The sequence below is a fragment of the Peromyscus californicus genome, unplaced genomic scaffold (assembly GCF_007827085.1).
Source record: "Peromyscus californicus insignis strain IS unplaced genomic scaffold, ASM782708v3 Scaffold_8__1_contigs__length_139910024, whole genome shotgun sequence".
Lineage (NCBI taxonomy): Eukaryota > Metazoa > Chordata > Mammalia > Rodentia > Cricetidae > Peromyscus > Peromyscus californicus.
Window position 1 is genome coordinate 97,906,896 of NW_026294606.1, and position 144,179 is coordinate 98,051,074.

The window sequence follows — 144,179 nt, forward strand, 5'->3', positions numbered from 1 at the left end:
TAGAAAACTGCAATTGATTGATAAACTGAATGTGTGTTTTTTCTCTCTCATCCCCAAATTACAAATTTACCTTCCAGTTCCAAACTGTATATAGACACAGTGTTTTACACATTTTGTTGTCATGATGAAAAGAGACTAATACAGAACTATTGAGGCTTTCCTACTTCCTCCATTGTTTAATGAAATATTTAAAAAGTCACGAAATTGCATGCTTGCTTGTGCTGTGTAATCATGAGATATATAACCAAACAAAACAATATGAACACACAAAAAACTGCTATGGAATATTACAGGTGTTTTAATATTTTTTTGAAAACTGGATCATAGGGAACAAATAAAGAGTAACACAGAAGCCAGCGTGTCCTTACCTGGTGCCGGTAGTTGACATGGATAACTGAATAACTCCTCTTAGGAATAGCTGAGTCACTGCAACGCTGCAGCATGCACACCAGGCAGTCATCACAGTGTCATCCAGAGGTGTCCTCAGGATGAGTCCTGCTCACCAACCCTCTCTAGTATACTCTATAAGCATAATAATGCATAAAGGCAACAGCTAGTGAGGGAAAATACTCCATATGACCAGACTGTCTTTAAGAAAATACTCCTCAAATGAATAGTCATTATGATCCTTAAGGAAAGCCGAAAAATAAATGGCATACTAAAACTATTTATTAGATATATTGTTATATATCAAAATAGAAGGTAATTATGAATGAGTGAGGACTCAGTAAATGCATATTACTGAAATAAGGAATTTAAATTGCATGTAACTTTATAACCGATGTAGGATAAGCATTTAATATTCCATGATATAAAGTAAATTTCTAACTATTGCCAATTTTATGTATTTTTCTCAAGTCCTGAAAACAATTCTTGCAAAATATATTCTGATGAACAAATTCAGAACACAGCATATTTATCTAGTCATTAGATGTGGACAAGGCTAAAAACAGAGAGCCAGTAAAACTAAGTAAGATAAATAATATACTTATCTTCAAACAAAGAATCCCAGAATATTGGTGCAAACAACACTTGGAAGGATTATCTTATGCCAGCCCCTTCCACTGTTATTTATTTTATTTTAAATAAAATAAAGAGCATTAATTTTCTGCTTCATACTGATACCTACCCTCTACCACTTAAATCTTTCTTATACATATAAGAAATACATGTCATTATTTATGAACATTACATAAAAATAATACATATATTTTTGGAAATCACCTGAGATTCTTTTAAGATCAGGATAACACACAAATTATTCTTCTTTTATGCCTTTGCCTGTTAAAACAAGGCTTAGATGGATCAACCAGCTTCAACCACGTGCATTAACTAGAAAGCCAGAAATCAGGGGGAGCCCTGGAGGCCCAGCTCTTTGTAATTCTGTCTTTTGTTTATTTGAGCATGTCAGTCAACAGGAAACTGTAGCCAATTAATAATGCATAGAAACTTTTCATGTACAAAACAAAGCCACCAATCATACAAAATATTATGTTTTAGTAGAGAATATGTGATCTGCACAAGTCAAGATGTGTATTCAAATGAAGCCCAATTATAAAAGGAACGTCCTTAAAGGTGATTGCATTGGAGCCTATTTTGATAAAATGTATTAATAAATGACATAGATGGCTAGGGAAATAGGGCTAGTATCATATAACTTCTATCAATTATATGAATAAGTACTAAGGTAAGTATTACAATACACACTGAAAATGGATGGAGATTTTCTATGATGGTTTTCCCCTAGATTATCTTCCTTTGATCATTCATTTTGGAGGCTAATACATATTTCAATGAAAAAATGGTATTTTATTCAGACACGTTTTATAAACAATTTGCTTTGAAAACATTACCCATGTAGTACTGTCCTGTGTTCCAGGCGTCTTGTGTCAGACCTACTCAAGGAGAGGTAGTCAGTCGGTGACTGTGATCCATTTTGTAAACAGATCTCAAAATGCATCAGGTTCCCTTTGAGTTCTGTTCACAAGATTTATTTGCATGACATTGTTCATGTCTATCATTGGTTCCATTTCTACCATAATGTGGCACCCCAAAACTATGCAAGAAATAAGGGTGGTGTGTGTGTCTGTGTCTCTGTGTAAATTTAAGTGGAACTTCAAGGCAGAATCTTCACTTTGCCTGATAGTACCTTGAGTATGGAATTCAGCTTTCATTGCATACCTGATAGAAATTTCTGAAAGTTGTATCAGGTCCTGTAAGACATTGTGGGGACTCCTGAAATACTGTGTTACTACTGTTTACCTGCTAAATGCCAAACAGGTATGTTAACACAATCCATTGCTTGTAGTGGGTTGTCAGTTCCATTCTTTAAAAAACTCAGAGTATTAGTTTCAAGCTTGTTCTTCACAGAAATACTCTTCGATAATTATCAATTACATTTTTGTTTTGCTTTGGTTTTAAAGATAGGGCTTCACTATGAAGCCCAAGATGCTTTTGAAACACTCAATCCCCCTGTCTCTACCTCCTGTGTGCTGGAGTTTGAGGCATGTACCACCACATCTGGTTAAACAACTACTTAAAAATAAGAACAAAAACAACATTATCCATATCTTTAAGAAAATCTGAGGTAGTGACTTAATAAATCAGCTTTAAGGGCTGATCAAATTCAAGAAAAGCATGAAGAGTTCTGTCAGCTGAAAGAAGCAATGGCCTGGGAGGTAATGTGCTTGTTGCATAGATATGAGGGACTGAATTTGAACCGCCAGGAGCAACAGTGCATGCCTATAATCAGAGCTGGAAGGGGAAGACAGGGAGTTCCCAGGGGCTTGTTGGATAGCCTGTCTAGCCAATTGGCAAGATCCAGGTTCAGTGGAAGACTTTGTCTCAAAAATAAATAAATAAATAAAATAAGGTGGTAAAGAATTAAGGAAGACACCTGACACTGACCTCTATCCTCCACAAGCATAGACATGCATGTCTACACACATACATGTGCACACACACACACATACACACACACACACACACACACACACACACATACACATACACACTTTGAAATTCTGCCACTATGTTTAGCAGGTGGTATTTACTAAATACAAGCAATATTTTATTTCTCTGAACATAATTTAACACCACTGTTCTAGTTTCATTGACCATTATTTAAAATATACCCAAGTAGTTTACATATATTTGCAGGACTATCCTGAGTAAAGAACTGAATCTACTGTACACATCAATGAGAGCAGGGATTTTTTAGAGTGAGCAGATTTGCAATCCATCACTTCAGTTATACTACGTCATCAGTAATTAATGCTACATCATAGACTTTTAACTCATGCTCCATATTATTAAACTAGTTCAACCCTATGGAGACTCACCATAGGAAGTTACTTTATTACTGATTAGAGCTATTGACTTACACAATAGGAGACTGAGATGAAAGGAGCTTATGTGTGGACTGTGGAGGGAAAGTAGCCATCAGACTCGTAAGTTAGAGTAAGGCTGTTAAAATTAGATAAGGCAGCATTATATCTTTCTCATTTGCCATGGGAATTTTCAAATGTGCAATTACCACATGTAATTTTTAGCAATTATATGAGACTTTATAGATGTAGAATATTTACATTATCCTAGAACATTATAGTGTGTGTCCCAACCGATTTTGCTGTTTTTCAAGGTAATCTCAAGCTAATCAAATAGCTAAATATTCACTTTTAAAGGTTTAGTTCTTTCTCTAGAGACATGAGATGGCTTACTTAAGCTCATAACATTTTGAAAACCCACTTTATAGGGATCTAAGTTGTGAGTAATTGTGTGTATATACCTGTGAGTTAAACTTCTATCAAGTCCATCCTCAGGACATTAACCTTTTATATCAGCATAGATTACACTTGCGTTTCCTGGAGTTTATAAGAGTCATTTATATTTAATGAACTTTCACCTGTTTTGTTTAAGTCTTTTGTGCTTGTCAAACTTACGTGTTCTAGTATGCTTTGCATGGAGTCAATAGATATGTCTACATCAATGATCATGACACTTGAGTTTACAGGTATTCTAGCATCTTCACTTCTGACCAGTGGCTCTTTATTTCTCTATCTAGGCCATGTGTTTAGGGGAGTATCTCCAGGAAAGCATCGGGCATTTTTTCTTACTCCTCAATTTAGGGGAAAGTATAGAATAATTCATTAGTGAGCTTGAGGTTAGCTACAAGTTAGGTGGTCTGTGTCTGATTACAGATCAATTGACCGATTGCCTGCTGTAAAGTTGTGGATGAGTTGTGGATGCTAGTTGAGCAGTCTCTGAAAGAGTCTGACTTTGTGTCTGATGCTGAAGATAGGAGTCAATAGGATACGCAGCAAAAACGAAGTGATCGACGTGAAGTGTAACCTACTAACATGAGCTGCTACCATGAGAATAGAATCTACTGCAACCTGTGAAGGTTTGGGATTTTTCCCAGTCTTGATGGTGTGTATATCCCATAGGAGAAGCTGATACCATTCATTACAAAGCTAAACACACACTTGAGACAGGGATCAATGAATCTGATGGGGAATTCAGTGAAGGCAAGGGGTATGAAGCAATTGCAAGACTGGCTACCTGCTGTCCCTTCTAATGATGTAAGCCACTAGAGCAGCAAGCTAAAGTGGCATTTTTTAGCACTGACCTCCAAGTCTCTGGCATAGATGTCTCTTATAAACCCACAATAGCTAGAAATAGAGGAAAAAGAATTAGGAAATATTGCATGGTCCAGCCAACTTGGCATATTATGAAGAAGCTACACTTGCAATTGTTAATGTGCTTAGACATTTTATCATATACATGTATTGATTTTTGTCACATGAATTTTCTGTCTTAAAATACCATGATATAAATTATCTTGGGGGTGCTTTGTTTTGTTTGTTTATTGTGTTTTGAACAGGGTCTCTCATGTAGCCAAGGCTAGTCTCTATCTTACTAAGTAGCTAAGGATGACCTGGAATTTCTGATAATCATTTCTTCACCTCTTCAATTCTGAGATTACAGATGTACAAAACAAACAAACAAACAAACCCACCTGCTTTGTGCGTTGCCGGAGATCAAGCCCAGATTTCCTGAATGTTAGGTAAGCTCTCTACCAAATTAGCTGCATCCCCAACCTTATGTCTTCATTGTTCCATTTTAATGATAAATTGTGCTGAAAGATTTTTGCATGTCAAGACAATTTTGGTCTTCTTAAATATTGTGCACTTAATCAAGGTGTGTTATAGTAATATAAATATGGATTTGGTTTGGAAATATTCAGTGACTTTTGCTTTACTATTTAGTCATAAAGGATGTAAAAGGTTTACTTTCTTTATTCTTTTTCTTTACATTTATTTATTTATTGTTTGTGTGCATGGATGTGTGTATTATGGGTTTATTGTGTAGATACATATGCCATGGTTTGTGTATAGAGAACAATTTGTAGAACTCAGTTCTCTCCTTCCTCATGTGGGTCCCAGGGATTGAGATCAGGTCACCAGGCTTGGTGGCAAGCACATTTACCCCCTGAGCCTCCCTTTGGACCACAGTTTTACTTTTTAAAAATTCCTATTATGTTTTAACTAAAGGTCAGAGTTTATGTAAATTTTCAGTCTTTCTTTCTCCGATGCACTATGGAATTCTCTAATTCATCCATCTGACCAGAATTAAGTATGTGAAAGGTTTTAGCTATAAATTTATTCACCATTTTTGTTTGTGGCAGACCTTGTATGCCCTTTGCTACACAGCACATAATTGGGTCCACTTTTCTCCTAAGGATATATATGTTTTAATTTCCTAAAACTGATCAGTAAATTCAGCAAGGTGGAAGAATATAAAATAAAACTAAATATTATTTTTCAGAAGGGCTAGAGAGTTGATTCAACCGATCATCCTCATCCATGCCAGACGGCCCATAGCTGCTTCTAACTCTAGCTCTAGGGGGATCTAACACTGTTGGCCTCTCAACTCACATGCACACTGCCCTCATGCACATATACATGGATTCAAAAATGAAATCTTTAGGGGCTGGAGAGATGGCTTAGCAGTTAAGAGTACAAGCTGTTCTTCCAAAGGACCCCAGTTCAATTCCCAGTAACCACATGGCAGCTTACATCTGCCTGTCACCCCAGTTCCAGGGGATCCAACACCCTTACACAGACATACAGACAGACAAAACCACAATTCACATAAAAAATGAAATCTTTAAAAATTACTTCTCTATATCTTAGATGAGTATGTGGATATGTGCATACCCACACACAGACAGACATGCATATACATAATTACAGATTATGAATTAAATAGATAATAAAAGGGTTAGTCCCAAAATGGGACATACTGAGGAGCGATTTGTACTGACCTGAAATGGAAAATTCCCCTACTGGCCTTGGCCCAACCCAGCCCTCCTCACATTTTGTTTATATTTCTCAAGGATAATTATAGAATTTGTTACACATGAAATATCCTGAAATAAGAGGAAATTGGATGGAACAGCTTTCCCCTAGAATGGGATATCCTTTAGAACTGTGGCTCAATGGCCATTCTGCCCCCCAGGTATGAAACCCAGAGCAGGCTTCTTTACAAAGTCTCTTAATTACAGTCCAAGTAATAAATATGAAGTTGATTTCATCTACCCACAGAAAATTTCCTGAATTTTGGATATGAGCTATGCTAAATCCTAGGTTTCTCTTGTTCTTTGCTGCCTATCTATAAGTAATAAATATACCTCAGGTGACTTGCCTGTGCGTTATATGTCTCATCTGACTCATATGCCTTAGTAGCCAATGCACAGTGAACCCAGTTCATAAGAATATACCAAGAGCCCTAAGGACTAGGCATGGCAGCACACACCTGTAATCTCAGCATTTGGGAGGAGGAGGCAAGAAGACCAGAAGTTCAAGGTCACTTTCAGCTATATATCCAGCTCAAGACCGGCATGAGACACATGAGTCTCCATATCAAAAGAAAGGAAGGAGGAAAAACAAGAATAGGAGGAGGAGGAGGAAGGGGAGAAGGAAAAGGAAGAGGGAGGAAGCTGAAGTAGGGAGAGGAAGAGTAAGACAGAAAGGGAGGAGGAAGGAGAGGAAGAAAGACCTCGAGAAAACACTTTTAAGTGTTCAGTCAGCCTGAAAAAATAAGAACCAATGGGGGACACTGTCCAGTGTTAGAGCACTTGCACTGCATGTTCAAGGCCAGCACCCACCACCTCAAAAGTTTTCAACTTCATGAGTTACCAAATAATGCAAATTAAAATTAAAATACATTGCATATGCATGTCTACCTGATTGACAGAAGAATAGGAAAAAGTGTTGGCAAGTTTATGAAGAAAGCCAAACCACTACACTGCTGAGCATCAACTGTAGAGGGCAAAGGAACTGCGAACAAACAATTAACTAAATTACTTCCCAATTATTAAATATTATCAAGTAGGAAAAATCAATCTCTCCTCTTATAAGGTAAGGGAGAAGTCATTTACCTCTGGAGTAGAGTGTTTACAAGGGTCAAAGTGGAGCCTTCTGGAATGTTGGTGATGTTTGATTCTTGGTGTAGATGCTAATTATACAAATGGAGTTGGTTTGTAACTATATGTCTGTGTGTGTATGTATAGGGCCTGCCTGTTCTTTTTCTGTAAACATTCTATCTCCATAAGATGTTTTCAAAGACAACTTAAAAATTTAGACCATGGTTTTAAAAGACATTTATCAATAATTATATATAAAAAGAAAACAATTTCAAATATCTGAAAATCAAAATATCTTTCTTCACCTACAGGATGTCATGAGTTATTTCAGCTCTCTCTGGTCAGCTCAGTGTGTTCTGATAACATCAAAGTTCCTTCCCTTCAGGTCTCTACTATCCTAAGATCTAACTTTAAATAGCTGAGTGATGTTCTCATATATTAGGTGAGGGCTAGAGAAACTCCTGTCTTCCTAGTTGTGCTTTGTTCTCTCTTTTATCAAATTATGGCAGAGTTCTCTTTGATTGCCTTTGCTAAAAATTCCTGCAGCCACTTCCAAGCACCGCCTCACTTCTAGCACAGACAGTATCCTCTGATTTATTTCCCAGCTCAATAGACATGAGTTAGTCTCTTATGAGTTTTCCGACTTTATTGAAGTTTTTCAAATAATCGAGGGAGTTTGAAGAATGGTGCAGAAAAAGTAATCTTAAAGTTGTATCAGGAAGCATTTGTTCTTAAAGTCCATCAGATATATCTCTAAAAAGCAGTTTTAGGTTCACAACGAATATGAGGGAATGATGCAGAGACTTTCCATAGACTATCTGCCCCTAAGCATACATTTCACCTTCCACCCCATCAAAAACATACTCTAGCACGGAAGGTGCGTTGCAAAGAATTTAAATTGACACCAATATCAACTGAAGTTCATAGCCTACATTAAGTTTTTCTTTTTGGTAATGTATAGTCTGTGGATATGTGTAAATGTGTACTGATATTACACACATAAACACACACACATTGTACTGCTTTCTTTCTTTTTTTCTTTCATTCCTTCTTTCTTCCTTCCTTCCTTCCTTACTTTCTTTCTTCCTTTCTTCCTTCCTTCCTTCCTTCCTTCCTCTCTCTCTCTCTCTCTCTCTCTCTCTCTCTCTCTCTCTCTCTCTCTCTCTCTCTTTCTTTTTTCTATCAACTTGACACAATGTGTAGTCATCTGGGAAGATTTAGATTCTCAGTACAGGAATTGCCTCTATCAGATTGTCCTGTGAGGATGTCTGTGGGGCATTTTCCTAACTAATGATAATTATGAGAATGCTCAGCCCACTGTGGGTAGTACTATCCTTGGGCAGATAATCCTGAGTTATGTGGGTATGGTGGTTGTGGGGGTGGGTTGGGACATGGCTAACTGAGACAACCAGGAGGGACAAGCCAGAAAGAGGCAATCATCCTTCCTGTCCTAAGTCAGTTCTTGCATCCAGGTTCCTTCTTGAGTTCCTGCCTTGACTTCCTTTCATGATGGACTTTAAGCTGTACACTGAAATAAATCCTTTCTTCCCTCAAGTTATGTTTTGTAACGATGTTTATCACAGTAATACAAATTGAACTAAGATTCCTGGGAACCTGCAGGCCACTCCAACCAGGGAAGCAGGTAGGCTAATTGCACAGCTTCATGAGCTGGGCAGCAGACTACCTGCTGCAGCCTCCCTTCCCCAGACCCCCATCAACAGTGGATCACACAAATCTTCCCCTCCAAGCTTTCTTCCCATCATTCATTGCTTTATCCCAGCCCCCAACTCCAGCAGGCATTCCCTGGGAACCCACAGGCTGCTCCAGCCAGGGAAGCAGGTAGTCTAACTGTGGATCTTCAGTGCTCCCTCCTGTCTTCCTAATTTAATCCCCCAGTCTCAACCTCTATCTCTGCAGCAGACCACCTGTTGTGTCCTCTCCTTCTCCTCTGGCCCCATCTCCAGCTCCTGCAGCCTTCCTCCACACTCATCCTGTTATCCCAGACCCCAACTCAAGCAGGCTTTCTCTGAGAACCTGCAAGTCTAGCCTGACAGAGAAGCAAGTAGGCCAGCCAAACAGGTAATCAAGCATCAGATTTTCACTCTCTGTCCTCTCCTCCATATCCAATCTCTCGGTCTCATCCACAGCTCTGTAGCTAGCAGACTACTTGCAGTGGCCTCTCCTCGTTCTCTGCCTCATTCCCAGGAGACAAAGCAGATCCTGGTGGAACACCCTGCTTTCCTCCCTCCTGTGGACTCCCTCAGATCTTCTTATTATAACTCTATTCCGAGTGTCAGCTCCCACTACCCATGAACATCTTACTTAGAACCTCCAATGGTCACACCTATTAGGGTATCAGAAGAATTTCCTACCAGACACCACATAGGCACCACACTCTCCTAAGAACCAGAGAAAGTAACAGTTCAAGAACTGAAAGTACAAATAGAATCAATAAAGAAAACTCAAACTGAGGGAACCTGAAAATGAAAAATTTAGGAACTCGAACAGGAAGCTCATAGGCAAGTTTCACGAACAGAATACTAGAGATGGAAGACAGACTCTCAGGAATAGAAGACATGATAAAAGAAATAGATACTTCAGTTGAATATACTTCAACATAATAACAGCAGTTTATAGTAAGTCTGTAACCAACAACAACTTAAATGGAGAGAAACTCAAAGCAATTCCACTACAATCAGGAACAGGACAAGGCTGTAAACTTTCTATATACCTATTTAATATAGTGCTTGAAGTCTTATCTAGAGCAATAATACAACTGAAGGAAATCAAGGGGATACAAATTGGAAAGGAAGAAGTCAAAATCTTTTAATTTGCATATGATATGACAGTATACATAACTGACCCTAAAAAACCCACCAGGGAACTCCTACATCTGATAAACACTTTCAGCATTTAGCTAGATACAAAATTAACTCACACAAATAAGTAGTCCTCCAATATACAATGACAAATGAACTGAGAATGAAAACATGGAAGCAACACCATTCATAATAGCCTCAAATAATATAAAATATCTTGGGGTACTAACTGAAAAGCTTCTGTACAGCAAAGGACACCATTATTCTGACTCAGCAGCAGCCTACAGAATGGGAAAAATATTTACCCACTACATATCCAATAGAGGGCTAATGTACAAAATATATAGAGAACTCAAAAAACTAGATACCAATTAAACAAATAACCCAATTTAAAATGGGGTACAGATCTAAACAGATAAGTATCAAAACAGGTGAGAAATAAAGAAATGTTCGACATCCTTTGAATAGTCATCAGGGAAATGCAAATTAAAATTACTTTGAGACTTCGTCTTATATCCATCAGAATGGCTAAGATCAATAAAACAAGTGAAAATGCATGCTAGTGAGGATGAGGATGTGAACTAATAAGAGTACTCCTCTATTATTGGTAGATGAGTGACCAGACTCTATGGAAATCAGTACACTGTTTCCTCCGAAAGATTAGAATTTATGTACCTCAGGATTCAACTATACTACTCATCATTGTAGAAAAGTCCCCTCTTTTCTCATATATTTGAATGCTTGGTCATTAGTGAGTGACACTACTTGACAGGGATTAGGAGTGTGGCCTTATTGGAGTAGGTGTGTTTTTGTTGGAGGAAGTATGTCATGGGGGTAATGGTGGGGGCTTCAAAAGCTAAAGCCAGACTCAGTCTCTCTCTCACTTTCCGCTGCCTGTAGATATGGACAGAGAACTTTCAACTTCTCCAGCAATGTGTCTGCCTGCTTGCTGCCACTCGCCATCAAAATGATAATGAACCAAACGTCTGAAACTGTAAGCAAGCCCCAGGAAAATGCTTTCTTTTATAAGAGTTGCCTTGCTCATGCCATCTATTCGCAGCAGTAGAACACTGTCTAAGACACAGGCATATACCGAAATGATGCTTCATCCTACCACAAGAACACTTGCTCAACGAAGGTCATTGCTGCTCTATTCATAGTACCCAGAAATTAGAAACAGTCTAGATGTCCCTCAACAGCAGAATGAATAAACAAACTGTGGTAGATTTACAGAATGGAGAATTACTCAGCTTTTACTAAAATAAAATCAGAGCATTTATAAGTAAATGGATATAACTAGAAAAAAATTCATCCTGGGTGACGTATCCTCAAATCCAGAAAGACAAATATAGTATGTATTCTGTTACCTGTGTTACATGTGGCTATTAGCTGTTCAGTCAATGATAACCAAGTTCAATCTGTAGAACCATAGAAGGTAGGTTTAGAGTCAGGGATTGGAAGTGGACAGATGGATCTTCTAAGAAAGAGAAATATAATAAATAGTTATGGATGGATGGGAAGTGAGGGCTAGAATGGGAGGATCAAGTAGAGATGGTGAGGGAAGAGGGAGACAAGGTCCATTTGAGGGGCGATACATATATCTATATATACATATATATAGATATATACATGAAATATGTAATATATATTAATGTAAACAAAATAGGCAAATATTGGGGGAAATAAAGCCTCAACTGGTCATCTCTTGTCAACAAATGAAGTTTCTAGTATGGAGATTGGGTTACATCTAATTGAGATGTCCCATGGGAATCCCCAGACAGCCTAGACTGTTGCCAAGACTGTTGTATAAATTGCTCTCCATAAACTGACAACAAGACCCCATTGACAAAACCAACACCTGTACAACTCATTGAACATGGAGAAGTTGACCTGGTGTTTCCATACAGCCTTCACCCACTACGTTCTATCATCTTTGGTACAGGAAGGTGCTCTGCACACTACTAAAAAAGAAACACAAACACCAAGTCAGCCACAACTCCTTTGTGTTCCTGCTAAAGAAAAGGCACAAGAAACAGAGACCCACCTGTCCACCCACTCAGGAATCACATAAAAACACTAAACTGGGAGTCATAATATATATGTGAAGGACCTCTGGGGTGAAAAGAAAGAAAATATATGAAAAAAAGAAAAATAAAATTAAAAAAAAACGACACAACATTATTAGACAAGGAATCTCCAAAGATACCATTGATTGGCCAATGACGCCTCGGCATGGAGTCTACACTTAAGAGTAGTTTGTTTTCATCCATTTCTCTGTCATTGGGAGATCCCTGTGTCTTTCTTAGAGTCCTATTTACTAGGTAGCTTCCCTGGAGTTGTGAGTTGCAGTCTGGTTATTTTTTGCTTTACATCTAGTATCCACTTATGAGTGAGTACATACCATGTTTGTCTTTCTGAGTCTGGGTTACCTCCTCAGGATGATTTTTTCTAGTTCCATCCATGGAACTGGACCAGGCCCTCTGGAAAAGTGAGACAGTTGATTAGCCTGAACTGTTTGAAAGGCCCCCAGGCAGTGGAGCCAGGACCTGTTCTTGGTTCAAGGTCTGGCTTTTTGGAGCCTGGGGCCTATGCTGGGACACTTTGCTCAGCCTTGGTGTAGGGAGGAGGGGACTGGACCTGCCTTGGCTGTGTCTACCAGGCTGGACCAACTCCCCAGGGGAGACTTTCCCTTGGAGGAGGTGGGAATGGGGGTGGATTGGGGTGGGGAGGGCTGGAGGGTGGGAGGAAGGAGGACGGGGGAATCCGTGGCTGATATGTGAAATTAAGTTAATTATAAAATAAAAATATTAAAAAAAAGAGTAGTTTGCCCCCCCCCCAGTTAGACTCCCTTGGAGAAAACTAAATTCTCATTTAGAGTGACCAACCAATATTTGACTTAAGATGCACTCCAAGAGATGAAACCCATGCCCAACCCATACTTAGGTGACCAAGAACCTGAGACTAGATAGCCCAGGATGAAAACCAAATACTACTGTTCTAAAATCATACAAACAACAACAGCAGTGTATCAATAAAGTGACTCCTACCAGCATTCTGCTATACTCATTGATCAGTGCCTCGCTCAGCCATTACTAGAGAAGCTTCCTCCTGCAGCAGATGGGAATAAACACAGAAACCCACAACAAGACAAATGAAGAGTGTGAAAAACCTTGGAACACTCAGCAACTCAACCCTAAATGGGATGTCTACAACAGACCCCACCCCCTCAGGGCTTAGGGACCCTGTGAAAGAAAAGGCAGAAAGAGTTATGAGCCAGAAGAGATGAAAGGCACCAAGGAAACAAGGCCCTCTAAGTCAAGATGATCACTGTACATACAAAGTCACAGAGACTGAAGCATCATGCACAGAGCCTGTATGGGTCTGCACCAGATCGGGGTCCTAGAGCTGAAAGGACAAGTAGACACATGTTCCCATCTCTAACCCAGAAGCTATCTCCAGTTGATAACCACTTGCAAATGAGAATGTAGTTTTCTCCAAGGGAGTCTAACCTGGGGAATAAAAAGCTACTTCTAAGTGTAGACTACATGCCCAGGCAGGGATGGCCGGCCAGTCAACAGCATCTTTGGAGGTTCCTTGTCTCACAATGTAGTGTCAAAGCTTTTTTTAAATTTAATTTTCTTTTTCTTTTCTTTTCATATATATTCTTTCTTTTCACCCTTGAGGTCCTTTACATATATATTATGGCTTCCAGTGTAGTGCTTTTATGGGATTCCTGAGTGTGCAAATGAGGGGATATCTGGATATCTGTTTCTTGTGCCTTCTCTTGGGCTTGCATTTTTCCTCCTGTTTTTTTTTTGTCCAATTCTAATGTGTTAGCTTTGCCTTTACAATATTTATTATATTATATTATATTATATTATATTATATTATATTATATTATATTATATTATATTATATTATATTATAATTATTGTATTATATTATATTCCTGTGGAAGTCTATTTTCTTTTCTTTTTTTTAGATTTTTTTTAAAATTCATTTTAGATACCAACTACACATACCCCTCTCATCCTTCCTCCTGCTCCCCCCACCCCCGCCTTTCTCTCCCCTAACCCACCCCTCATCCCCTCCTCCAAAAGAGTAAGTCCTCCCATGTGGGGACAGCAAAGCCTGGTACATTCAGCTAAGACAGGACCAAGCCCCTCCTCCCTGCATCAAGGGCGAGTAAGGTGTCTCACCTCAGGTAATGAGATCCAGAAAGCCCACTCATGCACCAGGGATAGATCCTGATCCCACTGCCTGGGGCCCCTCAGACAGACCCAGGTACTCAACTGGCTCCTGTATGCCATGCATACCGGTTTGTTTTCTAATAAGAGACAGAACGAGGGTGGATCTGGACAAGAGAAGAAGCACTGGGATGAATAGAGGGAAGGGAAATCTTAATCAGGAAATATTACGTGAGGGGAAAAGTCAATTATCAATAAAAAGAAAAAGAAGAACGCAAACTCAAACTAGGACACACACAGAGTATATGTACATATATACTATACTATAATGGAATATACATATATATATACATATATATATATACACACACACAGAGCATATGTACATATATACTATACTATAATGGAATATACACACATATATACATATATATATACACACACAGAGTATATGTACATATGTACTATACTATAATGGAATATATATATATATATATACACACACACAGAGTATATGTACATATATACTATACTATAATGGAATATACATATATATATATATATACACACACACAGAGTATATGTACATATATACTATACTATAATGGAATATACACATATATATACATATATATATACACACACACACAGAGTATATGTACATATATACTATACTATAATGGAATATACATATATATATACATATATATATACACACACACACAGAGTATATGTACATATATACTATACTATAATGGAATATACATATATATATACATATATATATATACACACACACAGAGTATATGTACATATATACTATACTATAATGGAATATACACATATATATACATATATATATACACACACACAGAGTATATGTACATATATACTATGCTATAATGGAATATACACATATATATACATATATATATATACACACACAGAGTATATGTACATATATACTATGCTATAATGGAATATACACATATATATACATATATATATACACACACACAGAGTATATGTACATATATACTATACTATAATGGAATATACACATATATATACATATATATATATATACACACACAGAGTATATGTACATATATACTATACTATAATGGAATATACACATATATATACATATATATATATATACACACACAGAGTATATGTACATATATACTATACTATAATGGAATATACACATATATACACATATATATATACACACACACACAGAGCATATGTACATATATACTATACTATAATGGAATATACATATATATACACATATATATATATACACACACAGAGTATATGTACATATATACTATACTATAATGGAATATACACATATATACACACACACAGAGTATATGTACATATATACTATACTATAATGGAATATACATATATATATATACATATATATATATACACACACACAGAGCATATGTACATATATACTATACTATAATGGAATATATATATATATATATACATATATATATATACACACACACAGAGCATATGTACATATATACTATACTATAATGGAATATATATATATATATACACACATATATATATACACACACATAGTATATTTAGTACACAGTATAGTATCATACAGAGCTGTTTAACACCCCAAGTCCCGTGTTTTCAGAAAACACGGAGTTGGGTCTTATTTTTTGACCTATTACAGGCCCTTTCAATTCTTGGATTTAGAACAATGCTGTCCAAACTAGTTATTTCTACACCCTCTTTATAACTCTTTTCTGTCTGTTGCTATTCTTTTCTTTATGATTTGTCTCCCAGTCTCTCAGTGCCCTGGGGCTTTAAAAGAGCACTTTATATAAGCCACTCTCCCCTTTCTTAGCATGTTTTGTTTCCTGTTTTTGAGTTGTAATGTAAACAATGAGTAAACAATGTACATTTCCTACTAATTCCTCAGGATAACAAAATAATCTTCCTCCTCACTGCACTCTTGTATTATGGCCATCATTCTTTGCATTTCTATATATGGATGTATACATATTGGCTTTTGGAGACAGGGTTTCTCTGTGTAGTTTTGGTGCCTGTCCTGGATCTTGCTTTGTAGACCAGGCTGGCCTCAAACTCACAGAGATCTGCTTGGCTCTGCCCCCTGAGTGCTGGGATTAAAGGTGTGTGCCACCACCGCCTGGCATTTATATATATATATATATATATATATATATATATATATATATATATATATATATATTTATGGAGGATATCTAATCAAACACATTGATTGAGCATATTTGGTGCTACTCTAACTTTGAGTAAGCTATTGTTTGTTATATCAACAGAGTGAGAACAGGAAGTATTTATCTTCATTTATACCTCCTGTGCTTTCTTTCTTTGTATAGACCTGAGCTTCTGACCCATCTCACTTCCCAGTTCACTGAAAAGCATCTCCCACAGTCCTTATAAAGCAGACTTACAGGCACCAAGCTCCTTTATCATTTGTTTTTCTGAGAAAGCACTCCTCCTCCACTTTCAAGGTAATTTCCTGGGTAAAGAATTCTTTGTTATTGCTTCATCCCTCAGAACTGTAAATGTTTTCTTCTACTCATTTCCTGCATGTATTTTTTTAAAAGTGACATATAATTTCTTTGTTCCTCAGTAGATAGGATCTTCTCCTTTTCTCTGATTTACTTGAAAATGTTTTTCTTTATCTTTGATACTTTTGAAGTTTGAATATGCATATCTGTGTATGTCTCTTTGGAATATCCAAAAGGTACTTTCTAAGCCTCTTGGACCTGTGATGTTTCATTTCATTAATTGTGGAAAACTGTCAATCATTATTCAAATATTCTGATCTTTCTCTTTTCCTTCACTTTCTTGGGTTGCTATTATTATACGCTGCATCTTCTGTTGCTGTCCAACAGTTCTTGGATATTCTGGCAGACTGGAAACCAGAACTTCCCTGACTACTTTTTCTAAGTGGGTATTTGGAAAAACTCCAGAGCCTGTAAGGACCAAACAAAAGTTCTGAGCCCATGCTCTGAGCACCAATGAAACTGAAAGGCAACCAAAGCAAACTGGCCTAACTCCACTTTGTGTTGAGTCTGAAGAGCAACTTCCTTTTGTACCTTCATCACCTCCTTCACCCAAGCCATCCCCACAACTGCATCAATTGAGGAAGAGGACCCAGGGAACCCTATAACAAGAAATCTTTCTAACAGAAAAGGATTCACATGGATCCTAATCGTAAGTATCTTGAAAAAAATAAATTCTTCAATTAGTTCTGTTCAGATAGTTTAGAACTTATTTTTATCCAAAACTATTAGTTGACTGGTTTATTTTTTATATTAAAAATCTATTACATGAAGTATTTAAAATGGTAAAATCTAAACAGTCTATAGAGCATTCAAGGAAGTATGGAATTTCCATATTCATAAAATACATTACAATATCTTATTTCCCTTGTCCTGTCAGTGAGGGAGTTATAAAGAAAATGAAAGTTCACTTAAAACACAATTAGAAATAAGAATATTTGTTCTGTTAGTCAAGAAAGAAATATCTAAATATGATTGCTAAATTATGTATAAGACTGTCTGTCTAAAGTATAATAAATTATATTATCAATATTTGCTGGTTAACCTCTAGCTTGAAAGGGCTATAAACTACATACACATTCATCAGTTGTGGATTGTTAGTCAAATACACCACAGCCACAAAGTTACATCCCTTGGAGCCTAAGAGGAGAGTGGATGAGGAGACAGTCAGTAGAGGCTCTGGGGAGGCTCTGACATCTAGAGCCAGCATTGCCTCTCTCTGTCTAGATGAAGCCTTACAGGTCACCTTGTTTTCTGCACAAGGATGGTTTTATTTATTTTTATTTTTTATGTTTTAGTAAGGTGTGTGTGTGTGTGTGTGTGTGTGTGTGTGTGTGTGTGTGTGTGTGTGTTGAATGCAGTTCAGAGGAAAGAAGCAATAGCTCCCCTCCTCTGCCCATCCTTGCTATAGTTTTATTTATAATACACAACCGAGACAGGCTCAGTATAGCATACTAAAATAATTTCTTAGGTAAGAAATCAAGATATAGCAGGCCCAGAAGACCTTCATTTATCTTTCAACTAGTAAATTTCATCAGTATGTTTAAAGGAGGTCAGAACTCCTGAGGTGTCCTCAAGGAAGATAAAAACAGTTCTAGACCCATCACTAACCCTATCTTCCCCATGAGTACCACAAACAGCACCTTTAGGAATATCATAGTGTTTGTTTCTTGTCCTGGTAAATAATACATTTTTATAGGCAAAACCATGACTTCCATATAAATATAAAAAGAACACATGCTCCAAACATATCTAATTCATTTATTAACTAGTAAATCAGAGACTGGAGATGTGGTTTAATGGTTAAGGGCATTGGCTGGTTTTCCAGAGGATCTGGGTTCAATTTCCAGCAGCCACACGGTAGTTCACAACCATCTGTAACTCCAGTTCCAGGAGATCCAGTGTTCTCTCCTGTCATCTGTGGACACTAGGCATAAGTACAAACATACAAGCAAAACACTCATATACATTAAAAACTATGTTTAACCTAAAAAATAGTAAATTAGTTGAATATTTAATAGGTTTCAACTTCAAATAACAAATTCATCTTTATGTAATAAGAAATGCGGGAAAAATTTAATATTAAATAATCAGCTGGTCAACATTAACAAAACAATAATAAGCTGCTTTTCACAAGATTATATTCATAAGAATTTCTTGGGAGATATACATTATAGTTCTTAACAACTCTTGGAGTTACAAAGTGGCTCAAAAACAATGAGTTAGGAAACCTGCAAGAATAGGATACCCGAAATCCCAGTATTCTCTTCTGTGAGTGTGTGAGCATACCAAAATGTTTTATAATCCTTCCTGGCTATGAACATTTTCCTTAGACATTTAACTAGAAATAAATTTGCTAGATCAAAGCTTTTGGATGCTCTGGTTTACTGGGAATCATCAGATGTTTTCCTGGAGTGATTATGTTGATAGGCACACTCACCACCTTGTAGAAATCATTCCATGTTCTTGAAAAACAGTTATGCTAGAATGTACAATGAAGAGATTCTTTAGCTTTAATGACTCTATTTGAAGCTGGAAAGATGGCTTGGTGTTTGAGAGCCTTGGCTGCTCTTGCCAAGGACCTTGGTTCGATTCCCAGCACCCACATGGCAGCTCACAACTATCTATCACTCCAGTTCCAGGGAATCAGAGGCCCTCTTCAGGCCTCCATAGGCACTGAACACACATGATATGCAGACATACATGTAGGCAAAGCACCTATACATGTAAAATAAAAGTAACTAAACTTTATAAAAGTAAACAGTATCTTTATGGATTTGGCACACTCTAAATGTGTAGAGGGCTGGTTAGTGATACAATAAATAATTACCTATGATCCTTACCTCCAACTTCCAGTACAGAGCCGTGAAGTCTTTGTAATTTGTTAGATGATAGGAGTCTGGGTTTTATAACAATGATGTGACTCATTGTAGGCTCCCTACAGAGTTTCAACTAGACATGGAAGTTGGGCACCAAAAAAAGACCAACCACATAATTAAAATGTCAGAACATTGGGCCAGTCTGGTCTCAGAAAAAGGAAAGGGTTTAAAAATCAGTGAGGGAGGGGGCTGAAGAAGTGGTTCAGCAGTTACCAGCATGCACTGCTTTTGCAGAGGTATGACGTTCAGCTTCTGGTTTGGTTTCTCACAATGGCTTGTAACTACAGCTCCTTGGAATGTGGTGCCTTTTTCGAGATTCTGCAGGCACCGCTACTCAGTGCACATACTCACAAATATACATCATTAAAAATAATTTCAAGGCCAGCCTGGTGTACAGAGTGAGTCCCAAGACAGCCAAGGCTACACAGAGGAACCCTGTCTCAATAAATCTCAAAAAAGTCAATCACTATTCATTATGTAGCCAGTGATTAAAAAAAAGTAACTCATGCCTTCATAACTGTGATATTCTGGATTGTAACTGTCACTCAAGACCCTAGGTCAAAGAAGAATTAAACCAATAGGCTCTTAGTACATTCTTAATTATTTTTTAAAGTCTTGACCCAGAGTGATGCTATCTGAAGCTTTTAAGCAATAGGAACAAAGAGGATTTCTTTGGGCAATTTGGAGCACATTCTCAAAGGGAATTGTGGGATCTTAACCCTGCTCCTTGCTTTCTTTTACTTCCTGTCCATGAAGTGAATTTTTTAAACAGACTCTCACTGCAGCATACTGGCCTTTGCACAGACACCAAACAAAAGGCATTGTCTAATCATGGCCTGGACCCTCTATAACTAAGAGCCCAAATAAACCTTTTCTCTTTGTAAGTTAATTGTCTCAAGCATTTATAACAGTAACAGCAACATAAATAAGGGAATGATTTAACACATTATTGTACAAGAAGGATGCCATGCCCCACTTCCAGGGGAGACAATAGGGAGTGTCTACCCTCTCTATAGACCATATGGTCTATTTATAATTCATAATAAAACTTAATAACAACTATAATATGCTTCAGCATGTCTGTGGATTATACTGTCTATGTATACTTCATACTAAAACCTAATCATAATTATAACATGCTTCAGAAAGCAACATGATGTTATTCTTAGAAATCATTGAAACTGAAGTTAATAGGAACCTGTATATTGGTAGATAGCTGGAATTATAGCTGGCCTGGGCATACAGCTTGAGGATAGTGTCTAAAATAAAGTCAGTCTTAAGGACAGATCCCACATGGCAGATCCCTTAAACCTCCATCTCCTGGCACTAACTTGGGTAACTGATGTCACCATTGGATGGCAGTATAATCAGGTAGTGTTAGGACTGAAACCCAACACTATCTTAAATATGTACTATTAGTTAACTTAATATGCAAAAATATAAAGATATGAAGCTAGCAGTGAAGAAAGAAGAGATACAAATTAATGCAAATAAATTTCCAGGCAGAGAAATAAACAGAATCACAGCCAACATTAGAACAAAGACAGGAGAAAGTCTTGAAGAAAAGAGAAGATAAAAAAAACTTCACCTTTTTGTGAATATGTGGGAGACTTTGAAATAAGTTTAACTGTCACTCAAGAGATGATACTGATAGAAAAAAAAAAGGGGGTGGGGTGGGGAGATGCCTTAGTATGTAAGGGTGTTTGCTTTGCAAGCTTGAGAACCTGAGTTCATATCCTCAGCACCCAGGTTAAAAAGCTATACATGGCCATGCATGCCTATGAACTCACTACTGGGAGTGGAGATGAACAGAGACAAGAGAATTTCTGTAGCTTGCCAGGCACCACTTGCTCCAGGTTCAATGTGAGACTGTCTCAAGGGGAAAACAGGAGAGTGATTAAGCAGGACCCCTGATGTTCTTTTCTGGCTTTGTGCACCCACACTTGTGTGATCATAGAGCGCACGCGCACACACACATAAGGCAAGATTTTGATAAAAACAAAACAAAAACAAACAAACAAAACACTAGTTATGTGTTAACAATCTTTTTTAGAAGGCTGTACTCTTGGAAAGCTACGTTTTCACTAAATATTTCTTTGATTTCAGGCATCTGAACCTTATATTTTAGAAGATACGATATTTATGGTCAGAAATAAAAGAGGTTTCATTTAATTATAGAATTTTCCAATGGGAACAAAAACACAGACTTCCATGAACAACCAGTGTGATATTAACTTCTGATCAATGAGAAAATGTGGATCCTGTCAGGCAAGGACACACTCCTGAGCCCAAACCAGGTCACAGTCTTTGGATTATGAATGTCTAGAAACAGAATCAAGACATAGAAATTGTATCACATGTCTTAAAAATCCACTTTGTGTATTTGAAACTTTACAGTTAACTTTTAAGCAACCCTCCTCTCCCACACTTATGTGTTTCTTTCTTTAAACTCCTTCATTTTTGAATTCTTAAAAAGAATAATTCATCATTATTCTGAAGCCTGCAAGCTCGTTCATTGTTTATTTACATCTTCCCACACTCAAAGAACTTCCAAGAAGCTTTTAAAAGAACCAATAGTAAGTAGGCTATTAAAACCAAGATTGAAATGTTAAGACCACTAGAGGAAAAAGAGACATTGTCTAAAAACTTTAGACTAACTTAAAAACTAAATTTATCTCAGAGAGTTCCTTCAGTGATTTAGGAGACTATACATAGACAAGATGTTTTGTAGTTTTCTGACTCAAAGGAATAAACATCTTGATTATGTCAATTACTTACAAAGTTTTGGTGGTGGGCATATTTTATGTTCCACAATTACCTAATTTCCTCTTTGTGTTTGTGTTTGCTTCTTATATTACTTATTCCCTATAATCATAGTCACAGCTTATAATCTATAGATTGGTTTTAATGAGTAATATTTAACCATGTAAAATAATAAAAGTTGAACCTGGAGCAAGTGGTGCCTGGCAAGCTACAGAAATTCTCTTGTCTCTGTTCATCTCCACTCCCAGTAGTGAGTTCATAGGCATGCATGGCCGTGTATAGATTTTTAACCTGGGTGCTGAGGATATGAACTCAGGTTCTCAAACTTGCAAAGCAAACACCCTTACATACAAAGGCACCTCCCCAGCCCCCCCCCCCCCCTTTTTCAATCCTTTACTCTGTTCATTAAGGCTGGAAAAATGTTTCTGAATCTCCAGCATGCAGAAAAATGCTTGGTTATATCAAATGTGTCAAATATATCTGTTGAACAAGTAAATGCACAGGTTCTAGTCTGAGTCTCATACTCAGCCATTGAGTAGATTGCCCTAGAATTATAAATGCTGAGAGTACAAGTCCCTCACAGCCAAGTGGATGCTTCTCACCACAAGAACAGATTCCAGAAAGTCCTGAGTATGCTACATGAACCCAACTCTGTATCAGAGGGCTGCACCTGACCTTCAGAAATGATGCCCTCTAGCACAGTTTCAAAATGTCAAAGAAAATTGACTGTCCAACTCCTGACCCAGCCAGTGGTCTCCACGGAAGGATTAATATCAGGAGAGAATGTGAAGCGGCAACTTGGAGTACAACTGCGTCTCACTATCACAGACACGAGGAAGGTTCTGGCTGGTGATTTAGAAATCCCACCCGTAGCCCTTAATAGAGAAAAGCTTTCAATATTCATCCCAAGTGTAAAAAAAAAATCTGAAGAAACTAGCCCTAGGCACTTACAAGCACTCATGGTTAAAACAGTACTTTCCAACCTTAGACAGACATTTTAGCTTCACTTCCTAGAACTCTCTAGTTGCTGAAAAATAGAATCAGGGAAATCTCTCTTAGGTTTTGGGTGCCTGGTTAGAGCATGTGGTTTTAATCCTTTTTCACACAGAGGGTCTAGGAAGTTCTGATCACTGGAAGAAGAGGAAGAAGAGGTACAATAGGGAAACACTGAACCATAACCAGAGAGTAAAGTGGAACCAAATGAGAAACACGCTGCTCAACCCATATGGCGTTCAGTCTTGCTCCAAGCCCACCACTGACTGAAAAAGGCTCCCTAACCCCTGAGTATATACTGTCTGCTTTTTCTGTTTGTCCTGTACCTTTTACATTTTCTTTTATAAGAAGAAAGTTCACCTTCATTTTCAGGCAGGTACACCATTTCTGAATAATTAAAGACATCTAAATATATCGTAGAAGCTTCATTGTTTGAGGATTCTGGCCAACTAGTCACAAGTCCAATATCAAACTCAAGAAAAAGGAGCCTCTCAATACTGGCAAAGCCAGAATCGCCCTGGGCAGAGTTGAGCAGACAAGAGAGCGTTTTCTCAAGGTGACTGTAGAAGGGGAGGAAGCCAGAAACCAGCCAGACTGAAATCCACTCCACTGGAGCAAAGGGAAGGAGAAGGGCTTACGTGCTGGGGTGAGGGAGAAAGACAGGTAGTCTTGTTTGTTTCCCGGCTATATTTAAAGTGAAAGCATGCTTTTCTTGCAATAGGTGGTAGCTGTGTGACTAGAAGCAAACCATGTGTGAAAGTCAGGCTCCAGCCCTCCCCATGGAAGCTGGGAGGAAGGGAAGCTATTTCCCTTGGGGTTGGCATTCAGGGAGACAGCTGAAAACACTGTTAAAAGGCCATCTCAAAAACTTTATAATTACAATTTTTTTAAAGCTGATACTGCAAGAAAATGGAGGTCAGGGTGCTAGAGATTGGGAGAAGAAAATAAGTGAAATTTAGTCAAGCCGAGGATATTATGATTGTCTTAGTCAATGTATTTAAGTGAGCTGTGTAATGAAGTCCTGCAGAGAAAGAGAACCAACCACGTCCGTGTGTGTGTGTGTGTGTGTGCGCGTGTGCGCGTGTATTTATCTCTAGATCTGTCACTATTGATCTACATAAAGCTAGAAACAGGTTAAATATATATATATATATATATATCATATATGATATAGATGTAGATTATAATTGTTCAGGCTAGCAAGTCTGAAATTTATAGACCAAGTTGATTGGACTGGAGACTAGGGAAGGGCTGAAGTTGCCATGGAAGTCAGAGGAAGAAAGTATGCCGGCAGGATCTCTCTCGAGATCTCAGCCTCTGGGTCTTTGACTGATTGGATAATGCCCACTTGTATTCGGAGAAAAACTGATAGACCCTGAAGGTTAGGGTTGAATCTGAAGCGCACCCTCGAACACACACACACTCAAGCGGTGACTGTCAACATGTTCTCCAGTTCTATGCTGTCTGGGGGCTTCGGAACCGTTAGAACCGTTAGAAGGCGGGCGATTGTTGAGGAGGTAAGTCATTAGAGACAGGCGTTGGAAGGTTATGCACCCTAGTCTCTGCTTCAGCACTCTTCTGGTCTACCCTGATGTGAACAGCCTCTGCCGCGGGCTCTCGACACGGGGACTGAGTGTTTCTGCTCTGTGGTCTCCATTGTGGTGGAACCTGTAAAATCATGAGCCCTGAGGAGTCTTTCTTAAGTTGTTTGTAGGAATTGTGGGCAAGGGCTTCAGAAGTAGCCAATATATTGGCACAGACAGGGTTCTATTCTGTTTTTGTAGCTTCAGAAAAGTAGAAAGAATTGTAATTTTTTCCTGGATAATCAAGCTTCCTTTGAAATATATGAATACCAGACAAGCACCCCGAGGCAAAGATGCCTCATGTTTGGAGAAAGGGATCCAGTTTGTACTTTCCACAGGCCCAGAGGTAAAGAGTGTCTGACCTTCTGATGATAAGCAGGCATTATTTCAGGAACTGCGGGGTACTGGCACACAATCAAAGAGGCAGGAGACTTGCAATTTACATTTGCTCTGTGATATGGGCGAAATTGAGATGTGGAAATGCAGCTTTTCTCAGAGTTCGTCTACACAGAGAAAACTACAGCCCATGATAAGAATTAGATGTCATTAGCCTTAGAAATGACAACTTTAGATATTGTGTGGTGCTTAGCTCTTTGGGAGAGTAGAAACTAGAAGAATAAAATAGAAAAGTGCACTCAAGCACTAAATAGACATGTGAAGAAAGCTTCTGGTGGATGAAGTCATTATTCACCTGATATGTACCATCTCTCAGATCCTCGGATGCACCTTGAAATGCAAATTGCTCTGTCCTAGATAGTGATTTTTTTCTGTATATGGGGCCTGAAGATAACTTTGGTTCTCATTCTGGGGCCTTTATTTTAACCTCACAAAGTCTCTTATATAGAGAATTACTGTAACTTGTCTCTGTGGTTTCTTTTTCCTGAGAACTTACCATGTCCCGCTATTCAGCTCTAAAGACTCTACTGAAAGTCTTCTAACACTAAATTCAACAAATCAAGGACAGAGGTTTACAGAATCTTCTTTACTAACTATTTAATCCTTTCTCAAAAAAAATCCACATTGTAATGTTGAATTAGCCCACATCCCATTTTCCTACGGTATGCCCTTCCTATCCTTTATTCTTGCCAAACATTGTCTTGCTTTGATAAATATTGTATTCTTTGGGGCTGGGGAGATGTTTCAGTGGGTAACGTGCTTGTCACACGGGGTGATGACTTGATCTCAGGTCCCCAGAGCCCATGTGAAGTCTGGAGTGGTGGCAGTTTCTGTCATCCTAGAGCTCCTTAGGGAGGTTGAAGGAGGAGAAAGAAGAATTCCTGAGGCTTACAGGGTGGCTTGCTGGAAAACATAGCTGCAAACAAAGAGATCCTTTCTCAATGGAGGTGGAAGGTGAGGATCAACACCTGAGGTTGTCTTCTGACCACCACGCACATGGTGTGTTATTTGTGCACCTTTACTCACAGTACCATGTGCACACACACACAAATATCATAAACACACAGATGGTGTGTGTGCGTGTGTGTAATTGTACTTAAAACTCACAAAATTGAGAGTTTGATCTCAAACTTCACTATATCTATAAAATCCATTTTCCCCAATAAGGCTGCATGTACACATAAGTGCTCTATAATGTCTTGAAGTAAGTAGGTAAAGGGTACCTGGATTTCTCTTCCATTGCTTTACATTCCATAATACTGTTATACAGTTTAATGTATTTATATGTATGCATTCATATTACAGGGTATCCATGTGCATGTATATGTATACACAAATGCATAATGTATAATGCAAAGGCATTAGTTTGTGATGGTTAGTTTATGTTGAGTGTAGACTATCCCCCCTTGAGATTGCTGTCTCAGTCTTTAGTTGTTTATATAACTCATGTATTGAATAGCTTTTCAAATAGGTTTTCTCAAGCTTAATCTTGTTGGTAATAAACACTTTTGACAATATTATATATTACTTCTTCAAGATCAACCTATTACAAACCTTGCTTTAAATTGTAATTGTATAAAAAGAAAAAGAATTTCCTTTATAACAGCATTGCTGCAGAGAAGGCAAATGAAAACGCTTTTGCTAACATTATTCTAATCAGCTGTCATTGTTAAGGAATCTTAAACTCAGAGCGACTCCTTTTGAAGTAATAATACGTATTTGGTCTCTGCCCCCACTTTGTGGCACTGAGTCTCCTTGGACTCTCTGAAGTGATATCTTTCTGCATGGGAATGAGGTAAGTGGCGAATAATTGCCTAGGCATAGATACTGGTTACCAAGGGAACCACTCACACATCTAGAGGTTTGTAACCTTCAGCTCCCCTTACCCCCAGGAAGAGGAACTAAAAAGGTTGTTTGATCACCAGTGCCCAATGATCCAATGAATCCATGCCTACATAATAATGTTTCCATAAAAGTCCAAGAGGATGTGGTTCAGAGAACTCCAGGTTGTCATACACATGTAGGTTCTGAGCCTGTGTCCTACCTCAGGCTCATAAGCACAGAGCTATGGTTCCCAGGATCATTCTGAGTCCTTCCCTCTAAGATTTTCTTCATCTGACTGAGAGTTTGTCAGCGCTTCTCAACCTTCCTATCCTTTCAAACAATTCCTCATGTTGTGGTGACCCCCAACCAAAAATTATTTCATTGCTACTTCATAGCTGTAATTTTGCTACTCTTATGGATTGGAATGTAAGTATCTGTGTTTTCTGATGGCCTTAGGCGACCCCCGTGAAAGGGTTATTTGACCCCCAAAGGGGTCGTGACCCAGAGGTTGAGAACCACTGACTTATATCCTCTAAGGTATCCCTTGTAATCAATTGACCATAGTATCTGTTAAGATTGAACTACTGGAGGAGATGGGAATGGGGGAGTGGGCTGGAGGGAAGGCGGGGGGAGGCGGGAGTGGGGAGGACAGGGGAATCCATGGCTGATATGTAAAATTAAATTATAAAAAAAAGTCTTACATGTGTCAATTGCTAGGTCTCCAGCTGGTGGCATTATTTGAGAGGTGGTGTCAACTTCAGGGGGTGACAGTAGCTAAGGGGCGTATATCAAGGAATGCAGGCTTTTGTTAAGGCTCTACCTGCCCCCTGCTCCTTTTCTTTCTGCTTCCTGCCTGTTATGGAATGAGTGACTTCTGCCACAAGGCTACCACCATCATGCCTTACCATATTGGCAGCTTGAATCAACAGAACCAAAGACTATATCCTGAAATGTCTGAAGCTGCGAGTCCAGACAAATCTTCCCTCCTTTTAAATGTCAAGTCTCTTACCACAGGAGTGAGTGATAAAATAGCATAATGGGTAAAATGCTTCCTTGAATTTTGTGAGCCATTTTGGTGACTGAATGGTAGAAAGGGGCTCCCAAGAAATCTCCATGTGAAGGCAGTCGGTCAGAAACAACGGGGGTCTATACTTGTGATCAGCACCTGAAGGGAGGGTGACCTTGAGGATGAAGATCCCTAGAATTAATGTCATTATGGAACTTGATAATAGAACACCCAGCTAATTTCTAAAGCGATCAGTGTGAAAAAGTCCCACTCATCTAGTCTCGAAAGAGCCCCACCTGGAGAATGCAGGAGCTTAAATGAGTTTGTTGTCTGTATTTTCCATGCCCTGTACTTTCCTTCCATAAGCTAAGCTGACATAGTTCAGGGAAAACGCAGTTTATTTGAACCAGATCTCTGTGAATTTGAGGTACATTTGGCAGATGTACCGAGCCAGCCAGCACAACACAGTGAGACCCCATCTCAAAAAAAAAAAAAAAAAAAAAAAAAAGTTCTCTACTAAAGTGGCTGGCCCCACTTGCTTTTGTAATACTCTTCAAGCCTGTATTTTGGATGATTTAACTCAAGATTCACTTAGATCTGAAAACAGTCTTACTAGAAGAAAGCTGAAGTTTTGTCCAGCCAAATATCTCAATATTAACTTCTCTGATTACAGTATTATCTTTTTTTTTTTTAACTTCACAGCTTCCAGGGAAAATTTTTCATCTGTTTTTTTTTTTTTTTTATCCCATAACAAATTCATAAACTTAGTTTTCCCTTGATTTACTTCCACTTTTTGTGCTTGTGACTTTAATAATGGTGGTTTGCTGACAAGGTTTTCTCTTGTTTTTTTGTTTGTTCTTGGAATCTTTTGTTAAAAGAAAAATCCTTTTCAAAACCTTTGCTTCACCCTTCACTGCATAAAACGCATACCCTGAGTGGACTGAGCTCGCTTGATGATATCAAGGCATATTGAGCTGAGAAGAGCTTTTCTACCTCTGTCTCCCTCCCCTCAAGAGGAGAGCGTGGGCTGTTCAGGCGCCATGTGGCCTGAAGACAGTATGATGAGCAGAGGACTTCAGTTAAACTTCCTAACAAAGTGGTAATCCATCCTCAGCCCAAATTGGTTGAACACAACAACCATCATTGTTTCCATTTCATTTAATGCCCATAAAAATGAAGTCACTCGAATCCAACAGCTATAGGCTCAGAATATTTGCGCTGCAATTTTGCTGGATGCACAGACCCATCTCTTTCTATTTTGTGTTCACATTTTATTAGAGAGCACTTACATAAGAATAAAGAAGAGATGTCCAGTCCCATTACAGTTTCTTGCTATTCCACATTCACCTCACTAATTTTGTACAGCTAACATAAGTACATTTTAACATAAGCAAATTTTTACCATTACCATATATTTTTATGGTAATGTCTATTGCACTTATAAAATTACATCATTTGATTGGCATAGTCTCCTCAGCTAGTCTCTCATTATGAGACATTCAAGCTGCTTTGACTTCAAATGAATGATTAAAATTAACTTGTAGTTTAATAACTAGAAAAATGGATTTTTCCCCATTGTCATTTATTTTAGTACAATTAAATTCTATAGGTTGGCACTTCTGGGTCAAATGTTATGCACTTTTATAATGACTTGTTATGAATTTTTAAATATATACACATTTCTGAATTATTTGAATATCATTTGCAGATATAATATTCCTTTCTCTATAAATAAATTTAGTGACTGCTTTGTAGGAATTTGGATTATCTGTACTGCAATCACAGTAAAATTTTGTAAAATCAAAGTACCCAGACCCAGTAAAATAATTTTGTTTATCCTGTAGTTCACATTCAAAGGCTTCCATTTACTGTAATTTATTATATAATTTTTTTCTTGACTACAGCCCAATCCAGAATCACATTTCATTGCTGTATATCTTCATTTCTTTTTGCTTTTTCAATTTTTCATATGTTTGTGTGGTGTGTGTGTGTGTGTGTGTGTGTGTGTGTGTGTGTGTGTGCGCACCGTGTGCATGCATGGTGTGCAGGTGCATGTTTTTGCATGTGTAAGGGTGTTCATGAATATGGAGGCCCAAGGTTGCTATGGGAAGAGACAGTGGATATGACTAATCTTGCTACCCAATCTTCTCTGGGAATTCCCTGACTCTGCTTCCCAGGTTAGAATTAGAGGAAGGCCACCATATCCACCAGCCACTTACTTTTGTTCCTGGTGATCAGAATGCCATGAGCCATCTACCCAGCCCTAGTCTTCATTAACATAAAACAATTTTCAGTCCTCTCATTTTACATGGCTTTGAGGTATTTTAGTTTTGAAGACACAGGTCAGTTATTCCAAAGAACGTCCTACAACTGACATTTGCCCATTGTTTCCTTGTGGCTAGGTCCAACTTATACGTTTTGTTGTTGTTGTTGTTGTGATGTTTTGTAAGAAGGAATAGCCTAGACTTGATGCTGTGTCCTTCCCTCCACGTCATTTTAGGAGCCCAGGTTGCCCTTGTTGGTAGTGCTGTTAAGGTTGTTAAGGTCTCACTTCATTAGGTGTAGTCTACCAGGATTCCTCTCTAGAAAGTAACTGGTTTTCCTGTTGTGATTAATAAGTAATTTGAAGGAGGTACTTTGAAGTTATGCAAATCTTCTGTTCCTCATTAAAGTTTTACCTGATATTTTTAGCATCTATTAATAATTCGTGCCTGAATCAATCATTACTCTGATGGTTACAGGAAGGAGGATTTATAATAAATCATTTGTTTTCCACTGTTCAGAGGGGCTTTCTCTTTCCTCCTTTAATTTGTATTACTGTGGGCTCACACTAGGTTATTTCAATTCATACATGTATATGTCCTGTTAATATCATTATATTGGCTCTCATATTTGGCCCATGATTTTCATAAGGACCCTTAAAAAGGACCAGCTTCTGAGATAGTCTCAGGACATTTTAAATAATTTTATTTATCTTTCTCTTTGGCACAAGATATTTCAGGCTTATCTTGTTTGTCATGGACCCCTAACACTGAAATAAGAATTTCTCCAAGAATTCTTGATTACTTCAGGGGGAACGCTCTATAGAAACTAAGATTGGGGTGTTAGGTGTGCTTAGTATGGAGTTCAATGTTTCTAACTCTTTCTGAAATTCAAGATCTATAAATATGAATATAAATATAAGTAACAATTGCATTTCTTCTATCATGATCCCATATCAATTCTTCTATTTTACTTTGACATCACAAACTATACTATAGCCTTCTAGCTTGTTAAAATATTACCACAGTGGCTATAGAGATGGATCAGTGATTAAAAACACTTGTTACTAATGTAGATGGACCAGGTTTGGTTCCTAGCTCCCACATGGTGGAATACAACCTTTGGTAACTCCAGTTTCTGGGGTTCCAATGCCCTCTTCTAAGCTCCACAGGCAAAAGGCACATTATGTGGTGCACATACACACATGCAGATAAACACCCACACACATAATATATAATAAATGTTTCAAAATCCCTGTAGATCTTCGATTGGTTGTTTATGTGCTCTTACTAATTGATATGTGTCTTCCTACCACACAAATATACATCCAGGTTCAAAGTATTCAGGTCATCTTTTTGACCCAATTTAGAAATAGTCTCTTTACAAATCATAAAAAAGATTGATTCTTTTCTATGTATGCTAAATGGATCATTCTGTAATATTATGATATTAAACCCATGCTTGATTATTTTAACACAATTCTTTATGCTCTAGAATATAGTAAGATTTAGTTATGTTTTTCTATAAACTAGCTTTTAGGTTAATACATTTGTAGCATAAATGTGAAATTATGAATACAAAATGTATTAAGAGGAATCAGCCCAGCAGACTCTAACAAAAAATGGATGAAGTAAGTTACCTTAAAAAATTAAAGACTTTGGAAATTGCACTGATAACATGTAGCAAAGGAGAAAAGACTTCCTCAAGCAAGTCTGCTAGGTCTTAGTGGGTTCAGTAAGACTGGGGCACTTGAGGCAGGACACACTCTCTGTCCTGTTTTCTAGTCTGGCACAATAGGACTTCTATAATGCATGGTAGTGCAGCTACAAATGAAGGGCTTTTTCTTCCCCCATCTCCCAGCCAGGGCTATGTAGTCTACATTCCCATCAGGCCTCTGTTGCTTTAATCCCAGGAGGCCAGGTAGAGACAGGTTCACTTCTGTATTGAACTGGAAGTCCACTGAGTACAACTAGCTAATGCTTGGCACTGATTATCTTTGCCTCAGTTTGATCTTGCTGTAGAAGCTCAGTGCAACTGGAGGAGAGAACCAAGAAGATAAGCTACTAGCAGCTACCTATGTTGTGGGATATTTGTGCACCATGAAGATGGATTGCTGTGATTGGTGTAATAAAAAGCCAATAGCGCCGGGCGGTGGTGGCGCACGCCTTTAATCCCAGCACTCGGGAGGCAGAGCCAGGCGGATCTCTGTGAGTTCGAGGCCAGCCTGGTCTACAGAGCGAGATCCAGGAAAGGCGCAAAGCTACACAGAGAAACCCTGTCTCGAAAAACCAAAAAAAAAAAAAAAAAAAAAAAAAAAAAAAAAAAAAAAAAAAAAAAGCCAATAGCTAGGCAAGAGGTATGATGGGACTTCTGGACAGAGAGAGAACTCTAGGAAGAAGAAAGGTGAAGTCTCCAGCCAGACCAGGAAACAGGATGTGCAAGAGAAGAGATAACAACCACAAGCCACATGATAGGATGGAGATGAACAGAAATGGGTTAATTTAAGTTATAAGAACTAGTTAGGAACAAGCCTAAGCTATAAATCGAGCTTTCACAATTAATAAGAAGTCTCTGTGTCATTATTTGGGACCTGGCTGGTGGGACAGAGAAAGACTCATTATATACCTGGCACTGGCTTTTAAGAGCAAGATATCACACAGGAAGGGGTATTCCCACATCTGTTCACTCCATCACCCTGCCTCTTGTGACAGACTGAATTTGGAAAATTGTGTGAATTTTTCTCTACCTAAGAGATTGTCAAACCAACAGACTTGGTGAAGAATGATTAAAAGAGAGCAGAACACACAGATCCATAATGAATGAATTGGCAAGCAAAAACGGTGGAGGAAAAGAGGGCTGGGGATGCATCTCAGTTGATAAAGTGCTAGCCTGGGTTGCAGAAAACCCTGGATTCAGTCCCTAGCAGCACATAATACTAGTCATATGATAAAGGCCTATAACCCCAACATTGCATAAAACTGTGTGTTGGTGAAAAATTGTGATCTCACAATTCAGGAGTTGGAGGTACAAGGGCCAGAAGTACAACAACATCCTTAGCTATAGAATGTATTTGACACTGGCCTAGGCTGCAAGAGACCCCACCTACAGGAAAAAGAAAATAAGAAAAACAAACAAACAAAAAAGCAAAAAGAAAAAAAAAACGAAAAACAGAACCAAGGAAAAATGGACCAAAGACACAGTGGTTTACTATACTTAAGTTCTAGGCTGCATCTGCTCAGCAGCAATCCAAACATAAGAAGACATATTTAAAACCATTTAAGCAATGCTTGGTGGTACAAGTTGATAATCTGAGCCATTTGGTAGGCTGATAAAAGTGGGAGAAACTTATTGAGACTGTCTCAGAATGTAAAAATTAAAGTTCGAAAAGAGTTCAGTGGGAGACTATTTACTTAGCATATGTAATACCCTGGGTTTAAGTGTATAAACTCCATCAGGAAGAAGAAAATGAAGGAGGAGGAGGAGGAGGAGGAGGAGGAGGAGGAGGAAGAGGAGGAGGAGGAAGAGGAGGAAGAGGGAGGAGGAGGAGGAGGAGGAGGAGAAGAAGAAGAAGAAGAGGAGGAGGAGGAAGGAGAAGAGGAGGAAGGAGAGGAGGACAGGGAAGAGATACACCATTCAATAAGTCATAGGCAAACACCACCAATCAAGCCACAACATGGTTCTCACTGTCCCTAGTGGGTCAGGCACAAGATCTGACTCAAACTCTGGCTGAACAATGAATAACTCTGGCCTAGACAAAGATCCAGGGATGCTGGACTTAAAAATAAAATCATTACAATCCCTGAAAGTCTGTGTTCATGTCTGAGGTTGTACCGTTGGGGGTGGGGGCCAGAGAAGAAATACCAATCTACTAGCTTCTGGACAATTATGAATTAAAAAAAACTAAACTGCCGGGCAGTGGTGGCTCATGCCTTTAATCCCAGCACTTGGGAGGCAGAGGCAGGCAGATCTCTGTGAGTTCCAGGCCAGCCTGGTCTACAGAGCAAGATCCAGGACAGGTACCAAAACTACACAGAGAAACCTTGTCTTGAAAAAACAAAAAAATAAAATAAAATAAATAAACTTTATTAAGTGCTAAAGCAACCTCTAGGCCAGCAAAGTCTAAAGCCTATCTACAGAAGAGAGCCTAAGTACAACCTTTGAATAAGATGCAGCATGTGCTAACCCAGGGCCAAAGTTCTGACCACAATGAAGATTGTCAAATCCTTTCAGAGAAAACTTTAAAACTTAAAAAGAAAAATAAACAACAGAAGCTATCGACAGAGGGAAAAAGACAAAAGAAATCAAAATACTACACTACCAGTTATGAGAACTTACTAAACAAATATATAAATATTCATATAAATAATAAAATCATCAAGGACCCCAAGAGGCACTGTCAACCAATATTTAGAACTCTTAAAGAGGGTTATGCAAGTTTATATAATATGTGGAATACAAAACCTTGAAAAGTATGATCCAAAAATAGGAATGAAACATACAATCTATAGGAAGTCCTCACAAAAGAAAAGTTAAAGCTGTCATTATCAGTGTGTCAAAAGAGTAGAGAGCCATACTTAAAAGATTAAAGAAGAGTCAGGAACAGTGGCTTAGGGCTGAAATCCCAACCATTAGGAGACAGAAATAGGAGAATGCCAAGTTCAATATCAGTCTTATCTGTATAGGGAGTGAACACCAGTCTGAATCAAAACACAAAGAGGAGTTAAAGGAAGACATGATAAGTTCGCCTGTGATGCAGCATTACAACAAAGAGATCTGACTTCTGGAAGAGTAAAGCATAACAGCTGAAGTTAATAACTCAGGAAGGAGATGCAGTGATGTTTGAGCAGAGTTGCTGGACTTAAGGAGGAAGCAACAAGGCCTGGGAAGTCTGAAGAAGGTGGAGCAGAAAACAACTTGAGCCTCAAACATACCTGGGTTACTAGTACTCAGTACATAGTGGTCATGTACATAGTGGTTCTAGGAAAGTAGAGGGTAGAGTGGTGGCTCAGGCGGGAGCTCTGCAGCCAGGAGGCCAAGAGAGGTGGTGTGCCATGAGTTCAAGGCCAGTCTGGGCTACAGAGTGAGACCTCCTCAAAAACAAACAAAAAAATAGAAGAATGTGGCAGAAAAATTATTCAAAGAAATATTCAAAGTTTATGCCTAAAACTTCCTAATTTGACATAAAACATATACCCACATATCTGGATGTTCAACAAACTCCAAGTGGAACTCTAAGTGGGAAAATCTCTGGATTATTCACATCTGGACTAACCATGGACAAAACACAGAAAGCCCAAGATAATGACAAAACTTCAATGGCAGTAAGAGAAAAAACAGTGTGTCATACACAAGAGGACCATAGTGGACTTTTTGTTGAAAAAAAAAAAACAGTGAAGGTCATAAGACAGGGCTATGGGATATGAGAGGAAGAGAGAAAGAGAGAGAGAGAGAGAGAGAGAGAGAGAGAGAGAGAGAGAGAGAGAGAGAGAGAGACTGACCCTATCATCCAAGAAACCTTTATACAACTAAGCTATTTTCCAAACCTGAAGGTAAGATTATGACATTCACAGATAAACACAAGCTGAGAGAACATATTAGCTGACCCAGCTTATGAGAATGCATTGTGCTTTTTAGAATAACATCAAAAGATAATTTCAAACATTTCACCATAAACAATGACAGGTCAGTAAGATGAAGCGTGTTTTAATTAGTTTGATTTACTCATTCAATACTAAAAAGAATTCTCTTTCTCAAGTTTTTTGACAGTTTTCTACATTTACATAATGAATTCCAGTCATTTTTGTGCCCATTTCCCTCTCTCACACCCCTCCCTCCCTCTTCAGCTGGAAACCTCAACAAGTATGCTCCCTCTTTTCATATCTTTTTGTGTATGACTCACCAATTTTAATTATGCTTTCTGGCCATATCATGGATTGGGAGTTTACTCTAACAATGGCAACTTAACAGTAGATACAGCACTAAAGGAAATGGCATCCCTTCCACCAAGAGCCATTTAATGTCAATAGTCCCTCATAGCCCCTCCCTATCCATGACAAAATATTGATGGCCCAATCTTACACAAGTCTTGTACAGGTAACAATGGTTGCAGTGAGTTCGTGATCACAATGGTATGTCAAGACATCTTTTTCTGAACATCTCCTCATTGTCTGGCTCTTACTTTTTATCTACCTGTCTTCTTTGATGTACCTTGAGCCTTGGAGGAGTTTACATAACAGTCTCACTTAGAACAGAGCATTCCACTATCATTTATTCTCAACACTTTAGATGGTATAGGTTTCTGTATTCATCACTGTCCTATATAGTAAGAAACTTCTCTGATTTCATCTATGGATGTGAAGATGGGTATTTAGAAGTCAGATTCACAACATAACTGTTGAACAAAGCAATAATAATCATTTCCTTCTAGGGTTTATAAGTTCCCCAGTCACAGATTCTTGACCAGGTTGACAGAACCAGTTGTGAGTTATTTCCTATGGAGTTGTCCAAAAATTCCATCGAAAGTGGCTGGTTACCCTCCTAACGGTTGTACCACTACTGCAGGATAGAGTATGTTTTACCTGGCAGGCCATTACTGTAGCTCCCAGGATTCACACTGGGAAGCCCATGGATGTAGATGTAACCAACCATCTTATTAAATAAAAAACACAGAACCAATGCAAAGAAGAAAGCCAAGAGATCAGAGCTAAGAGCCTTACCCGTCTGCTGCAGCTAGCCTCTTCAGCCTCGAGAGACCTACTTCCTGAGTGTTTGTCTTTATATAGACTTTCTTTTCTGCCTTCTCATTGGTTGTAAACCCAACCACATGACCGCCTCATCACTGCCTGTTTGTACAGACCTCCAGATCTTCTATGGTTAGTATTGAGATTAAAGGCATGTGTCTCCAATGCTGGCTGTATCCTTGACCACACAGAGAGCTACCTAGCTCTGCCTACCAAGTGCTGGGATTAAAGGTGTGCACCACAAATGCCCAGCTCTGCTATGGCTTGCTATTAGCTCTGACCCCCAGGCAACTTTATTTATTAACATACAAATAAAATCACATTTCAGTACAAATAAAATATCACCATACATGAATAACTGTCTCTCCCAGCAACGTGCATAGAACCTCCTGGTACTATGAAGGGTAGCCAGTAAGGAGAAGCTTCCAGCTCAGATGCAGCTTGCTTCCTCTATGTCTTTCAACCACAGTGTGCAGCATCTTCAGCAATAGGGTCTATCAATCAAGTTCATGTGGATAACCAAGAGCAACAGCAGTAGCCTGTATTGTTTTGGGGAGCTTCAGGGACCCTCCTGGCCAAAAAACAAAACAAAACAAAAAACTCATAAGAAGGTATCCCACACCTGGCACTAGGGTTTTCATTTAATAATCAATTGGTTTCTAAGAGGAACACTAGTCATACATTTAGGATACCTTTATACAAACTTTTATTTTGGATCATTACTTTTTATTAACTTTTTAAAATTTATTTTACATACCTACCACATTTCCCCTCCCTCCTCCCCCTTTCCCTCCCCTGACTCCCATCTATCCCCTCCCTACCTACTCCTCTTCTGTCTCCATTCAGAAAGGGGCAGGCCTCCCATGGGCTTGAACAAAGCATGGCACATCAAGTTAAGGTAGGACAAATCTCACCCCTCCCCCTGCATAAAGGTTGGGCAAGGTAATCCAGCATGGGAAACAGGTTTCCAAAAGCCAGCTAAATGCCAGGGACAGGTCCTGATCTCACTGCTAGGAGCCTTGTAAATAGAAGAAGCTACACAACTGTGGTATACATGCAGAGGCCTAGCTTGGTCCCATGCAGGCTCCCTAACTGTTGGTCCAGAGTCCATGTACTCCCAGAAGCTCAGGTCAGCTGTCTCTGTGGATTCCTCCATCATGACATTGACCCCTCCTTTCCATTTTTTTTTCAGGAGGACTCCTGGACCTCAGCCCAGTGCTTGGCTGTGGATCTCTTCATTTGCTTCCATCAGTTACTGGGTAAAGGCTCTCTGATGACAGAGTAGTCACCAATCTGATTACAGGCACGCTCTCAACTACTGCTAGGAGTCTTAACTCAGGATAGCTAAAATAATTGTGTATAATAAATGAACTTCCAGAGGCATTACCATCCCTGACTTCAAGCTCTACTATAGAGCTATAGTAATAAAAACAGCATTGTATTGGCATAAAAGCAGACATGTGGATCAATGGAACCCAATAGAAGACCCTGACATAAATCCACACACCGATGAACACCTGATTTTTGACAAAGAAGCCAAATTATACAATGGAAAAAAGAAAGCATCTTCAACAAATGGGGCTGGCATAACTGGATGTCAACATGTAAAAGAATGCAAATAGATCCCTATCTATTGCCCTGAACAAACAACTCAAGTCCAAGTGGATCAAAGACCTCAACATCAATCCAGTTACACTGAACCTGATAGAAAAGAAAGTGAAGAATAGCCTTGAACACATTGGCACAGGAAACTATTTCCTGAATAGAACACCAGTAGCACAGACACTAAGGTTGACAATAAATGGGACCTCATGAAACTGAAAAGCTTCTGTAAGGCAAAAGACAATAAGACAAATTTGTAGGCTACAGAATGGGAAAAGATCTTCACCAACCCCACATCTGACAGAGGGCTGATCTCCAAAATATATAAAGAACTCAAGAAAGTATATTATATATATATATATATATATATATATATATATATATATATATATATATATATATATATATATATATATTGGTCTTTTTGAGACAGGGTTTTGCTGTGTAGCTTTGGAGCCTGTCCTGGAACTCTCTCTGTAGCCCAGGCTGGCCTCGAACTCATGGAGATCAGTCTGCCTCTGCCTTCTGAGTGCTGGGATTAAAGGCATGTGCTACCACCATAGATTATATTTTTAATAAGCTTACAACTGGTAGTTTTCCATATGTTTTTTTTAATGTATCTTAAGTTGTGGTTATCCCCACCTCCTGCTCTCATCATCCTCCCTGCCTCCCTGCATAGAACTTCCTATCCCCAGAGTAGCTCTCCATTGACTCTCATGTCATATTTTTTCTACCCCCCCCTCTCCCTAAGGCTTATTTCTTTTCTCCTTCTGTGTGATGACCCCTTTATCTTTCTGACCTTTACTGCCACTCAAAGATAGGCATACTACTCTAAAAATTCATAGCTAGAGTGTACATATAAGGGAAATATGCAGCATTTGTCTTTAGGCCCACTACCTTTCTGTTACCTCACTCGGTTTCTAGCAAATTTTATTCTTTTTTTTTAAATCACTGAATAATATTCCATTGGCTATATGCATCACATTTTCATTATCTACTGGACATCTAGGCTGGTTACATTCCCTTAATACTGTGAGTAGAACCACAGTGAACAAGAGTATGAGATCTTGGTTGTAAATCTTGGATTCCTTTGGATAAATGCCTAGGAGTGGTATAGCTGAGTCACTGAACAATTATTTAGCTTTTTGAGGAACTTCTTCACTGATTTCTGTAGTGGACACACCAGTTTTTCTACCTCCTCTCCAGCATTTGTAGTCATTTGTTTTATGAATAATACTCATTCTGACTAGAGAAAAATGAAATTTCAAAGTAGTTTTAACTTTAATTTTCTGGTGGCTAAGAGTTGAATAGTGTTTAAAGTACCTGTTGACCATTTATGTCCTTTAATTTTGCAAATTCTCTGTTCAGTTTCATAGACCATGCCTTACTTTTACTCAAGTTGTTTGTTTTTCATGTTTAGTTTTTTAAACTCTTTGTGTAGTTTACACTCCAATTTTATGTCTAACATTTAGCTAGAAAGAATTTTCTTCCTTTCTATAGACTTCCCTTTCACTCCATTGACAGTGTCCTTGGCAGAGCTGAGAGCAATGAGGAACAGAGTGGATTGCTATGGCCACCTTCATTATATGAACAAGGAGGTTCCGTGGAGGAGAACAAGAGCTGAATGGGGACTGGGTGGGGGCCGGATTCTGGACTAACTTCTTTACATCCTAGAGTGATCAGGGTGGGGAGGCCAATGGTTTAGTGAACTCCCAAACCTCAGATAGTGGCCAGGAGTTGATATGAATGTGTAAGCAGGCTTCCTAAAACTTGAATGGTGAATTGGGGCTAGGGCCAAAATATAGGTTCACTCCATACCTCAGATGATGAACTAGAGTTGGGGCCAAAGTTACTAACACAGTGGGCAAGTTCTGGATATTAAAATAAATTCTTAAGGATAAAGTACATGACATGAGAGATTATACAAATCCACATGAAAGGTCAGAGTGCTAGTAAAGATAATAATGCAGAGAATTGCAAAAAGGAAATAATCAACCTTAACTGACCGGGGCCTTAATTGCATTGGCTTAGTCCCTTAATCTTCACTATTGTCTGCTGACTAGAATTAAACCAAAGGCCCTGCACATAAGATTACATAGGCCATAAACATTAGAGGACACAAATTACTGAGTGTCAACTTAAGGTCTGATTATTATAGATAACACACACAAAAATAAAGTTGAATATTAGTTTAGATATATTACTGTTCTTGAATCTTTTCGATATGAATTTCCAGACAAAGGAGATGATAAAATACATTCACCATGGGTTCTATATGAAATTGCAATATATGTTGAGTAGTCCTTAGGCAAGATGTAGCAAAATATTTGTTTATATGTGGATTTTATTATTAGCATGATGCAAATATCCCTGAAAGTGTCTGTATGAAAAACCTGAGTAACTACTGAATTAAAATCAACTTGTTGCCAGAAGGAATCTCACAAGTTTAGATAGTGGGAAAACCCACAAAATTATTTACAGCAATAAACAAAGAAAGACAGCCTTTTAGGAATGAGAAGACTCAATAAATTAAGCGTGCAAAAAACTGTTGAGATTTCTTGAGAAATCCATTTACTTAGAAAATTCATTTTTTCCAATGAGTAGATATGACCAGATCAGTTTGATATAAATAAAATACTAACCTCATCTAAAAAGTATGACCTTATAGAATGAATTTACAAAAAGATGAATTTGTGTACACAGAGAGAGAGAGGCGGGGGGAGGAGCGAGCGAGCACTGAGGCATTTCATTTTAGAATTGTATCTATGGCTAAAGTCATACCCTGCATGACCTCTAGTTCCCTTTGAATGACCAACAGCCTCTAGGTTTTGCCTTTGACCACCCAATGGTACAGGCAGGTGTTTCTTGCAGCCCTGAGTGCCTTATATAGTCAGTGGTTCTTCTGTCTCTCAACTTATTTCAGGCTGATATTTTCTACAATCTCATCATAGGGTGTGATGAATAACCAGCATTAAAGCATTCAGCATCAGTTTACTAGCCAGCTGCCAACTAACTATGATATCCATGCTTCATATATTAGTTTTCATTACAGGAGACCCCTGCTCCTCTGTGTCATTTTTTTCTAACAGTCAGACTGGCCAGGGGTACTAACACAGCTGTGACTCCCCAGTCATAGGCAGCAGGTGGCTCTGTCCTTCACAGTAGGGCAAAGATCCAGGCTGATGAGGAAGCCACCATTTCAAATATTAACCAAGGGCAAAAGGTCTCTGGAGGGTCTCCAACTAACAATTAAATCTTCTTTCCAAAGAGACACAGCTCACTTTCCCTCCCAGGTTACATGACTTCAGGGAAACAAAGAAGATACAGGAATCACTCTCCTCTCATGTTCTCTGAAGGTAAATGTCGGAAATATTGTATGATCAGTATTGATGATTATTATAATAACCACCAGGATTTCAGAAATAATGATTCAATTCAGAGACCTTCTTTTTCCTCTGAGAGGAAAAATATGGACAAATGTATGCAGCAGGAGAAAAAAATTTATGTTGAATATGTTGGAGGTGGATTGAAATCTGAGGGGCATAATGGAGAATAGGTGTATTTCAGTTTCACTTTAAGTATACCATTTTGTCTAGTCCCTCTACTGGACAAATCACAATATAATAATATTTTACGTCATTTAGCAAAATTCACATTCAAGTGTCAAGATTAATCATGGCATTTTCTTCTCACTTAACTGACATATCTGCTGCCCCCTGCTTGCTGTGTCTGCCTCACAGAGAATTAGCAAATAATGTAGTTTAGAGGATTTTAAAGTCAGTCATATAACCCCAAGCATGATTGCTCCTCCTGCCCCTCCTGCCCCTCCCGCCTCCGCAAACAGATTGCAAAAGGCAAAAACTGGCAGGAAAAAGACACATCAATATTAGGTGATAGTATTGTATTGGGGTTAAAAGCTGCGCTTTTATTCTAGAGCTGAAGAGAAAGCTCATTCAATAAAGAACACATGAGCTGGGCTCAATCTCTGGAATCTACATGGAAAAGTCAGGCATGATGGTTCATGACTGTAGTCTCAATACCAGAGACGTGACTCTCTTTGACCAGCCAGCCTTGCTTACTTGGTAATCTCTAGGCCAGTAAGAGATCCTGTCTCAAGAAAATATATGCAGAAGGTCATAAATAACATCTGTAATAACCCTCTGGACTCCATACACATGTGCATACATACCCACTCCACATGAACACACACACACACACACACACACACACACACACACACACACGCAAACTCACACAATCAGGTATTCTAACATATACATCTACAGTTTGGGGTTTATACAACATTTGCTTTGATACATCAAGAACACCAGTAATGATTAGCTATTACAAAATGTAATAAAGGCTCCAGAGACTTTCATTCATAACAGCAAGAGAAAAATGCTGAGTTGTAACTTAAAAAAAAAATCTTAAAATATTTTCTTTCAGTGGTACAGAAAATGAATGCAGAAATTTACAAACAGAAATATTAAGAGAATATCAAACTGGGACACATACTCAGGTGTGCATGGAGACCTGCTTTGACAAAAGTGTGTGTATGGGGGGGGCGTGCTATTACAAATGGCCCCTGAAAATCATGACTTTTTATTTAATGCTAATGGGAAAATTGAACTTCTGTAGGAAAAATATATTCTTTGCTTAAGGCACATGCCAAAGTCATGCCCAAGTATACTAAACACCCCAGTGAGTAAAGTTAATCTCACATGTCTGGGAAAAATATAGGTAATTATCCTTAGACTATCAGGGTAAAGAAGATTTCCTTAAACAAAGCAGTATGATTATAAAGAAAATACTGTTCCATCCATGCAATAAAATAAATCATAAAGTATTTCAAAACACACCACTCAGACAAGGAGAATCTTTATAGCTTGTTCAGGCAGCTAGTATAAAAAATATCTAAAAATCAATAATGCACCAAATATGTATGAGTAATTCACCTGAAAGCAATAAGCATGTGAAAAGAAAATGTTCAACCTCAATGGTAATCAGGAAAAATGCAAATTAAACCTAGTACTTTCTGTCATAGGCATGAGAAACAGTACTGTATTCTAGGGGAATGGATCTTAAGAAAGAATCAAGAGATAGCACTGCTAATGGCTAATATGACAAGAGAGATAAATACATATTCTGCTTTGATATTGTTTGCAGGCTCTTTTTGGCTTCCTTTGCTACATCAATTTTTTTCTTGCTATAAATAGTTCAGGGACAGACAGCAAAGGGGATATAATCAAAGCATGCCAGAAAATGATGTGTACTGCAGTCTTAAAGGGATCTTGAGGCTTGTAGCATCACTGAACTGACAATCCTGCAGAAAACACACACCTACATAGGAAATATAGCCTGCAGGAAAGACAGTTCAGCATATAATTTAACAAGGTGCTAATTAGATGAACAACAACAAGAAACAAGCCAGGAAGATACCTTTGGAGTGTTTTTCAAATGCTGAAGGAGTGGGATAAAATGCTAAGGGTTTTTTTTCAAAGTCAATGTATTACTTACCACTCTGCACCATCATTTTGTCAGTGTCAATCATGCCATGTGGGTCGATGGAGATTAGCTGGGCAGTTTTCAGATGAAGTTGCTACATACTGTATGTCTACATACTAGAGTAGATACCGAACAGTGGCTATTGGTGGATATTCACACATCAAACATCTTAACTAGAATGGTTAGAACAGGAGAGAATAGAACTTTTTATCTCTCCAGGAAATGTCTGAGTCTAGACTGGTCAAGCTGACTAACAGGTATAGCATCATGGGTATGCTGTGGAGTTTAACCCAGCATTGTCAGACTTCTTTTATAACATGGCTTCTCTCAGGTCAAGGTTAAGGTAAAACTGGCAGCTTTCTGTGACTATTCTCGAAAATTAGTGCCACTGCATCCCACTAGACAAATGAGTCATGAAGAACAGCCCATATTTAGGTGACTTAGATGTCACCTCTTAATGTGAGAAAAAACAAGAAGAAGGGGGATGGTCATGGCTATCTAGCTTCCTCTAACTGTCAACTTGACACAGCCTTAAGTCACCTGAGACAGGGATCTCAATTAATGGATTGCCCAGCCCAGACTGGACTGGAGGCACATCTGTGGGGACTGTCTTGACTGTTAATTAGTGTAGGAGGGCCCAGTCCACTGTGGGCAGCACCAGTCTCTGGGCAGGTGGGAGCGATGTAAGAAGGGTAGCTAAACATGAGCTAGAGAGAATATCAGTGAGCAGCGTTCTGCTTCAAGTTTTCTGCTTTAAGTTCCTGCCATGACTTCCCTCAGTGATGGACTGTAACCTGTAAACTGAAGCAAATCTATTCCTTTCCTAAGTTGCTTTTGGCCAGAGTGTTTTGTCATACTAACAGAAAGGAAACTAGAACACTGCTATGAAAGATGACTTCACTCCCAGAGGTATGTTATAAAATGATTATGGCAGAGCCAGCATCACTGTATGTCATTGTTATCTGTAAATAGTCAGCCAGGACTTCAAACTTGTTCTGAAACATAGTGTGCATGGGCACAGGCCAGAACCAGTCTCCATGGGTGCCAATATGGGAATATTAAAAGTATTCATCCTATTGAGGACCTACCCACTTGTCTCTTTCCAAGTATCAGGGAATCACTCAATGTCAATAAAACCAGATACCCAGACTCAAATCAATTTTGTGGGATCAAATGGATTAAAGGACCTTCAGAATTATTACATACCTTATAAAATTGCAGCCTAGGCATCACTCTATTCACGTTTTATTTCATTGAAAAGCCATTAATAAGCCCTGGTGTAAATTTCATTTTGATACTTAAAATTGTTTATTTTTTGAAGTTGTTTTCAAACAAATAGCTAACTATGAATCCAAGCTAATAATAAGCTATGCTTTACAATCCATTTATAAATTCTGTTGGGAAAGTAACTACCATGTGGTGGTGGCTCACACCTTTAGTCCCGGCAGTTGGGAGGCAGAGGCAAGTGGATCTTTGTGAGTTCAAGGTCAGACTGGTCTACAGAGCAAGTTCCAGGACAGGTAGGACTAAACAGAAACTCAGTCTCAAAACACCAAATAAAAAAAAAGAAAAAGAAAAAGAAAGAAAGATAAAGGAAGTAACCATTCTTATAAGTAGTCATAATTCCAATCCATTAGTCTTTTTGTCCTCAGACCCACTCTTTTCCATATGAAATTCAAATATTATATTCAGTGTTTAGCTACCCAATTTAGGTTTGAGGCATTGCCATCTTTTCACTCTGACCTCTGTTGCCAGGAAATTCTGAGTTTAAAATAATATGTATTGCTTAATTTGTAGGGTTTTTTTTTTTGGTGTTAAGGATGTGTTCTGTGTATTATAAAAGACTACCTTGTAATTTTTTCCTGATAATGCTTGATATAGAGTTCTATCTTCAAATTCTCCCTTCCTTTGTCTAAGGCACACATGGAGAAACTAACATAATATCCACAATATCAAAGCACTATAGAGACTTTTTGTTCTGTTCCTGGCACAAAGAAGATTCAAACGATTTTTATCAGTCTCTTCATGTGTTTATGTAGCTCAAAACTATTTCTCAGAGAAAAATAATGGGTTTCAAAATAAAAGGCAACTCTATCCCTGCCTGTCACTTACATGTAGCTATGGATGGATTAACCCTCGCGAGCACAGGCAGCAAGGAAGAATTCCTGTGATTCCACATCCTTATCCACTGTTGCTTTTGCTCGGGTTCTAAAATGGCATTTTAGTATTAACTGTGGTGGATGGAAAATCTCAATCTATGTAGCTGAATATTAAAGAGAACCTCCACATATTTTAATAAAATATAGGAAAATCCTTATCCAAATAATCTTATACTGTAATTTTAAAAGTATCTTTAAATGCATCCACACTTTTAAAAGCATCCACACTATCTTAAAGGAATGTGCCTTCTAATACAACAGCTGTATTTGGCTACTTATAGCCCTATGAGAAGCCAATATTTGTGGATAATTCTAAATAACTCAATTCACTTGACCTGCCCATGTCATCCACTCCAGAAAAGGCAAACCATAGATTGATAGATTTATTTTTGAAACATCTTGGAAAATGCAAAAGTAATTTTGCACCCGAATGGGGAAAATAATTTATCTTTCCATCCCATCATGGGACTTGCAGGTCCTTTGTAGAAGAAGACACAGCATCACCACTTAAAACTTCTTGCATTTGGGAAGTACCACGCCCTTCAGTGTGGTGGAAGTTGTCACAGAAACAACCATAATTACAAGAGACATGGTTATTGGGGAGAATAATATTAACTTTAATAACTTCCCCACATCTTCTTCATAGAGAAGCTAAGTTAGAAGCAAGTTTTCTATTTCAAGACTGTGCAAAGGCTATAGACCTCAGCTTTCTGCTCTCCAGAGTCACTCTTTATTTTTAACACATGTTGATGTTTAGCTGCTTAGCTTAAATCAGTGCCCTGAATCCTAAACTTGTTTCTGAAGACTCCGGCTTCTTGAATCACCTGCTAGAGACTTATGGATAATATTTTTAAAAGTGTGTGGTTTAACAGAGTAAGTTGCATCTAGAAGGAAAATGCCCATGATATCTCCCAAGGTGAGTAATTATTTTCAATCATATTTATCCTTTGTGTATTCAGAGTTCAAAGAGAATCTTGGGAGTATAACAGGAAGAGGTGCTTGTAAACGCCTCATTCATTTTCTCATTCTGAATTTTTTGCTTGTCATTTCTCTTACACAAGTGTTGTCTCTTCCTTTCTTGATAATAGTTGTAGCTTTTTAACTTCTTGATGACCTTAACTCTGTAACTTTGTTTCCATGACCATTTCATAAATATCTTAAGAGTTGTGTCTAATGTTCAAATTATTCCCACAGACTTATTCATTCATAATATATTAGTTTGTTTTAATACTCTTATACTATATTTTAACATTCACATATATACAAATAAATATACCTATTTTAAGTTGTATAACCTCAGAGATATGAACATATCATAGATATTCACATTCCTAATATTTAGTTTTTAATACTTTATCCTGGTTTCTTCTAAAGATGATTTATAGCAACTTTCGAAATATGTAGAGTCTGAATTAGTTATATAGAGAATATAATGGATTAATGAAAATAATTATTATGTATTAAATAATGATTTGTAAAAATGAAGTGATTAAACAAAAATCAAGAGAAGCTGAAGGCCCCAGAACACAGGGGAAGTCTGTAAGCACACTGGCTTCTGCACAGTCAAACCCTAAAGATGCTGCTTACAAAGGTGCTCTGTGGAAACCACATCATCCCTCTGACTACTCAGAAGCAGCTCTCCCGAGGATCACAAAGTAGATCCATGTATAACACTTCACCTTTTCTTTTGGTGTGTGTATGATGGATATGACTTTTTTTTTTCCATTTTACATGCCAATCACAGATCTCACCTTTTCAACACGTCTGTACTACAGCGTGTAGGCTTCGTCTTGTTTCATGTTAACAGACCCTCATTAAGATACAGTGACTTCTGTGGAAAACAGTGTTTCAGGAGATATGATTCTGTGGTAGTGTCAGAAGGATGGGTCTCTGATTTAACTATCTACAGGTTAATGGAGAGACAGAATTTAGACAGCCAAGGGAGATAGGACTAATCACCTCAGATATAAAGGTATCATTTCACTCAATTAGAACCTCTGCTAATGCCTATTGTAAGCAAAGCTGAGACTTTCAAGAAAGGTCCCAAATGACCTTAGATGTTTCCTGATGGTAAGTCACACGTACTTTAAATTTCTCCAAGAAACACAAACAGAACCTTGTGACCCTGGATCAATCAAATTTCTATTTCAACTACCAAGACGAACAGACCCCAAAAGTCTCTTCTTGCTTCCCACCTGGACTAATAACTACAGCCTATAGTCATATAAATGTCAACCAATCAAGAATAAGCATGGCTACAACTTTAATTTATGTAAAATCAATCACTTAGGATTGAGTGTGTTTGCATCCTTCATTTGTCTGAGGGCGTCTGAATATGAACCTGGGTAGGAACTTCATCTATATAAAGCTATTCTCTCCCTTTGTGGCTATACAGCACATACTTTTTGTGTATGTGATAAAGGTAATACGTTCCAGTTTTCCAAGATTTTTCTTTTTTCAAAAAGACTCCCTCAGTAATTCTATGCTTTAATATCTTTAAATTTTGCAAATTCGGTGACCTTCTATGTAAATACAAAAATAACCCAATGATGGGAGATGAAGTGAGTGAATAGTGTTTCTGATTCTGTATGTACCCATACTGAGCAATAAGGAGAATAATTTAAAATGTTTATGCTTTTAGTTCTGAAGGGTGTATTTATTTGTATCCCAACAGGGTGATATTATTACATTACTTTTATTTTTTTTTCCAGAGCTGAGGACTGAACCCAGGGCCTTGCACTTGCTAGGCAAGCGCTCTACCACTGAGCTAAATTCCCAACCCCTTATTACATTATTTTTAAACAATTCTCGAAAACAAAAATACAGATGTATACAATGTGTTAGAACTTTTTTATGGTTGTGATAAAATACCTTGACCAAAGGCAAGTTAAGGAAGAAAAGATTTATTTTAGCTTATAATTACATAGGGGATAAAGCCCATCATAGTGGGGTAATCATGGCAACAGGCAGACACAGAGGCAGGATCAAGAACCTGACTGATCACATTTTAAGAACACACAGGAAGCAGACAGGGAGAACAGGAAGTTGTATAGCCTAGTTATACAACTTCAAAGCCAGCAGAAGTGATACACTTCTTCCAGCTAAGCACCTCTTAAAGATTCTATGATCTCCCCCAAACAGTCCCACCAGCCAGGGACCAAGTATACAAATACATGAGCCTATAGGGGCCATTTCTCACTCAAGCCACCACAACCAGGATTGGGATGATAGGAATGTTTTCCTCAGGTATCTTTGTCTCTTGGTCAAATGTTTAATTTACATCAAGGAATCTTCCTTGCTCACTTTCCAAAACAAATGAACTTTAAGTGTTTCCCCCCTGAGTTGATCACTTCCTGTTCATCTGGTACTTTTAAACTGCCTAGCCCATAGAATATATACTTTTAATTATAAACTTCAAGTCCTTCCAGTGAGTGCAATGTCCCAGGAAGGTCCAGCTTACATTGTTCTTGAACTCAAGGCTACACTTTCTCTTCAGTCTTTCCATATGACTTACTACCATGGTGAATCTGCCTTGCTCATTTTACCCATAGTATCTTTACCTACATAGTCCTTACCTCAAGTCAACATGGGGCAGTACCTGCCTTTCATTAATCACAGCCAATTTAAATGATCTAATTTAATTAACAGGTGAAGGCCATGCTAAATAGTTTCATCATGTGGGGCCAGCCTTAGATCTTGACTTGAGCTATTCCATAATGTTACTTTTTCATTTTCTTGACCTAAAAAGACGTTATACTTTTTGAAATATTTACCCCAAGTCTGACCTTCTCAATGAGTGTTTTTATTTTCCAAGTAGAAGGAAAAATAAGCATCAAAATGAGTAGAGGACAAAGTCAGAACGCATGGCCTTTATTCTTATGCTGTAATTGGCGACTGCATCTAAACAACTTATGACTCATCTGATGACTAAATAAATACATTCATTTGTTATGTTATGGTTTTTATGAGTTAGGAATCTGGGCTCAGTTTAATTAGACTCTCTCCCTTAGGGCTTCTCACATGGCTGTAATCAACTTGTCATCTAATACTGTGATTCCCCCATGAAGTCTAACCTACAAAAAGATCAGCTTTTGAGCTCATTCATGTTGTCACTGTTAGAATCTCATTCCCTTTTGAATACTGATCTGAGAGCCTTCATTACTAGAGCTCTGCTAAAGGTGATCCTCAGTTGATTGTCGTGGAGGCCTCTCTAACAACACAACTTGCTTGGTCAGAGTCAAGTAGTTATAGAACAGACAACCAATTGTCTTTGCCATATTTTCTTAGTTTGATGCAAACGACTATGCCAGCCTATGTTCACAAAGGGCTTGTGTGTGGTAGAAAGATCACCAGAGATCATCTTAGAAACTGCTTGTTGAAGTATCATTTTAACAAAAAACCCCAACATTATAGATGTCCATGTCCATTATCAGCTTGTGGAAGCTTGGTCAGTGGGCATGTGGCCGCTTCACACAGGAGAACATCTGTTTCTATACAGGCAGCAAACACAGTCTGGGCCAGACACAAAACTACAAGCTTTTATCTGTTTGGGCAGTATTACAGAGCTGGCTGCTACCAGTCCACTTTTCCTAAATTGACTTGGCTGGGGCAAGAATTAGATTTCAGAGAGAATCTTTGCACATAATGGCCTTTTAGATATTATATGAAAGGGTAACCATGGCCCTGTAATTTATTCCTCCCTCCTCAGGGATCCCTGAAGACGTTTGACCCTGACCAGAATTCTTTGCAAATATCGACTGATCCAATATACTAACTGAAAGATAAATGAGGGTCCTGAAAGGTTTTGCTGTGCACTGATTACTGATCTGGAAATGACCTGAGCATCATATCCTAGTTCATTTAGATTGTTTATATTAAATCAAGGGCTGAGCTGAAGCATGCAAGTTATACATATAGCTAGAACAAAGGCAGGTGTCCAGCACAACTCTAGAAGTCACAGTCCTCCTGACTAACTTTTCTGATGCATTTGCCAAAATCCAAAACCATGTATGTTGTATGGAAAAGGATCCTATGGGTTGAGCTCCCTGATGCTGTGCATATAATGGCTCCTGCTTAGTATCTGCTAGGAATTATACATAAAACTGGTGCTGGCTAAGTTTGGTCAATCTTTCTGAAATAGAAGTAAGAATAAAGATAGGTTAAGTAACAACTCAAGTGAGGAGTTTATTTTACAATGACTTTAAATGAGATTTAATTATCATACAGTGATACACACACAAGTCATTGATAACATTTTTGTGATATAACCTTGAAACTTGAAAGATAAAACATGAACTCTTGGTTATGATCCCCCATGTCCTAAAAAAATTCTTCTCAAATTCACTGCATATGATTTAGCATAGATAAGCACAGTTCCAATAAAAAGAAATCTGATATGGCAAGGAACATATGTACAGAGAGGCTGAATTCAAACAATATCCAAGTTTAAAATAATCATTTTAATGTAAAATCAGTGTGATATTTGCTCACTCAGCACTCAGTGCAAGGATCCTGGCTACTAGATAATGGCCAAGAAACAGCACCTCAACTATTTGGATTTATTAGCAGTCGGTACATAGTCTACCATAATCCACATAGAAAGCAGGAGAACACCCTAAGAAGTCTGACGGTGAAACTCAGAGGACACTGGAATGGCATAGTAGACAGCACAGAACAGACTATGGCTAGCTCTGATCTGAAAACGTGACCTGAGACAGCAATCTCTAGGTTCACCTTCTTTTCCTAAGAGTGTAATTGGGATGGATGGAGGATCAAGCTCCTGTGTGTTTAAATGTCCATATTCCACAGCCACCTGCTACAATCAATCTCAGCTGGTTTCAATTAAATGTCAAATGAGAATATTTGCAATTCCCAAAGACTACACTGAAGAACATACAAAATATTAAAGAATATCATAGGTATGGGAGTATTAATATTCTAATTAGCCTTACTTATTGAGGTAGCATATTGATTCCTACTAATTGTTTTTACAAATTGACATATGATAAATTATTTATATATACTTAAGGCATATAATGTGATATTTGATGCAATGGAATACTAATTACTGTAGTCATTAAGGAAAGTAGCAAATATGTTCATCAAAAATTAAAAATAGAACTACTCTATGATCCAGCAATTTCACCTTGGGCTCTATAGTTAAAGGAAATGAACTTAGGGTGACAGAGACATCTGCACTCCTTTGTTCACTGTGGTGCGAATCTCAATAACCAAGTATCAGAACCAACTTATGTCCATCAATGGGTGAATGAAGTCCAGTGTGGCTTGTGTGCATAATGGAATACTATTCAAACTCACAAAAAAAAAAAGAAATCCATTCATTTCTTTCCAATAACACTTTTCAAACCAAAAATCAAAGCAGACAACTTACTGGTACTGATAAGGAACCATTTGCAATTCATATAATAGATTCACCAATAACCTAAGATGTGCCATAGATAGGATTTTCAAAAAAGCACCAAATACCAGCAGGTAAAAGAACACAAAAATCCACATAGATTCCACTTGGGTTTTCTTTTTACTAGTCAGGAACAGTTTGTGTTCATGTGGGACATCCCCACGTCACTTTGGGACATCTCCAGGTCAATTTAGCACAGCATGTGAAAGGCATTGAACTAACCAATGTACATTATCTTCTCACAAAAGTGTACCAGGTCATCTTAAAATCCAGTGTGAGTGAGGTGATAATAGCAGTGGTCTTGGTATTGTCTCCTCAAAGGGAGAAGTACAGGAAGATATAGACACTGGTCACCCACCTGTCACTAAAGCAAGGTAGATAAACCCTGCTCACATTGAAGTTCTCCCTCAGCCTGTAAAAATTTAGCAAAGAACCTGAGCCAAGACCACAAGAATCTTTCTCCACACTGTAAAAAATAATTTATAATCAGATCTTGGCTCTGACACTCAGCCCAGAGACTGGAGAAGCCATTTGAGTTATGGCAAAAATCACATCTCCCTTTCGGGGATATTGTTAGTCCTGTTCGCAAAGTCACCAGAAAGAATTCTAAGATTGAATTGTGCCCTGACAGAAACAAGCAAATAAAAGATTTATAAAGGGCTGTCAATCAGACAACACCTCCTGAGCCTATGACCCGAATGCACAAATGATTGTAAAGGTGTCAGCAGCTGGAACACACGCAGACCAGAGCCTTTGGCAGAAATCGATATTGTTGCTTGGTGGAGACGGCAGAGATTTTGGACTTGAAAGTGGTCTGAGGCAGCTGCCTAACACAGTCCTTTGGAAACATAATGGAGAGTTTATTGTTGGGTATTTGCAGAAATTGTGCCTATCTCAAAATAAGCACCAACCACCATGACTTTCTGATATCATTCAAATTCCAGAAAACCCTCCATGGAGCTCCTTGATAAATAGAAACTGTATACTTAAGAAAGAATCTGCATTACACCTCTTAAATAGGTGTGATTGCTCTGTAGACAGTCAAAAATAGAAAATATATTCTGAAAACAGTGGGTACCAAATTTCACAGCATTCATGCCCAGATTTCTTGATTGCATTTGAAGCCAATGGTAAGCACTCAACCAGACCCTGGGAATCAAGCTGCTGTAAGTTCCATTGTCTGAACCTCTGATTTCTCTCCAGACCATGCCAAAGGCTGCTTATTCATGACTGCATCTCTCCAACTCGATGTCCTCATTTCGCTTCCGAAAGCTGTTAGAAACCAGCTGTTACCTTTCTGCATATTTACCTTCCTCCCTCCTTTGGTAGAAGAAGTGCTGAAAATGCATTTCCAGAACCCAGAAAATGACGCACTAATCCAAACAGACGCTAGAGGGAGCTGTTTTTCAGGAGCATGCTCCTGCTGGTGATCAATCCAGAGACAGCCTGAGAACACAAGAGTCTGCTTTCCTAGAAATAGCCAAAGTTGGCTTGCCAGCAACTCAGGGAGTGTCTGTCCTTCCTCAGGATATTTAAATAATAATGAAATCAGATGTAGTTCACAGGCACTGGTGCATATCTACCAATGAGCTAGATGAGGGCTGTCTGACAAGGTACGTGTCACATACAGCTCTCACAGTGTCTGGAATTTGAGTAATACAAATGACAGGTCCTACATAAAAAATACCTAAGGGATTCAAAGGCAGTTCCAAAAAAGTCTAAGCGTTCTTGCCAATGGCATTATATTGATTACAGTTTGAATTTCTGTTAATCTATGTCTTTTTAGATACACCATTAAAATTAATGCAACCAGTAAGCAAAGATTGTGGACTAGAACTAAATAAGACATCCATACCGTTCCCTCAGGGTAGCTAGGGAGCACTGTAGAAAAGAGGGCAGGAAGTATGTAAGAGCTGGAATACAAGGTAAAGGGCTGCGAGATGTCATTCTGTCTATGAAAGACCTTTGCAATCATGAACTCCTATCAACTGTAGTTACCCAGACTGAGCTGACACAACACTGACCCTAGTTAAGAAAAGTGGAGGGGTTCACTTGAGCTTTTATATCTGAACTATTGGGTAATGATAGAGTCTAGGAGGGGGGAACCATTATCTACCTTCAGCTGTGGACCCACTGCTGAGCACAGCAGATTCCAAGGGTTGACTCACCCATGATCCCACAGGTGACCCTGGTTAAACACAATGGTTCAAAAGACAAAGCAAAGCCAGGTGGTGGTGGCGCACGCCTTTAATCCCAGCACTCGGGAGGCAGAGCCAGGCAGATCTCTGTGAGTTTGAGGCCAGCCTGGTCTACAAAGTGAGTTCCAGGAAAGGCGCAAAGCTACACAAAGAAACCTTGTCTCGAAAAACCAAAAAAAAAAAAAAAAAAAGACAAAGCAAATAGACATCAACATGGAGATAGATTTGTGGGGAGGATTCTGGGTAGATAGGGTAGGAAGCAGGTGGGGAGTGGACTGGTAGTCCATATGCATTGTGTATGTATACATGCAGAGTTTTCTAAAAACAAATTGAATTTAAAAATTAATGCATTCATTTCACCTTTCATTAACACATTAATTTCACCTTTTCTCGGTGAAATTTTTGCTTCCAGAGAGCTTAAATTTCTTGTGAAGTCTGCATTAATGTCTCCTGATCAGTATTCTTCTGGGTAACTTGTTTATAAATAACCATGTAATTTATGGGCTTTAGGTAGCCTAAGTCATAGAAGATAGCTATATTGACCAAACCAAGGAATGAGAAACATAAATAAATATAAACTCTTAGATCAAAACTGTGGCCACTTCTCCATGCTTACTTGTCCTACTTACTGGTTCCTCTTTCTGTAGAACCATGTTTCCTAATGAAGAACAGGGATTTAAGGTGATCTGTCATCAGGTGCAGGGCTTCTAGGTGGGGCTGAGGAGAATGGGATGTGACTGCCCCTGTCCTTCCTTCACACTGAGTAGTTTCCAGCAGGCAAAACATCCTGGGAGTGAATCTAAAACATTCCTGGAAAAGAGAAAGAGAAAAGGGCAGAAGTTCAATCTAGGATGGCATTTAAAATATTTTATTTATAGTTTTTATTTACTCTTCTCTCATACAGTACATCCTGACCACAGCTTCTCCTCCTTCTACTCCAACACCTGTCCCCCCACAACCTTCTCTTATCTCCAGATCCTCTTCCTCCAACTCCCTACAGAATGGCAAAAAAAAAAAAAAAAAAAATCAATGAAATGATTCCTAATGATGTTCTAGACTGGTGCCTAGTCCAGTCATCATCAGAGAGGCATTTAAAATGCCTTATTTAACAGCCATCTAGAAAGAGCAGAACAAATCTTGGCACTGACCAAGCAAAACCAGGCAATAGGAAGCATGGACCAACAACTGGATACAAGCAGACCCTCAGGAGGCAAAGTAATGATAAGCCAGTGACTTTTAAAATCAATACACACATGCTTACATTGAGATTGATAATTAGGACTGTTGACATAACAAGTTTACAAAATAAAAGGATGAAATAAGATTTGAAAAATGTTCAAGGTACAAGGGAACAAAAAATGAAATTTGATAAATATCTAATCATGAAAATTGGGTTAGAATTGACTAAATACAAATCAGAATAGCTTTGTTTTCTTCTCTGAAACAGAATACTGTGGGAGACATTGTAATGTTACAAATGGGTGTGCTTTCAATGTCAACCCAAAATGGACAATTAAAACAAATTATCGATATATCTATATGATCTCAACCTAGAAAGCAGTCCCTTAATCACTTTACTGCATTCATCTGAATTTACCTTATTTCAAAAATATTTATCAGAAGCTTACTCTACCAAGTTTCACTTTAGAAACACCAATAAAATTCAATCGAAATACTTTTTTAAGGTTGTTGTTGGCTCTGGAGAGATGGCTCACAACCCTCTGTAACTAGAGCTCCAGGGGAACCTAAAGCTCTCCTCTAGTCTCTGACACACATGCACATGTACAGACACACAGAGAGAGAGACAGAGAGACAGAGAGAGAAATCTTTATAAAATGAATATTATAGGGGTAGTGAGATGGCTTGGTATCTAAAACACTTGTTCCAAGGGCCTGTCAGCCTGACTTTTATCCCCAGAATCCCATAAAGTTGGAAGGAGGATAGAACCAACTCTGTACAAGGTTGTCCTTTGACCATCCACAGGTGTTGTGGTATGTGCACCCAACCACACTCACACACAAACACAATAATAGAAAATATAGCCAGAAGAATGTCATACAGACCTCAGAGGAAATAGCTCAGTTAGTAAAGTACTTGCCTTGCAAGTATGAGAACCTGAGTACAATGTCCAGACACAGTGGCAAGCATTTGGATTTCCAATGCTTGGTAGGCCGAGACAGGTGGATTTCTGGAGTTCAATGGGCAACTTGCCTAGACTATTTGGTCCAGGCCAATGAGAGACCTTGTCTTAACAACACCAAACGCAGGTGAAATGATCCCTGAGATTGACCTCTATCCCTTTAACCTCCACATGCCTATGAACACATACATGCATCCTCACACATAAAAACGACACATACAGAAGACTATTATACAGACAAAAATGAACAAAAATAATCCTTGATGTGTGATTAACATATTTGAATCATCTAAATGCAGTGTGTAATTTCTTCCAAAATAAGAAAAACTTAAACTGACAGTCGAGTTAGTTTCCAGGGGCTGTTGAAAAGCAATAGGAATTGATTGGCTCACAATTCTGGAAGCTTGAAGTTCAAAGTCAAATTGTTCAGAGGACCATCATTTCTCTGCAGAGACTATGATTCAGAGAATCCTTGCTTGTGGTTCTGGCTTCAAAAATGTGTATTGTGGTGTCAAGTTTACAAGAGTAGACTTCATTGTCATATTGACTAGACTGACTGATGTCTCAGGGTAGTGAAGCTGATCTCTGGCTTTGCCTATAAATGTGTTTTCAGAGACAATCAATTCATGAGATAGTGAATGGGTTATTTATTTGAGAGCCTCCCTGTATAAAGGTATTTGGGGGCTTACCTGGGGAAGTAGATCACTGGGGCACACGATAGGCTATATCTTGCCTTGGCCCCTTCCATAATCTGTTTTCTGTATGCCATGATGTGGATTGCCCTAGCCCATCAGTCGCTCTTCACCACCATGGACCGATACCACAGAAACCTTGAACCAAAATCAGTCTTTTCACTCTTTAAGTTGCTTACACTAGGTGTTTGTTCACAGTGACAATAAATGTGACTGACTGTAGCTTGAGTTTTCCTGCCTGGCCCACAGTCAGGACAAATCTCTCTCACCTGCCAGTCCCACAGCCGCTCAGACCCAACTAAGTAAACACAGAGACTTATATTGATTACAAGCTGTATGGCCGTGGCAGGCTTCTTGCTAAGCAGTTCTTACAGCTTAAATTAATCCATTTCCATTAATCTATACCTTGCCACGTGGTTCGTGGCTTACCGGCATCTTCACATGCTGTTTGTCATCATGGCGGCTGGCAGTGTCTCTCTGACTCAGCCTTCCACTTCCCAGCTTTATTCTCCTCCTTGTCCCACCTACACTTCCTGCCTAGCCAATGGCCAATCAGTGTTTTATTTATTGACTAATCAGCAACACATTTGCCATACAGAACATCCCACAGCAACTGACTGAGCTTGTATCCCAGTCCCAGATGGACCTTGACTTGCAGCAGGACCACTTTCATTTTTTCTCTGTCAGGGAATATTCAATGCTTGAATTTCTGGCATTAGAAAAGACTTAAGCAAACAGTGAAAGAGCCTCTTGCAGCCTTCCTGGCTTGTGAGGCTATGGGACATGGGAGCAAATGGCATCAGTCTGACTGCTGTGGAGCCAAGAAAACTGAGTAATGTCCCTTTCCATCCATCCTTAAGGCAAAGGCTGCATAACTGAGACAGTCTAAGGGGAGGCAGTCCCTGATGGACTGACTCATCAGAGTCATTAGGAACACTTGGTTATCTCTGTCTGAAGTCCTCACAAATATCAGGAACTGGAGGACCATAGAGGAGGGCCAGATGCTATTGAGGGAACTAGGAATAAGGAAAGTTGTGTTTGAACCCCAGTTCACAGACAGAACTGTGTTCACAGGGGAGTTAAAGTAAAGGCTGGTCCAGTAGGGACCTTGAGGCTGGCATGGAGCTTTGGCAACATTGCTGAGCCCTTTGGTTGGGCAAGACCTTTACAAAGTAGGAGAGGCTTTGTTGGACCTCAGTGACCTAGAGCAGCATGTAAAGAGAGTTCATAAAATGAGAGAGCAACCTAGAGATGAGAAGATGGTAAAGCAGAGGAAAAGGCCTGTCTGGATTACTTGAAGATGAAAGTGGCAGGATTCATGTTGATCTGGACTTCCTAAGGAAAAATTGTTAGAAAGTCAAACTGTGTGTGAAGGGGCTTCTGGGAGGCTTTAAGGCCTGAGGAGCAGTTCTCAGAAGACACCCTTGATAGAATAATACAGGTGAAGATGATCAAGCTTGCCCTAGGCTAAGGAGGGTACCTTTCCTTCCAGCATAAGGTTATACTAGGGGTGGAGAATTTTTTCCAGCCAGGAACTCCCTTAACAGCCAGGTATGGTGGGTGGAGAGGCAAGAGCTACAGCTATAGCCTCAGTGCCAACCCAGGGCCCATGGGACCCAGGGAATCAGCAGGCACAGTGGGATAGAGAAGGGCCAAAAGGGAATGTGATCAGAGTAGGTCTGATCAGATTAAGTCAGGTCCACTGAGTTTATTAAGTGTGGGAAAATGTAGAGAGGTTCCACAGAAGAGCTGCAGGGTATGGGGATATAAAAGCTCAGAGAGAATGACCAAAGATTACTGGGATTAATTAAGTTAGCACCTCCTGTCGGTGCTTTGTACCCAACCTTGATCTGTGGAGGAAGCAATTGATACAAATGGATGGAAGCTTTCCCTGCCGTAGTAGATGTTGCTTATGTTTAACTTCAGTATCTTCTTAGTTGTGAACATCTGGGATCACCTGACACTTGCTCAGAAAAGTTGTTGGCTATTTTTGCTCTTTTGGGAACCCACAATCCAGCTCACAAATAAATCACACACAGAGGCTTATTCTTAATTATAAATGTCTGTCCTTAGCTTGGATTGTTTTTAGCCAGCTTTTCTTAACTTTAAATTATCACATCTACCTTTTGCCTTTGGACTTTTACCTTTCTCTTTCTATAATCTTGCTTTCACTCTTACTCCATGACTTACTGTGTAACTGGGTGGCTAGCCCCTGATGTCCTCCTCCTTCTCTGGCACCTTCTTCTTTCCTTCCAGATTTGTCCTTCTATATATTCTTTCTGCCTGCCAGCTCCACCTATCCTTTCTCCTGCCTTGCTATTGGCCATCCAGATCTTTATTAAAGCATCAGTTGTTTTAGACAGGCCCAGTAATACAGCTTCACAGAGTTAAACAAATGCAACATAAACAAAAGTAACACATCTTAAAATAATATTCCCCAGTATAGAACAGATGACATTAGACTTTCAGAGTGCTTCACCAAGATTATTTTTGTAACCCCCACTATTTGCTGTGGGATGATGTTTCAGGATGTTGCCTTGTCCTGCCCATTCTCTGGAAAAGGTTTTGTTATATAGATGACATAATGTTATCCTCTGAGTGTACGCAGATTTGGAAAGCCATTGGAGATACAGCCAGGTTCAATGGTACTTCCACCTACCTTACAATTCAACTGGGACTGGGTTAATTGAAAAGGAAGAAAAATTATCCCAATGGTACCCTATATGGGTGGAAAAGGACACTACCAGAGGACATAAGGTTATTGGATGAAAACATCAGTGCCAGAGTAGGCTACCTCTCTGTGAGTTGTTGGCCAGAGAAGCCCCTGAGGCCCCACAAACCATAAAGTTTGTTGCTACTTCTGTTGGTAAAAATTAGACAGTAAGACCCTATTGGTGAAGGACTGCATGTGTAGGCTGTGACTAAAGGATATGGAGAAATGAAGTTTGGACTAAACTAGAAACTCCCACCCTGCTGACTGGCTTTACAGTGCCAGAGGGGGCCATACAGGCTGCTGGTAGAGAACTGTCACCCACAGTCCTGCTCAGCTATGGACCATGTGTGATAAAATAACAATAAGCCAGGAAGGATGTGCCTACTTGTGTGATAGTGGCTCCACTATCATAAGTAGGACCGATGGCCTTCTAATTGGATTTAAAACCGGCTCCATAAGAGGTAGTTTAAAACTGGTACTGAAGGCAGGATGAAACCATGTGGCTGGGAGGTCATAGGTCTCAAAGGGGAAGCAGTATCTATTTTTCATTAGATGGATGTAATGTGCCTGTCAAATTGCCTTCTAAATGTGTTTACACCCATGGATCACATTGTTGTCAGTCCTAACTCATAACCACTGGTGAAGGTCCTGAGAATGAGTGACTGCTGCTGTGGTATGGTTGCCTAATTCTTAGCCATAGGTGGACCTTTATAGTCACCCCTTCCACAGCCCTTAGGGATTATTGTGGAAGAATAGTCAGAAAGAGTGTTAAGAGTGGGAAGGGGCAGAATGCTCTATATCAATTTCCTCAGAGATTGGTACATTCTATCCCACAAGGAAGCTTAAGACAGAAGGTAAACCACTCAAAATAGTTTTAGGAAGTTCTTGAAACTGACCAGATCAAATAGACCCCTCCCTCCCACTGTAAAAAAGTTAAACTGCAAAAAAGACTCTGAAACCAGACAAGCTGCCTGGAAGAAGCAGAAAACACCCAAGCTGTCTAGAAGAGGTTTAGAGCAACTGAGTCACTTAGAGGGGACACTCTCCAACCTGTTGAGATCCCTGAAAGCTGGGCAGTGTGCTCTAGGAGACTAGCACTTCTGAGCTGTCACACCCATGCAGGGGTAGGCTTTGGTGATACAACAGTCTTTGAGTCATTTCTGCTCCTGTAAGTAACTCCTCACCCATATTCCTGTAAGTAATGTCAACAAAAATCATTGGTTCACCAAGTTGGACTTTGGCAATATCCATACTTTGATCTACTGTGGGTTCCCTAGCTGGAGTGAGTAGATATGTGTTGTGTCTCCCCAGAAAAAGTGTTATCCCATGACATGGAGACCAAATATGAATGCCTCTTTTGAGGGAGCACAACTCAATCCAGGATAACATTCTAGTTGTTATCACAAATGACCAATGATGTTAAAGGTCTTCAAGACCAGCTTAGTTCTTACTTCAATAATCATTAGAGAAATTCAGAGGACTGTTGACTACAACTTCTCACATGGAACAGATACAAAGGACAATCAATAAAGTAAAAGGGTCACAGGGAGATATTTGTAAAAGCTCCAGCACAAGCTCTCAAGGGTCCCCCTCAAGTGCCTTCTCCATTACTATGTGATGACAGATGAGATATACTATCTGCCTGGAAGACTCCCTAGAATATCAATGCACAGAGCTGTAATTTGCGTCTGGTCACATACATATCCTCTGTTTGGTATGTATCAGAATTCCAGACTCTTAGCAAGAGCAGGTTTGACAGAATAATATTGTTAACACACACCAAGCACCAGGAACCTCCTTATCATGTAGATCACCACAGTGGAGAAAAGTATCCATTAGCCTAGCTACCCATGACGAGGGAGGACCATTCTTTCCTGTAGGCTCTCCTGCAGTATCAGACCCACCATGATAAGTGCTTTCCTAAACATCAATGAAAGGAGACAATCAAGTTATTTTTAAAAATGTGTTTCCCCTCCAAAAAAATGATTGCATTATTTGGTTAAGTCATGCATGTATGTAGTGATACTGACATCATAAGCTGTCTCAGGAAATAGAATGTATTAGGAAAGAAGGGACTGATTTAGGCAAACACAAAATGGAAGCAAATCCTCAAAGGTGTTTTTTTGTTTTACCTGTGTTGGTATTAATATTACTAATAAATATTCATTGTTATTAATTTTTTATTTGAAATCTCTTTTTTATAACTTTCCTCATGTCAAGTCAGAATTGGAAGCTTTCTATCACTGTAATAAAACACCATGACCAAAAGCAACTTAGAGGGAAAAGGGTTTGTTTGATTTACACTTTCCACTAACAGTTCATCATAGAAAAAAGTCAAGGGTGAAACTCATGTCAGGAGCTTGCAGCAGAAACCATGGAGGAATGCTGTCTACTAGCTTTCTCTCCCGGCTTTCTCAGCTAACTTTCTTGTACTGATAAAGGCCACATGCCTAAGGATGGTGCCACCCCACAGTGGAATGGGCCTTCCTATATTTACTAGCAATTAAGAAAATTAAGACATGCCCACAGGTCAATCCGATTGAGGCAATTCCCCAAATGAGAAACCCTCAGGCAGCTCTGGACAGCATCAAGTTGTCAACTGAAGCCAGATAAAGGACATATAATCTCCTATAAATGAAATCTTTAATCATAACAATGTGAATTATATGGTCTCAGTGGGAAAATATTGGTCCGATTGGGTAAAAATAGTTCTTATAGAGAAAAAACAATTTCTTCTTTAAATATATGAAGTGTATGTGTGTATATGAATGTATGCATATAGATATATAGATATCTATGACATTAAAATTCCATTGGGGAGGAATTATAAATCTATGGGTATATATTTTTCTGTCACATTTTATCCACAAAGACTCAAATCTAGCTGTTACTACTTATTACCTCTGGAATTAAGGGACATATTAGGTAAAATTCTTGATTTGTAAACTTTGTTCTTTCTACCATAGTAATATTTATATAATAATGTAATAAGCATAAATCAATTTTGTTAAACTCAAGGAATCAGCAAAACATGCATCCATTTGTCTTGAAGACATATGCATTAAAGTCAGATACATCGTAGAATGTGGGGCTTCCAAATCAAATCTATGGATCCATTTGTGGTTAGAAAAATCAATGAAGAGTTTCCTAGTCGAAGGAAAAAATTTAGTAAAAAGAAGATGTAGCTAGAGTTTTCCTGCCTGGCCCACAGTCAGGACAAATCTCTGTCACCCGCCAGTCCCACAGCCTCTCAGACCCAACCAAGTAAACACAGAGACTTATATTGGTTACAAACTGTGGGCCAGGCAGGCTTCTTGCTAACTGTTCTTACAGCTTAAATTAATCCATTTCCATTAATCTATACCTTGCCACATGGCTCGTGGGTTACCGGCATCTTCACATGCGGCTTGTTATGGCAGCGGCTGGCAGTGTCTCTCTCACTCAGCCTTCCACTTCCCAGCTTTATTCTCCTCCTTGTCCCACCTATACTTCCTGCCTCACCAATAGCCAATCAGTGTTTTATTTATTGACCAATCAGCAACATATTTGCCATACAGACCATCCCACAGCAAGAAGAGACAAACCCATGATATATTGTTATATAGGGAGTTGTATTTCAAGGAAAAGTTTACCAATGAGTTTAAAAGCATTGTTATATTAGTTTATAAATGAGATGAGAGTCTGTCTGATACCCATAAGTACACATGCCCATACACAAATGTACACAGTGTCCACACATTGGGAATCTTGAGAAAATGGCTGATAGGAATAGGAATTAAGGTTTTAACTAATGGTGTGGTGGTTAATTTTAAATATCAACTTGACAGAACTTAGAATCACCTAAGACAGTCTCAAGGAGGGCCAAATAGATCTAATTGACCTCTATGGATGTTGGTGGGGCATGGATTTAATATTTTTATTAATATTTTCCTTAAATATTTATTAATTTTTAATCTTTTTTTAATTAAGAGATTTTCTATTCATTTTACACACCAACCACAGATTCCCTGTCTTCCCTCCTCCCTCCCCACAGCTTTCTCCCTCAACCCACCCCCCCATTCCACATCCTCCAAGGCAAGGTCTCCCATGGGGAGTCAGCAGAGCTTGGTACATTCAGTTGAGGCAGGTCCAGAGTAGGAGACCAAGGAAAGAGATACCATGATAATTGAAGACACCATGGAAATAGGGAGAAGCAGCATGCTAAGGAGGTTCCCAGGATGACTCCACCATAGATTAATGGCAATAGTCGAGAGGGTGCCTGAGCTGGCCTACTCTGGTGATTGGATGGCTGAATACCCTAACTGTCATTATAGAACCCTCATCCAGTGACTGATGGAAGCAGATGCAGAGATCCACAGCCGGGTCCCAGGCAGAGCTCCAGGAGTCCAATCGATGAGAGAGAGGAGGGATTCTATGAGCAAGAGATATCGAGACCATGATTGGAAAAAGCACAGAAACAACTAGGTTTTAATTTCCTTAATCAATGAGAAAACCTAGCCAGAGAGTGGGTAGCACCATTCCCTGATTTGGAATCCTGGACTGTACAAAAGTAGAGACAGCTAGCTGAGCTCAAAGCCTGCATGTGTTTATTCCTCTCTGCTCTTGACCATGGGTGTGACTAACTGCTTCAAGTTCCTGCCTTGACTTCTCTGCAGTAACGGACTAGAACCAGAACTGTAGGCGGAATGAGCCCTTTCCCTCCCTGGTGTTTTGGCACTGTGTTTTCCCACAGAAACAAAAAGGAAAGGAGAACAAATAATGATGACACCTGTTTGGTCATATTTTATATTAACAAGATAATTTCCATGAGTGCTCATCATTTTATCATCAGTTAATATGCAAGATCAAACCAAAATTACAAAGCCTAAGGAAGTGGGCAGCAGACAGGCAACTGACCTTAAGTGTTGTCTGTTTACAAGGGTGTTTTTTCTTTCAGTATATCTTTATACATATCCAGATTGATTTTTTTATCCTTCACATGTGAGAACTTAAATTTTCAATGTATAGTAAAAATCTCACCAAAAAAATTATGTTAATATAAAAAGAAGAAGACAGAAATTTGGGAGGCAGAAGGAGGTAGGGGTTGAGTGTAGGAGGAATTAAGGGGAGGAAAGAGGTATGAATGTGATGAAAATATGTTGCATGAAACTCTCAAAGAATAATAAAAATATTGTATTAAAACAATAAAAAAGAATCTCACCAAAAATAAGTTATGGGTTTCATCATTGGAAAGCATATCAGACTAAATAGGACTCCCTACACAATAAATCACTGGTTATCACAAACCTGAGACAGAAGATATTTTCATCTTTCAAATTGACGGAACATATTGCAATTAAGAAAATTATCACAAAGCTTATGAATTCCAGGCCTTGTTCTCTTTCAGATTCATTTACTCAACAAAAATCACATTGATAAACTCATCATTATTTATAATTAGTAGTTAAATTAAACAACTATTTTGCAAAATATCTTTTAAACCATATTTACACATCTGTGTCTATCTTATTTGTATCATTAAATTTTTAGTACCTCTAAGCAGAGAAATCAGTTTGTCTATAGCACCAGAGTAATTTTGCATCTTTTTCTTCCCCACATCAAATGACTTTCATATTGAATTTATCTTGCACATTAAACACTGTTCTATCCCTAAACATTAGTTGTGATGTTTTTGTTTGTTTGTTTTTTTGTTTGTTTTTCAAGACAGGGTCTCTGTGTGTAGCTCTGACTGTCCTGGAACTCTCTCTGTAGACCAGGCTGACCTTGAACTCATAAGATCTGCTTGACTTTGCCTCTCCAGTGCTGGGATTAAAGGCATGCATCACCACTGTCCAGCTCTTGTGTATTTTTATATTTCATATATAAACATTTTGTAGTGCCAGCATCACTAGCCAAAATTATATAAGCAGACCAACAACCTTCATTTAAATAATAATGAAAGCTTTTGACAGAATCTTAGGAAAAATAATCTAGAGTTATATAATTATAACACATCATGACAAATAGGGTTTTTTGTAGCAATGTATGCTTTGGTAGCACTTATTAGAACCTCTCAGGTAAGACTAAAGAGAGAGAATTTCCACAGCTTATTAAATGACGCTGGTATAAAACTATAGAAATATCATACTCAACAGAGGATGAATAAATAAAGACTTAAGATCAGTAGTAAGACACTCTCTCTTTCACAGCTTCTTTCAACTTTTGAGTAGAAGTCTCAGCCAATGCAATAAGGCAAGAAGAATATATAATAGTCAGAGACCAGAAGGAGAAAAATAACTCTCCAGATAAATGCCTGCATCAGATTACCTCCTCTGAAGAGAATTTTGATTTCCAATGAAATTTTCATGACAAAATGACTTATATTCTTCAATTTTAGGAAGTAAGGTAAAAATAAAGCATGGAAATTCTATCAAAGCTACATAAAAAGTGCTGCTGCAACTAATATGTGAAGTCAATGAGGTAAGATAATATAAGGTGGATGTACACAGATACATATGCATGCACAAACACACACACACACAACACACACACACACACACACACACACACACACACACACACACACACGGTGGGGAGATTGGAAATTAAAAGAATAATATAGTTCCCAGGAGACTTCTGCCAAGCAGCCAAGCAGGCCCAGCCACACAAGCCAGAACAGCTGAGTGACTTGCCTAGTAATGGAACTATAACGCTCCCTGGATTCTGCCCCTGCCCCCTCCCACCCTTCCCTAGCCCAACACCATTCCGGATCATCCCTGGTCCTGCTACCACTGGGCCCCCACCCCAAATCCCAGTGAATTTATGCTACTAAGGCACAGAACACACCAGCCAGAAAGGGTGAGTAACCAGCTTACCAGCAGAACTGAACCCACATGGATTCTGCCTCTGGTCACCATGGTCAGTTCCTCAATCTCACATTGTCCCAGCTAGTCCCTAGCCCTTCAGACAGGCCCTCTGTCCAACTCCAGAAGACTTCCACCAAGCCGCTTCTGGCTATACAAGCCATACAAGCCAGAACAGGTGATTGACCTGTCTACCAGAGGAATTGTACCCTTCCCTGGACCCACATCCCCCAACCTTTCACCAGGCCAACACTATCCCATGTTGTCACTGATGCTGCTGGGCCCTTTCCCCCAACCTCAGTGGACTTCTACCACTGAGGCACAGACCACACTAGCCACAACCACCCTCACCAGTTGACGAGAGGCCCTTCTTCAGAACTCAAGCAGACTCCACAGACCCAGACACATGCCACATCAGTCGCGAGAAGAGAGCCATAGGCACTCCATACCATTGGAAAGAACATCCCCAGCAGCTCTATCAGACGCCAGTCTGATCCTAGGTATCCCAGAAGAAGACTCAGACTTTACTTCAGGTGAGGCAGGATCTAGACACCCAAGAAGGCTTTGTCTTTACCAGAAGCCATCCCAAATCAAGTGACCCAAGGCATCCAAAACCCCAGCAGAGATAACATACTGGACCTGAATATTTATCATTCAATAGAACCCTTCCTTGGCCACTTAGGCCAGAAAACCAGAGAAGAAACAGAAACCAAGGAACAAAACACCCATCCATCAAAGACAATCACAGGAATCAATATCTAGACTTATAATCACCCCAATCCAGATACCTAAACACCAGTTTAAGAACACAATCAATAACAAAAAGGTCAATATATCACCACCAGAAGTCACCTTTGCAATGTCAGCAAGACCTGAACATTCCAACACAGCTGAAGTGCAAGGAAATGACCTTAAAATTAACTTCATGAAGATTATAGAGGTTCTTAAAGAAGATGATGGAAAAATGGAAAAATTCCTTAAAGAAATGAAAGAAAGGACCACCCAAAAAATGGAGGAAATCAGTAAATCACTTAAAGATTGTAAAAAAACAACAAAAATCCACAAAAGCAAACAGTTGACAGAAACAAATGAAATTGTTCAAGACTTGAAAATAGAAACAGAAGCAATTTAAAAAACACAAACTGAGGGATATCTGGAAATGGAAAATCTGGGTAAGCAAACAGGAATTACAGATGCAAGTATCACCAACAGAATACAAGAGATGGAAAAGAGAACCTTAGGCATTGAAGATACAATAGAAGAAATAGATTAATTGGTCGAAGAAAATGTTAAATAAAAAAAAAATTCCTAGCACAAAACATCCAGGAAATCTGGGACATCAAGAAAAGACTAAACCTAAAAATAGCAGAGATAGATGAAAGACAAGAATCTCTGCTCAAAGGCACAGGAAATATATTCAACAAAATCATAGAAAATTTTCCCAACCTAAAGAAGGACATACATATAAAGGTACAAGAAGCTTCGAGAACATCAAATAGATTGGACCAGGAAAAAAAGTCCCAGAGTCATATAATCATCCAAACACTAAGCATACAGAATCAAGAAATAACATTAAAAGCTGCAAAGGGAAAAGGCAAAGTAACATATAAAGGCAGACCTGTAGGGAAAAGGAGCTGACTAAAGAAACCCACCCTGACCCTGGAGCCCAGAATTAGGGAACAATGACTCAGATAAGGCCAATGAGAGAGACACAGTTTAGCTCAGATCAGAGCCATCTCTTCCCCTGTCCAACTGACTTGTGAAACCAACCAATCACAGAATAGGACAGCAGATTCTTGGCCCTAAGGCCCAGGACCAGGGAAGGAAACACAGCCTGTGTTTGGGACCTGAGCCAGAGAAATGAACCAAGGAAACATGCCCTGACTCTGAAACTAGTACCAAAGAAACATTCTTGGCCCCTAGAATCAGAGTCAATGAATGAAATGTGCCTTGGCCTTAGAGGTAGTGTCAAAAAGTTAAGTAAGGCCAGTGAGAGAAATACAGTTTAGCTCAGATCAGAGCCATCTCTGTCCCTGTCCAACTGACTTGTGAAACCAACCAATCACAGAGCAGAACAGTAGAATCCTGGCCCTAGGGCCCAGGACCAGGGAAAGAAACACAGCCTGTGTTTTGGACCTGAGCCAGAGAAATGAACACTTTATCCCCAAACCCAGAACCAAGGAAATATGCCCTGACTCTGAAACTAGTACCAAAATAACACTCTTGACCCCTAGAATCAGAGTCAGTGAAAGAAATGTGCCCTGACCTTAGAGGTAGAGTCAAAAAGCCAAGAAAGGTCAGAGAAAGAAACACAGTTTGGCCCTGAAATCAGGACCATCTCTGCCCTTTGCCCACAAAACTGGCCAATCCCTAGGCAGAAAAGAACTGACCAATCACAGTTGACTCTGCCCCCTGGATATCGTTTATAAACCACCCTGCACAGTCAGTTGTAAGCTGTTCTCTCCACTGCTGGTAGGGGCAGCTGCTCTCCTGGACTCCTCCTTCCCAAATAAATCTCTTTCTCAAAAGAGTTTTGGGTGAAGACCTTCATTCACTGGTGTACTGAAGAACCTTTCTGGGATATCCCATAGTGGATTGAGCAAGGGGGAGCTAAACAGAAGAACCTTGCTAAGGCATCCCATAGTGGATTGAGCAAGGGGAGCTGAACTGAAGAACCCTGCTAAGATGTCCCATAGTGGACTGAGCAAGAGAGAGCTGGTAACACTGAGCCGGAGATTGCGGCTCTCCAGGAGAGGAGCAGGATTGCTGTGTCCTGCAGGGAGACCACCCCCCATCACACCAGGTAAATCCTGACTTTTCCAAAGAGTCAGGATACCCTTCCCTGCTGAAGCAGTTCCAGGCCTGTGCAGCATGAATCTTAACTGGTCTTATCAATAAAATCAAACCTGAGGCCAGTTATTGGAGTGAACACTGGAAGATCAGAGAGACAAAACAAGCCACAGCTAACCTCACCTGGCCAATTTCTCAGCTGGTCTTGTTTCCTCAGACTGGAAGCTTCTGTGTCCTCATCCCAACGGCTCTCAGCTGAACTGTGCTACTCAAAACCTAAAAGCTTAGCCAGTCAAATGCTTCTAGTTTCTGGTCCTCAGGCCTTATATGCCTTTTTGCTTTCTACCACCACTCCCTGGGATTAAAGGTTCACTTTCTGGGATTAAAGGCATGAGTCACCATGCTTGGCTGTATCCTTGAACACATGGATTTCTTCCTCTGGAATGCTAGGATTAAAGGTGTGTGCTACCACTGCCTATCCTAAGTATCTAGTGGCTATTCTGTTCTCTGACCCCAGATAAGTTTATTAGGGTACACAATATTTTGGGGAACACAATACCACCACAGGCCTGATTCTCCCGAGAAGTCAGAAAAATTTCCCTTCCAGGGTTGGGCTGTTTCTTTGCAGTCCCAGCTGTCAGAGCTTTGCTACACAGCTCCAGGTGTTCGGGACACCTTCAAGGCAGAGCTGTTGTTCTGAGCAGCTCGAGGTGTCTGGGATACCTCACCCTCCAGGGCTGAACTGTCTCCTTGCAGTTTCAGCCATCACAGCTGTGCTACACAGCTCATGGTGTTGCCTGACTCCCCAGGTAGTCAGGACACCAAACCCACAGAGTTGCACATTTTGCAACCAATTTATCTACATTTTTGGTGTAATTTACTAACAAGGCCTATCAGAACTACACCTGACTTCTCAGTGGAGATTCTCAAAGCCAGAAGAGCCTGAACAGACCTCTTGGAAACTCTAAGAGACCATGGATCCCAGCCCAGACTACTATACTCAGCAAAATTTTCAGGTACCATAAATAGAGAAAATAAGATATTTCATGACAAAGTCAAATTTAATTAATATCTATCCACAAACCCAGCTCTATAGAAGATACCAGAAGAAAAACTCCAACCCAAAGAAGTTAGCTACACCCACAGAAACACAAGTAATAAATAACCCCACACCAGAGGGAAACACACACACACGCACACATGCACACGTGCACACATACACACACAGAGAGACCAACAACAACAATAACAACAAAAATAACAGAAATTAACAATCACCTGTCATTAATTTCTCTCAATATCAATGGACTCAATTAACCAATAAAAAGAAACAGGCTAACAGAATGGATATAAAAACAGGATCTATCCATATGCTGCATAGAAGAAACACACCTTAACATCAAAGATAGACATTACCTCAGAGTAAAGAGTTGAAAAAGGATTTTCTAATCAAGTGGACCAAAGAAGCAAGCTGGTGTAGCTAAGCTGATATCTAACAAAATAGACTTCAAACCAAAGTTAATCAAAAGAGAGGGAGAAGGACATTTCATATTCACCGAAGGAAAAATCCGCCAAGATGATGTCTCAATTCTGAACATCTATGCCCCAAATACAAGGGCACCCACATTTGTACTAAAGCAAAAATCACATATCAAACCCCACACATTAATTGTGGGAGACTTCAACACCCATTCTTATCAATGGGCAAGTCTGCTAGACAGAAACTTAACAGAGAAACAAGCACGTGTTATGACTCAAATGAACCGAACAGATATCAACAGAACATTTCACCCAAACACCAAAGAATATACTTCTTCTAATTACCTCAAAAAACCTACTCCAAAATTGGCCACACACTTGATCACAAAGCCAGTCTTAACAAATACAAAAAATTTAGATTAACCCCCTGTAGCTTATCAGATCACCATGGATTAAAGTTGGAGTTCAACAACAACACAAACTACAGAAAGCCTGCAAACTCATGGAAATTGAACAACTCTCAACTGATTAACCACTGGGTCAAGGAAGAAAGAAAGAAAGAAATTAAAGACTTCCTAGAATTCAATGAAAATGAATGCACATCATACCCAAACTTATGGGACACAATGAAAGCAATGCTAAGAGGAAAGTTCATAGCACAAAGTGCCTTCATAAAGAATTTGAAGAAATTTCATACAAATTAATGGCACACCTGAAAGCTCTAGAACAAAAAGATGCAAACACAACCAAAAGGAGTAGATGGCAAGATATAAGCAAACTCAGGGCTGAAATCAATAAATTAGAAACAAAGAGAACAATACAAAGAATCAATGAAACAAAGAGATGGTTCTTTGAGAAAACCAACAAGATAGACAAACCTTTATCCAAACTAACTAAAAGGCAGAGAGAAAATATCCAAATTATCAAAATCAGAAAAGAAAGGGGGGCATAACAACAGACACTGAGGAAATTCAGACAAAATCCTGTACTTCACAAAATTGGAAAAATATAAAAAAAAAATGGGCAAATTTCTTGATAGATACCACATACCAAATTTAAAACAAGATCAGATAAACAATTTAAACAGATCTATAACCACTGAGAAAATAGAAACAGTCATTAAAAATCTCCCAACCAAAAAAAGCCCAGGGCCAGATGGTTTCAGCACAGAATTCTACCAGAATTTCAAAGAAGAGCTAATACTAGTACTCTTCAAATTATTCCACAAATAGAAACAGAAGGAACATTGCCAAATTCTTTTATGAAATCACAGTTATCCTGAAAGCCAAACCACACACAGACTCAAGAAAGAAAGAGAATTACAAACCAATTTCCCTCATGAACGCTGATGAAAAATACTAACTAAAATACTAGCAAACTGAATCCAAGAACACATACAAAAGATCATCTACTGTGATCAAGTAGGCTTCATCCCAGATATGCAGGGAGGGTTCAACATACAAAAATCTTGTCAATGTACTCCACCATATAAGCAAACTGAAAGAAAAAAAAATGAGCAACTAATAATGCTGAAAAAGCCTTTAACAAAACCTAACACCTCTTCATGAGAAAAATCTTGGAGGGATTAGGGATACAAGGAACATACCTAAATATAACAAAAGCAATATACAGCAAGCTGACAGTCAACATCAAATTAAATGGAAACTCAAAACAATTTCACTGAAATTAGGAACAAGAAAAGGCTGTTCACTCTCTCCATATCTATTCAATATTTTACCTGAAGTTCTAGCTACAGCAATAAGACAACAAATGGAGATCAAGGAGATACAAATTGGACAGAAGTCAAACTTTCAATATTTGCAGATAGTGGCATGATAATATACATAAGCAACCCCAAAAATTCTACCAGGGAAATCCTACAGCTGCTAAACACCTTTGACAAAGTAGCTGGATACAAGATTAACAACAAAAACTGTACCTGAAAGTTTTCCTGTGTCCACCCAGCTCCTGCATCTTTGCAGCCCCATGGCTGCTCAGATCCAAATGAATACACGGAGGCTTATATTAATTATGACTGCATGGCCTATTGGCTCAGGATTCTCACTAGCTAGATCTTACATCTTAAATTAACCCATTTCTATAAATCTATCCTTTGCTATGTGGCTCGTGACTTACTGGTACCATTACATCTTGCTTCTCCACAGCAGTGACTGGCGTCTCCTCTCTGTTCTGCCTTTCTCCTTCCTCCTCTCTAGTTAGAATGTCCCACCCAACCCTATTCTGCCTCACCATTGGCCAAACAGCTTCATTTATCAACCAATCAGAGCAACACATTTTCACAGCATTCAAAAAAGACATTCCCCCATCACTTGCCCTTTTCTTTCTAAACAAAAGGAAGGTCTTAACTTTAACCTAGTAAAATTACATATATCAAGCAAGAATTACAGTTACACTATCTAGTCTATTTGTATTTTGTAAAATTAAAGAAAATATTTTATCTATTCTTTATTTTTGAGTCTAAAATATCATACCTAGTTTATCTTTTTATCATAACCAAGGAAAACCATAATTATAATTATCTAGTCTTTAACTACATCAAAGACCTCAGAAGGATATAATATTACCTAAGTAAACAAAGAGCATTGTAAGCAACTTCCAAAAATCTATAATGACAGAGACAGCTGGTTGCCTGGACAGTCACCCAAAGTTCTTCTACAATGGTGTACAGTGGAACAATAGCTGAAACAGTTATTCTTGAAAGAGTAACTAGGCTGATAGAGTCTAACCTCTCAATGGTAGACTGGCATTTAATAAAAGAGATGAAGCCACCCACAAGCCGAGAAGAATGGACAGCCAAATTCCATAAACACCAACACTTTCCAGAATTTAAAATCCTGAATCATAATAGGACACTGGTGGAATTCAGGTTTATCTGGTACATGGAATACTCACACCGAATGTGAGTTGAGCTGTAGGCCTTGTGTACATTCTACTTCACAAATATGCTAAGATATGCTAAGCCTATAGGCTAAAGATGATGCCCCAACATTGTGGAGAATCCTTGGATGACTGTCCAGTCAGCTGGCTGTTTCTGTCAACTTACATTTTTTTGGAAGTCACTTGTTTGCATTTCCTGTTTTACTAGGTAATATTATTTCCTTCTTGGGTCTCTGAGGGCATTGAAGATTAGATCATTATAGTTATAGTTTTCCTTGTTAAGAATTTCAGAAAAGAAACTCACTAAAGAGGTGTAAAGTGTATGAATTTGAAAGACATTATAAGATAGTTCTCTGTTAGTAACGTAAGTTAGGATAGAAAGTGATTCAGGTACATTTTTTACTTACTAAAATGGGATAGATAATGGAATATATTCTCTGAGTTTGTCAAATGCAAATGGACTAGACATTGTTGATGTATTTATTGCTTGTATATATTGTATATAGTTATTGTACTATTTGTATATAGTTTTTCTTATATTAGTTATAACATTTTTATTATTTTTTATTTTTATTAGAAAAAAGGGGAAATGTGGTGATATTTTATTTGTGTTGAAATGTGGTGATATTTTATTTGTATGTTAATAAATAAAGTTTGCCTGGAGATCGAGGTCATAGCCAGCCATAAACAAAAGTCAGGCAGTTGTGGCACATGCCCTTAATCCAATCACATGGCATGCAGAATCTCTGTGCATTCAAGGACACAGCCAAGCATGGTGACACATGCCTTTAATCCCAGTACCAACCATAGAGACCTGGAGGTCTGTATATACAGGCAATGACGAGGAAGTGATGTGGCTGGGCTAAGAGCCAATGAGAAGGCAGCACAGCAAGGCAATAAAGGCGCAGGTTAGACAGGAAGAAGCTGGTTCTCTTGGGAAGCTATGGTGATATGGTGAGCTAAGGTTAGTTAGTGGTTATCACTATTTCTCTGATCTCTACAGCCTTCACCCCTGTATTTGGCTCTGTGTTTCTTATTTAATAAGACTGTTTAGAAATTCATCTACAAAGAGTCAGTAGACCTCTTATATACAATCAATAAATGGGCTGGGAAAGAAAACAGGGAAACAGCATCCTTCAAAATAACCACAAATAATATAAAATATTGTGGGGTACTTCTAACGAAACAAGTGAAAGACCTGTATAACAATAACTTCAAGTCTTTGAAGAAAGAAATTGGAGAAGACTGATAAATCTCCTATGATCATGAATCAGTAGGATTAGCATAAGTAAAATAGCCATTTTACCAAAAGCAATCTACACATTCAACACAATCCCCATCAAATTTCCAACACAATTCTTTACAGACCTTGGAAGAACAATACTTCACTTCATATGGAAAAACAAAAAACCCAGGATAGCTAAAACAATATTAAACAACAAAAGAACTCCCAGAGGTATCACCATCCCTGATCTCAAGTTCTACTACAGAGCCATGGTAATAAAAAACAACATGGTATTGGCATAAAAACAGACACACTGATCAATGGAATTGAATCAAAGACCCTGACATACATCCACACAACTATGGACACTTGATTTTTGACAAAGAAGCCAAAATTATACAATGGAGAAAGAAAATATCTTCAACAATGGTGCAAGCATAACTGGATGTTGGCATGTATAAGAATGCAAATAGATCCATATCTATCACCCTGCACAAAATTCAAGGCCAAGTGGATCAAAGACCACAATATAAATCCAGTTACACTGAACCTGATCAAATAAAAAGTGGGGAATAGCCTTAAATGCATTGGCACAGGATACAACTTCCTGAATAGAATACCAGTAACACAGACACTAAAATCGACAATTAATAAACGGGACCTCATGACACTGAAAATCTTCTGTAAGGCAAAGGACACTGTCAATCAGACAAACAGCAGCCTACAGAATGAGAAAAGATTTTCACCAACCTTATATCTGACAGAGGGCTGATCTCCCAAATATATAAAGAACTCAAGAAACTAGACATCAAAAACCCAAATAATCCCATTTAAAAAATGGGGTACAGACCTAAACAGAGAATTCTCTACAGAAGACTCTCAAATGGCAGAGAAACACTTAAATAAATATTCATCATCCTTAGGCATCAGGGAAATGCAAATCAAAACAACTCTGAGATTCCATCTTATGAATGAATAAGATCAAAAGCACAAATGACAACTTATGCTGGAGAGGATGTGGAGCAAGGGGAACACTCCTCCACTACTGATAGGAAACTTATACAGCCACTGTGGAAATTAATATGATGGTTTCTCAAAAAATTGAGACTTAGTCTACCTCAAGACCCAGTGACACCACTTGGGCATATACCCAAAGCATGCTCAATCATACCCCAAGGACACTCAACTATATTCACAGCAGCTTTATTTGTAATAGCTCAAACATGGAAATGACCTAAATGTTCCTGAACCAAAGAATGGAGAAAGAAAATGTGGTACATTTGCACAATGGAGTATTACTCAGCTGTTAAACAAATGACATCAGGAAATTTGAAGGCAAATGGATGGAACTAGAATAAAATCATCCTGAGTAAGTTAACCCAGACCCAGAAAGACAAAAATGGTAGGTACTCACTCATAATTGGATATTAACTGTAAAGTAAAGGATAACCATGATACAATTTGTTGTAGGAATTTGTCCCACCAATGACCTTGGGGTATCTGGCCTGAGAGAGGCATGGTTTTCTCTGGGTACATGACTGCTTCAAACTAAGGAGAGAACATGTGCTTGCTCTATCTTGTGGTAGTTGTAGAACAGACTACTGGTTCCATTAACCCCCAGGCAAAATAGAGGACCATGATGTCTGTTTACTTTGTTCTGTATCTGTGGGTGCATTTTCTACTCACTTTATATCTTATTTAATCCTTGATAGCCTTTTAACTGACTCTCATGGATTTGCTAATAAAAATTCACAGACCCATGCAATGAGCACAAGATCTGGTCCCACTGCCTGGATGAGTTGGCTGTTTGAAACCTGGGGCCTATGCAGGATTGTTTGGCTCGGCCTGGGAGGAGGGGACTAGACCTACCTGGACTGAGTCTACCAGGTTGATCTCAGTCCACGGGGGAGGCTTTGCCCTGGAGGAGATGGGAATGGGGGGGGTTGGGGGGAAGGTGAGGGGGACGGGAGGGGTGAGAACAAGGGAATCCGTGGCTGATATGTAGAACTGAATTGTATTGCAAAATAAATTAAAATAAATTTAAAAAAAAAATTCACAGACCCAAAGAGGCTAGGTAATAAGGAGGGCCCAAGGAGAGACACATGAATCTCCCTGGGAAGAGGAAATAGAGAAGATTTCCTTTGTAGACTGGGGGTGGACAGTCATGGAAACTTGAAGGATTAGGTTGGAGATGGGTAGAGGCAAGAGTGCTGAGAGAGATGAGAGGAAACTGGGGCTTTATGGGAATGGGTAGAAGCCTGATATAAGGGAAAATTCCATGAGACTACAAGAATGGCCCCAGCTAAGACATGTACACACACACACCACACACACACACACACACACACACAAATACACATGTATCTCTATACACGAAAACACACACAAATTATTTAATAAATTGATATAATACATGTATTTTGAAGAGCAGAAAAATGTAAATAAAGATGAAAATAAACTGAGGGATAAGAGATACAATGTCCTTGCAAATATGAAAGCTTGGTATTCATTAAGACCTCGAGTCTCTTTAAATTATTCTTCATATTGGAGATAATCCCATGCAAAGATCCTGAAGACATTTTGACAGATATTGATAATCTAATGCCAAAATGTGTATGAGCATTTGAAAGACCTGGCAGGGGCAAATATTGAATCACAGGACCTAGTTTGAAAACTTACAAGGCTATACTAATCAAAATGGTGTGGGATTAGTAGGAAAGTTAGAGAGTGGACACAGAAAAGAATGTGGTTTCTGGAAATAGTGTGGTGTGATAATGAGAAATGTCTTATAGTAAAGTTATGGAAAGTTCAATGAGAAAAGTTTTTTCTCAACAATTTCAGTTGGAATAATTACATAACTGAATTAGTTGTCTCTAAGAATGAGCCCCCAGATAGGTTACTCAGTTCAAAGTGGTCAGCCCTAAACACATATAGAAGTAAGCCATGCTAAATGGACTCAGGATCTGTATATATATATATGTGTGTGTGTGTGTGTGTGTGTGTGTGTGTGTGTGTGTGTGTGTGATATGTATAGTATATATATGTAATATATTATATATATGGACATTGAGGAGGAGGTCATGAACTTGATAGGGAGTAGAGTCAGGACATGGGATGGAATTGGAGGGAAAAAGAGGGGTGTGTAAATGATGCAAATTAAGTACTTGTATAAAATTCTTAAATTTTTTGATTTAAAATATTAAAACTTAATTTGTCCTTCATTTGTTATTTCACAACTTAAACCAAATTTGGTACACTCACGCTATCATAGTATCATCACTAGCACAATGATTTCTATATTGATCAACAGTAGGCACATATCAGATAGAAATTTGGTATTTCAGATATGAATGACTCATCAAAAATTTAAAATCTCATCTTCAGTGAAACAGTAAAAATTTTATAATTGGACTTGGATCAAGAATAAATTAATAATCCTGAGAACTACAATTCAATAACCAGGCAAGCAACTCACATTCACAATGTGTAAAATGTTTGAATATGTAATTCACAAAACAAGATTTATGAATGCTAATAAACTCAAGAAAAATGAAGAATGTTTTAATCATCAGCAAAATACATATTAATGTGCTAAACTTTCTCCCAGATTGCTGAAATATAGGTCTTCTAATATTAAGTGTTCATCACCATGTTGAACAACTAGAAACCTTATGCATTTCTCATGAGGATAAGAATTTAGGGAAACTGTGTGGAAAGACTTTGGCAGTTCTCTATGCATATGTTGACAATATATGTGAGCATATGTCACAGTGGTTTATCTCTAGCAAATTATCTTAGAAATGTGAAAATATTTCTACATGTAAATATTTCTACACAATTGTTCATAGAGGCTTTATTCCCAACAAATCAAAATTGAAAACACTTCAATATTCATCACTTAGAAAAGTGATAAACAAAATAACGTATTAAAGCAACAGAACTCGACTTAGGGCCTGGTGAATGGCTTAGGAGATGAAGGCACCTGCCAGCAACCTGACAACCTGAGTTCTTTCCCCAGGCCATGTGGAAGAAGGAGAGAAGCAACTCTTGAAGGTTGTTCTCTGACCTCCACACATGACACACACACTCACACACAGAGTTTTTTTAAATGTATTTATTTTTAAAAGGAATACTACTTAACACTAAAAATAATGAGTGACTTGTAAAGGGCATAAAGCAACACTTTTGGTGATAGAAATTTACTATATTTTGACTGTGATCACAGTCTATTGGTGTATTGTTTGCCAAATTCACCTACATGTACAATGAACACCGTATTCACATGTGCACCTATGTGTATACACACATGCAAACACACACACACACACACACACACACACACACACACACAAAGTAAAAGCATAAACTTTGATGAAGCTTCAACACCAAGTAGGACAGCTTGATCAAGTTTTGTTACATTAAAAATTTATTCACATACATATGTGTTTTGTTGTGTTCTTTCTCTTGCTTAATAATAAAATTCACGCATGAAAAAATATCATTTGTAACCTGTGAAGGAACAATGTTATTACTGCATTTGAAGTTGTACCTGGTGGATCTCAGGTCAAGTTAATTGGCATTGGGGGGAAGCTTCCTTTCTTTTCCTCAATTATGCCAAGTTATTTCACGCTTCGGCTCCTTCCTCTCATGTTGCTTTCTGGGCCTGAAATTCTGTTCCCTTGTCTCTGCTCCATTGACTCCTACTCATTCCTCCAGGCCCTATTTAAAAATTGCTTCAGAACCAGCATTCTGTTTCAATGAAGTGTTCTTTATTAAGCTTATTTACCACACCACAGTTTATCCCTTTAGCACATTGGAAACATTTGGCTCCTTCTGTGTCAAAAACGACAACTTTTGCTCCTTACGTGACCTTCCTTTATTCTAAGTTCAATGACCTCTTTCCTTCTGGTACATAACAATGCTACCGGTTATTACAATTATTTCACACTTATGGCTCCAAGGTATATGAAAGGCAGAATCAAAACTTTTGTACAGTCACAGAGAACTTTCAATCCTTCATATATACACTTTGAAATGGCTTTATAATGCAGCTTAAGCTGAAAATATGACTGAAAATTTGGAAGATAAAGACCTCGTTTCTGTACAATTTTTTTTATTCCTAGCTCCTGAAGAGGCACTAGAAATAATATATCCCAATAACATTAGTCACAAACTCTCAAGCAATCATTTAAAGAGTGGTCTTTCTTGAAGTTTGCTAAAAAAAATCAGTCATTATCTTGAAAAATAGCAAAACTCAAGGGTCTTCCCCATCTTATGTATATGAAGTAATACTAAGCAATTAAATACTAGAAAGTGAAAATGTCCTCCTTATAAACCGCTCCCCCCATTGTGGGCTGGGGGTATAGCTCAGTTATTCAAGTGGTTGTGTAGCATATAAGAGAACTTGATTTGACCCTCAGAACCACATGAAACTCGACATAGTGGCTCATGCCTGTAATCACAGAGAGGAGAAGGCAGCAGGATCATATTCAAGGTCTGAGGCAGCCTGAACTATATGAGACCCTGTCATAAAGAAACAAAACCAATAATAAAATATCTAACAGAATTAAAATGCCACCATTTCTCAAAAGATTATTTAATGAATGTAATCAATGACCTTTAATGTCTTCAGACAGAACCAATATTTAGAACACGAGGAAAATATAATGTGTCAATTGATGAAAAAAGTACAAACACCACCCAGTATCGAGCATTAAACAGGAGGCAGGAGGAGAACCACACCATGAGTCCCCATGTGGGGAAACCCACGCTCTAGAAAATCAGGGAACCTACAGGACAGGTGCCCCTGGATCTCCTTAGATGAAGAACAAGGAAAATAGGAAGGAGGTAGACACTGTTGCTTAAAGTACGTGTGACTTATGACAAATGGACAAGAATAACTGTAAAAGTCTTGAGCAGATCAGTCTTCCAAGAAGCATTACAGAGTCCTTTGTGATGATAAGGAAGGAGACCAGACAATGAGGGGGACTAGGCAATGACTTGAACTAGAATAGAGAAATTAAGAGGCCAGGAAAACTATATAGGTAAATGGAAAATGCAGTATAGATGTATTTTTATCAAAGCTAATTTTCCTTATATTTAACTCATATCTAAAATACAACTACATTACCTATATTTTAAAATCTGTGTTGTTGGGTATAGAATACACACACACACACACACGTGTGTGTGTGTGTGTGTGTGTGTGTGTGTGTGTGTGTGTGTGTGTATGATTTGTATAACCCCAGCAATTTTTTGAAAGGGGGGTGGATCTATATGACAAAAAAATTGTGTAATGTCAAAATTAAGTTGAGGTTAATCTTAGATTTTTTAAAATGAAAATAGATATTTTCTATTTAACACAAAAAAAGACATTAAGAGATCAAGATCAAATAAGACATACCTTGAATAAGTAGGAACAGGTAAGGTGTGTCTCCAACTGTATCAGCAAGTATGTTGAATGCAAATGGAATAAGCACTACAGTGAAAGCCAGAAATCGACACAATGGATTCTAAAAATACATGCCAACTACAATACTGGTAAAAGACATGCTTTGTATCCAAGACAAAAATGAAGGATGGAAAGTCTATATGTACCATGAAAACAATACGAAGAGAACTGAAATTCGTATATTAGTATCAGACAGCACAGACTTCAAACCAGAAAATATTATTTGATACAAAGAATAACATATTACAGTTACAAAATAGTTAATCTATTAAGGAGATATAACAATTATAAATGTGTATCCACTGAGTAAAGTCTGTTACGCATAATGAGGAAATGCACATTTAGAAGAGACATTTCAATTGTGTTGGAAACCAACACTTCTTTTTGAATAATGAATAGAAATTTAAGTAGAATGATAATTGCAAGAGAAGACATGGAATATCTTCCAAGGAACTGGTGGTTAGGAAGGTCCCAGATGTCCCCCAAACAACACAAGGTACTTCAATTTCCCTTGGCCACTCATCACAAGTAGCTGGTAAGTCTCTATTTCTGACAATGCCACACACTTCGGCTGCTAGGCATGGATATCAATCTCAAACCAACCTGGAGTCTTCCTCCCTGGCTCACTGTCAGTACCAGAAGGTGCTATGGAAGCTGCTTAGAAGAAAACACATTAGGGATTTTACTGAGCACTGGACCCTGCATGCTACAATACCAACCTGCAAGGTAAAATGTTCTTACTGATGCAATAGTGATACAACTATTGTGATGTAACTGGCTACTTTCTGACTGAACTTGAGGTCTGCTTCACAGACGGGGACTTAATGTTTGGTACTATAGTCCAGGCCTGAAGTCTGTGGCTGGGAGATCATAGGCCATATCCCAGAACCCGCTATTGTTATTTTGCTAAACGATCATGTTTTCAAATTGCATTCTAAATAATTGTACTTATACCCATAGACCTCGGATGATCTCAACCTTTTTCAGAGCATGCAAGAGTATGAATGAACTTTAAATCCATTATGTTGTATGAAACAAACCAGTCATATGAAGCCACAAAACATATGATCCCATTCTTGTGAAATGGTCAGAATGTACAAATGCATTCAGACAAAAAAAAATCAGTTGTCAGTACCAGAAAAGAAGACATGAAGGTGAATATGAAGGGCTTTGGGGTTCTCTGAGGGACTGTGAAATATTCTGGTAAGAATTACAAATTTATAGATATATTTGAAATAACTGAGCTGTGCATTTTAAAGGGTAACTTGTGGTATATATATTCCAGATGCCATTAAAAATCAAAGTGACTAAAATATAAGTCATAATAATGGTAACTAATATTTAAACTTCAAACTCATAAATGAATACATATTTTCATTATAATATTTAGACAAATAAGGCTTTTCTAGGAATGTGGGTCATTGACAGTCCTCCTGTGTAATTTTCTGACAATCCACACTATTGATGCATCTTTTATAATCCTTTTTATATTATTTCAAATTGAGTGAGAAAGTAAAGACAGTTTTGGATTATTTTCAGGGCAGGGTCTATCTGAATATTCTCCTGATCTTTTATAGTTACCTCATCAACACCTAATTTGACAGCTTCTTCAAAGCTGTTCATCTCCATCGAGTCTCCCTAAGCCTTTAATTTAGCTTCACTTGAAGCACCAACTTTCTCATATTTAATTATAGGTTTTACTATTTAATTAAAACATGTTAAACATGTAATGAAAGCATCAATGATGGAGTTTAGAAAAGTGCACAGTTGGTTCTGAAAATGTTTATCATTCTGCTGCTATAGATTGAGAGAAGAAAAAGAAAGGAAGGAAGAGCATCATGAACATGTCAACACATGGTGGAAAAAGAACCCGAGAGTCCAGTTCACTCTGTATGTGGATGTAAACTATGTGTGTAACCACCTTTCTCTGTAGCTGTACCCACCCATATTTCAAGTATGTTTCTCTGTTTGCCTTTGGCAATGAGGATTGAACCCAAGGCCTGTGTGTTAGCTATTTTTCATTACTGTGATGAAATATCTGCCAGAGGAACTTCAGAAAGGTGAGATTTCTCTTGCTCAAGGTTCACAGGGTTCAATCAGTCATACCAGGGAATGAATGAAAGCAGTTCGAATGGGAGATAGGTTAAAAAAAAAAAACTCCCACAGGAAAGAACCAGGGCAAGGCATAGCCTCCAAGGACTTGCTCCCCATGGCCTATTTTTTCTAACCATCCTTGCCTTCCAAAGCTCCACATGTCTTAATAGTCTGCTGAGACTTCAAATCCATCATGGATTCAATCTGTGGTGGTATATTGTGTCCCCCAAAATACTGTGCACCCTAGTAAAGCTTATCTGAATATCAGAGGAAGAAGCCAGACACTATATTAAACATAGAAGTCAGGCAATGGTAGCACATGCCTTTAATCCTAGCTTTCAGGAGGCAGAGATCCATTAGGATCTCTGTGAGTTCAAGGCCACACTGGGGAACAGAGCCAGGCATGGTGACACACACCTTTAATCCCAGCACTAACCCTAGAGGTCTAGAGGTCTGTACAGATAGACAGGAAGTGATGTAGCTGGGCGGAGAGAGGAAATGAGATGCAGAACAGAAAGGCATATAGGCGTGGGTATACAGGAAGTAGGTCTTTTTGGCTGAGGATTTTCAAGTGGTAAGAACATGCTGGCTTCTTTCTGCTTTCCTGATGTCTCAGATTTTACCCCAATATCTGGCTCCAGGTTTTTCATTAGTAAGACCATTTAGCAATTTGTCTTACATCAATATTCATTCAGTCAGAGTGCTCATGTTCTGATGATCTGGAAGTGCCCTCACAACCACACCAGACAACCCCTTGGTAATCTCACAGGAATCTCTCAATCTGATCAAGATGGCAATCATCAGATAAACTATCACTGTCTGGCACACACACACAACATGCACTCTATGACTGAGCTATCACCCCAGTCACCAGTTTTACAATTTTAAGAACAGACCATATGCCCTTTGGTGGCAATTGTCATGCCTGATTTATCTTAGAATATTCATGTTAACAAGATACCACACTGTTGATGGATCCCCTGATTCTTTTGTATGTGTATGATTAAATGAGTAATTGAACACAATGCATGTCTGTGCTTCTTCCCACACTTTAGGCTCTGGGATAAATAACTACCCAAACACTCAATTGTAAGCTAGCTCTAGCTAACTAAAGTAAAGCTGAAATGGGGGGGGGTGGAGGAGTGAAAAGAAAAGTAGAGAATCTAATAATTGGGTCTAAGATAAACAAGGACATGTGCCATAATGAATTGAGCAACAGAAGCCTTTACACAGAGTAAATGTGCTGTCACCTTCTCTACCTGAGACACAGTCATTGTTAAAGAAAAGCTTTATGAAACAGCAAAGCACAATTCTCCATTCATTGCCTTTGTGATGGTGGTATTAGAAATATTAAGAGTTATTATTTTCTGCACACTCTGCACAACAAAGCTTTGTACAGAAAATAAACAAGCAACAGTCAGGACACTTCTGTGATGCTGCCATGAATATTTTTACCAGTCAGCATTCAGATTGTTCCAATTGAAGGCTGCTTGTGTCCCCACACACAGACTACTCGTTGGGGATCATAGCAAAGGATATTAGAAGAGAAAGGCTCCAAGAACTTGAATTGAATTACCAGACACCCTGTTACTAAGACATATTTTTTCTAAGCTTCCATTTTCTTGGCTCACAATGACATCCCTAGAGCTGAGGCACCATTTTCACTGCTTTGGAAAATGATGTTGTATTTTTGTGAGTCAACTATTTTTGAATAATGATTTAGTTGAAGTTTACAGGCAAAACTTTTGATGTATTGAAAAGCAAATACAGTAGACATGTGAACACACAAAAAAGGCATGAGCACACCTCCCATTACACACACACACACACACACACACACACACACACACACACAAACACACACACACACACACACACACACACACACACACGTTAAAAAGATTGCTGTTGAAACAATGGAATCTTATAAACATCTTTTGTGTGTTCACATGTCTTTTATATACATGGAAGCCAGAGGAGAATGCTGCTGTGGGATGTTCTGTATGGCAAATGTGTTGCTGATTGGTCAATAAATAAATCACTGATTGGCCAGTGGCCAGGCAGGAAGTATAGGTGGGACAAGGAGGAGAATAAAGCTGGGAAGTGGAAGGCTGAGTGAGAGAGACACTGCCAGCCGCTGCCATGACAAACAGCATGTGAAGATGCCGGTAAGCCACGAACCACGTGGCAAGGTATAGATTTATAGAAGTGGATTAATTTAAGCTGTAAGAAAAGTTAGCAAGAAGCCTGCCACGGCCATACAGTTTTATAACCAATATAAGTCTCTGTGTTTACTTGGTTGGGTTTGAGCGACTATGGGACTGGCAGGTGAGAGAGATTTGTCCTGACTGTGGGCCAGGCAGGAAAACTCTAGCTACAGAATGCCCTGCTTTATCATTCTCCACTTTATTCCTTTGAAACAGGGTCTCTCACTGAACCTGAAGCTAAGCTGATAGCCACAAGCTCCTATGTGTCTAAGCCCTACAGAGCTGGGTAACACATGCACACAACCAAACTTGGCTATTTACATAGGTGCTGGGAGCCCAAATTGGATTTACATAGCAAGTGCTTTTAACCATTAAGCCATAATCCTTAAATGCTTAAGTGTAAGTAGAAAAACAGAGTTTCATAGGAATCTCATTTATTTTTCCTGTGGCAAATAGACTACCATGGTATCCCTTTTTCTTCCCTCATGTTCTTGCTCTCATATGGCCTCCTTCCCTAGATGGTAGGTCAGACTTGTGACTTCCCAGTATCTGTAAAGGACAACCACACTTGCTATGTGTGATCATACATATTGTAACTTGTCTTACTAAGAGACACTACGGTATGTGTGTACTTTAAAGAAGCCAGCTGCTATGTTGTGAGCAGATGACACAATACCAATGAGGGCACCACATGTCAATTAACTGAGAGAGACCTCTACCCTCAGCCAGCAAGAATTGCAACCCTCATTCCAACAGCCTGTAAGGGTATTTAATTCTCTCTCAACTACTGCAGAAGCTTAAAGGGAATTCCTTCCATAGAGCAGCCTCATATGAGACTGATACCCTGGATAACAGGTTAATTTCACCTTCATAAAAATATTCAACAGGGGACCCAGTGAAACTATGCCTGCATTATGACACACAGTGTGAGGCAAGGAATGTGTGTTGTTTTCAGCAAATGGTAACATACTAGGTTTTTCAAAACCAATCTATCATTAAGGCAGAGAATTTTTTCACTATACAGTTATTACAAGATCATATCTGTAAAGCTAACTTGGTAACCCAAAGAGGGATGCATGGATCACCCTGGGAAGGGGAAATAGATGAGATCTCCACGAGTAAACGGGGGATGAGGGGTGGGCAATGGAGGGTAGGGGATGGGGGATGAGAACATAATCGAACAGGATGGCCGAGCTGGAACCAGGATGGAGTGTGAGAGCAATGAAAGAGATACCATGATAGAGGGAGACATCATGGGGATAGGAGAAACCCGATGCTAGCAAAGTTCCCAGGAATCCCCAAGAATGATCACAGCTTACACTGCTAGCAGTAGTGGAGAGGGTACCTGAACTAGCTTACCCCAGTAATCAGATTGGTGAATACCCTGTCATCATAGAGCCTTTCTCCAGTAACTGATGGAATCAGATGCAGAGATCCACACCCAAACACCAGGCTGAACCCCAGGAGTCCAGTCAAAGACAGAGAAACAGGATTCTATGAGCAAGGGCATCAAGATCATGATGGTGAAACCTACAGAGACAACCAAACCAAACTAGTGGGAACTCATGAAATTTAGATCAATAGCTGTGGAGCCTGCATGGGACTGGACTAGGCCCTCTGCATAGTGAGACAGTTGTGTAGCTTGATCTGCTTAAGGGGGCCTGGCAGTAGGATCAGAATCCATCCTTTGTGCATGAGCAGGGTTTTGGAGCCCACTACCCATGATGGGATACCTCACACAGCCTTGAGGTAGGAGGAGGGACTTGGACCTGCCTCTACTAAATGTACCTCCTCATGGAGGCCTTACCTTCTTGTAGGAGGGAATGGGGGTTGGTCTCGGAGGGGGAGGTTGGAGGGGCAGGAAGAGGAAAGAGGGGGATCTTTGGTTGGTATGTAAAATGAATAAAAATTTTTCTTAATTAAAAAGTATATATGTAAAAACAAATAAATAAAAGCTAAGTTGGTGCCCAAGTTCTTTAATTTATTATTAAGTCCGTATCCTTATGTTTCCTTATTTCTGCTACATCTAATCACCAAGCCAGGGAAATTCATGAGTATCTATAAAATCTGTTTCTCGTTTCCATGTTCCTTAGTCTTGGTTCCAGTATTATCACCACCCACCTCTGACCAACTTCCATCTGCCCTCACCTCTCCTGTGACTTCTCATCTTTCATTTTTATCTGGTGACAGAGTGGCATTTGCCATCCAAACATGTGATCATGACAATAATATTCTTTAAATACTTTCCAACAGAAAGAATGAGAAGGTTAAAGACTCCTCAGCATAGCTATATTGGGCCCCAGAGAATATACCTAGATTTTAAAAAAGCACATTTTGCTTTATTATGGAAAGGCACCACATTAGATGGGCCAAGGAGCACATGCCTATAATCCTAGGAGGCTGAAGCAGGTGGATTGCTGTGAGTTGGAGAACAGCATGAGATACAGAGTGAGCTCCAAGCTAGCCTGGACTGGAGTGACACATTGTCAGAAACAGAAATAGGGATTATATGGTTTTCAATTTTATTTTCAACATTCTATATGTTTGATTCAAGCCTACAACAATATAGTATTTATTGAAAGATTATATGAAGCCATAATAATATGCTTTGGAAATAAACTTCTTGGCACCGGAGATATGGCTCAGTGGTTAAGAGCACTTGCTCATGCCGAGACCTAAGGTTCACATTTCAGCACCCACACAGTGGTTCACAACCAACTCCAGCTCTGTAGGTTCTGCAATTATATGGTTCACATACAAATATGAAAGTAAACATTCATACACATACAATAAAAATAAATCTTTGATTTAGCTAGCTAGCATCTATCTGTCTGTCTATCTATCTATCTATCTATCTATCTATCTATCTATCTATCTATCTATCTGTTATCCCACTATGTAGCCCAAACTGACTTGGAACTCACAATTCCCCTGCCTCAGCCTGCCAAGCTCCAGGATTACAGGCATGTAATATTACACCTAGCTTCTACATAATATTTTAATGACAAATACCCTTACAAATTCCTATTGAAGTGTCACTTCCATCATATGTGACAACAGATAGAAGGATTGACATCAGGGTTTATACAAAAACTAGCAATGTATATTTATAGTAAAAATGCAAAACATTCCAGAATATCAAATATCGCATGCTGTAAAAGATAACAGACTATAAACGTTAACTTTATGACTGAACAAAAATTTCCTGTGTTTTGCAAAGTTACATCAGCCCTCTTGATGAGTCTTTAATGGGGATTAAACCTTAGCTTCAAAGCCTTTTGATTTTCTCAATCTGCAGACATTGATTGACCTATTAGTCTTACTTCAGACCCTAAGAATAAAAGATCAAGGGCCAGCTGATAATTGCATATAGACATTTCCATTAGAGTGTACCATGTAGGTCTTTGTGCAGTTGTTAATAGTCCGTTGACATCCACCATGAGAGTAACTCATAGCTTTCTTGATTTTGTATACAGCTATGTGGATAATTTATTTAATTGTCATTATCAAATTAAAATTGTAACTTATTTACTTAAGATACATAGACATGTCCAAGCAATCCACAGATATCTAAACATTAAATATTTCCAAAGGACTTGTCATGGGGAGTAAAATCTTTCTAGCCTCTAATTTCTTTCCTTCAGCTCCACCTATTTTAATTAGTTTTCAGTTTCAATTATTTTAGAGGTCATACTAACAACAGATCTTTACCTAAAGTGTTCATAGGACAATTTTAAAAGTCAATTTTCCACACCCAGAGCACTGAACAGTATCACTCCACCTTGTGTTGTTTCACCGTCTGTTGAGCCCAGTACTATTAGAAAAACGTGTAATTGGTAGAGAGACGACAAAGGCAATTAGAGGAATCAAAGTTGAAGAAAGAAATGGCCTGTATCAGAGGTTTCCCAGTGACCATACTCCAGTCTGGCTTCAAAATAAGAGGACACTCTGGGGTACATTGTCAATATCCCTTTGTCAAAATGCCTGATATCTGTTTTAATAATGGGGGAAAGCTCATCTCTATGCCTAGACCTGGGATGAGCTGGCTTTGAGATCATATGTTGTCTAGACTTGGAGAGCATCTCTCTGCAACCACCAGGCAAAGGATGCTCTCTCCCCTAGCTCCATGCAGGTTGTCTTAGAGCTGCTGGTAGTTTCTTTAGCAGAGAGACTAATGCTATTTACAGCTTGATTGTTTTCCTTTAGAAAAACTTGAGCTGAGAAGAAAATGTTAAGGAAGCAGAATTTACTTTTGGTATGTGTCCATGAATTTGGGGTTTTAATGTCATAAAGATAAAAGAATCTGAATGACAGTCCACATTTAGCACCATGGGTGAGGTTGCAGAAATTAACTTCAGAGGAGCAAACGCTTATCCTTTGAAGTGAAATTGTGACTTCTCTAGTTTTGTTTTTAAAGGCCACAGGTATGTATTTGTGTGTATTTTATCTGTATGCATAGAGACACAAACAGATGTACACACTTTCAGACATATACATTGCTTGCTGGTCAAGGCACTGTTACAATTAACTTTTACAATGTTATTTTGAAAAACATATGTATGCATATGATTCACATGCTTTAGATCAGCTCTCTTGCTATCTAAGTGACAAAAAATTGTTGGCTATTCCTAAACCTCTTAACACAAAACTGTGTTTTTTCAGATTTACTTATTTTAGTAAATGATAAAGCCATCCTGAACTTCAGCTTTATTGTCCTAATAAAAATCTGGGATTACCTCATGTATGTATGTATATATGTATGTATGTATGTATGGATGGATGGATGGATGGATGGATAGATGGATGGATGGATATATGGATGGATTTACTTTGGGGGTAAGCTACAATCTATCCATCAATAAAAACAATTTATTCCATTCAAATACAGTCAGAATCCAACCAGTTCTAAGTGTATCTGTGTCAGATAACCTTCCTAATCCAACAATGAACCTCTTGCTAGTCTTTGACTTGGCTTGCTGATTGTTCTATTTTTTTTTCTATTTATCTGTTTTTGGTAAAGCACCCACACTGACTATATTAGTTACAGTCAGTATGGATATTGCTGTGATAAAACACTATTATCAGAAACAACTTATAGAATGAAGGGTGTATTTGGGTTTATGATTCCAGAAGGATGAGTCCATCATGCCAGGGAGGCATGGCAGCAAGCTGCAGATACAGTGACAGGAACAGAAAGTGTAGAGCTCACATCTCAACCACAAATATGAAGCACACAGTGAGAAAGCAAGAAGTTGGAAGAGGCTTTGAGCTCTCAAATACCACCCTCAGTGAGATATTTCCTCCCACAAAGCAATACATTCTAAACTTCCCCGAACAGTGCCAGCAATTGGGGGAAAAGTTTTCAGAAAAGGGAGTTCGTAGGGGAAATTATTCATTTAAACCACCACATTGAAATTGTTTTACCATGAGATCATTTTTGGGCTGAGGAGATGACTCAGTGGGTAAGAGCCCTTATGGACCAGAGCTCGTATTTTAGCATACATACAAACACCAGGTATGGCTGTCTATGCCTGTAACTCCAGTGCTATGGAACAGGGTGATCACTACGACATACTTGCTGGAAGCCTAGCTCCAGATTCATTGAGAGAAGTTTTTGTAAAGGAACAAGGTGGAGAGTGACAGAGTAGAACACCCTGTGTCCTCTTCTGGACTCCACCCAAAAATCATTTCACTAAAAGAAAAACAAAAACCCTTATTCAGTTTACAGAGCCTACTCAGTCTAGCCACTTTTAACTTTGTAACCTCATTTCCTCCAACAATTGTTCAACTCTATCAAGACTTACCTTCCTTCAAGATATCCCAGACATCCTCTCAATACTAGATATTTTTGTATGCTGTTCCATAGCCGTGGACAATTTTCCTTCTTTCTACATTATAAGCTTCTCCTCCTTCTAAGGCCTCTAGCTAAGAACATCCCTTTATTAGTGTCTAGTGGCTACAAATAAGATAACAATCTTAACCTGTATCTCAGCACTTTAATCCTTCTTACCACATTTATTTTTCTCTAAAATTCAAAGCGTTTCCACACCTTTTCATATATCTATATGTACACATTTGTTTTTAAAATCTCGTTCTAGACTCCCATTTCGGAATGAAAGCCACATGAGGACACAGATTTTCTTTTTGGTTTATTCCCATACTGCATTCATTTGCATATTGGCTGGCATACAGGCAGCCTTTCAAAACATATTAAGCTAATGACTGTATGAATAATGAGTGAAAATTTGGTGCTCAGAAAAATGTGACTACTTGGGCTAGAGACATCAATTAACTTGAAGCCAGAGCCAGACATGTTGACACATGCCTTCAATCCTCCAAATTGAAGTCAGAAATGCAAGCCAGGCAAAGTGATACACATCTATAAACCCGGAAGTCAGGAGGCAGAGGCAGGAGGATTGATTAAGTATATTACAGGACAACCACAGCTATCTAGTGAAATTCACCTAATAAAGGTAATCATGAGACTTGACACCACGGTCATTAATGACTGAAGGAGCCAAGCTTTAGTGGTGATGTAAGCTTGTGGTGGTGTAGACTTCTTCCCAGCAATTTCAACTGTGTATATTTAAGAAGAATAATTAAGACTGACATTTTCTTTATATGTGAGCCTGACATTTGACAGTGTTTCCCAAGCTCAGGTTGGATCAGATAAATAGCAGAAGGATTGGAATCTTCTCAACCCTCATGACTGATAGTTCGGACCTCTACTAAGAAATGAAGACCAAGCAACAGTCAGGCAGAGCACCATAATGGGCCAATAAGGATGAGGGTCAAATCCAGCAGTGTGTGCAGTGTTAGACTGTCGTTATAGGTCTTGCACAGAGAAATGCTTTTAAATTGCATACAATCTCTTCCAGTTAAATTCATCATTTTCTAAAGTATAAGTAGCACTAGACCCTAGAGTTAGTAAGAAGGAGCCCCGGATCATTACTTCACCATATGATCCATTGCTCGTGTATTGATGGTAAAAGAATTCTACATATTCCTTTATTCATCCACTTAATAAAACAAGTATTCTCCTATAGGCCTCATGCTATTTTAAATTCTAGGTAGGGCCCATGGATTGAACATAGTTTCTGCTCTTAAATAAATTGAGGAAAAGTGTTTCGTAATACAACCAACACTGCCACTGTCTTCTCTTCTGAGCTGGTACAACAGAGACAGGAGATCATCTGATAGTGTTACCAAGAGAGGAAAGGTTCATGGTGGAGAATAATGTATAACTTCATCATTATTGCATACATTGTTAATGAACAAAATGTTAGGATATCTATCTATCCCAGTATTTGCCCTTGTAATTTTTATACTCCATAATGTCCCAGGGGTACAAAATATAAAATGTGGCCTCCACGTGCTTAGTTAGATTCTTTTTGATTACCTTAAGACTGTCTGTACTTAAAATCATCAGTTAGTTGGAGGTATTTCTACTTGGACCTTTGGTTAAGGTAATAGATAGGGCTTTTGGTGTAGCTTATTTACTGAAGGGTCAATTGCTCATTGCACTTTCTCTTTAAATGGATTTTATACAGACACATTCTTTAAGAATTGGTTTTATAGGCTATGTACATTGGCATATCACAGGGGAATAGGAAAAAATTAGCTTGTTGTATTACAAACACCGTTTAAAGCATTTGAAAGATTTTGTAACAAATAAAGATAGTGTTTTAAATATTCATATAATCCCACACAAATTCAATGTTTTCTAAAAGGGTGTAATTCTTTTGAAAAAGTAAATAAGCATTTAGGGAAACATTATTCTCATCACGTTAATTTGTGATAATGGCAATATTCAGGGGATTTTACAAAGTTCTCCAGAAAGGTAATTACAATGCAAAACACTTCTACTTCTTCAGATATGCCATTTATTAGTTCTTGCATTTACTTCATGAACACTCTTACAATCATTTACTTAGGCATTACCAAGTGCTCTAGTGACTTAATGACAAGTTTAATAAATATTAAACTAATTGATCAGGTTCTTCTGGCACTTCATCTCTAGGATCTACCAGTCCCAAGGAAAATGACCAGTATAAATTACCTTTCCTCTGAGATAAGACCTGAAGGATATTCATTGGAACAAAGTTCACCACTGGTCTGGTTCATGATGTGTGAGGAGATTGTCCCCTGGGATAATGGGGAATTGAAGTTCAGGTAAGCATCGTCGTCTGGTGATGTGGTTGTCCCCTGAAGTAACAGCAGAGGTGATACTCAGAGAAGGCCGATCATGAACTGCTGTCCTGTCACCATGGCTGCAGAGACTTTGCCTGTTGGTGGTGGAGTCTGTATCATTTCTATTCCAGGTGACATTCTGACTCACAAGATGATTTAACAAGTTTTAAGCTATGCCTTGGAATGGATTAATCCTTAGTAAAGTCCAGCAGCTTGGAACTCATCTGAACCGGGGCTTCAGATGATGGAGTCTGAGGATGCTCTCTTGGGCATTAGGCCATTTGTCTGTCAGTGTAGTGTCTTGCATCTGCTAGCTGACTCACTCCCAGACTACCAAGACACTTCATAATTTCTGACTTAGTGAACCAAATTGACTCCATACCTTTCCAGCAGCCATGATGCCCTGTCCTTCTTTTCATTGATAGTTCCTAGAAGAAATTGCCTGGTGTCAATATTTGCTCATCACTTTCATACCACTCTAATTTGGTTATCAAATTCAGACAACCTTTCATGAAATACAAAAGGCATTTTTGGACCTGATGTTGCCATCACCCCAACTGCACACAATTCCCTTTTCCCACCATCCTAGTCTTCATTTTTCCTCCCCTCTCAGATTTATCACCATCCTATTGGTTTCCCAGTAACCCTAAAACATACCTCAATCAGTCTATTTTTTCAAGTCTCTCTTTTTCTATACTCAAATAGTCCATTTCTTTTAAGACATGAATCTTCCTTTTGTTCTTTATTACCTTTCTAGTGGGAACTGACAATTTACATGGTGTTAAACATTACCCATATGTTAATAACATATATTTCTTAAAGTTTATTTAGCTAAATGTCTTGTCACCACTGAAATGAAGCTTCACACACCCAAGACCAACATCAGAATATTATTGATATTCTGATACTGATTTTGTTAAAAAAAAAAAAAAAAGGAATTCCAATATGTAGTCAGTGAAAGAGAAAGAGAAAGATCTGCCTTGGGCTGGAGAGATGGCTCAGAAGCTAAGAAGGCTTAAGGCATAATCATGGGGACTCAAGGCAGGATCCCCGCACACAAATTTTAAAAAAAGCTGATGTGATTTTTCTCTCCCTATAACTGGAACAGATAGGAGGATGCCCAGCCTAGTTCCAACTTCAGTCTCAAATGAATAAGGCAGACAGTGATAGGGTGGGGTACCAAATAGTGGATGTCACCCTCAGGCCTCCACAAACAAGTACACAAGCAGGTTCTGCACACACACATGTGCATATAGCACGGGCTCACATGTGAATATACCACACTCTCACACATAAACATATAATTTTTTTAAAATTTAAATCATTCTTCACAGTCACATACCTTTTTTTTCCACCATCCAAGTAATCAGAAAAAACTTTATGGTCGACATTATTATCTTTACATTTTGAATTTTTTTTTTTTTTTTTTTTTTTTTTTGGTTTTTTGAGACAGGGTTTCTCTGTGTAGCTTTGCGCCTTTCCTGGAACTCACTTGGTAGCCCAGCCTGGCCTCGAACTCACAAAGATCCGCCTACCTCTGCCTCCCAAGTGCTGGGATTAAAGGCGTGCGCCACCACCGCCCGGCCACATTTTGAATTTTTATTTGTGTGTATGTATGTACCTGTTTTTTGTGATATTATATGCAGGTGTCCACAGAGGCCAGGAGAGAGTGCTGAAATCCTTGAAACTGGAATTACAGGCAGTTGTGAGCCACCCATTATGGGTGCTGGGAACCAAACTCTGGTCCTCTGCAAAAGCAGTATGTGCTCTTAACCACTGAGCCATCTCTCCATCACCAGAAGTATTTTTAATGACTCAATACACTCCTCCCAAAAGCCACATTTTAAGTCATCTTCATGCCCTTCAACCATTCTTGGCAACTGGGTAGTGCCTCATCCCAAAATCTGCCCCTTCGTACATGACAGCAATCAACAATCAATATGCAAATGAGCTTTACTAGTCAGTTGCTTAAAGTATGTTATGAGCATCCTCAACCATTGTGGCTAGAATGGCCTTATGGTCCCTAGATATGCATACAGTGTAAGGCAATGTGGGGGGTGGGGTGGGGGGGGAGATTAAAAAATGGCACCTGTAGCAACATGAGTGGACCTCAAGAATCTAATGTTTTACTTGTTGAGTAGAACAAGCTTTAAGCAATGTGTTCTTTGCTTATTGCTAGTTCATATACTAGTGAAATACAAAAATGAAGGGAAGAGAGGTCATCCATTGAGGTTGTAGGTGGTTGGATAATCGCTGCTCAGGGCTGGACTTTTCTGATAGCTGCCTGAATCTTTGGCTTTGTGACGGCTACTAAACAGTAGTTCTTACAGTTTGCACATGTTTCTTTATGCAAGCTACACCTCCATATAAAACTTACTTTAAAAAAATGAAGAGTGTTCTGTTCTTCCATCCTCGGTTGTTGTCACTAAGCACTCTTGTATGTTAAATCTAAGAAATAGAAACAGTAGCACTTTCTGCTGGGTAATTATTGTGTATTTAGGAAAATGCCTAATTACACATTCAACTGACACACTACAATGATTTCAGAAAGCCTCGGCTAATACAAAAAGTATGTGCTCTGAATCAATAATACGCTGTTGTCAGAAGAGTAAACACCCAGGCCTGTGATTAAATAATGTTAATACAACTATGGTAAAGAAATAAATTAAAAACATAAACAAAGTCTGGAAATACAATATTGTAAGTGCTATTTCTGGTTGTTAGGTTGACAAGGACAGAAGAGCTACTGTGTGTGAGTAGAAAAAAATAGCAAAGCCATGAGATTGTATGTTTTACAGGTTGAATTTAACATATGAACAATGCCCTGGTATCTGGGAATACTTAGGAAGGAATTGTCATCTCAGGTCGTATCTAGCTATAAAAGAATTTGGATACTAATATCAGCTTTAGAAGATTAGAGTTCCTTAGACATATATTTAATACACTCATTTCATAATGTTTTTCTGAGAAATATAATAGTATGCACTTATGGGAGGAAAGTGCAAACCAGGGCATATTCTGATTATAATTACATACAATAATAAGTTAGTTTTGAATTTTCAAGACAAAATGATTATATTTTCATTTCACAGCAGTTGCTATTCCTCCACACTTGCAGTCAGTCATCACATGGAAGGGGAAACACTGAACACAAGCAACACGTGTTATAAGTTGTAGCTTGAACTATATTTATCAATTTGAGGGATGTTTACCTAGCTGAAACACTAAAAATATCCCTCAGATATATGGTGTGAAAATTATTAATTCTGTGTTCATTTAAAGCATGAATTAAATCCACTACTCTAGAAAAAAAATGTTTTTACTAAATCACTAGTAGTTCCCTACAGATAAATACATTAAAAGGGAAAATGTGTGTTTGTGTGTGTGTGTTTGTAAAGAGGAACAAGATCATGTCTTTTTCAGGAAAATGGATGAAATGGCGATCGTCAGATCATGACAAATAAACTAGACTCAGACAAAGATCACAAGTTTCTCTTACATGTGGATTATAGTTGCTTTTATGAGACATGAAACCAAACAAAAAGGAAGAGACTACAGAAGGGAAGAGAGGAGACCTGAGTGGGTGACAGGGTCATGAACATGATTACAGTATACTATACCATAGGCTAATACATGGAAATATTATAACAAACCTATTATTTTATGCAATTTATACAGGCTATTAAAAGGAAAGAGTTATATATATTAAGCATATATAATTCTATATAGTGAAAATCACAAATACATGTATATATATAATAGAGGGTATTTGTTTCTCCTTCATAATGATTGCAATAAAAGATGTTAAATTTCTGTACTAATGTTGCTTCCTCCTTGTTCCCTTTTTCTTTATTATTTTTCATAAACTTTTATGGCAAACTCAGCAGAACATCAGAGGATTTACTAAATTTTCCTACACATCCATGCATTCAAACACTTTCCTAGGATATATGTGCATATGACTTTTAATAGGTAAGATTGTTTTGATATTCCAGTGTCCCAATGGGGATTGAAAAATCTGTAAAACAAATAGGAGTTTCATTATCAGTCCAAAACAACTTCATTTTTCTGTTCTCAAATGACTGACTCCATTTTGTGGCTGTTGATGTACATCAGCCCCAGTGACGTGAGCTGTGTGAGGACTGGGTCGGCGCATTCTGCGTTGGGTTGGGCAGATGGAGGCTCGAGTCAGTCATGAGCCAGAAGCACGACCCCTTCAAATTCCATTTCACGTTTCACTTGATGTTCTGAGCTGAATTTGCATGAAAATCAAATTCATAAGTTCAGCCACGGCTTTGATCAGGAATTTTGTGGTTGTTATTGTTCTTTTTGAATTATTGTAAAAGTCATGGCAGATGGTAATGTTTTTGGAACTGTTTGTCAATATTCGTCTCTTTTCTTCTCCCAACAATGCATGGTAAAGGAAAATTACTCATACCTGCACAGGGGCAGGCAATTATCTTTTTCCTTTCGGTAGGAACTCAGGTATTTAATGGAGGGAAATTTACACAGGAGGCAGTTTCAGGTGGCATCAAGATAAGGTAGTCCTTTGTAATTGCCACGCACACTAGTCTAGACTGAGGGTCTAGAGAAAGAAAACAGCAAAACCACCCCTGGTGGCATGCTAAGCCATCTGGACGCTTTATTAACCTGTCCACTCTCTGTTAAAAAATAGGGCTGTGTCCCTCACTTTACGGTTTATACTACTGGTAGGAGTGGGGGAGGCTCTGAGCTGTGGTCATGCCTGGAGTTTCCTGCAGCTCACTCTCAGTCATGTACATCATCACAGCTTTCTTCAAAGCCAGCAATGAAAGAATTCTGTGTTAGTAGATACACAACACCAGCTAATGAAAACTCATCTCAGGGGATAAACATCTAGAATGTTTTCAGCCACGTTTTAAAACCATTGATAAGCTTCCCATACTCTAGTACAAGGCCTCCCACCCATGCTCATGCAAGCAACCCTAATTAAGTTCAATGAGTCACAAAACAATTAGAAAAGAGTAGACTGGAAACTTGAATAAGCATTAGATGTGACTCCCTCTTTTCTTATATGAAGATAGTAAAGCTATGTCCACTGTCTCTGGCCTTTCTTTTGGCAACACACCAGTGTGTTCCCAAAGAAATAAACACCTAACCCTGGGAAACACTTAAACAAATTTGATGACAGAAGAATGAGGTCATTTACACATATATATATACATATATATATATATAACTGCCATGTCATATATGTATATAGTATGTTTACAGCTATATATACAGTAATAAAATTATAAATGAAATAAATCAATTTATTCAATTGCTACATATTTCTTTCACATGTGATACATATTTACATAGGATCTCATGTATATTTATAATGACTAATTAAAAGAGCAAACTGACTGATAGGATGCTATGTAAAAACCAATTATGCCGGGCGGTGGTGGCGCACGCCTTTAATCCCAGCACTCGGGAGGCAGAGCCAGGTGGATCTCTGTGAGTTCGAGGCCAGCCTGGGCAACCAAGTGAGTTCCAGGAAAGGCACAAAGCTACACAGAGAAACCCTGTCTCGAAAAACCAAAAAAAAAAAAAAAACAAAAAAACAATTATAAGTTGAACCCAAGATCTGCTAACAGCTGTGTAGCTGTGTGATTGTGTACATGTTAGTCAACATTTTGGAGATCGGGTACTAGTATTGGTTGTTGTTGTTGTTGGTGGTGGTGGTGGTGGTGGTGGTGGTGGTGGTAGTGGTGATGGATGTTGGTGGTGGTGGTGGTGGTGGTGGTAGTGGTGATGGATGTTGGTGGTGGTGGTGGTGGTGGTGGTGGTGGTGGTGGTGGTGATGGATGTTGGTGGTGGTTGTAGTGTTGTTATTACTGGTGGTGGTGGTGGTGGTGGTGGTGGTGGTAGTGGTGGTGGTGGTAATAGGGGTGGTGGGTGTTGTTATTGGTGGTAGTGTTGTGGTTGTTTTATTGTTGTTGGTGGTGGTGGTGGTAGGTGTTTGTGTGCATGTGCATAGATGTATGACTGATGTGTGGGCTACATTAACACTTGTTTATAAATGCTTAAAACTGACTATGCCTAATATAAGACATTTCTGATTTTTTTATGTTTCAAAAAAAATCTCCTACGCATGCCAAAGCTACATAGAGAAACCCTGTCTCAAAAAACAATAAATAAATAAATAAATAAATAAATAAATGCATACATACGTAAGTACATAAGTACAGAAATGCCATGTCTGACTCAACATAGTGGCACACATCTGGAAGTTTAAAAATCCCAAAATTCTAGAGGCTGAAGAGGGAGAGTAATGAGACCAGTCTGAGTTACATAGAGTTCAAGACCAGCCTGAACTACTCAAGACCAGCCTGAACTACATAGAGTTCAAAACCAGCCTCAGCTATAAAGCAATACCGTTCCCCTGACCCAAAACTCTAATTTGAAAACAACAAATGTGATTTTTTTCCAATAGATACATCTCTAAAACCTGATATTCTTACATTCTCCATTTTCCTAAACATTCAAAGATATTTTAATAAGCCATGAATATGTCTACTCTGATATTGTTCCACTAAATGAGCATAATATAATCACTGAATTACATAAAAACCATTACCTTCAAGTCTCCTTTTGTCTAAAACAAAGCCTATGGATTTTTAAACAGTGACCTCCACAAGAAGGAGCCTTTCAGACACCTGCTATTGAGGCTTTAACTACATACCCTCTTGTGATCTGATCTCTCAACAACCATTAATAAATTTCTAGGCTAAGGCCCAAGATTCTATTTAGTCCTATAATTTACAAAGCATCACTTGCATTCAACGTGTAGGCAACAAGCCAACAAAAGCAAAAAAACACTTCCCTGATTCACTTGCCAGCTGGCTCTCTGGACAAAATGGCCAACTACCAAGGAATCACTGTTACTCAATCACTCAGGAAAATAAAATTAATTTCTTGCTTAGTGTACATGCTTCTTACTGTTGGAAAATTACCATAAGAAGAAACTGTCACTGGGAAACACATTTTCATTGCACCCAGCATCCATCTAGGCTGAGATAGAGAAGTGTAAAAGTGTTGGCAACAGAGATTTAAGACTTAATACAATGATTGGTATATGGCTGTTAACCTTTTCTTCTTGAAATTGTTAATGTTGATCATTTCCATTCTCTGGATAAATAATTTGCTTTCATTTATAAAGTGTTCATTAAATACTGGAATCTCTATATATCTCTTTTGCATCTATGCACAAAGCATGGAAACATTTGCATACTTTGTAAAATTACTTCAAACACCACAATTAATCAACTCCTTTATGCAATTATAATGATAAATTCCTGGTCATTTTTATTAAGTTATCTATTAATGACAGTAATATTCTGAAATACATGAGTCTTGCTTTTAAAAATGTAAGTTGAGATAAGACTGATGCAAGAAAAACACATTTTAGTCATAGCTACATGCAAAAATATTTTAAACTGCTATGTGATCTTTTTCTAGCTACTATCAGTTTGACTGACATTTCTAGTATTCAATAATGATTTTGCTCTTGGAGATTGCTTACCTATTCCAACATTCCACATCATTCAACCTGAACTTGTGAAGCAGAAGAAACCTAGCAAATTCCGGATCAGAAAATATTTAAAAGTATTCAAAATCTTTACTAATTTTCAAATCCACTAGAAACAATGTGTCTTAGTCACGGTTCTATTGTCCTTTATAAAAACATTTAATTGGGGGCTTGCTTACAGTTTCAGAAGTTTAGTCCATTATCATGGCAGGAGGCAAGGCAGACATGGTGTTGGAAAAGTAGCTGGGAGCTACATTCTGGTCAATAGACAGAGAGTCATTGGCCTTCTTGGCCTGGGCTTTTGAAACCTCAAAGTGACACACTTCCTCCAACAAGGCCACACATCCTAATACTCTTAATTCTTTTAAATAGTGCCACTTCCTGGTGACTAATCATTCAAATTTGAGCCCAGGTAGCTCATTCTTTTTCAAAACATCACACCTTGCTAGAATACCATATGGTATCATCCATTGATTGGGAACCTTGTCTTTGAATATACCCAACTGACTTCTTTAGAATGTCCACTTAACTTTTAACTACCTGAGTTATAAAGAAGATCCTGCTTCAAAAATTCCACAGCTTGATCGTCCTGCTAGAAAATTATAAGGGGGGGTGTGGACTGATCTGAGGAAACAGATTAATGAAAAAATAGAGTTGCGAGGGAGATGGCACTGGGGTTAAGAGCAGGCACTGCTCCTATTGGACCCACATCCAGTTCCCAGCATACACGTGAGAGGTTCACAACCATCTGCAACTCTAGTTCCTGGTATCTGATGCCCTCTGTTGGTTTTTCAAGCACTTGCACACATTTACACACACACACACACACACACACACACACACACACACACACACACACACACACTCAATTAAAAATAACAAAATAGGCAAAAGAATTACTAGAATTGTGGAAATGTCTTACGAAAGATTGCAGATCCATGTGGAAAGAGGTTTTCTTTCACAAAGAGGTCAGATATCATTTGTTAACATTAACATTTACACAACTACTTCTACGTTCTTTTCTGCTTTGTTTTGTTGTTGATGATGTTACTTGAGCTATGGTCTCATTATGAAGACCAGGCTGGTTTCAAACTCATAGAGCTCTACCTGCCTCTGCTTCCTAAATTCTGAGATTAAAGGTATGCACTACCACACCTTCCTTCACATTTATAATCTAAAGATCTTGTTGAAATCAGGACTGACAGGTTCCCTAAACTTCTGCTTTGTTTGAATCAAACTTGGCCATGTGTCAGCTGTGTGGTTTGGACGGATGTAGTATGAGTTGGTATTTTATTAACACTGATTGCAACTAAGACTGCTCCACTAGCCTGACCTACAGAGGTAAAAATCAGAGAGCTTCCATTCGATCCCTAATTTGATGAAATGTTCCATCTGCAACTATGAGGGCTTTTATGATGCATGACAGGGAGAAATTTCAGCTAAGAAGAAACTTGACTGTCTCGGAGTTATTATATAGTGGAAATGAAATTTCCTAAACTATTTCGATGAACTAGGTTCCGCATTATCTTTCACACTGATAATCCACTACCTTCATTTCAGTAGCCATCACTGCTGTTCTCTGCTTACCAAGGGAAAAAGAAGATTAAAAAAATGTTATTTTATGAGCACAGTAAAAAAAAAAAAAACCTCTATATTTATTATATTTGGATAGAAATCTGCTTGAAGAGTAATTCAAATATAAATAGTAATGCTTCAATTCCCAAAGGACCTTGCATTTTGTTGCAATATATAGAAGTATAGATAGCCCACTTTATTGACTGTGTTCACTTATATTAAGCAATATTTCCAGACACAATAATTGAGTGGAAAGAAAGTGGATTTTAAAAGTTACGTAAGGAGGATCAGATAGATACTAAAATGTTGGGTGAGGTTTCACAATAAACAATTTCTGTTTCTTCTTTAAAAAGCTGTTTGAGTTGCATTTATGAGTTTATTATATGTGTGTGTGAGGGGGGAGAGAGGGAGGGGTGATGGAGAGACAGAGGAGAGGAGAGAATGGGAGAGGGAGACAGTTAGGGAGAGAGGAGCATGTATGTGCATCAAGGTGCATATAGGGAGGTCAAAGCACAGCCTGCATGACTGGGTTCCCTTCTTCCATCATGTGAGTCTCAAGGACTGAACTCAGGCTGTCACTTTTGGCAGCAAGCTCCCTTACCTGCTGAGCCATCTCACCAGCGGCATGGCAATCACTTTCTACACTAATGAGCTTCTACAAGCAGTTAAGTATTTATGCGAATTCTCAAGATGGAGAAACATTACTTCACTGTGTAGAAATGTGCTGTAATTGGGTGTTGTTTCATACTGTTGTTTTTTTAGACACTTTCCCCTGCCTGTAACCATAGAATTACTTACAATCCAAGCCAAAGAAACTAGCATGCCCAAAAAGAAAACTTTGCAAACATTATCTTGAGTTATTCTTTCTAATGAAAATGTTTTGGTTCATTTTTATTTCTTCTGATTTCCGAGTTCCTTTTCAGACCAGAAAATGAAAAATCACTCACGCTGTAAAACGTTCCATCTCCACTGCAAGCACTCTCTGTCATAAATCAGAAAGCTACAGTAGATGCAAATGGAACATTTTGTCAAATTAGGATCCCAATTCCTTTCACATTATAGCATTTGTTCATGCATGACCTTCAGGGATGGTTCTTTTCAAGTGTTTCCAAATGTGACAGGCAGCGTCATATCAGAAGAGGCTGTGGTGTGTGTGTGTGTGTGTGTGTGTGTGTGTGTGTGTGTGTGTGTGTGTGTACTCCAAAGGAATGTGTCACTCAGCCAAGTGCCTAGAGTCAAGTCTCAAGGTCAAAAGGAAACAGAACACTCAGTTTAACCATATATTCTCAGTGTAAGCATCTTCAGCTCCTCACTTTGCATGGGGCCAGTTATTTAACCTATCAACACTTCATTTTTCTCATGTAAAAATGGGAATGGTGGTAATAAGACTCCTCCATGGCATGTTTATTAGGATTAGATGAGGTTTTTCATATAAAACACTTACCAAACATGGCTGGTAGCCACTCACCACCCCCCAAAATGCCTCCTTTTACATAATGAGTATCTGGTAATTGTGGGTCTCCTCAAGGAGTCAATTGTGGTTTGTTCAGTTAAAGGATGGATAATGTCCTTTACCAACTAAGCTCAAATCCATTTTCTTGGATTTTCATTTTCCCTTCCCTATCCTAATCATCCCTTCAAAACAGGCAGGAAAAAAAGGAGAAGATTCAGCTTCATCATCATTTCCCTTTAGTTATTTTAAAATATTTGAACTTAGCACTAGTTCCAGATGGTCTAGGAAGAGTTTTCAGGGTTTACTGGGGTTAGTAAATGAAATTTGCCATTGTGTTTTATTGTGTGTTAAAAGAGGTAGAAAGGGGATATGTGAGTAACATTTGATTTAATGGCGGCATAGTGAAGACAGCTGTCAGTAATTATTCTACAACCAAATATTCCCTTTGCTGATGAAACTCTTTTTCATGCACATGCACTGATGCCATGAAAATTCTTCCAGGCCCTTTGATCATCATTAGAACTTCCTAGAAACATTGTAGAGACAAATGCTTCTAAGAGATTTGAACTTGATTAGTGATGGTGATTGAAAATGTGGATGAGAACAGAAAACAGGATATTGATTCCCCTAGTAGGTGACGTATGACCCAGTTACCCGTGTTGGTCCAACTACTGAATGACTCTGAGCTTCAGTGTATAGCACTGAGTACGAAAGATGTTTGCATGACTTCAAAGATGCTCTCATGTCTTTGATTTACCTCAAAGGAATTCTGTTGTGCATCAGTTTTGTTTCTCTGGTTCTGACAAAGACATCGTGTTTAACGGGTGCTTTACTTATTTTATTGACAAAACATTTCTTTGAGGGTCTGAACTCCTTATCCGTATTGGAAATAGTTCCTGACTCAGAAACACTCTAGCCAACTACCTAGGAAATCTGGACTACTCTTTAGTTTGCAATTGCTGCTTATTAGTCCTGATGTTATTTTCCTTTCCTTCCATGTTGAAAAGAGATACTCTTTCTGTGTATTTGTGTAGAACCACATCGCCCTTCATTTGAGGCAGTATTTATTCCACGGTGCAGTTAACTATTTTTCACTGCATTGTTTATGAGTTTTCAAAGTAATAACAGAAGATGCTGATAAAATAAGAGACCTTACCATCACTCACTGTATGAATCATGATGGCCTCATAACTACATTTTTGCTTCTCCCATTCATCTCTTCTAATCTAAAAACCAACTGTCAGTCACTGTTCTACAACACAAATATTTCCTTCACTGATTAAAATCTTTTATCTTGTGCATACACTATTGTTTGTCTGGGAAATTCCTCTTGTTCTTTCATTACCAGCACAAATGTTTCCCTTGATGTGCTGGTTAGCTCCCTGTCCCCTTTACGGTGACAAGATTGTACATGATATCGCACAGTTTAATTTTCATCACTTTTATGCATTTGTTCAATAAAATTATTTTATTGAAAGATAGAGAATTTATTCTAGAATACTTTTCTCTATATAACTGTCTATGTACCTATAATACTCTGTCTTTATATCTGTCCTGCTTTTTGTGTATGTCTTCTACATTGAGCTCCATAAAATGTAAACAATAATTATTTTTGATGGAGAGGTTTGGGTAGATGTTTGTTCCAAAGATTTATTTATTTTATTTTATATGTGTGAGTAATTGTCTGAATGTGCACCACATGAGTGCAGTGCCTACAGAGGCCAGAAGATGGAATCGGGTCACCTGGAATTGGAGTTACAGGTAGTTATCAGATATCATGTCAGTGCAGGGAATTGAACCCAGGTCTTCTGCAAGAGCAGCAAGTGCTCTTAACCATTAAGCCATGACTCCAGCCCCAAGATCTTTTTGTTGTTGTTAAACACACACATTTCTCTTTGTTGTTTGACTTTTATGCAATCATCAGTAACAATAAGAGTAAGCATTCTTTAATTGAAAACTTTAAAATATATTTTTGGTTTTTTTTTCTTTCATTTTTTAGAAGGCAGATGTCTAAGATCCCACAATAAAATGAAATAGAATGGGTCTCCCAATTACACATCAAATCCTTCTAAAGATCATAAAGTTGAAGTTAAGTAAGCAATTTTATATAATTTTGAATCCATATATCTATGTGGCATATATCATAGAATCCCAGATGGCATTACAAAGAAGAAGTTTCCACATTTTCAGTGGCATTATGATCTTCCTACCATTAAATTGAATCAAGGAATAAAAATATTCATTATGGAGTGAAAGAATTTACATAATATATAATTGTGTAGATTTTTATGGAAATCGCTTCCTAGTAAAAAGAAATGCTGTGCTTGCATGTCCAAAAATTAACTGGACCACACTAGCTAGGACATCCTTTATACTTTTCCATAGGCAAAAGTCATGATAAAAACCGTTTTCATAGATCCTTACTGTTAAAAATGAATTCTTAAAGATCAAATAAATTAAGCAAACTCTCCAGCAGAAGTAGAATCCTAAGTGATGCTGCATGCTTCTGTGTTGGCTGTCATTAAAAAAAATAGGAGAGACATGACATGATTCCAGATTTTAATAGCTGGTTAACATTTGGCTGGTGTGAGATTGCAGATCAATAATATCAGCTTCATCTCATCTAACTACATCTGACTCCAGGCAAGGACAAGAGGATCAATTCTCCCTGTGGTGGTAGAATGCTAAACCAGTACCTCAAAATGCTTTTCCAAGATATTAAGCCATAAATACCCAGTTGCCTACAGAGGAGCGTCCAGCTCTAACTCCTTCACAGCCATTTCCTTGTCTTTTCCCCTCAACTTCCCTGGAGGACTTGAGATGTCATATGTGCCTGCTTACTCCACAAATCAAAGTATGTTTTTAAAAACTGGGTTTTCCTTTCACATCCAATAAATAATCAGCCAAAGAAAATGACACAAGTGTAGCCAAAAGCAAACAAAACCAAAAATATAGTTTCAAATGTTCTACTTTTTATAGGAAAATAATTCTGTGAGTTTGATTTACTTGGATAATAGCTTTTCCCTTTTCTCTCCTTCATGAAAAATGTCTAACTCATAATCCAGAATTGTCTGCTAAGCACACCAGGGATAGATCAAAAGCAAAATCAGATGAAAAACCTAATACATTTTACAAACTCTAAGTAATCCAGTTGATAATTTTCTTAAATATATGAAATGAATGCATATATCCATCTCCCTTCACACACACACACACACACACACACACACACACACACACACACACACACACTCAGTAGCAGAGATGGTAAAACATTAGTGTCTGATTGTCTTAGTTAGGGTTTACTATTGCTATGAGGAGACACCATGACTACAGCAACTCTTATAAAGAAAACATTTAATTGAGGGGGCTTGCTTGCAGTTCAGAGGTTCAGTTCATCATGGTGGGGAACATGGCAGCATACAGGCAAGCATAGTGCTGGAGAAATAGCTGAATGTCCTACATCTTTCAGGTAACAGGAAATCAACTGACTGTCACACTGAGTGAAGCTTGAGAAAAAGACCTCAAAGCCCACCCCCACAGTGACACGCTTCCAACAGCAGAAGTGGCTTAGATGTGCCCTCCAGCCTCAAGGTCTGGATTAAGGGTGTATATCATCCAGCCTCCTCCAACAATACCACACTTCCTTCAACAAGTCAATATTCACTTCAACAAAGTCATACCTCCTAATAGTGCCACACTCTATGATATTAAGGTGGCCAAATACATTCAAACTACCACACTTACGTATCTTGAATATGTGAACTCAAGCCACTTCTTGGCTACTGATCCTTGAGCATAAGACACAGTCTCTCTAAACCTGAATTCCATCACCCCTAATTTGGAATTTATACATGCCTCTGCCTCATTGTGATCAGGAGAACTGAATGTGGAGATGCATTTTTACTTCTAAGAATAATACTTTGAAATAAGAGTACACTGTAAATGACAACTATTCTTTCTGATTATTTTATGCACGAAGCATTTTTTTCAAGGTGATCGACATTTAGCTGTCTAGATTCAAACAGCAGAGGAAGCTGAAAGCTCGAGGAGTTTGAAACTCAGAATCTTAGAGGTCAGGACTCACCCTGCTTTGACTGATGGACTGAGCTGGAGTCTCTATAATACTTTTTAGATAATAGAACTTAAGGATCCCTAAATGTTAACAGTTTTATCCTAAGGTTAAGAAGGAGCACAATGATTCTAATATGTGTAATCTGAAAAAAAAACTGAACTCATAGAAAAGAAAAAGATGTTCACCAGGAACTGGGGTGAAGAAGTGAACTGCTGGGTAAAGGATACACACTTTCATTTTTTTAATGAAAGATTGGGGAATCTAATGTAAGGCATAAATACAGTTTATAATAATATACCATATACTTAAAATTTGTTGAAAAACAGCAAATGTTTTTACCACACAAAAGATCTCGAGATGGTGCAATGGACTCTTAGCTCCTTTGTGGTCATCCTTTCACAGGGTGTATGTGTATCAAACAACAAAGAGATTTCATTTTTGTTAGTTGTACCTCAATAATACTGGGAGACCAAGAACAAATATAAGAATGGAGGGGAAGGAGGTGAGATGGAGAGAGAGAAAAAGGAAGAAAAGAAAGGAAAGAAGGGAGGAAAGAGGAGGCAAGGATGGAGAAAACGAGACAGAGATGGAGGGTAGGAGAGAGGATTTTTTAAAATTACTATTTACTATGTTCCCTTTGGTTGTTAATGATTGAAAACAGGACGCAATTCCCTTCATATTGCGAGTGAGGACATAATTGTACCACAAGACCTGTGGGCAACAACAGCTCCTCCCTGAAGATTATCTGTGCCATCAAAGGCAGCTTTGAGTGCTTGCTAAGATCAGCATCAGTTCCCTGCACTCATTCAACTCCCAAAGCCTCTAATGGGTACAAATTCCCAGGAGGATTTGATGATTCATGTGTATCCAAAAACTATTTGGTTTCTCTGAGAATCAATGATCCTCTATTGGTCTGGTAAATACCACCCCCAAGACAGGGTTTCAGGGAGGCACATTGCTATGCTAGAATTTCCCCACAAAATCCTTTGCTTGTGAGCCTGGTAGTGTGTGTGTGTGTGTGTGTGTGTGTGTGTGTGTGTGTATTCAGTTTTTATTTGTGCTTAATTATCTAACATTTACTTTTCTGAGATATGGTCTCACTACCTCACCCACGCTGGCCTTGACCATTCTCCTGTCACACACCTAAAACTTTGCCAAGGTTGAGGTAAGTATCCAGTTCAATAAGTCCAGTGCTCTGGAGAGAAAATTCAGGAACCAACCTGATGTGTGGGGAATTGAAACCTAATTATCCCTGTCACCCATGTTCTATGTGTTGTGACAGGAGACAGACACATTGATTCAGATGGGAAGATCAGCCCTTCATCACTACCTGGAGACAAATGAAAAGGACAGTCATTTCCTGAGGAGAGCAGATGCTCTAGAGTTCTTTTGGTGATCACCTACCCAGTTTCTGGCTGGTTCTCTACACTCCGTAGGTCTTAGACCTCTGGGACATGGTTTTAAGAAGGAACAGTAAGGAGATCTACAACAGAAGAACATGGAGCTGTAGATGGTCAACTCAGGAAAGTCAAAGTGTGCATAGATGCCAAGGCCTTTGTTTTCTGACATAAAGACTCTACTGAGGAGGGAAAGATTGACCTGTTTAAAGCCTCTCATGGGTGGAAGTTAAATGTAGGAGAATAATAATAACATTTACAGGTTAATCAGATGAAATGCAATTGGACCTCTATACTCACTTTCTTTTAAAACTTGCTTAATGTTAATATAAATAATAACAGTTGATAGCTGTATGCTATGTTTTGCTCTTTCTAATAAAACTTTTATAATGGAAAGGCCATTATTACTTGCCTAATGTGTTAATCCATTCTCTAGATTTCCCCACACATAGAAGTAGCCTTTGCCAAATGATTAATAGTTTTTATGGTCTCAATTAACCGTAATTGAAGCTGGGGAACTCAGGAGGAAATGAGCAACCTCTAAAACACAGCCTTAAGACCTATAAAGAGACAGTAACACAGTGTGTAGGAAGCCCTCCTGCTCCCTTGGCATGTGGATTACAGCTCATTTTGTGGTCGCCATTAAGAATACAATGTTTGAAAGCAGACATGTGCTGGAGCCAGCTTGCACCAAATAGTCAGCCCTGTTTGTTTCTTGTCAACTCTTCCTTCCGTAGCGTGGTGGGTGTGTTCAGAACATGGAGATCAGCAAAAACTACACATTGGAGCTGTGGTTTGTGGGTTTTTTTTTTCATTTTGTATTTCTTTTTCCTTTCCCTCTGTCTTCCCACCTCCTCACTGCTACTATTTAAGAGTATAGGCTTACTTTTAAAGAGCAAAATTTGAATAGGCTTACTTCAGAGTTAATCCTAGAAAGACATTTGGGGTGAAAATTATCTAAATAAATCCAACTTTAAAAATTACCTAAGTGAAAATGTTGCTCAACTTCATTCTATTCACAGTTGTTGCTGTTGTTGTTGTTGTTGTTGTTGTTTTTCAAGGCAGGGTTTCTCTGTGTAGTTTTTGTGCCTGTCCTGGATCTTGCTCCATAGACCAAGCTGGCCTTGAACTCATAGAGATCCACCTGGCTCTGCCTCCCAAGTGCTGGGATTAAAGGTGTGCACCACCACTGCCAGGCCTGTTCTCACTTATTATCTCATAATCTATAAGCTTAATTTTCTGAAAATTGTTCTTTTCTCAACCTCATATTAAATTTCTGAGGTCCATCACATTTTATATTTTGTCATTTTTTCTTTCAAAAATTTCTACAACTTTTACTTCTTGCTTATTAATAATCAGGTACAATCTGTATACACACCAAGTGTAAGTTTTAACTGGAAGTAGAAAACTAGGTTTGCCAATGAGAGCCTAATATGTAGAAAATCAGCATATTTGGAATGGGGAATTATTGATGATAGAAGCAAGAATAAGAGAAGATTGTCACTATTGATGCAATAATAATATGTATGATGTTCTGCCTTTCCACCCTGTGACAGATTCTAACCTTGAAACTTCTGTTGTTGTTTTTTAGTCAGTTCTAATATGCACTTGGTGTATATGTCATGATTCCTTAACTTAAGATGAGTTTTTCACTTTTCGTGACATAAATTTGAATCTAGAATTAATTTTGTGACTCCAGCATTTACAGTCTCTAGTGGTATTGTTGAGGCTACGTGTTAATGTTCAAGCTGAGTGTGATTAAAGCCATCTTGTGTATTGTACCACCTGACAAGGACAGATAAATAAACAGGTAGATGTTGATAGATTGCTTTTGAATTAAAGTATGGCAAAGTATACCATGAACTAACCAGGGTAGAGGAAGGAGTGAGAGAAGGGTGCAGGCATTTATATAAAAAAAAATACTTCTAGAATCTTTAATTTTTTTTTCAATTTCAGCTCACTTTGTTGATCTTCTCAACAAATATGATTCAACCACCACTCTGACTGAAAGTCTTACAGGTCTAGCCCAGAGCTTACTATCAGGAAAAGGATGCCGTTGAGAGTATAAATTGTCACGATCTGTTTATCACATCTACGGCTCTCCATGATTAATAAGTACATGGAAATTTATGTTGCATGGTATGGGTCTATGCTTCCAGGATCACTGGTCAGACCCCAGAGAATGATGAGTCCACAGAGCTCTGTCACAATGGTCTAGGAAAGAAAGACTCTAAGGATCTAGACCAACCTATGTTCCTTTTATGTCTCATGATGGAATTTCATCCTCCATAGAGCAGACTCCTCAAGCATTCAAGTGAGTGGAGTTTCTGAGTCCTAGAATTTATCACTGTTTCCTGAGTTTCTCAAACTGTAAGATCGACAGACAAGCTAGATATTAGAATGACATGTGACTACATCTCTGATGTCTGGAAAAGGATCTCAATGATCACCTAGATATTTGATAAGTGCTTGGATGAAGAAATGAATGAGGAGTCTGTGATTTTGTGAAAAATGCAATTTGGTTGGTCAATTTAGACCTCTATGCTTCTAATTATAATACCACCTACTTCTGTGTTCTGAATATTTATGCTCCATTCCCAGTGTACATGTTGACACTTGTTCCCCAAGGCAACCATGTTAAAGGTTCTGCTTTTGGGCGGGTGATAATTAGGTCATAAGAGATCTCCCTTCATGAGCAGGACTAGTTTCTTTATGAAATGGTCCTAATAGAATGGTTTATATTTCTACCATGGAACAGAGCAGCAAAAGACTGTATTTAAAAATTGAAAGTCATCCCCTTGCCAGACACTGACTCTCCTGGCTCCTAAGACTTGGATGAATTCTCCTGGACTGAGTAGTACACTTCTATTGTTTATAAATGTCCTTGTCTGAGTTACTTTACCATGGCAACTTAAATGAAATAAGCCTCCCACTCACAAAATCTTGTTAGGAGGAAAATCTAAATAACAAATACAATTGTTTCAAAAAAGTGAATTAATTTTATCCTAGCCATTTATAACTATCACATATTTCTCGAGAAATAATGGCTTGAATTATTGCTAGCTCCTCAATCCAGTTCCAACCAGATTAAAAACAGATCAAACATCCTTAAAGAATCTGCAGTCTTAAAATAAGAAATTTATTTCCATTCCCATTTTATTCTGACTCTGAAGCTGACCTCATCATGGTTGCCTGGCCTCCAGCAAGAAGCATCTCATTTGGCATTATTGGCTCATGTGCATGCCGAAGCACAGCTTCCATAGAAGGTAATGTAATTGGGACTGCATGGAGGTGGCCACCACTCTGTGAGAAATCCTGCTGATTTAACTAAGTCTTAACTGCAAAGTCATACTTATCTTCATTCAGCTGGTTTGTCAAGAAAGAAATGAGGTGGGATAAAGTTGTCTACATACTTTATAGGAACATTGGACTTAGTGGCCCCCATATTTTCAATTGGAAATAACTGAGAATAATTTGCCCCAGATAACTCGAGATAGGTGAGAGTCACCACAATGAAACTCACAGGGCTAATAATGTTAACTAATGAAATATAGAAGCAAATATCTCCCATTATTAATTGAGTGTGTTACACAACCATATAGAAAAAGAGTAAGTCTTAAGAAAATGGCTTTCAGTAAAATACAATTCCAGAAAAAAATTAAAATAAAACTAATGTATAGAATGTCAAACATTGAAGTAAATGCCATTAATCTTAAAGCACTAGAAGATATTTTTGACAAATTCTGTAAAGAGAACTAGGTATATATTTAGCTAGAATGATTGTATTAATAATTACAGATGCAAGAGTCAAGAACTAATTGACCACTTCATGAAGAACCATATATTAACATTATCCCTGCATTTTGGGACAATAAGAACATCATTGTTCATTTTAAGTGTTGACAGAAATACTTATAAATATTTTAACATATATCTATGTGAAGGAGGCCTGTACATCTGGCTATTGGAGAGAGTGTGTTCCAGTGTAATGCATAGTTTATAGGGCAGCTCTTTCCATTCATAATCAATCATATTATTGAAGGATTATATAATAACACATGTGATTTCTTTCACTTAGTGGGAATAGACTCCAATGACATCTGTCATAGTAAGTTGCTGATGTAGCAATTCTTCCCTGAGGAATAACTCAGATGAGTTGACAAAAGCGTGCAGTGTGGATCTAGCACTTCAAAATAGATTTTAGTTGACTGTGTACATTTACTTAGAGTCCTAGGTAATCCTAGCTCTCCTCAGAGATCTTAGAAGCCATCTGATTCTCTGGCATTCTCCTCATTTACTCATGGCTGCTGTTGACATTTTTCAATCTACACTAAAAACTTCAACAGAGATCTTATATCCAATAAAATGTATTAAATAGTTTATTTAGAACTCATCTTACAGAGCTGGGCATGGTGGTGCACATCTTTGCTAGTCTACAAAGCAAGTTCTGAGACAACTAGTGCTACACAGAGAAATCCTGCCTCAAACAACAACAACAACAAACAAACAAACAAAAAAGAACTCATCTTACAAATGAGGTGAGTAGGGCTGGAGAGATGGCTCAGTGGTTAAGAGCACTGGCTGTTCTTCCAGAGGTCCTGAGTTCAATTCCCAGCAACCACATGGTGGCTCACAACCATTGTAATGAGATCTGGCGCCCTCTCCTGGCATGCAGGCACAACACTGTATACCTAATAAATAAACAAATAAATCTAAAAAAAATAAACAAATGAGGTGAGTAAAACACTTTGCTTTAAACTGTTTAATCTTTAAAATGCCTGTGTTCACATGCTTGTCTGCAGGTGCACATATGAGTGTGTTACACATGAATGTAGAGGCTTAGAGGACAAGTTCAGGGGTCATCCTCAGGAAAGTAAGGGGACTGGGTCTCTCATTAACCTATAGCTCACTAATTAGTTTAGACTAGATGGTGAGGAAGTCCCAGGGATCCTCTTGACTATTCTTGACCTCCTCAGTGCTGGTATTACACATGTGCACCACAATGCCAGACATTTTTATGTGAATTCTAGGATCCAACACAGGTCTTCTTGCTCACAAGGCAAAAGCTTTGCCAACTAAGCTACCCCTCAGCTCTTAAATTTTTATTGGCAAATAACCTTATTTTAATATAGCAATGTGCAATTGTAAACCCACTTCCAAAAAGGCAATTACAAATCCTAATTTTATAATGTTTTACAACCTTCAACACATTTGTCAACAACTGCTAGTTGAGATTAGCCTTGGTAATCTCAGTTCCCCATCCTTTATCACAATCACAAAAAGTGATGGACCATAAAGGTCCATACTAAATATCAACTGTAAAATAAAAGAGAGAAAAACAATTAGAAGATGATTAATGTATCTACAACCCAGTCCTATTTGTATTTTGGATGGAACTGGCTGGCCATCTTGGCTTGCTTCCTTTTTCAAATTTTTCAAAGACAAAGAACTCCCCAAAGAAAAAGGCAGGTCGATTATACCAAGTTGTGGACTCCCAGACTGTACATCATAAATCATTTTAACTTGCCAGCCTCTCTGAGTCTCTGATTCCTCTTCACTATACAAAGATATGTTTACTTCATTTATTTGGTACACTATCATTTAATCATTGCTTCACAGGGTCAAGAAAGCTCTTATGATCAGCTCCAGGTGTTTTTACTGAAATATTAACTCCTGAATTATGGTACAGTATGCTCATACCCATGAATTCTTGTATTTACACACACACACACACACACACACACACACACACACACACAGGGAGGGGAGGAGGGGGAGGGAGGGAGACCTAAAACACTCCAAATTCATTCCTATCCAAATGCACCTTGTTTTTAATTGACATAAACTAACAATGTCAGGAATCCAGTTTTCCATGTTGGTCCATTCAGTCTCTCTCATAATATGTTGGGTTGGGAACTACCCCTCTTATGAACTTAAAGACAGTGAGTGGCGGTAGAGACAGAAAAAGATTTATCTAATAAGACATCTACTTTCAGTAGAGCCTTCTTCTGGTCTCTAGGTAGAGAAACCAGTTGCCTCTATCAGAAAAGGAGAAGGGTGGAAACTTTGGAGAGTGAAGTGTATTGTCTTTATTTAAAGCCTATATACCCTCAGGCAAATCTGTATCTTAAAATCCATCTGAAGGATGTGTATCATTCACCAGTCCCTTCATACATGCCTATCATAGATGATCTCACCACAAAATGTGGGCTTTCTAAGTCGTATGTGTGAAAAATTAGATGCACATTACATCACAATTCATGACCATGGGACTTTGGACCTGAATAGAGGAGTACACAGATATGAATAAAAGAACTAAGAAGGCTTGTGGTTTTCAATTGTATATGAGGTATTGATATGTGGATTGCCATCTCTTCCACAGCTCCGGGGGAAAAAGAGAATGAAGAAAAGACAAATACAGATAGAAAAGCTGGGATCAGGTGAACTGGGCTCTTGGATAGAGTATCTTCAGCTTATCCCCACCCAAACCTCTTTATTATATATAATTGAACAGGAGGACAGGGTTATTGCATACAGCTACACAAGAAGGTTGGGTTATTACATACAGATGTAGAAGGAGGCTGGGTTGTTGTATACAGATGGACAAAAAGGCAGGTTTAGTTAATCTTGGTAAGAGCAATCTCCATAAGTGAGCAGTCTTCAGGCCATAAACTACAGTGGACACTTTCTTCACACAGTGTCAACATTTCAGACCTGAGAAGGGCTTTGTCATCCCTCTGACCTCACCCAGGGGAGGCTTTGCCACTCCAGTGGGACTGAGGTATTGATACTTGACATGGCTGTGCTCATGTCAATCAATACACATTCACTCAGGACTTTGCTTGGTCCCTACAGCGGATAACTGAATTAAGTAAAATTTGATACGTTCTAGTCATACTTGTTTTAAACCATAATTTGCAAACACAGCATCTGTCTCTTGTGTGACTTCACCTGCTTCCATCAAAGTGCACAGCCAGACTCCATCATAGCATATCAACCTGACCAAGAAGCTCAGGAGACTCCAGACACTCCAACATGAATACATATCTGCATGCAGCCATGTCCAACTTTACATTTTTTGTGTGTAAAGTATCAATGAATACCATGTCTTTACTATCTGTGTAACTATGGACATTTAATTCCCACACATACCACACTGTTAACCCAGTAGCAACTGACATTGAACACAATTTGTGTAAACTGAATTTCTACTAAATGATCACAATGCCATTAGTTGGCACACTGCTCCCCAAAGCAATGCTGTCTGGTGGGTGACTCATTGCTGCCCCATTTTAATTTTCTAAGCATAAGGGGACTAATATTTTTAATTTACCACATTTTAAATCCACAAACCATAGCTGTCTGAGTATGAAACACTAATGGAATTATTTGTTTTCTTTATTTATGAATACAAGCACAATGATTTAAAACTGCTTTGAATAGAATCACAGTTCAATTCTGTATGAGTATGACCTCCTCCCTCCATGCACATCCTGCCTTTTTCATTTCTGTTACAAATTTTGACCATGTTTAGTAAGGATAACATGTCCATAGGACATGCTCTTTGGGATCATTTAATTGTTTTTATTTTTTAAGCCAATTACAATAAGTAGAAAAAAGGTAGGTATCAATTTAGCTTCATGTCCTTTAAATAAAATACCCCAGTGAGCAGATTTCTTTCTATTTCCTGTATAGCAGCCACATAGTGCTTAGAGTGAATGAATCAACGTGCCTCATATAAGACAGTGTTTAAGACTCTGCTCTGATCCTGAAGCACTCCTCTCTTTTGATCCCCACCCACACCCCTCCATGGAATATTGACCTGAGGATAATTTTAGAATTTAGCTAAGAGAAATACCTTGGTCTTCTCAAAGCTGGATCCTTTGATATCTTCTACTAGCATAAAAATCTTTATTTGTGATTTATATATTCAGGTTAATTATTTCTATTTCCATGGGCTTCATATCCTCTTCCCTACAAGTGAAAGTTTTGAATTATGTTAAGTAACTCCTTTATCAGTTTGATAAATGTAATTTCTACGTCCTAATCAGATTTTTTCGTGGAGAACAACTAAATTAAAATCAAAGTTTTTCAGTAAATATATCTAGGATATATGTTCTTAACCATGTCAAGTCAGTAGACTGCTTTGATCACCCAGTTTATGGCTTCTGAATAATGACAATATTGAATTATAGATACATATTTAATATGGTTATTACCTTAAACAACAAGGTCTAGTGGAAGACAGGGAACTACTATAAATTTTAAGACATAAGTGAGATTTTGAGATAGCTGCAGTAACGATAAGGTGGCATGACTTCTGATCGCAGAAATCACAGGTATGTTAATATCTATGGTTGTCCATAATCAAAGCTAACAGAAAGGTGTGGCCTGGTTACTGGAGCTGGCCTGAAATTCTTCCCCTTAGGAAGTAGAAGGCAGGAGGGTCAGGAATTCGAGATTATTCTCACATACAAATCAAGTTCTGATTCTGTCTGGGTTATGTAAGATTGAGAAGGAGATAGAAGTGGGGGGAGAGTTATAGTGGCATTTTGGGTATATATATGTGGTGATATTTTATTTGTGCTGAATTACGGTGATATTTTATTTGTATGTTAATAAATAAAGTTTGCCTGGAGATCAGAAGAAATAGCAAGCCATTAACACAAAAATCAGGCAGTGATAGCACACACCCTTAATCTGATCACTTAGCAGGCAGGGTCTCTGTGGATTCAAGGTCATACTAGGGAACAGAGCCAAGTGTGGTGACACACTCCTTTAATCCCAATACCAACCATAGAGACCTGGGGGTCTGTACTGACAGGCGGTGACAAGGAAGTGTGGTAGCTGAACTAAGAGCTAATGAGAAGGCAGAAAAGCAAGGCAATAAAGGCACAGGTTAGACAGGAAGTAGCTTGTATTTTGGAAGCTACAGAGCTGATGAGGTAAGGTGGTTGGTGGTTCTCACTATTTCCCTGATCTCTAAGGCTTTCACCCCATATTTGGCTCCGTGTTCTTTTTTTAATAAGACTGCTTAGAAATTCAGATATATAATTTTAGGTCTTAAAAATAAAATTAAGATTCATGGTCTAAAGTGAGATGAGTCATAGATAGCTGTAAAATTACCAATAACTGTGTTATACTCCAGTTTTTTACTTCAACCCCCCCCCCCAAATGCATTGTGAGCATTTGATGAAATTACACGTTTTCAGCTCAGATTTGATTCCTAAACCTTCACAGGCTTTCCTGAAGACTAGGGGGTATTCAATTTCATCTGTTAAACTTCAGAGTGTACATAGACTGTGGAAGACCCCCTGACTTCTAAAGCCTTCCATTTCTAACTGTTAAAGTGTTTAGGAAGAATGTGCTTGATATATAGCTTCTAATTTATACAAATTATAGTAGACAGGTGCTCAGAGAACTAGATTAAACTCTACCCATTAAATACGGAGAGTTCATGTTACTAGCATGGAAAAATATATCTTTCCATATTAGCGTAGGTGTTGCCAGAAAAATCACAGGTACGTGTAACATAACTATGCAAACTTAACGAAAGCAATCCCAATAGGCAGAGTTGTTTCTCTTTTAGCCTATAGTCTGTAGTTACAAGTCACAGAAGTCTCTTTTATCTGTAATCTCACTTTCTGGGTTTCCGCAATGTCACCTTCTAAGTAATTAGATTACACCATAAAAACAATTTAATTTATATTTGGAAAATATAAGCATCCTTTCAGACAGTATGGCAGCATTCCTCAGTCCTTGAATCATGGAGACATGTTTCATTTGAACATACATCCATCAAATCACCTCCACGTGTCAACTCAAGGAGCAGTAATGTTCACATGGACAGGAGATTCTATAAAAATCAACACCCATAAGATAGTTTCTTCACAGCTCTTGTTTTTATGTGAAATGGAAAATTTAATTTAAATGCATACTGGAGAAGCTTGCCTTTATTGAACACACAGGTTATATAGTACGTATCGTTTCATTCTTACATCTGTTCTGACATATGTGTGCAGAGGTGAGTTCTGTGTGCACACAGGCTAGCCTTAGCATTTTAATCTTAGTATATTGCAGGAAGAGTAGAGAGCAGACCCTGGCAGAGATGCAGCGAAAGCTGATGGGAGGGAGAGGGGGATACAGGATGGGTACCCAAGAGAGCTCCCACAGCTGCAAAGCATCACCTGGAGGAATGATGAAATGTTAACAGTGGCCCATATGAAAATTCATTGGCAAGGATCTAAACATCATATTATACTTCATAAATGTGTTCAAATGCTGTGTGGTGGCTTGAAAAGTAAGAAAATAAAACACTACTCCAGAGCCCGGTCCTAATTATCACATCACCTAGAGTCTATGTGCTGTATTTTATCCACACACTTTTTTTTAAAATCATGCAGTATTAAAGGTTTATGTGATTTCTAAGGTAATTTACATCAAGTTTTCATTTGTATATTTGCATATATGTTCACAAGAGTATGTGCCTGAAACATCTCTTTTCAATCAAATAGTACCAAACATGTTTTCCAACTATATTATTTAAGATTTACTTATTTTTAATTTATGTGTGTCAGTGTTATGCCTGCATGTGTGTCTATGCACACACACACATGCAGTGCACTGAGAGACCAGAAGAGGGCGTTACGTCCCCTTGTTAGCTGCCAAGTTCCTACTGGGAACTAAACTTCAGCAAAAGCAGCAAGTGCTTTTAACTGCTGAGCCATCTCTCCAGCCACTCTTTCCAATCATGCAGTCATGTTAAAGAAACACTGTCTTAATTCTATTTCTTGTGGAGATAAGATATTCCAAGAAAGGCAACCTAAGGGAGAAGGGGTTTGTTTTAGCTCACTGCAGAGTCCAACATGGCAGCAAAGTCTCCATAGCAGAAGCCTGAAGCAGCTGGTCACACGACATCCACAGCTGGAAAACTCAGCTTATTTTCTCCACTCTTATTAATTTTTGTTGCATTTTTATTCGTGTGTGTATGTGGTGTGTGTGAGTGTGTGTGTGTGTGTGTGTGTGTGTGTGTGTGTTTGTGTGTGTGTGTGTGCATGAGCAAATGTTTATGTGCCACAGCCTATGTTTAAAGGTAAGCTTTTAGTTACAGGACACAATCATTACCTAAGATAACTATTTATTGTCTATTCGCCGATGTTATGGTTTGCTGTAAACTCAGTCCCTCTCCACAGTCTCTGTTTGTAGTTTTGCTTGAAGCTGGTGGTGCTATATCGGGAGGGTCTGGAAACTTTGGAAGATGGAACTTAGCTGGAATTAGTAGCAAACCCTATCTTTCCATCTCTTTCTCTATCTCTGTGTCTGTCTGTCTCTGTCTCTGTCTCTGTCTCTGTCTCTGTCTCTCTCTCTCTCTCTCTCTCTCTCTCTCTCTCTCTCTCACTCCCTCCTCTTTCTTTCTTTGCATGGCACCTGTCTGTAATGAAGTAAAGAAACACCTTCACCCCATACTTATGCCACCACAATGTTCTTTCCAAGTGCACAGAGCCAGGCAACCACAGGCAGGCCCCCTAAGATGGTGAGCCAAAATCCAGCCTTCCTCCCTTGCTATTATACCAGTCATTTTGGTCTCTAAGATGGAAAAAAAAACGACCAGGCAGTAGGTTATCTGTAGATATAATATGGCAGAGTGTTTTGCTGTGTGTGTTTACTACTGTATCAATAGTACTGAAAACAGGTTGGTGCCATATAGATCATCACTCTTTAATAAATGGTGAGAGCATCTCCCTCCCCTGGCAGGGCTTTCCTCTTCTCTAAACAGCATTAACCACATACTTTAATAAGTCAGGGGCAAACAGGTTGAAAGGATGCTCACTAAAGACCCCTTATCTCTTTCAGATGAAAGCCCTTCCCAAGTGACTTTATGTTACTTAAATCAGAATTGGAGATTCTATGTTAGATATAGATGTTGGGGATATACAAAAATGTATCTCTTCTTTAACTGCCTAGTAACAGCTAGACAATGAAAAACACCAATTCCAAGCAAGCTCTTCTTTAGAAACAAATAACTAAAACCAATGGGCAAAATAGGTAGCATTAAATTCCCAGCTAAACCTGAAATGAAGTGTAGGGGTTTCACCATTGATCACAGCCTCCTTCCAAACAGGAACTCTAAGGTTGTAATTATTCTGAGAAGACAAGTTTCAAACAGCTTTCCCTGCCAATACCGCCGATTGCAGTGATAGATGGCTTCATGACTCTAAAGGGCTTCAGGCCATCAATAAGTCTTCTGCCTGAATCTGCTCCATTTCTGATGAAGTTTCACACTCCCTCGAGATCTCAATTTAGGCACCAAGCACTGTCTGCAGAGACTTTTCTTAATATGTCTATTATGTTGAGGCACCTATTGGCATCCTACCAATGTATGCACAGTTCACAGTCTCTTTTCAAACTTGACTCCTCTTACAAGCTTAATTCACTCTGCAGAAAATAGAAACAGGTGGCTTTTAGAAAAGTCACACGGGTTTCTCCCAAATAAAAAATTGATTCACAGAGGGGGAATTCCACTAGGAAAATTCTATTAGGAAAATGACAGCATTGAGTGGCTATGTCAGGCTAAGGGACCCAGCTTAGGTGGCCATCATTTTGCTACATTGTCCTTCTTCCTTGAATATAGACTAATGACTATCAGAAACAGCAGCACAAAGAATTAGAGCTATCAGCTATTTTCTCTTGGCAGTAAAACAAATCCAACTTGCTGACCAGAAAGCTTGCTGAATGAAATTTCTTAGAATCCCATTTATTTTCCATTTCATTTAGAGTCTTGGTGTATTACTAACATTCATTTGGAGCAAAGGAATGCATATGTTCTCTTTCTTATATTCTTCCACTTCAAGTCTTAAAAGCTCCCCCATTAGATACTCACCCTCTTCAATGAGGATGTGATTTCTTGGTTATAATGTAGGTTCTGTCTCCCTCATCCCCTCCCCAGTAACTGCAAGCACATTGAAATCCTAGTTACATACTGCTTGCAGTAGCTGGGAGCTGCTAGGCTAGAGGGTTTTTAGCTTTACCATTGTTGCCTGGGATTACACCATGAATGCCAGACCATCTGTCAGGGAACTGCTGCCAAGAGTGGATATTTATCTGGCTTCTCTGTCAATTTAAGAGGACTTAGCAAGTTGGCCACCTGCCAGCAGCTACAGAACCAACCTTCAGAGAGATGACTGCCGAGGAAATGACTGAAATGGTACAATTTTAATCTCCCTTTTCATTTATCCAATTTCTGCACATCTGCACATAATGAAAGGGAAGCCGAGTCAACCCCCTGTGCACCTCCACACCCATTCATAATGGTTCTCTCTCTTCCCTTCCACCACTTTCTTCCTGTCCTGATCCCATCCATCAAGGTCCAGCAGAAATCAAAACCACAGTAGAATCACAGTATCACCTCTACCTTTTGTATTCTTCCTGCCCACTGGCTTCAAATATTTATTAAGTGCCTACTGCATATTAGACTGCTATTGCCAGATCCCTAGCAGATCGTGCAGAGCTCTCAGACAGGAATGTAAAAGTAGCTATAATTCACTAATCTTCTGCCAAGTGTCTACCCTATAATATCCATGAAAAACTCACTGCAAAAAGCAAGAATGAAGAAAATCCTAATCAAATATAAGGTTGGGAGAAACACAAAAAGTATTTATTGAGTTTTCCAACAGGGCGGGAGCGTAGAAATAAAACAAGTAGACACAAGAGGTTAAAGTTCAGCACAGGATCAGACAAAACCCATTTCAATTTAGATAAATTCTTAATAAATGGTAGAGGTGACATGTCTGAAGGAATGATTTGAAGTATATGCATGTTTGTAATAACTGGATTGTCTAATGCTTCATTTCTTTTGAACACTAATAGAAAAGAAGTTTTAAAAGGGGTCTCACGAAATTGTCATATTTTAGTCTACAATAATCCCCTACTAGGTGCAGTTTCAACTTCTGTGGTTGCAGTTACTCATGATCAACTGTGGGGGAAAATATATCAGTTAGTCCATAGATAATCCATAACTTTAAAATTACTTGTTAATCTGAGTATCATGATGAAATTGTGTGATATCCAACTCTGCCTTCCCAGGATGAGAACCAGCTCTTTGCGCAGTGTGTCCATATGGTATATACTACCAGCCCATTGACTACATAGAAGTCATCTTGGTTATCAGACCAGCTGTCCTTATATCAAAATGTTTGTGTTCAAGCAACCCTTATTTTATTTAGTAGTGGTTCCAAACTGCAAAAATATTGATGTTAGGGATATTTTATAGTCTAGTGTTACAGTTATTCTGTTTTATTATTAGTTATTGTTATTAATCTCTTTGCATGATAAGTTTATAAGTTAAATCTGATCATACTATTTATGTACCAGAAAAGCATAGTGTACACATATATGCTTTGCTTAATATTGTACATGGTTTTGGGAATATGCAAGTGTTCACTGAATATATCCTACCACAGATAAAAAGAAACTACTGTCTTTAATGAACAGATTAGCTTTTGTGGGGAGACTTTGGATGTAAAATAGAATTATAAATTTGGCAGGTTGTCTTAGACACAGGAAATGTTGTAGAAGACCAGACTCATCAGATATGGGGTTTTTTATGGTAGGAGAACAGCTTTCCAATGCCTGCTGGAAACATCTACTTTAACTGAACACAGGCCACTTCTTCCTGCGATTTCACTGATATCTTTGAAAAGTGCATGGGAGGGAGCAGATCTGTCCCTCATGGACAGTGATTGTGAGGCACTGTAGAATCAAACTGGCTTGCAGTGCTGATATTCTGAGCAGAGCCACTATTGCTGGCTTTGCCTGAAGTCCAGGAGGTTCCTCTGGGGAGGGTGGATGTGCTGGTAAGAATACACCATGGGCATGTAAGGGAGAAAAGTCACTTAGCATGGGCTCTTATAATTTGGTAAAATGGAATCTCCCAGGGAGTTTATAAAAATAACCGGTAAGTACATTACATTCCAGGAATTTTCACTGTATTGCACAACAAAACAGCCTCAGTTTAGGACTTGTTAAAACATTTCCAAAAGCTTTAGAACTCATGGGCCCTTCTGTCATGCATGATGGAATGCTGATGGACCCTGACTTCTGCAAATACTGCAATAAAGACAAGGTGATTTCAAGACCCAATAGAAAGGAGAGATGGAAAAAAATGACCTCCAAAACAGGTACAGAAACACCAGAACCCTCAGCATTTCAAATTGTGGGGCAATCAGGACACACAAAAACTACAAATGGCAAAGAGTTATCCCTGCAGAAGTCACAAGGACCTTCAGACAAAGGGGATAAAATGATGATGACCAAGCAAGAAATAAATACAAAGGACATCCAGGAGCTGCTGACCAAGAGCAGAACAAAGTGACAGTTATCTAGAAATATTCATACACACACAGAAAAGTTGATGTTGAAGGGCTTTAAAACAGTGTTAAACCCTCGTTCGTAAAAATGTAGGTCAGTCCATTCTCAGACTTCAGAATAAAAATAAAATTCAATGGTAAGCCAGAAAAACCACTCAAATATTGTCTAGCATCTATCACTAATACCATTTACTACTATCTATTTATTAGCACTTAACAGATGTAAGTTTTATAATTCTTTTAGACCTGTTAAACTAAATATGCTTGATTCATATACGTTCCATGTACTGAACATCACAGGAAGTAAAAGCCAAATAACAAAACAAATGCATCTACTCCAAGACGGTCAGACTGGTCATTGGCATAGGGGAAATATGAAACAAATGCTTTACCACAGTCTAGGCTCACAGGGACAAAGGTCACTTCATGTTAAGATATATCTACCTATTTCATCATGAAGAAATAACTATTTAAAAACTCCATGTATATCTCACAAGTTTGTTAAATTTTTATTATGTGGCTTGTGTTTGTGTGCATGTGTCTGTGCATACATGTGTGTAAGTGTATGTGGAGGCCAGAGGTTGACATCAAGTATCTTCCTCAAGTACTCTCTACCTTGGGTTTCAAGACACAGTCTTTAAATGAGCCTAGAGCTCACAATTTGGCTAGGCCAGCTTTGAAGCTGGCCCCAGCCTTGAGATTACAGGAACATTCTATAGCACTCAGCTTTTTATGTGCGTGCCAGGCATCCAAATACAACCAACTCCTCATGCTTGTACATTGAGCAGTTTACCAACTGAGCCATCTCCACAGTTCAGAAGTTCGTATAAACATGAGTGAAGATACTTTTGTGCCAATGACCCCCATGGGTTTGTTTCCATGGTGGAGAAAGCTTGCAGTTTTGTAAATAAGAGTTAAGTTTAGTTTTTGGTTTTTTAGTTTTGTTGTTGTTGTTTCTTTTCTTTTTTTTCAGAACGTGCCCAAGCATAGTTAAAGAGCAAACATGGCTAAGTGTCTCAAGATGACAAAATTTTTACAACTGCTTAAAACTATATTGTGCAATTTGCTGATGAAAATCATGGTATCTCCCTCTCTGCAGCAGAGAAAATGCAAAACAAAAAAGAACTCTAGTAGCTGTCTCATCTTAAGGGGAAAGGACACACACTCCCCAAAGCATGCACCCAAGTATTTCTAATAACTAATCTCCATGAACTTTCCATGAACTGTTTTAACAAGCTTGATTTAATTCTACCTCCTTCTCCTGGCCCCACCCACACTGGACTAACTCTACTCAAGTTCTCTGCCTCTCTCCCAGAATGGCCAGGACCTCAGGGCTTGAGTCTTCTAAGAACTCATGTGACAATGTGATGTTCATTAATACCTTTCCTCTGTATGCAAAGTCTCATGAAAAAAAAAACATGTCTATGGAGTCTCAAAGTGGGTTTTGATCAATATGACCTTCTAAATCCAAGGATTGTTGACATAACTTTCTGATTGTCCTCTGTGTTCCTTCCCCCAAGCAGTTCTTCAAAATGCAGCCACTCTGCTCTGTGTTCCCACTCCATTTAATCTCTATTCCAAGTGTAGTCTGGACCCCTGAGATTTGTTAGTGGTGCAGATTCTCAGAACCAATCCCAGAAGGCCTTTATCAGAAATGGCTTGCACAAGAACTTCCATGATTTTATGTTGAGATTGAAAGCAACAATCATGAACCTTAATAACCTGCCCTACAGAATTCTGAGGACAATGACCATTTGCAATGGATATATTTAGATATATTTAAAATTTCTGTACTTGTTTATTAGTCATAATTTTACAAATGGTGGTAGGTGGTGTGGTGGTTTGAATGAGAATGAACTCATAGGAACATACTGAATTATTAGTCTCCATTTGGTGGAACTATTTGAGAAAGGTTAGGAGGTATGGCCTTGTTGGAGGAAGTGTCCCTGTGGTCAGTTCCCCGGTGTCGTTCCCAGTGTGCCTCCTGCCTCTAGTTTTGGATATGAGCTCTCAGCTGTTCCTGCCACCATGCTTTCGCTCTGCGATCACAGACTAAGAAAAGGAACAAGAAAGACTATGAAAATAAATGATTAATAAATTAATAATTTCCCCACTATTTTATATCTGTGTCACATCTTCTGGTTATCACAAACACTCTGAAAGCTTTTACTGTAATATATATAATGTATATATATAATGTATATATATACACGTATATTGTATATGTATATATATGTGTGTGTTTTTTCTTTTTACTATATATTTTACCATATTTTTTTATTTTTACTATATATTTTACAATAATTATAAGTATATATACATATATACTATATACTTTTTCCTATATATTTCACTGTAATTCCTATGCATATTATTTCCCTTCTACAGCTCACTCAGACCTCAACTTAGGGCCAGGTTCAGATTTTAAACATGCTTATTGGATACTTACAGCTTCACAGAGCCATACCAATAAAAAGCAACTATAGCTAATTATCTTCTACCTTTACAATGCCTTTGTTTTCCTACTATAAATGATAAAATTGATTGTACCCACTAAAGAGATATCCAGGTGAATTTACTAATCATACTCATCTGACAAATTTAATTCTAAAAGCATTTCAGATGGCCGTCCCCGTAAGCACCCAACTCTTTGAAATGAGATACTGCTACCTTCTATGTCCTATCTCAGCAGAATGCTATGGGATGTCTTTCTGTATGCTGTGAATACATGTGACTCCCATTGAATAATAAATAAAACTGTGTGGCCTATGGCAAGAAAGCTTATAGCCAGGTGGGAAACCCAAGCAGAGAGACAGAGAGAAGAAGGGCGAAGTGGAGAGAGATGCCAGACGCTACCCAAGGAGCAACAAGATGCCAGCAGACTGGTAATGTCATGGCCACATGGCAACATATAGATTAAGAGGAATGGGTTAATTTAAGATGAAAGAGCTAGTTAGCAAGAAGATAAAGCCATAGGCCATACAGTTTGTAGATAATATAAGCCTCTGTGCTTATTTTATAAGCAACTGCTGGACTGCAGGGCCAGGCAGGGCTGAGAAACTTCCAGCTACAGCAGACATTTTTGCACTTGCATTTTGTTATTGTATTTTATTTTTTGTGGTGTGTATGTATATACATGTGAGTAATATATAGTATATATATATGTATGTATGTATGTATATGTATATAAAACACATATGAGTTTGCAAGGATACAAAGGCCAGAGGCAGATGCCAGATGTTTCCCTCCATTACGCTGCTTTATTCCCTTGAGACATGGTCTCTCACAAAACCAGAAGCTCCTCATGTTGACTACACTGGCTAGTCACCAAGCTCCCAGGATCTATCTGTCTCTTCTTGTTAATGCTGGGGTTACAGGCAAGCACAGCATGCCCAGATACTTGCTGGCTCCTAGGGATTCAAATGCAGGTCCTCATGCTTTCAGACTAAGTGTTCTTATCCCTGAGCCAGCCCTCTAGCCCTTGACAATGCATTTTAATCTCCATGTTTACGTCTGGGTGGGGCCCTCGTATTGGCAGCCTAACAGATATATGGATTTAGCAGTGAACTGAAAAGTCAAAGGACCTCTAAATTCTAATGTACATTACTGGGAATTCTAATTTCCAAATTACTTTGGAAGCAATAATTGGAGCTTGGGCCTTAATTACAACAAAATATATAAATAAATATTTTTGCTACTTTGCAGCCATGTGAACATATTCACATCCCTAGGTGGAAAGTTTTGTTTACATTCATATTATTGCTACTTGTGTTTAATTCCCAGAGACTGGGGAAACCTGATATATTTTACAGCTGGGAAGATACTCAATCGGATTGAACATTAGCCCACTCAGCACACTAGGCACTTGCTCTTGAATTTCAAAGGAGTTAAAATTATGCTTGAAGTGAAGGCTGAATGCTACATTATCTCTTTCATTCCAGTTTGAAAACATATAGGAAACGGGTGAGTGAAAGAGAACGGTGAGCCAGACTGGATCTTGGGGCCGAGGACAAGAGGGGCATTGTGCTGGCCCGCAGCATAAACCAGGTGTGAAAACGTTTAGTTACATTAGAAAAATTAAATTGAAAATTATCATTGATTGAAAGAGAAATAGATTACACATTAGAAATACACATTAGCACTTTCTCTAAGAGGGTGTAATATTCCTTTCCCTGAGACGACTTAGTTGTCAGTAAGTATAACACTGAATCAGATGAAGCAACACAAAAACCTTGCCTGGTTCCTGGCTTATGGAAGGAGACTGGACTCCCACCAAATTTCCACATGGAGAGTCTGTCTGTCTCCCTGACTCCGAGAAGTCACCAGCTCCCCTGGTCTTCTGCCTTTCTGGCTGCGTGAGTCAGGAATCCAGTTCCTGCAGCTATCAGCCCTGCTGGGTTTCCTCCTGCCCATCTAGCAAGGGAAAGAACAGTACTCAAGTCCTTGACTCAAGTTCCATTTCTACCAGTGCCAGATGCTGGTTGAATTTTGTTGGGGACACTCACAGGCCAGGCAGATGCTCTTGACTTAGGGTGTGCTGGGGGAGGGTCTGATACGTGTGTATGTGTGTGTGTGTGTGTGTGTGTGTAACAGAGAGCTCACTGTTTAGACTGACAGGCAGTGTACTCACTGAAACAGTGAAAACTGGTGCAGTTTATGGCTGCTTTACCTAGTATTCTTTGCTAATTGCACAGTATCACAAACTGGGTAAGTTTTAAGAAAAAAGGTTTATCTTGGATCAAAGTTCCAGAAGTCTAAGGCTGTGCGGTTGCTCTGCTGACAACCATCATACTAGCTGTCCTAAAGTTGATCAGGGTTTCACGTCATGGGAGGAAGGAAGCATGCATGTGTATCCTCTCTCTCTCTCTCTCTCTCTCTCTCTCTCTCTCTCTCTCTCTCTCTCTCTCTCTCTCTCTCTCTCTCTCTCATTGTGTGTATGTATGTGTGTGTGCATACTATACATGTGTTTAGATGCACATAGGGTATGGAATACATGGCTTCAGGGGTTTTGTTTTTGTGGTGAAGATTTTTGTTTTGTTTGTGTGTGTATGTGTGTTTTGCCTGCTTAAATGTCTGTATTACATGTGTGTCTGATGTCCAAGGAGGCCAAAAAAGGACACTTGATGCCCCAGAACTGAACTTACAAATGGTTGTTAACTACCATTGAATTGAACGTGGGTCCTCAGGAGGAGTCACAAATGCCTTTAACCACAAGCCATCTCTCTAGTCACTCCACTCTAGTTTTGAAACGGAGTCTCTCATTGGTCTGGAGCATGCTCTTTAGGCTAGTCTGGTTGGCCAGGGAGCCCAGGGGATGTGTCTGTCTCCAGATCCCCAGGACTTGGGTTGTAAGCACAGAGCCACCAAGCCCAGCTTTGCTCATAAACTTAGGTCTTGATATTTTAAGGCAAAAACTTTACCAACTGAGTGATCTCTCTAGTCGCTCCCATCTCTTTGAGATAGTCGCTGGTATTCAGGCAAGAAGGCTCTGCTCTGAAGGCATTATATTACCCACTCCCCCTCCAAAGGCCACACCTCTAAGCTTCTTGCTTTGATTAATTCTACCTCCTTCATATTTCACAATATGGATTCAACCTGAACAGCAAGTAGAAGATACCAGCCTTGTTCACTGGTGACTATAACTGTGGCCCAAGAAAGTAGACAGCAGGCATGGCTGGAGTTCACATAGCCAGACTACCTAACGAGATAAATATCTGTTTGTCAGAGGCCTCCTTAGGAGCAGCCTCAGAAACCTCAGAGCTCTGCTGTTTTCAGAATTGAATCATGTCCATATCCTTGTGTCAATTCCGGCAAAATGAAATTAGCACCAACAAAAGAATGAAAAGACAGGAGACTGCAGTGTGCAAACTATTTAAAACGGGCAAGGCAAAGGAGAGGCTACCGGCGTGCTGGGAGAAGAGGGGCGGGGGCAAGAACTGACTTCAGCTGGGCTGACCTCTATTAGAACTGTAGGAAAAAGCCTTCTCATGGAGAAGTCTGCGGGTTGGTAAGCACTGCTCACTCTGCGGCTTTCACAACTGATGTGGTTAACATTAAAGAACGTGAGTGTGTGCAAGCTAAGTGCACACTCAGGGCCAGCTTTGCAGCTTTCCTTTACCTCTCCAAGCAACTCAGAACTGAAGTATGATTTCACACTGTTAACACGGCCGGACCTAGAGCAAGATGCATACACACTGCACTAATCTTGATTCTTGTCTATAAATCTAAGATTAGTTCAATAGATTTAAACCACTTTTCATGGGGACCCATCTTTTCTTGTGTATTTGTAGATTAAATATAAAACTTCTAGGAGCCTGTATTGCTCTCCTGGAACGCATTTTAGTTTTGTTTTACAAGATGCTACTGGTGTGCATATGAATGAACACACACTCCCATGCAGCTTCTCAGGTCTCTTGATAAAGGAAATTACATGCCAGTTACTAATAAAATCCATTTATTATATGTGCGTTTATATTCTTTAGCTATCAAAATAAGTGAAAGAAAATTACTGATGAACATAGCATGCATCATGAAATGTTTATTGCCCATTAAGTGTTATTGTGGGTGAATTGGTGATTCCACTTTTTAACATATACGTATATGTATGTATATATCATATATATGATATACATATACATGACTCATTTAAAAGAATTTCAGTACTCCCCAAAATAAAATTCCAGACACTGAGTAATTGGCTTTCATTAAGTTTTCCTTAATTAAATACTTGCTAAATAGGTTATTAGTGATCACTCAGTGAATCTATAAAGGAACTTGTAAGAACGTGGAACTTGCCATGTAATGGGCTCTCTATTCATGGTTATTACTACTGCAAGGAGCAGGGGATGTGATAGATAGGTTGCATTTTGCTTAATGTTTGCTTTGAGGTATTTTATTGTTCTAAATAGGTAGTAAATGTCCATTTAAAAAGAAAAGCAATCGTCAGCAAGCTGCATAAAAAATAACTGGAGGACTGTCTATATTTCTCCCAGTTTTAATCAAGTAAGCGAAAGCAATCACCCTCAATCATGCCGCACTGTAGCATCACTTTTGAGTGGAGCCAAGCTGACTCCTGTGTAAACCACAGCAGGGCAGAGGAGAGGCAGGCCCTGAAAACCAGTGTAGAGAAGCAACTTGCAAACTCACAGCCAAAAGGTACCCCTCTACCTTCCTTTCTCTCTCTCCCTCTCCTCCTCTACCAATTCCATTTCTCCACCATTTCTTTCTCCAAATCTCTGTCTCTCCCAAGTCCAAGCTGATTTCAAGTCAAACAATTTTCCAGCATAACAGAAAGATTATAGAAGGTTGTGCACACCCAATATAGTATCTACAGCTATATTGAAAACCTCTCTTTTTAGTTTGAAGACACAACACATCTTATTCCCAAATTATACCATTTAAAAACTTAAATTTGAAAAGAAATCTTTGAAGCCGGACAGCAGTGGCACATGCCTTTAATCCCAGCACTCGAGAGGCAGAGCCAGGCAGATCTCTCTGAGTTCGAGGCCAGCCTGGTCTACAAAGTGAGATCCAGGACAGATACAAAAGATCCAGAACAGGTACAAAAACTATACTGAGAAACCCTGTCTCAAAAAAACAAAAAAAGAAAGAAGAAAAAAAGAAATTTTTGAAACCTAAATAATTATACCCAAACACTCGTAATAATGTATTTAATCGGATCTACTCTTACAGGAAGTTAACAAAAACAAATGTAGTTTTACATCCAATAACAAGCAACCAACTTCCAATTCTACAGAATGGCATGGCATGTGTAATACTGAGCAGAGAAATGCAGATTCCAGTGGCAGCCTTCTTTTCTAAAGCATGGAAGAGATAGATAGAGCTTCATACATTTTGCTTAGAAAACATATCTAATACCAAGATTAGATCGTTAGAGAAATGAATTAAAATGTGATGGCTATAATTGGAAAACAAAGTTCCCACTACATACATCTTCTTTTGTTTTGTGTGCTTGTTTGCAATAAAAGTAAAATAAGGCTGATTTCCATTAAGGGGTAGTATTATATAAGATTGAGAAAGCTGCTCTGGTTTATTTTATTAATCCAATGGGAAACAGGTAATCTGTTTTGCTAATAAATGAAGTTGAGAGCCAGTGCAATGGCTCAGCAGGTAAAGGAGTTTTCTGTGCAAGCTTGGGAACTGGAGTTCAAGCTCCATAACATGAGCAAAGGCAGCAGAAATCAACTCCACAAAGTTCTCCTCCAGTCTCCACATGTGTGTCATGGCACACATGCTCATGGGCACACATGCAGCACATAAATAATGTATAGACAACGTTGTGTTTAAATATTACTGAATATTACTGTTCAGTCTCATCAAGGGTCTGGAGAATTGTTGGTCTTTGCAGGATCTTCCCTGCTTATGAACTGTTTCAACAGAAATGATACTTCCATTGCAAGTATACAGAAAACCACTCATCAGGTCATTGTTCAACCAATGTTTAGTGAATTGACTCTGCTGAGTGATGGTGCTGAAACTGAATGAGAAATACAAAGAGACAGCCCTCCTGATCTCATGGGATTCTGTAGCATGGAATGGGCAGGAAAGTATTGGGGGGAAAGTGCTTTTGACTAGAGAATTGCAGCTAGAAGTAGACACAAGGAAAGGCTAGGCAGAAAAAGTGATGTCCAAACAATGGGAAGGAGTTAACCAATGAAATGGAGGAGAAATGAACTTAGCGTAGAATGAATTAAAGACAAATTTATGCAAACAGAGCAAGACTCGGATGGAAGATAAACACCACGGAGAAAACACAGGATGTCAGTCTATATGAGACTACAGCCAGATGATGATTTTTAACCAAGTAATCACTAAATGGAAACCCTTGATAGAGAAATACGCTATTAAAATGACTCTGAGTTCAAGGCCAGCCTGGTCTACAGAGTGAGTTAAGGATAGCCAGAGATACACAGAGAAACCCTGTCTCAAAAAAATTTTTTTAAATGACTCTGACAGTAAGAATGAATGAAGTCAAATGAATGGTCATGTTTATGTCACAAAATAGATTTCACATCCTAAGAGAGAAGGGAAATTGCCAAAGATGAGAAGTGAATAGCAGAAAGCATGTGAAGGTCACAGGTGACAGAGTGGGAGATTGGGAGGCTCACCATTCTTATACCAAAGGCAAGTTAAGGGGCCATTTCAGTGCATTATCCAAGATTTGGCAATCTTAGGCAGGATTTTCCTGAGCAGCAGGTAGCATGCTATATACTTAAGAGATTTAAAAAAACCCACATCTTTAAGATTGTTGGATAGACAGTGATGGAAAGGGACTCATGGCTTATGTCATCTTTTGGCAAACAGGTCGATGACACTCATATTCCATCAAAATACTAGAAAATACTAGAAGACACAAAGCAGCAAAAAAACTTCAGAAACATGTATTATTTAGGTAAGACTCAGATGAACATGAAAGATGAGATAAAAAGACCCAGTAGTAGGTCTACAGTATGCCTTCAAATAGATAATCAAACCTGCCACCTGGTCCTCTGCAATGACAGATCTTCCATGCTGTGGGAAAAGCACTGTTGAGCACTTAACCACACTGGCCATAAAAAGGGAGTTAGCTCTCTCCTATGACTATAATGATTTCCACTAAAAACTGTGTTTGTTATTCACACCAGGACGGAAAAGAATCAGGTGTTGGCAAGGAGTGGTCATTCCCTGAAACTGTGGCCTTTGGAGATGTGAATTGAGGAAATGTTCACACCGTGCTGGGGTAGGAGAAAAGCAGGAAAAAAAAAGGCAGAAATTGGAGTGGCATGGGGAGATTAGGAGGTATGATTATTGATAGCCAGTTGAACCCCATTTTTCTTTACCTTAGTAGTTTCTATTTTTTCTAAATATTTCCATAATTTTTGTCTTAAGTGCTGTAGTTTGATCTTTTATTGTGTTTGGTGAATGAAGAGGAAACCTGAGGCACGGTCAGAATTGGTTAGTTATAGAAGAACAGAAATGATATCCTCAGCTTATACTAGTTTTGACATTAAGTGAAATGGTCCAATGTAGACCAATTAGTTGAAATAAATTATAAGGAACACTATATGTTAGTGTGATGCCCATCTTTAAGGGCCTCCTAAAGAGCTGGAGAGAACAGAATCCATTTAAAAGGTCTAACTTCCTCTAATCTTGAAATATGAGCTCAACCTATTTTTCACTGAATGTTGAAGGGACAGCTAGCACCTAAAAGCGTTATAAATTAGACTGAGGTCTGTCTTCCTTTCATAGAACTACCTAGACTTCAGAGGGAGATTCTACATGTTTTCTCAATCCTATTGCACTAATGTTAACCATCTATATGGAAAAATGTGTGTGTGTGTGTGTGTGTGTGTGTGTGTGTGTGTGTGTGTGTGTGTGTGTACATGTGTACACTACAATCTGTTTTTTCAAATTAGTTGCAATTACATGTGTACAATGTTAATAATGTTAAAAAAATGTTTTCCTTAAAATTATAGAGCAAAAGATGTTTGTGTTATTTTTGTAGCTTGACTTTCATGTCTAAGCCTCAATTTAATGATGGAAGCAGACGGAAAGGGATGAATTGCCATGAAAAAAATTTTAGAGGCATTTGAACACTGTATCAATTTCATACATCATAAAATCCCAACCATGATAAAGCCAAAGTGTGTTAAATCTCTACTAAGGAAGACATCAGGAAAAATGAAAGATTTTCTTCTTTTGTACAAATCAAAGATGGAAGAGGTATGTAGACAGAAATTGTGATACAATTCAAAAGCAATCATCACATGGTTTTTATCCATTCATCTATTGATAGGCACACTTAGATAGATTCCATTCCTTGGTTGTTATGAATCATGTTGCCAATCTTTCTTTGTCCTACTGATTTCATTCTCTTTGGACATAAACACAGGTGTGAGATTTCTGGATCATATGGTAGTTTGATTTTTAATGTTTTGAGGAATTGCTCTCCTATTTTCTACAGAGACTATACAAATTTATATTCTACCAAGAGTGTGCAAAGGCTCATAGATAAATCTATAAAATATCCTATTAAGTGAAATAAAGCAGATACAGAAAGACCAGAACACTCTTTCAGAATCTCACTCCCAACAGAATCTATGAAAGCTGAATACCTGGAAGTTGAGCATAGAATGGCAGTTACTGGAGGCCAGCGGGGATAAGAAGATAAAGGTAAAAAATATTGGTTAAAGAATACACATTTTGATCCAGCTGGGATCAGCCTGGGAGGAGGGGACTGGACCTGCCTGGACTGAATCTACCAAGTTGAACTCAATCCTCAGGGGAGTCTTTGCCCTGGAGGAGATGGGAATGGGGCATGGGCTGGGGGGAAGGTGGGGGGGTGCAGGAGGGAGGAGAATGTAGCAGGAACCTTGAAAGTTCTTATTAATAAAATCAAGCCTGAGCCAGGTATTGGGGTGAACTGGAAGACCAGAGAACCATAAGAAGCCACAGCTACCTCACCTCGTCGGATCCTCAGCTGGTCTTGTTTCCTCAGACTGGAAGCCTCTGAGTCCTCATCCAGAATGGATCTCAGCTGAACTGCTGCTAGAAAGCCTGAAAGCTTAACCAGCCAAATGCTTAACCAGGCCAAATGCTGCTAGTTTCTGGTCCTCAAGCCTTATATATCTTTCTGCTTTCTGTCTTACTCCCTGGGATTAAAGGCTCACTTTCTGGGATTAAAGGCGTGTGTCACCATGCCTGGCCATTTCCAATGTGGCCTTGAACTCACAGAGATCCAGAGGGATTTCTACCTCTGGAGTGCTAGGATTAAAGGTGTGAGTGCCACCATTTTCTAGCATTTGTATCTAGTGGCTGTTCTGTCTCTGACCCCAGATAAGTTTATTAGGGTGCACAATATTTTGGGGAACACAATACCACCACAGGAGAACAAGGGAATCTGTGGCTGATATGTAAAATTAAATTAAATTATAAAATAAAATTAAAAAAGAATATACATACAAGATTTAAAAAAAGGAATATACATTTTTAGCTAAATGTGAGAAATAAATTCAAAAGATCTTAGGTACTGCCTGATGACCACAGTTAATAATATATAACACTCCTTAAAAATACTAAGTGAAATTAAAGAAGTACCATCATAAAAATCTATATGAGATACATATCTCAGTAGTTACAATCATTCTATTATATATGTAATATAATGTATACATTCTTTAAAACCTTATGTTGTATACAGAGTGTGGTGTGTGTGTGTGTGTGTGTGTGTGTGTGTGTGTGTGTGTGTGTGTGTAACTTTTTAATGTAAATAAATAGGTAAGAGGCCGGAGGGTGACCAAGCAATTAAGAGCACACACTGGTCATGCCGAAGACTCTAGTTTGGTTCCCAGCACTCACATTAGGCAGTTTACAACCTTGTTTGACTTCAGTTCCAGGTGATTCGATGCCCTCTTCTGTCCTCTGTGGGCCATTGAACTCACATGCACAAACCACCACCCCACGCCCATCCACCTCCACAGACATACATAATCAAAATGTAAAATAAATCTCAATAAATAAGCATGTAAAAATATCAACATTGTCACCAACATTTCTTAATGTAAGTTGCACTTAATTTGCAATATTTTTGTTCAGTATATTATCTGGGAAACAGAATGCTTTTTTTTCTATCTCTGGCTCATTTTGTTTCACATAACCATAATCTTTTTCCAGAAGATGTTCCTTTCCAATTATTCATCAAGTGCCATAAATTTCTACTAAGAAAAGTTGGCCAAATATCCTCAGCAAATGAAAAAAGTTATTACAAAGTCTCATTCGATCCTGACAGCCATTTGTAATCATCTTCTTTTAATATGCATTTGGGAAGAACAGGTCATTTCAGAGCTCAATTAAAAAATTAATTTGTTCCTGTTGAAAATGTAGAGAGACATGAATCATTTATAACAGCTTATTTTGAATAAAAAACATGAATTCATTCAACAGAAACATAATTTACCAGAAAATTTATTACACGGGCAGCTTGGAAGCAGATGTGTTGGTTCAACGGGTGTAAAGGCATGTCTAGCATCAATGCACGAAATAAGGAAATAATTTTATTAAAAGCAAACACAAATTAGTCTGGCATGTTACAAAAAAATGTGATAAGAATAGGTCTTTCTTGCTCCAAGCCTGATAAAATAAAAATTAATGACTTAATGGCTTTGAAAAAAAAGCATGGTTTGCACTTCTAATTTTCAAAGAGGAAAAGCATGAGTCAAGTTATTGAAGTTCCCATTCTTTTCACAAGAGACCTCTAGAGGGAAGGATTAGACAGATGCTAACTGTGGGAGGAAGTGAAGTTGCTTTGTGGCTGATTTACTATTTAAATGTGATCATTGTAAGGAAACTAAGGCCAATATACACAAAGAAATGGAGTCAACATACTACATTTGACTCCAGAATAAAGGGACAGGCTTATTAAAAATCAGTAGATTTTGTGCACAGTAGTTACACTTCTGGATCATATGGTAGTTCCACTTTTAATTTTTTGAGGAACCACTATACTGTTTTCTATAATGGCTGAAGTAATTTATATTCTACCAACAGTGTACAAGGGTTTGTGGATAAATTTGTAAGACATTGTGTTCAGTGAAAGGAGTATGAGAATACAGATTTCTTTCTAGTAAAGATCAGCCCCCCCCAAAAAAAAATCCTGGGATTAAAGATATCAAGACCAGCTAGACAAGCAGATTCTTAGAAGTGGAAATACAGCATCATGTCCACCGAGCTGTTCAGAGTCCAGTCCCCACTACATGAGTGTGTCACCTTACAGAGCAAAGGTAGCCCAGAAAATGCAGGATATGGATTCCATGACTTCGAGGTAGGAAAAGTATCCTGGATTGTGTGATTGAATGAATTGTGGAGTCAGTGTAATCAGAAGGTTCAGGGAAGGGAAGTCTCAGAATAAAGTGATTTGAGAAGGACTGGAATTGCTGTCTCTGTCCTTGACAAGAAAGTAGGGACTGTGAGAATGGTTGTAGGCAATGAACAAAATAAGCTGGAAAGGCAAGAGGACAGATTCTCTTGAGTTTTCTACCACGCCTTGGCCTTAGCCCAAGGAGACATGCTGTGGAGTTCTTAACTGTAGACTTAAAAGATGAGAAATCCATCCAGTGGAAAATCATTACGCTGTCAGAACTTGTTACAGCTTCAATATAAAAAGTAGTAAAGTGTGCTGAGATGATGCCTCAGTCAGTAAAGCACTTGTCTTGAAAGCATGAGGATCTGAATTTGATCACCACAACCCATAAAACAAAACAAAAGCAAACTAAGAAAACCCTGGTGTGGCAAGCATGTGCTTGTGATCCCAATGCTGAGTAGCAGAGTCAATCAGACCACTGGGACTAGTTGGATGAGTACCTTGCTTATTTCCTAATCTTACTGGGATAGTGAGGATTAGAAACTCTTCCTAAAGTGGTCACTTCCAGAAACTGCCATCTAAAATACAGATTATAAGCCAGTGTGAAGTTCCTCACTCCCATGAAATAATCAACAAACACATCTGATACCTGAATGGTCCTTGCTATGAAAGAAATATATAAAAAAATTAATAACCATTCCCACCAAAAGAGGAGACTGGAGTTTGGAGGATAAGATAGCGTTTGAGCAGGAAAAAAATTTTTTTGAAGAGCTGATATGATTTTTAAAAAATTAACAGAAAGGAACACTTACTACTAAGGTGTTCTATTTAGTAGGTGTCCTACTCTGCTAAGTGGGCACAGAGTATTAAACCAACTCCTAATACCTTATAATTATACCCATAATTAGTGCATCTCTCACCCCTCAGCTGAGAAGCTTCTATTTGCAGTAGACAGTGACTATCACAGAGACTCATATTTAGCCAAAGCATAGGAAATAAGAGAGTGCAAAGTGCTCAGCTCTAAAGCACACACATATGGCACCTCCTCCTCCCAAGGTTTATGGAACATCCAGGAGGAGGATCCAGAAAGAGTCCAAGAGGCAGAAGTAGTGGATGACTCCAAAGAAACAGTGTCCTCTAAACACAGCAGGGACACTGCACACATAAAGTGGTTGTGACAGCATGCAAAAGGCATGCCCAAGTTCAAACCAGAATAATTCCCGGCATGGACTTGGGCACACACCCCTGGCCGTGGTGCTGTTGGTTATTTTCAGTCGGCTACTGGGAGAAAGAGAGACAGTTTTATCCAGAAATGTAGCTCTGGTAAATCAACCACAATCCAGTGGGAGACCATGCATCCAATAATATTTGGGCAGCACAAATTGGTCTTAATGTGCTGTGGGATGTTCTGTATGTCAAATGTGTTGCTCTGATTGGTTAATAAATAAAACACTGATTGGCCAGTAGCCAGGCAGAAGGAAGTATAGGAGGGACAAGCAGGAAAAGAATTCTGGGAAGTGGAAGGCTGAATCGGAGAGACACTGTCAGCCGCTGCCATGACAAGCAACATGTGAAGATGTTGGTAAGCCATGAGCCATGTGGCAAGGTATAGATTAATAGAAATGTGTTGATTTAAGATATAAGAACAGTTAGCAAGAAAGCTTGCCATGGCCATACGGTTTGTAAGCAATATAAGTCTCTGTGTTTACTTGGTTGAGTCTGAGCAGCTGTGGGACTGGCAGGTGACAGAGATTTGTCCTGACTGTGGGCCAGGCAGGAAAACTCTAGCTACATTAATGGGTTAAAATAAAAATAGACAAAAAGTTGGGTGGACAGGGAAGTGGGATGGATCTAGAAAGAATTAGGTTTGTGGGAATGAATATGACCAAAATACATTGAACAAAATTCCCAAAGAATTAATAATACTTTTAAAAGAAAAAAAATGATACATATGTTAAATAAAACAGGAACTGGAAGTGCATTTTTTTTTTCAAAAACAGCTTAACGTAAAACAGATGAGCTGAGACCAGTCTGTCCATAGAGACACTGGACAGAGTAAAAAAAAAAAATCTCTCCCAAAACTTAGAGGAAAATGTAAAGTAGACAGAAGGGAAACTTAAGATCTGCTGCCAAAGGAGCAGCAAGTTGCCAGCAGACCAGTAATGCCACAGCCACATGGCAACTTATAGATTAATAGAATGGGTTAAGTTATAAGAGCTAGCTAGCAAGAAGCCTGCCATAGGCCATACAATTGGTAATTAATATAAGCCTCTGAATGATTATTTTATAAGCAGCTGAAGGACCCTGGGACTGGGTGGAACCAGAGGAACAGGACTGCAGGGCCAGGCAGGACTGGAAAAACCTCCTGACTACACTTCTAGAAAGAAAGAAAGAAATTGGACCGTGTTAAAGATTCATTTATCCAAAAAGAAGCCTGGCATTTGTCCTTGGCTCCAAGAAGAAATCTCTCAGGTCTTCAGTGTCCTGTCTGAATTACAGTAGTGGCCCACAACCGTCATACAATGTCAGAGTCACACAAGTCTGAAAAGCAGCTACTTGTAACACAGAAAAATGGATGTGACATTTTACCCTAAGCTGGATCACTCTGCTATAGAAAATAGTACTGCGATATTTGCTGAATCTATGAGATTTAGTGTCAATAATATATCACCCTTGTAAGTTTTCTGTATCATACACCATTTTTGCGTGTGTTGGGGAGGTGGCACATATGTCTGTGAGAGTGGGCACGTGCCTGACTGGATAGACATGGAGCTTACAGAACAGCCTTGGGTGCTGGTCTTTGTTTTCTAACTATTCTTGGACAGATTCTCTTTTTTGCAGTTTGTCATTGTGTGCAGCAGGATCCCTGTCCAGAGGGCATCTGTGGGAGCAAGGTGGTGATTGAAATGCATTCCACACCTGGTTTTACGCAGGTTCAGATGTGCTAACTCGGGTTCTCACACATGCACAGAAAGAGTTTTACTCTCTGAGCATTAATCTACCCCCAAAGTTTTGTATAAATTTTTCACTTAACTCTGAACATGAGCCTTCATTCTTCCTTTTTTATTCATTCATTATTTTATGCATGTGTTTTTATATAAGCTCTAATTAAAAAGCTCAGGCTGCCCCAGAAGCCAACATTTAACCCAGGCTGACTTTGAATTCATGATCATTTGGTTTCAGCCTCCAATCACTGGCACTATTAAGTATGTATGACCAAAATGGAAATACTATCAATTTCCCAACCTAGAATCTACTGACTGAAGAAAAAAACCAAGCCTTCAAGTGGAAGGACCCTACCATGATGCTAAGTATACATGTTAGTGAGTTCTCAGTTCTTTCCAAAGGGTACAACTCCCATGCCCCTCAACAACTGAGCATGGTACAAAGAGAAAAGAGACATTGTATACTGCATTTGAGTTGGCATTGAAAACAGATTTACTCTTTCCTTAAAAGCAAAATCGGGGACAGGGAGCAGTCCAGGGACCTGAGATCAATTCACACTACATAAAGCTGGATGTGGTGGCATGAGCTCAGAACCTCAGTGGTACAAAGATGGAGAAGGACAGATTCCCTAGAAACTGGTGATCAGCAGGACTAGCCTTCTTTGTGAGTTCCAGGCTAGTGAGAGAGCCTGAATGCACAGGACCTGCGCAGGTCTGCACTAGATGGGGTCCTAGAGCTAAACGGAAAAGTGGACACACACCTTCATCCCTATAGCCACTTGCAAATGAAAAATTAGTTTCTCCAAGAGGTTCTCACTGGGGGAAAAAAATCCACTCTTGGGGATAGGCTCCATGCCCAGCAGTATATGGCCAACAATAAAAAA